The following is a 144,179-nucleotide window of genomic DNA, read 5'->3' as shown; positions in this document are numbered from 1 at the left end:
GTTTACTCCTCAAAGTGCTAAATGTGTGTGTGTGTAATGGCTTGAGGTGATAACATCTGCTCTTGCCTGGTACTACCTGTGACCTGAAATGAACTGACAGAAATTGAAAAGTGGCTGAGTTAATGACAGTGGACATATCTGAGAGGATCCTGAAAGCAGCAAGCACCTGGCTTTACCCTAGATGCCTTCAGAGGCTCTGCCCATGAGAACTGTGAGGTCATCTCCCAACTTGGCAACTGTTACTGCAGGCTCTGCCTGAGAGAAGCAGAAGTGGTGACCCTCCCCCCCAACCCCTTTCTGACATCTGAAAGACTTCTGTACCCGCTGGACATGTCTGTCAGTGCGTTGGTCTCCCAAGCCCATCACTGTGGTTCATTACCCACCTTTGATGACTGCCTATGTGTTAAATATTAATTGCATAATTGATGGTGTGTGAAGACCTCACAATAAACCATGAATTTGAACATATATAATTGGCTACTGAGTCATTGTGAAACCTCTCCGCTTTGGTCAGAGTTAGCAAACCTAGGCCATAGGAAATTAACATAACAGTTCTGTATCTTGATTCGGGTGGTAGTTACAGGAATCAACTCGTGGTAAAATGGCATAAAGCTACACACACACATTGCACCAATATCAATTTCCTGGTTTTGATATTATACTACAGTTATATAAGGTGTAATCATTTGGAGAAACTGCAACTATTAGTCACTGTTACCTGCCCCATCTCCCACAAATGCCTAAAATGTACTGCTCTGATCATCACAAGGCTTTGATGACATCCTGACTGGGATGCTACCTCCATCTCCCCAGGGCTGCCTTCACCTCGCTGACATGACATGATCACCACCCAATGGATGAATGGACCAAGGTTCGTGCCTGCATCCAATTTGCCTTCTCTTGTTCCTGGGCCTCATGACAGTGAGTGGTCGTGACAGTGATGATGTCTATGGGCAGGGGAGCTATAAGAGGAAGAAGCACTTGCATGTTTGTGAGGCTACAGCCACAAGACAGAGCTGCCAGGCCTCTGTTTGGCAAAAGCAAAAACAAGGAGTAAAAAAATCATAAAATAATGGTGCTTATGCATTCTTCATGATTCCAAGTACTTCATATCATTGGACATCTGTGTGGGCTAGTTTGTGTCTGTCCCTCTCTCATCCATTACTCTCTTTTATTCCTTCCCACAAGTGGGTGCTTGACACACAATTCTGTATAACCAACCTCTACTCTTCTCCCTTTCCTGCCTACCATGTGGGTGAGTTGTTCCTGGGCAGTTTACCCTGCTTCAGGCAACCTCCCACATCTCTCCATTAAACCAAATCCACCCTAGATGCCATTCATTTGGTTTCTAGATAGTTGGGAACAAACAACTTGGCCTTATTCACAAACTGAAAGAATGGGAACAAACAACTTGGCCTTATTCATAAACTGAAAGAATATTAGCATCATTTAGATGACAACCATTTTAAAGGGGGCCTGATAGAAAAAATGCCCTGAATTAATAAGTCTACTCCAAGGAGTAGCTCCCCTGGTGTGCTTCCTGAAGTTGGGGGCTGTGGTGAGGGGATGTAAGGGCAGATAGGCTACTTCAGGTAGGATTGTTCAATTTCAATGGTCTCCACTAATTCCTCTTCTAGGGGTTAATTTCTTCTTTGGTAAGATCAAGGAAATCATGAAAAATCCTTAAAAATCCATAAAATCATGAAACAAATCTTGAATCCTACCATTATCCAGCCCAAAGGCAATGTCCCTTACCCCACAGGCATACCACGTGCATTACTGGAGGCAACCAATGAGTCCTGGGGCAGAGCCAAAGAAAAACAAGATTAACACTGGGAAAGAAAACGTTCTTACTCTGGATTCCCTGCTCTATGCCCTTTCAACTATTCCTTCTTGGCAAATCTTGACTTTGTTGTAAAGCATCTAGTTTTTTCCTGCTCTCAAGTATGCTTACCCTTTTCTTCCCCATTTTCTGTTCTGTTAGTACAGTGAAGACACATTTTGGAATGAATAGATGTAGACTTGGATTGTTGAAGGGTAAATGTGCTTGGTTATAAAAACAGTTGTGAAAAGTGCATTTTATTACATGGTAGAATTATGTGGAAACAGCACACAATTTTTCATTTGTCTTACAGGTAGTTCTCATTGCAAAGAACTTGTTACAAGCAGATTAAAAAGGTACTATTTTCCTGGGCTATTTAATGGTACACAGTTATCTTTTTTTTTAAATTGCTTTATTGAGGTAATTGCACGTACCATAAAATTCACATTTCAAGTGCACAGTTCAGGTAGTTTTAGTAAATATACAGTAGTACAACCATTACCACAATACAATTTTAGAACATTTATATCACTGCAAAGAGATCTCTTGTGCCCCTTTGCAGTCATTCCCCACATCTACCCCCAGGTCTAGACCACTGATTATCTGTATCGATTTGCCTTTTCTAGATATTTTACATAGTCATGTGCCACTTAATGACAGGGGTATGTTTTGGGAAATGCATTGTTAGGCAATTCTGTCATTGTGGGAATATCATAGCGTATACTCACAAACCTAGATGGTATAGCCTATTGCTCCTAGGCTGTAGACCTGTACAGCATGGGACTGTATTGAATACTGCAGGCAATTGTAACACAATGGTATTTGTGTGTCTAAACATAGAAAAGGTAATGCATTGCGCAACAACATTATGAAGGCTACCTCACTTGGCGATAGTAACTTTTCAGCTGCATATAATCTTATGGGACCACCATTATACAGGTGACCCATCATTGACCAGGGCACAGCTATAAATGGATCCTACAATACAGGCTCTTTTGCATCTGGCTTCTTCCACTTAAGCATTCCTTTTATTGAATAGTAGTCCACCGTATGGCATATACTGCATTTTATCTATCCACACAGCAGTTTCTGGACATTTGGACTGTTTCTACTTCTTGGCTATCATGAATAACACTGTTATTAATATTCATGTACAAGTTGTTGTAACAATTTATCTTCAATTCTCTCAGGCATACACCTGGGAGTGGAATTGTTGGGTGATAGAATACTTTATATGTAACTTTTTTAAAAACCTGGAAAACTGTTTTCCAAAGTGGTTGCACCACTTTACATTTCCATAGGCAACGTATGAGGGTTCTGATTTCTCCATCTCTTCACCAACACTGCTATTGTCTGTCTTTTGTACTACAGCCATCGTAGTGGGTGTCAAGAACTTTCTTGTTGTGCTTCTAATTTGCATTTCTGTTAACTAATGATGTTGAACATCTTTTTATGTGATTGTTGATCATTTATATATCTTTGGTAAAATGTCTATTCAGTTGTTTTGCCCATTTAAAATTAGATTATGAGTCTTGTTCCTGAGTTGTAAGAGTTCTTCATAACATTCTGACTACAAGTCCTTTATCAGACATATGATTTGCAAATCTTTTCTCCCAAGATAGAGTATTTTTTAATGATGACAACTTTATTCCAAAGTGAAGTTTCCTTGTGGAACAGTAACAGGCTAGTCAAGATTGACTTTGTTTCAAAATATTATATAAGTACTTTTAAAATAGTAACTTTTAACTTTTATTTTAGAATACTTGGAAGATGTAGATAAGCAAAAACAGGATAGTAAAATTCCAGAGATAATCTTCAGGGTTTTTTTTTTTTTTCCGGGCAGTCTTTGGTTATGTGAAGAGATGCAATATAAATTTAAAAGTTTAAAAGTGGGACCACTTAAATATTATAAATATTAAGTAATCTCTTATTGCTGCTCTTGGTTGGCAAGCAATACGACACAAACCTCTGAATTATTTAAGTAGAGAATTAATTTATTAAAATAATGGTTGGTTATGCCTCGCGTGAGTGACAGAGCCAGGGTTTTGTCTTCTATCTTCAGGGCAGGGTACAGCTGGGTATTGGAATTGTACCAAACAGTGTTTCCCAAGGGGGCACAGTGGGAGGGCCCATCTCCAGGCACTGCGCGGGAGCCACTTCCCCAAACAGTCCCCGTTCTGCAGGGGCCCGGGCGTTGTTGCCCGGGTGCCTGCCCCGGTGGTGCGGATGGTGGGCCTCCGCTCTAGCAGTCCTCCCTCAGTCCCGGGCCTCCTGCATCGTGGTCGCCAGGCGCAGACTCAGCGCGGCTGACAGCGCTCCAGCTCCCGCGCTCGCGGCCGCCTCGGGCAGCCCACCGGGTTGGGGCGGCCCCGAGCTCGGCCCAGGGGCCGATCCGCTGTGAGGGCTCCTCCATCTCCTCCCACCCCGTGACCCGGTTGACGCGCAACGGCCCGAGTTGTCTTTAACTTGCTGCAGCAGCCTCTTTGTCCCGACCCACGGTCGGGGGCACCTCTCGGCCTGGCCTGGCCCTGCCCGTAGCTGTGTGAGCTGGGCCCGGGACTGGGCTGGGGGTCGGGGAGGGGCACCGCGCCCGACCCCAGAGTCCCGAGCCCTAGGGGAGTGCCGCGGCCCCGCGGTGGGCTCGCCGCAGCGGAGGGGGCGCGCATCCGGGTGAGCACCGGCGCCCCCGCCTCCCCCGCGCAGCCGCACGGGCCGCCGCCGCCGCGGAGCACGCAGCGCAGGGAGGACCGCGCCCGAGCGGCCTGCGGGGCGCCCCTGCGGCCCGGGCCCGCCGCGCGGAGCAGCCCCAAGTGAGCGGCAGCTGCGGCGGCGGCGGCATGTGGGGCAGTCCGGAGTAGCGCGCCGAGCCCGCGAGGCCGGGCGCGGAGGCGGGGGCGGGCGCGGCGGAGGCGGGGCCCGAGCCGGACCCGCCCGCCCGCCGGGGGAACCGCCGGCAGTGGCCGAGGAGGCGGCGCGGCGGACGGCGGCCCGAGAGTAGCGCCCGCGCTGCGGCCCGCGGGACCGCGCCGCGACCGCCCGGGCCGGCCCGGAGGAGCGCCTGCCGCCGCCGCCGCCGCCGCGCGCCGAGCGAGGTGAGTGTTCGCCCGCGGCCGGGCAGTCCCGGAGCCGCAGCGGCTCGCGCGGGTCGGAGGTGGAGGAGGAGGCCCCGCCGCGGCCGCGTCCCCCGTCCCTTTGTGGCCGGCGCTGCCTGGGGCCGGGGCGCGGGCACGCTCGGCGCGGGTTCGGGTCTGGGATCCCGGGGCCGTTGGACACGCGGCGTCTCTGGTTGGCAGGTTTGGCGAGCAGCGAGTTTCCGTCCTAGTTTGACATTGAGTTAGAACCGTTTTTCTTTAGAAGACGGAAGTTTGTTTTATTGACAAAAATAAAGCTAAATATGGCTTCTGGGTTCGGCCGTGTGGTACTTGGAACCGCGGTGCCAGCCTGACCCTCGCGGCGCCACGGGGGAGGGGAGGACACGCCGGCAGCGGGGGAGGGGGCTGCCCGGCCCGCTGCCCCGGAGGAGGACCCGGCCCTGAATTACCAAATGTTTGTGGTTGGGAAGTAGCGGACTTTAGATAATGTGGCAGCTTTTCCTGGAAGAATGAATGAATGAGATGTCATTTACTCACCCATTATCAATACAATGACCATTTAAACATTTACCAGTAATTGGGATGATCTGCATTGTCATTGCTTCTCTCTGGTCAGCCTTGCTAGATGAGGTTCCCTTACCCCCAGATTTGTGACCTTGTCCTCTTTCTCAAAGCCACTAAGCTAACCAACTCGTCAACCAAACTCACTTGGCATTTTTTTTGGTCAAGTGGGCAATAGGTAAAGTAGCCTTTGTGAACTGTTTCTGGAGGGCAGAGAATGTCACTTTGATCATATTTTATGTTTAATACGTTGCTTTATAATAATTCATGTCAAGAACGCCGAGAGTTAGGAGGTGTTGTCATTTCACAGATGAAGTAGTGAAGGCCCTAAGAAGTTGCAACTTTTCAGGTCACAAGCTGAGCAGCAGAGTTGGAATTCAAACCTAGACCTTGTTAGTCCAGTCCTCTTTACATCACATCTGTGTCCAGACCTGGACTGTCCGGCGTGGGAGCTACTATCCACATGTGACTATTAAAATTAAAATTAAATTTAAAAAATTCAGCTTCTCAGTCACACTAGCCACATTTCAAGTGTTCCGTAGTTTAATGTGGTTCTCTGCTACAATTGAATAGCCCTGGTCTAAGTTATACATCCATTTGTTCTGTCAGTAAATATTTACTGAATGCGATCTGTCTGTGAGGCACAATTTTAAGTTCTGGGTATATGGTGAATAAGGGAGACACAATGTCGTTGCCCTAATGGAATTTACATTTTATATGATCCTTTGAGGATGTTTCTTTCCATGGTACTTCGAGTCCTGCTATTCCAAGTGTGGATGGTGTACCAGGCAGCATCCCTGTCACCTCAGACTCAAGTAATGCAGAATGTGAAGCCCCAGTCCACATCAACTGAATCAGTATCTGCTTTACCAGGATTTCACGTTATTTGTATGCACTTTGAAACCTGAGAAGCCTTTATTCAGCGTGCTGGTGATAACTGGGTTTAATGACTGTTCTGCTGGCTTGTTTGGTGCCTCTTAAGCAGCAGACTGCAAAACTCTTGGGAGCACTCACCATTTATGCAAATACTTGTTAAATGCCTGGCTTTCTCATTAGAGTTTAAGCTTTATGAGAGCAGAGATTGTGGCTTGCTTTTCCAGCCCTGTGTCCCTGGAGACTTTACAGTGCCTGGTAAGCAATCAGCACTTGGTATAAATGCTTGTTGGATAAACGAATGAGTGTGCTAGGATACTTAAGCGTGGTTGTTAGCTGAGTGTGGTGGCATGCGTCTGTAGTCCTAGCTATTCCTGAGTGACAGAGCGAGACCCTGTCTCAAAAAAAACTGAAAACCCAACAACAACAAAACTGGTTGTTAATCCCAAGCAGTTATGGGCAAGGTAATTCTCATGGCCTCAGGTGAGAGAGCATGGGACCAGAGTCAAAATGAAGATAGATCTGTTTGTAACTTTTCAGTGGGACGCTCCAGCTACTCTGACTGGAGTTTCGCTCCTGGCTTACTTGCATGCCCTATCCCTCTTTTTAATAATATAATAATAATTTTGAATCTGAATCATACATTAGTGCTTCATATAGTTTTTAAAAAATTTTGTATTTTTTTAGTTAGCTAAGTTCCAGACATTATTTGGATTTCACCAGTTTTTCCATTAATATCTTCTTTCTGTTCTAGAATCCAAACCAGTGTACTACTTTGTATTTAGACAGCATGTTTCTTTAATATTTGGGTTGTGACAGTTTCTGTCTTGTCTGGTTTTCCATAACGTTGGTGGTTTTGAGGAATACTGTCCTGGCTTTCTTTGATGGACAGCTTTCCATACTCATTCTCATGAAAGGTCACAATCAGGTTGACCCTGTTTTTGCTTTTACTTATTTATTTATGTAATACATACATCTGTCATGCTTATGTAACATACAACTTCGGTACTTTGTTTTCAGTAACGGATTTCTTGGATACAGTTCCTAATTGATTGAGATTCAGAAGAGTGTTATACCAATGCAGTTATATATCAAGTTTTATTTTTTGATGGGTTAAGAGCTGGGCTGAGGTAGAGGAGGAAGGAAAGAGGAGAGATCAGTTAAAAGAGGCAGTTAGGCAAAGAGGGACCAAGGCAAAGGGAGTGACAGATAATGGAGGAAGAGGAGTATGGCAACTTCGTAGAAGAGAGTTAGGAGTGAATACTTACTGTTTGTTCATTTATTCAATTAATATTTATTGACTCAGCAGTCCCCAGTCTCTCTGGCACCAGGAACCAGTTTCGTGGAAGACAGTTTTTCCATGGACCAGGTTGGGGGCCAGGGGAATGGTTTCAGGATGAAACTGTTCCACCTCAGATCATCAGACATTAGATTCTCATAAGGCTTGTGCAACCTAGATCCCTCATATGTACAATTCACAGTTGTGGTTGCACTATGAGAATTTAATGCCGCTGGTGATCTGACAGGAAGGAGGGGAAGCTCAGGCGGTAATGCTCTCTCACCCACTGCTCACCTCCTGCTGTGTGGCCAGGTTGCTAACAGGCCACAGACTGGTACTGATTCACGGCCTGGGGGTTGGGGACCCCTGTATGGAGCTATTAATGTGTGCCACACCCAGTGCTGTAGTCTCAAGATAACTGAGGGATGGACAGCATTAAATAAACATGCAAATAAGTACATAAATACAATTCATGATTAGTGCTACACAGAAGTAAAGGATGCTGGAGAGATTGTAGGTAGGGGGAACTTCAGGTTGACTGGGTTGGGGAGGAGGGCTTCTCTGGGTATGTAACATTTAAACTCCTGTACCTGACTTTTGGGGACCCTTCAGAATTACCCTCCACATTTCTTATCCCATTTTTATATTGTTTCACAACCCCCGACACATGCCTCTTTCTTCATAGGCACTTTGCTTATTTCTGGTTCTGTACGTTTTTATGTGATTTCTTCTCCTTCCCAAGATGTCCCCTTCTCCACCTCCACTTGTGGAAGTGCTACCTGTTTTTCATAGATTTACTCAAGGCCTTTCTCCTTGATGAAGTTATTCACTGTTGTTTTATGCCCCTTGAGTGTATGGTGTTTAAGGGCAGGGATAACCGTTTACATTTATATCTGTGTGTCCTCATTTAGTCCTCAATTACCTGGTTGCTCCCAGTGGTATCATTTTGTAAAGCTATAGTACAATTTTGAGACCCATAATAGTGACATTGAAACAGTCAAGATACAGAAAACTTCCATGGTCACAAGATTTCCTTATGTTTTTTTTTGTAGCCACACCTACTACCCTTCTACCTCCATCCCCTCCTTAAACTCTGACAATTACTAATTTGTTCATTTCTGTAATTTTGCCATTTTAAGAATGTTTTGTAAATGGAGTGTCTTTTGGAATTGGCTTTATTCACTCAGCATGATTCCCTGGAGATTAATCCAGGTTGTTGCTTGTATCAGTAATTACTCCCTTTTCGTAGCTAAGTAGTATTCCATGGTATGAATGTACTTTTATGGATCTTTTAACCATTTACCTGTTGAACATCTGGTTGTTTCTAGTTTTTGGCTATTGTGAATAAAGCTGCTGTAAGCTTTTGTATATGGGTTTTTGTGTGAACAGAGTCTTTATTTCTCTGGGATATATGCCCAGAAGTACAGTTACTGGGTTGTGTGATAATTGCATGTTTAGTTTTTTAAAAAACTGGTGAGCTGTTTTGTAAAATGTTCTAGAATGGCTGGAACATCCCAAAGTGCCGGGATTATAGGCATGAACCACCATGCCTGGCCTGTCACCATTTAGCCATTCTGATAGGCGTGTAGGGATATCTCATTGTGAGTTTAAAGTGCATTTCCTTGAAGGCTAATGATGTTGAACACTTTTCATGGGCTTATTTGTCATCTGTATGTTTTCTTCATGGAACTATCTTTTGTTCATTTTCCAATGGGATTGTTTGTCTTTTTTACTATTAACTTTTGAGACTTCTTTATATATTCTAAATACTGGTCCTTTGTTGGGTATGTGGTTTGTCTCTAGCTTGTCTTTTCATCCCCTTGATAAGGTCTTTTGCAGAGCAAAAGTTTTAAATTTTGTTAAAGTCCAGTTTCTCAGTTTGTTTGTTTATGGATCATTCTTTTTGTTGTCAAATCTAGGAACTCTTTGCCTAGCCCTAGATCCTGAAGATTTTTCTCTTGTGCCTTTTTTCCCTAATAGTTTTGTGGTTTTACATGATCCAGTTTATGAAGCTGAGGTTTAGGTCAAAATTGTGTGTGTGTTTATACATGTGTCTATGGATGTCCAGCTACTTCAGCACCATTCCTTGAAAAGGCTGTCATTCCTTCATTGAATTGCCTTTGTATCTTTGTCAAAACGCAGTTGGAGCTGGGAGAGGTCGGCATGGGCCTGTAGTCTCATCTACTGGGAGGCTGAGGTGGGAGGATCACTTGAGCCCAGGAGTTTGAGGTTGTAGTGAGCTGTGATTGTGCCACTGCATGCCATCCTGGATGACGGAGGGAGACCCTGTCTCTAAAAAAAAGAAAAAAACTCAGTTGGGCATATTTGTACGAGTCTGTTTCTGGGTTCTGTAATCCTGTTCCATTGATCTATGTCTCTGTCCCTCTGCCAACATCGCACAGTTTTGGTTACTGTAGCTCTATGATAAATCTTTAAATGGGGTAGACTGATTCCTCCTACACTTTTTTTCCCCCAATTATTTTAGGTATTCTAGTTCCTTTGCTTTTCCGTATAAATTGTAGAATAATCTCGTTTATATCTACAAAAAAAAAAAAAGTTTTTCTGGGCTTTTGATAGAAATTGCAGTAGACCTGTATCAGTATGGAGAAGATCGACATCTTTACTTACTATGTATGTTGCATTTTTCAGTCTGTGAACACAGGTTTTCTCTCCATTTATGTAGATCCTCGATTTCTTTCATTAGCATTGTGTAGTTTTATCATGCGATTCCTGTACATATGTTTTGTTAGTTTTTATTGGATTTGTTTTGTTACATTTGTATGTAAATATTTTTTTATATTTTAGTAATTGTAATGGTATTTTTAATTTTGATGTTCATGTACTCATTGGACATTGCCAGTATGTACAAATATAATTAACTTTCATATGTTGATTTTGTATTCTATGATCTTGCTGAACCTACTTATTACTTCTAGGAGTTCTTCTGGAGATTCCTTGGGATTTTCTATGCAGACTACCATGTCACCTGCAAAGAGGGACAATTTTATTCTTTTCCTTTTTAATCTGCATACTTTTTCTTGCGTTTTCTTGCCATATTGCACTGGCTGAAATATCAGCACTATGATGAATAAGAAGGGTGAGAAAGGACAGTCTTTCTGATCTTGGGGAAAAGCATTCCTTCAGTCCTTAGCTATGAGTATAATGTTAACTATAGAATTTCCATGGATGCTGTTTATCAAGTTAGGGAAGTTCCTCTCTGTTCCTATCTTCCTGAGAGTTTTTATCGTGAGTGAGCATTGAATTTTGTTGTGTTTTTTGTTCATCAGTTGATCTGATCATGTGATTTTTCTTCTTTAACCTGGACATGGTGCATTGTATTGATTTATATTTTAAATATTGAGCCAGCCTTACATCCATGGCATGAAACTTGGTCACAGTATAACACTTTTTGTACATATGTTGCTGAGTTCCATTTACTAATATTTTGTTATGGAATTTTGCACTTAGATTCATGGGGGCATTTAGCAATGTTTCCCTCTCAGCACTGTTTTCTATGTGTTCCACAAGCTTTGGTTTGTTTTATTTTTATTTTCATTGAATTCAATGTCTTTTTTAAATTTTGTCTTGGTACTTCCACTTTGAGCCATGGTATGTTGAAGTGGGCTGTTTAGATTCCAAGTATTAGGAAATTCTCCTTTCATCCTCTGTTTTCGGTTTCTAGTTTGATTCCATTTTGGTTGGAGAGCACACTCTGTGATTTCAGTTCTTTTAAATTTATTGAGGTTTGTTTTAAAGCCTAGAGTATGGTCTGTCTGGGTCCCTGAATGAAATGTGTTTTCTACTCTTATATCCTGTTGATTGATGATGCTGTTGAATTCTATGTCTTTGTTTGTTTTTGTCAAGGCATTCTATCAACTGTGGAGAGAGAAGGCCAGTTATTTTCTCTGGGTATGGGATTCTGTGTTGATAGTTCTTTCAGCCCTTGAAAAATTATACCACTTTCTTTTGGCTTCCATGGTTTATCAGGAGAAATCCACTGTCATTCTAATACTTTTTCCTCTGTAGAAAGGAATCATTTTTCTCTCACTGTTCTCAGGATTTTTTCTTCGTCTTTAGTTTTCAAAAGTTTCATGATGATACATTTTGTTGTGGATTCCTTTGGGTTTATACTGCTTGGGGTTCACTCAGATTCCTGAATCTGTAAGTTTATGTTACTTGCCAAATTTAGGAAGTTTTCACCATTATTTTTTTGAATACTTTTTCAGCCTGCTCTCTTTCTCCTGTTCTTTCAAGACTCTGATGACTGGAATGTTCAGTCTTTTGTTAGGATTCCACATGTTTTTGAGGCTTTGTCAATTTTTCTTTAGTCAATTTCTCTCTTACTCATATTGGGCTCTTGTCTTCCAGTTCCTTTCCTGTGTCCTTCCCTCCCTTTCTGCTGCTGAGTCTTTTTATTTTGGTATTTTTCAGCTCTAAAATTTGCTTTAGGTTTTTCTTTATATCTTGTATTTCTTTGTTGAGACTTTTTGTTTATTCTTAATTTGTTTCAAGCATGCTTGTAATTACTGAAGCATGTCTATCACAGCTGCTTTAAAATTGTTGTCAGATAATTATAACATCTCTCATCTTGGTGTTACTGTCACCTGATCTCTTTTCATTCCGTTTGAGTTCATCCTGGCTCTTGGTATGATAAGTGATTTTTAAATTAAAACCTGGATGTTTTTATTTTATACTATGAGATTCTGGATCTTACTTAAGCCTTCTGTTTTAGCTTGCTTTGTTTTGATACCACCCTGGCAGGGGAAGGTTGGCGGGGAGGGCATGTGGCACTGTCTAGTGATCACTAGGAGAAATTAGAAGTACGGGCTCCCCATTTAGTCTTTCTTGACCCAAGAGGTATGGTATCTTGTTTCCACCAGGTGGGAGTAGAGGTCCAGGATGTCTTGGGGAGAGGGTGTGTGTGGAAGGATGCCTTGTTACCAGCTGATGTAAATGAAAGCTTGGGCCACCTACTTGGCCTTCTCAACACTACCCTGGTGTGGGGGAAGTGGATGCCTTCTTATAACCCGGTAGGTATGTGAAGTCTAGGCTACCCACCTGACCTTTGTTGGCATGGGTCAGGGTAAGGCCACAGTTTTTTTCTGTGATGTTTGTCTGGAGTAGAGTGGTTTTTTTTTCCCTATCAGTTTTCTGTCTCAGTAGGATATCCCTTTCTTGGTCTTTTGACTTTTTTCCCTTCTGCTCCTGTTAATATTTCCAGGTTTCAGGTTGCTGGCATTTTCAACTCCAGAAAGCTGGGATATATGAGGCAAAAATAAGTCTCAGGGAACTCACCATTTTATTGTTCCTTGCATCCTGAGGTCCGTAGCCAGTCTGCCTTCTTCTCTCCACAGTTAAGAATCTTCTCATGTTTGTTTTATATGTAATATTCAGAGTTTTCAGTTGTACTTAGTGGGAGGAATAGGGAAAACACATCTGCTTCATCTTCCTGAAATTGAATATCCCTGAAGGATCAGTTTGTAACGTTTCTTCTTTTCATGGCCTGATGTTTTCCTAATATATGTAAAACATGAATTGCAAGAAAAATGAAATTAAAAACCACAATATATAATTTCCATTTCAAAAATTACTGGATTTACTAGATGTAACATTTATTGTCTGTCAAACTGCTATCAAAGTTTCTAAATGCTTACTCTCACCCTCTCTCCTTACCTTCTCATGGACTAAGTGAGTGCCAGTTTGCCATCTAGGAACTAGACTTTGACTAGCACTGCCTGGAGTGTTACTGCTTGATTCTTTTTAAAGTGTTAAACTAGTGATTAGCCATTCGGTTGAACTTCTCTGCTGTTTTCCGTGGATTTTTGTAGGGACACCTTCAGTGTGAAGCCTGTTGTAGTCCTTAACATGGAGGTATGTTTGGGATTGTTTTGAGGGCAGATGTAGCAGCGGTAATGAGAGTTGAGAGTGCATCTCTGATTTCAGGTGATCCATTTGTTCTTCAGTGTTTAGAATTCTTACAAACTTTTACAAATTATACATTCTTATAAATTGTTATAAGAATCCTTTAAATCCTTCGTTGTAATTTATGACTTCTAATGTTAGAGAACATATGATTGGTTTTGAGTCTGTAAAGATGTCTTAAGTATTGGCTTCCAGTATGTTAATCTTTTGATTGACAGCCTTGAGTATAGGACAAACTTCTGTGGGAACCAGGAGATGATTTGAAGACAGTTCTTTAGGTTTAAGCATCATGGAAGTTATGACTTCTCATTGAAAAAATAATATTTTTAAAGTATCAGTTCATTTGTAGAAAGGAGTAGAATTTGCATTGCATTGGTAGAGACACATACTAAGTTATTGGATTGTCCTTTGGAAACTACACGTTATGTTTTATAATTTATTGTTTTCTTTCAACTCAGAAGGGTAGGAGAAAATTTCTGGGAATATTGAAACTCTCATTTGTCCATCCCTAAGAATTAGTGAGTTATCAGTAAACACTTTACTAACATTTATAAATCCCCGTGCATGGCAGGGACTGTAAAAAAGGTAGGAAGGTGGCACTGTCATAGTGGAGAGGCCTGATGCTTTGGAGATTGAAGTCCATATTCTGTTCGTATTAGTTTTAATTATTTTTAATTAGTTTTAATTATTTTAACTGTTTCCGTGCATAGGAAACACTATCTGAAGTAATAGAACTGATACAGGGAGAGTAGCCATGAGAGTTTCAACTTTTACTTAGACTGGAGGCAAAAGATGACTAAAACAGCTCTGCCACTGGGGATAGGAAATAAGGGTAACATGTTCTCTGATCTGAAACCTGTGAGGGGATTGAGAAAGTAGAGGGAAGAAAAGGGTGGTTAATTTAGACTGAGAGTCTTTGAACAGGACTGGAAATCCTTTGATGAGCAACCTCTGGGGCATTTCAGTGCATGAGATGTATACATACTCCTGGAGAGAAAGGACCTTTGTGGCAGGAGCTTTTCACTCAAAATGCTTTGAGGAGGGGATGCAACACTGGCAGCTTATCAGCTGGTCCTTGTGCTGTGGTCCTGCCCTGTGCAGTGGTAATAGTTAGTTGGTTCAGACAGATGTGAATGTAGGCTGTTGATAATTGGAGATGGGGAAGCAAAACACAAATGAATCACAACTTAGAATAGCTCTGGCCATATACCAAGCACAGTTCTAAGTGCTGTACTTGTATTAATTCATTTGCTGTTTATAACAAAATTAAATGGCACTGAGAAGATAAGTGGTAAAGCTGAACAGGTAAACCTGTCCCCATGTCTGTGCATTTAATGTGGCAGTCTGGCTCCAGAGATTATGGTCTTAACTGTCTAACTAGACTACCTTGCTCAGATAGTTTGGGCAAGATTGAAAGGGGCTTTGAATACCAACAAAAAGAGTATGGATGTTCTTTAGAATGCAGAAGGGAGCTGTTGAAGGATTTTGATGAGGGCATTCGTTGACATAATCAGAATTAAGCTTTAACATACATGTAGGTGAGTGATTGCTATTTCAAAAGACTAGAGGTAGGAAATGAGGCTAATGCACTAGTTCACATGACTTTGTATGCAGGAGCATACAGGTGCATTTTTAGAAATGGAATCAGATGGTCTCATCCATGGGTGAAGGAAAAATAAGTCAATCACTTGATTTGTAAGGGGTGTCACCATTAACAGCAATGGAAAAAAACAGAGTTTGAGAATAGTTAATGAGTGTGTTTTGGGACATGTCCAGTTGCAGGTGTCAGAGAAGGATTCCAGTTGGAACTGTCCTGTAGGCATCATAGTTGGAGCACTGCATCTTGTTGGGAGAGGTCAGGTCTGGGGGTACAGATGAGCATCGTCAGCATTGAAATGATGAAAACAGGGAATGGTAGAAAGGGCTGAGTAATAAACCTGAGGGGATACTTACAGTTATGGGCCCAGAGGAGGAAAGTGACTTTTACATCCTCACTGGGCAAATATTTATTGAGTATCTGTGCCAGGCACCGTGACTACAATGGGAAATAAACAGACATGGATCCTGCCTTTGTTGATCATACAGTTTAATGAGGAAGATAAAAATAGAGAAAATTAAGTAAACAGTGGGAGAAATGACATTTCAGCTGAGACCCAGAGGTCTAAAAGATTTTAATAATACAAAGAGTATGGGCAAGAGGATTCTGGTAAAAAAGAATGCTATGCACAGAGATTGTGTAGCAAAGAGGACTCATTCTGTTTAAGGAACTGAAGTACCAGTGTGGCTGAAGGGCCATTGGTGCAAGGGATGTGGGGGTGAGATGAAGGTGGGAAAATTGGCATGGGGTAGCTGATGCAAGACCTCATTCTCAGTGCTGTTGAAAGGTTTTGAGTAGGAGAAAGCTCTGCTTCTGATTTTAAGCAGATCACCCCTTCTGCAGTGTGGAGAATGGATTTGGGTGAGAGGGTGGAATGGGTAAAGGGAGGCATGGAGATCAGTTGGGAAGCCCTTGCAGGAGACCTGGACTGAATGGTGGTAGTGGATATGTCTGAGGCTGGGGATCAGGCTCTGGTGTTTCTCTTGGCAAGCTCCTCTGGCCTTCACCTTAGTACCTCTGTTTTTCTTTATCATCGTATGTATCACGTTACCCCTCTCTGTTTATCACTGTCCCTTTTAGGCTGTGAATCCCTTAGGTAGGGATAGTGACCACCTCTTACTGGTCTGCCTACCACCTGAAAAGTGATCAGTAAATGTTGAATAAATCAATGTACTTGTCTTCATACTGAGGTCGTTTTCCTGTTGCCGTTGTTGTTTTTCCTTGAGAGGAGTTGCAAGACGTGGGAGGCTGTGGGCACGGTTCCACGGGAGAAGGAGCATGCTGCATGTCTGGGACCTGTGAGGAGGAAGCACCGAAGAAATCTCTGTGGCATGCAGAGGTGTTTTCAGGTGTTGAACCACAGGGAGGTCTACGTGATTTGCTCGTTAGGATTAGAGAGGGCAGAGTTGGGAAAGCCAATAAAGGAGGACTTAGAAGACAGTTGCTGATGTCCAGTGCTGCTGAACAGGCAGGAAGGTGAAAAGATGCTTTGCCTGCTCTCTGTAGTTTTTGCAGAGGGGGAAGAGCAGAAATCTATTACCAGGGGATAGGAGTGACAGCAAATGTAGACCATTCCTTGAGGAAGTATTTGGGAGAGGAGAAAGGAGGAGGTTGTAGCTTACATTTGGGCATTTGGGGTAGTTGAGGCAAATAGTTTTTAGGATAGGAAGGAGCAGAACCTATTATTGTAGGTAGTAGGTTATGTTGAGTCAGGGTAGTAAGGTGTATGAGAGTCACTGAGGGGTGACTGGGCACAAGGAAAGTCAACTGTGGTGACTGGAGATGACAAGCACCCCATTGCAGGAGGGCAGCTAATCAGCTACTAGGATTTTGCTCTTTGGGTATGCTCACTCTGTGGTGGCAGATGAATTTTTTTTTTTTTTTTTTTTTAAACCAGAGAAGCTAGAATACAAGTCTTTTTTTTTTTTTTTTTTTTTTTGAGATGGAATCTTGCTCTGTCACCCAGGCTGGAGTGCAGTGGCACGATCTTGGCTTACTACAACCTCTGCCTCCCGGGTTCAAGTGATTTTCCTGTCTCAGCCTCCCGAGTAGCTGAAACTAAAGGCACGCGCCATCACACCTGGCTAATTTTTGTATTTTTGGTAGAGACGGGGCTTTTGTCATGTTGGTCAGGCTGGTCTTGAACTCCTGACCTTAGGTGATCTACCTGCCTCGGCCTCCCAAAGTGTTGGGATTACAGGAGTGAGTCACCACGCCCAGCCTATAATACAAATCTTGATTTTTCAAGTGTAATGTCCTGATTTTTAAATGTTGGCAATTAAATCAGTTTTTCAATCTTTTTTGGGCAGGGGGGCAGGAGTAGGGGACAAAACCCTCATCTGTGGCATAACTTTGCCTGAAAGTTACCTTGGGAGAAAGGGCTGATGGCATTGGTTGGTGAATGTGAAAGAGAAGAGGAGTTATTTGTGAAGCAAGGCTTCCAAGGCTTCTTTGTAAAGGAATGTAATTAAGTGTACAAGTAAAGAGTATTATCCTTAAAAAGGAGAAAAAACTCAGAGGAACAAGGGAATGTGAGGTAAAAGTGAGGTGGAAGGAACTCCAGTCTGATGAGGTGGGATTTCTCTGTAGAGAGGCAAGGATTCTGTTGGCTGGTCTGTGGGGGTGTGCACAAGGGAAAGTAAAGGGCGAGAGAGGGCTTCCGGGAGAGGAGCTGTAAAGAATAGTAAGGCTTGGTCTGGCTAGTTAGTGTAGGTTTACAGGGGACTCCGCCAGTGTTTCAGAACTTTCTAATGTCACTATCCTAGAAATTGAAGCAGAAAAAGTGAAGAGTAGAACTTACCGAGAGTTAGAGATTGTATATAAGGCTGAAAGGTCCAATGAAGTGAGGGATTTTTTGTGTGTCAAAGAGTACATAATTACAAAGGTAATATGACTTCTGTGTTGGAAGCTGAGCACATGAAACTAGAAGGCTGGTTAAGTATACTAGGAGGCAACTTCCTGCAAACGGAGAAGAACGAGTTTGACAGGGGTGAGGGAACCTAAACTCCAGTGGTCAGGAGACCATGATGGCGGTGTATTTTATGTCTGGGTTTGGTCTTGGCCAAAGAGTAGTTTATGGTATAAACAGGCAGGTTGGTGTTGACACTCGAGATGGACAAATCAGGATTGAGGCCACTGGGGACTATAAGCTTGGGTGTTGCTGCTAACAGAGGTTTGAGGTGAGCTTTGGAAATGGGGAGGAAGATGGTAAATCCAGTGTTGAAATCAACTCATTAGGGGAGGCTAGATGGTGCCTTAAAGATCAGTGTCAGTATGAGGATAAATTTTTTGGGATGGGGCCTAAATGAAGAGGCAGATTCTGACAAATACACAATTCAAATTCTGTTGTTACAATATGATTTTTCAATAGCATGGAAAATATCCCATGTAAAATACTCTTAATATATAACAAAAAAGTAACGTAATATTTAATAATAATACAATTTACATAATGAAATGATATATGAAAAGATTTTGCTTAGAGGAAAGAGAGGTGGAGTCTGCCTGGGACACACACACAGAGAAGCTGTCCCTGACCTGGTTTGTTCTGATTTACTAGCAACTCCCAGACTTGTGGGAGGTAACAGTGGCTGATCCAATCATGCCATCACTTGGGAGCCTGAAAGTACTTGCAGTACCAACTTTTTGAGGGATGACTGACTTGAAAAAGATCTTCAGATTTTCCTTAAACTTTTAACAGTGGAAGAACATTGATTTGTTTAGTAACCAGACCGTAAACCTGTGGCAACAAGGTGCTGCATGTCCACTCTCCACCCTCCAAACAAAACTAAACAGAAACATTGTGAATTTAGGGATGCTCTTTTCTCTAGCCTAGTGTTAACATGTTTTTGCATAAAAATACTATTGGCAGAGTGGGACAATAAGATAATTTTTTTTGCATTATTAAATAATGGCAGTTTTTTTCTTGAGAGAGAAAGTAACATGTTTACATAGTAAGATGTCCTGACAGTACCAAAAAGTATACAGTGAAAAGTAATTGTTCTATTCTAGTAATTTTTTCTAACGTTGTAAATGGAAGTCATAAATATTTCTGGGCCAGATGAGAGTTGCCTCAAAATTCTTTTCTGAATTAGAATATTATGAAAAGATATGATAACTAAAGTAGATGGGAAAGAAATTACCAGTTGGGTGTGACTTGCTGGTAGGCATTTTTAAAAAGTCAAATTTGGGGTGCATTTTGAGAAATGGAAGGAGGTAGGGAATGTGTATTTGGGAGAGAGGGTGCTGTGAAGACTAAGGATAACAGCAGAGAGTTTGGAGAGAATTTAGGATACTGATTTTAAATATAGAGATTAGGGTAGATTATGTTGGAGAAGAAAAAAGCACAAAGAGTCTTTCACAGTCAGTGGGAGTTTATCTGAGCCCTGAACTAGAAAAACTATTTTCCCCAGAGACCCCAAATGGGAGCTCTAACTGTAGCTTGATTCCGATTGGGTCAGAAAGGTGGAAATAGGTAGACAAGTCAAAGTAGACAGGGATCTAGGAGACTATGGTAGTAATAATGTCATTCCTGGAAAAAATTGTTGAAGGCTTTAAACTTGAAGCAAGCCAACTAGGTAACTTTTATACTCTTCTCTCACTTCTGAATGTTCTTTGCCTTCAAATGCTATTGAACTGTAATAGAGTTTCATTGTGAACTTGAACCTTATGTATGCTAAAAAAGTGTGTTGAGCTGGAGAGGTGGGAGTTGGGGGGAAGGGCATAGAGACTTGGTTCTTTGTAAAAGGTCTCCACCCTTGTGTACTTGTAAATACCTGAGAGTAAGTGTTATTTTTATTTTTATTTTTTTTTTAATCATCACAGAACTCTTGAAAGGGACTTTATAAAAATACACCCTAGAATTTCACCAGGCAGAAATTTCAGGTCCAATGTAGGTGGGCCTACTTCCTCCCATGCAACTCAACTCCTCACACCATAGTTCCTCACTTCTCTAGGGGAAGTCTCCATACCTTACTCCATTGCTCATCACATCTTAGCCTCTGGCTTTCTCACTGTACTTACTAAAACATCTTTCGAAGACTTGCTATTCTTATCCTCAGCAGAGCTTCCAGTTCCAGCATGAGCCCCAGCATAGTACCTTCATGCTGAACTCCATTGACTGATCTTCATTCACTACTCAATTGGATTCTTTGGTTAGAGGCAGTAGAATCCACCTCTGCCTAACTTAAGCAGGAGGTAATTTATTGGAAAGGAATTAGAATCTCACAGAACTGATGGAATTCTAGAGAACCAACCTTGGGAACAGGTCAGTGGAAACTAAGGCAACTCTTGGGAGCTAGGAAGCAGAATTGCAGAAGTGATCTGATCAACAGGTTACCACTGGGATGATTGAACCCAGTCTGTTCTTTCATCCTTGAATGTTACTTGCCCAAGATTTAAGAGTCCTGGAGAAAGCATCTAGTTGGTGAAACCTAGGTCATGCTTAATGTACCAGTGGTGAGAGTAGGGATTTATAGTATTTACAAGAACCTCCAGGAATCCCTTTGGCATCCATTAGTGGGAGGGTAGTCATATGGAGTTACATATGGGATTATACAAGGACAGGTAATTTTCTAGCAGGAAATTAGGATGGGGGGAGAGATGGATGCTAAGCAGCCAAAATGAAATACCTCCTCCAGGCCCCTTGTCAACATTAAATAATTTTATGACTTTTTACATTCTAGTAGTTTACTTATATGAGACAAATAATGACAGTTTATTTAGTGCTTTTCTCAGTAGAATTTATATTGTGTCTGATATTGGCCCTTTACCTGCTGCTCCTTTAATTATCTCAACAGTCTTGTAATACAGGCAACTTGTGTGAACTGACCTGGTAGTAGGTGTCAGAGTCAGGGTGCAAACTCAAGCAATCTGGGCTACCTTGCTTATATGTGGTTTAAAACATTATCATGAATTAGTTAATACTTTTAAATGAATTTGGATTCACTGGTTGTTAGCATAACTGTACTTTTAAAATAATAGTCAAATTCATGTAATAAAACAGTTTACATCTTTTAAGTCACAACTTAAGTTCATCTTTTCAACATATATATGTAAATACCTTGAAATTACGCATTAAGTGCAGTGATTCATTATGCTGGGGACATTCTGAGACTTCACTTCTAGCTTTTTTGAACTATACAATACATCATTGTTAACTATAGTCACCTGACTGTACTATCGAACACTAGATTTTCATCTAACTCCCCTCCGCTCCCGTCCCCTCCCCTCCCTTCTTTTCTCTTTCAACAGTCTTGCTCTGCTGCCCAGGCTGGAGTGCAGTGGCACGACCTTGGTTCACTGCAGCCTCCAGATTCAAGCAATTCTCCTGCCTCAGCCTCCCGAGTAGCTGGGATTACAGTGCCCACCACCACCCCCGGCTAATTTTTGTATTTTTAGTAGAGATGGAGTTTCACCATGTTGACCAGACTGGTCTCGAACTCCTGACCTCAAATCTTCCTGCCTTGGCCTTCCAAAGTATTGGGATTACAGGCGTGAGCCACTGTGCTTGGCCAGTCTAACTGTATTTTTGTACCCAGTAACCAGTCTCTCATGTCCCCTTCTCCTCCCTACCCTTCCCAGCCTCTGGTAACCATCATTTCACTCTCTACCTCTGTGAGATCCACTTTTTTAGCTCTCACATACGAGTGAGAACATGAGGTATTTGTCTTTTTGTGCCTCGCTTATTTCACTTAACATAATGACCTCCAGTTCCATCCATGTTGTTGGAAATGACAGAATTTCATTTTTTATGGCTGAATAATATTCATGTGTATCTATGTACCACATTTTCTTTATCCGTTCATCCGTTGATGGATGCTTAGGTTGATTCCATTGTTTTGGCTGTTGTAAACAGTACTGCAATAAATATGGGAGTGTGGATATCTCTTCAGTGTACTGATTTCCTTTCTTTTGGATGTATACTGCACTGGGGTTGCTGGATCATATGGTACTTCTGTTTTTAGTTTTTTAGGAGCCTCCATGCTGTTTTCCATAATGGCTGTACTAATTTACATTCCCACCAACAGCATATAAGGGCTCCCCTGTCTCTGCATCCTGGCCAGCATCTGTTATTTTCTTGTCCTTGTAGTAAAAAGCCATTTTAACTAGGGTGAGATGATACCTCATTGTGGTTTTCATTTGCATTTTCCAGGTGATGTACCCAGGCATTTTCTTTTTCATGTACATTTTGGCTATTTGTATGTCTTCCTTTGAGAAATATCTATTGAGATCTTTAGCCCATTTTAACAATTGGATTATTTGTTGTTTTGCTTTTGAGTTCCTTGTAATTCTGGTTATTAATCCTTCTTTGGATGGATAGTTTACAGATGTTTTTTGCTGTTATACAGGTTATCTCTTCACTTTGTTGTTTCCTTTGCTTTGTGGAAGCTTTTTAGCTTGATGTGCTCCATTTGCCTACATTTACCTTTGTTGCCTGTGTTTTTGAGGTCTTCCCGAAAAGTTTTTACCCAGACCAATGTCCTGAAGCATTTTCCCAGTGTTTTCTTCTAGTAGTTTCCTAGTTTCAGGTCTGAGATTTACATCTTTTTTTTTTTTTTTTTTTTTAGACAGGGTCTCACTCTGTCATTCAAACTGGAGTGCATTATGGCGCAATCACAGCTCACTGCAACCTTGAACTCCTAGGCTCAAGTGATCCTCCCACCTCGGTCTCCTGAGTAGCTGGGACCACAGGCGTGCACTGCCACATCCAGCTAATTTTCTGTGTTTTGGGTAAAGATCTGGTTTCACCAGGCTGATCTCAAACTCCTGAGCTCAAGCAGTCTGCTTGCCTTGGTCTCCTAAAGTGCTGGGATTACAGGTGTGAGCCATTGCACCTAGCCAGATTTAAGTTTTTAAATCCATTTTGAGTTAATTTCTGTATATGATGAGAAATAGCAATCTAGCTTTATTCTTCTGTGTATGGTCATCTGGTTTGCCCAGCTGGATTTATTGAAGAGACTGTCCTTTCCCCAGTGCATATTCTTTGTGCCTTTGTCAAAAATGAGTTGGCTGTAAATGCGTGGATTTCTATCTGGTTTTCTGTTCTGTTCCATTGATCTTTGTGTCTGTTACTATGTTAGTATCATGCTGTTTTGGTTACTATGGCTTTCTAATACATTTTGAAGTCAGGTAGTGTGATGCCTACAGCTTTATTCTTTTTGCCTGGATTGCTATGGCTATTTGGGGTCTTTTGTGGTTCCAATTTAGGATTGTATTTTCTATTTCTGTGAAGAATGTCCTTGGTATTTTGATAGGGATGCATTGAATCTGTAGATTTAGTATGCACATTTTCACAATATTAGTTTTTCCAATTCATGAGCATGGGATATTTTCCCATTTTTAAAAAGTCCTCTTTAATTTCTTTCATCAGTGTTTTATAGTTTTCCTTATAGAGATCATTCCTTTCTTTCTTTAAATTTATTCCTAGGCATTTTATATTTTTTGTATTTAATAGCTATCGTAAATGGGATTGCTTTCTTAATTTCTTTTTCGTTTTATTTGATGTTGGTGTGTATTAATGTTAGTGATTTTTGTTGTTGATTATGTATTCTGCAACTTTACTGGATTTGATTATCAGTTCTGATAGTTTGCTGATGGAGTCTTAGGGTTTTCTAAATATAATACCATGTTGGTGCAAACAAGGATAATTTGACTCCTTTCTTTCCAATTTGGATGCCCTTTATTTCTTTTTCTTTTCTAATTCCTCTGGCTAGGATTTCCAGTACTGTTTTGAAGAGAAATGGTGAATATGAGCATCCTTGTCTTGTTCCAGATCTTAGAGGAAAGGCTTTCAATTTTTTTCCCATTCAGTACAATGTTAGCTGTGGGTTTGTCACATATGGCCTTTATTTTTTGGGGGTATGATCCTTCTATACCATTAACATTTTATTAATGTAATGTGTCAAGTTTATTGACTTGCATATTTTGAGCTATTCTTGCATCAGTGGGAAGAATCTCACTTGATCATGGTGAATAGTTTTTTTAATATGTTGTTCAAGTTGGTTTGCTAGCATTTTCTTGAGGATTTTTGCATATTATGTTCATCAGGGATATTGGTCTGTAGTTTTCTTTTTTTGTGGTGTCCTTGTCTGCTTTTGGTATATGAGTAATGGTGGCCTAATAGAATGAGTTTGGAAGTATTTCCTTCCTTCTCTTTACTTTTTTGGAATAGTTTGAGTAGAATTGGTATTAGTTCATCTTTAAGTGTTTGGTAGAATTCAGCAGTGAAGCCATCAGGTCCTGGGCTTTTCTTTGATGGAAGACTTTTTATTTACAGATTTAATCTTGTTACTTTTGATTGGTCTGTTCAGATTCTCTATTTCTTTGTGTTCTAATTTTGATAGGTCGTATGTGTTCAGGAATTTATCTCTTTCTTCTAGGCTTTCCAAGTTTTTGGTGTATAGTTCTTAATAGTCTCTAATGATCCTTTGTATTTCTATGGTATCATTTGTTAATGTCTCCTTTTTCAGTTTTCATTTTATTTATGTAGGTCCTCTCTCTTTTTTTTTTTTTTTTTAATGAGGCGGAGTCTCGCTCTGTCGCCCAGGCTGGAGTGCAGTGGGGCGATCTCGGCTCACTACAAGCTCCGCCTCCCGGGTTCACGCCATTCTCCTGCCTCAGCCTCCCAAGTAGCTGGGACTACAGGCGCCCACCAACACGCCCGGCTAGTTTTTTTGTATTTTTAGTAGAGACGGGGTTTCACCGTGTTAGCCAGGATGGTCTCGATCTCCTGACCTCGTGATCCGCCCACCTCGGCCTCCCAAAGTGCTGGGATTACAGGCGTGAGCCACCGCGCCCGGCCCTCTCTCTTTTTTTCTTAGTCTGCCTAAGGGTTTGTTGATTTTATTAATCTTTTCAGAAAACAACTTTTTGTTTTGTAGATCTTTTGTATTTTTTGGTCTCAATTTACTTTTTTTCCTGCTCTTTATTATTTTTTCCTTCTGTTAATTTGGAGTTTTTGTTCTTGCCTTTCTAGTTACTTGAGGAGTACTGTTAGGTTGTTTATTTGAAATATTTCTACTGTTTTGATGTAAATGTTTATTACTATAAATATCCCATAGATTTTGATATGTTATATATCCTCATTATTGATTTCTGATTTTACTTCATCATGGTCAGAAAAGATACTTGATATAATTTTGATGGATTTGAATTTGTTGAGACTTTTGTGGCCTGCCAGATGGTCTGTCCTGGAGAATGTTCCATGTGCTGATGAAAAGAATATGTATTCTTCAGCAGTTACATGTTCACTAAATGTGAGTCAGGTCCCTTTGGTCTAGTGTGGTTTATATTGTCTTATGACTTAACAGGTTGCTGTAGTTTCTATTTTTGATAGATTTGTGTTTTAGTCATCATTATAGTGATATGAATGGTTTACACATTGCAGTTACAGTATTGAGTATTCTGAATTTGTCTGTGTACTTTTACCAGTGAGCTTTATACCTTCAAATGTTTTGTTTTTGCACATCAGCATTATTTTCTTTCAGATTGAAGAACTCCCTTTAGCATTTGTTATGAGTCAGGTCTAGTAGTGGTAAATACCTTTAGTTTTGTTTGTCTGGGAAATACTTGATCTCTCCATGTCTGGAGGAAAGCTTTGCTGGGTCATCGGGGTTGGTAATTTTTTTTTCTTTAGCACTTGGAATACGTTGTCGCACTCCCTTTTGGCTTGCATAGCTTCCACTGAAGTCTCTTGCCAGATGAATTAGAGCTCCTTTGCATGTCATTTGCTTCTTTTTTTCTTGCTGCTTTTATTTTTTTTTTTTTTTTTTTTTTTTTTTTTATTTTTTTTATTTTTTTTTTTTATTTATTTTTTTATTTTTTTAATTTTTTTTATTTTTTTAAAATTTATTTATTATTATTAAACTTCAAGTTGTAGGGTACATGTGCACAACGTGCAGGTTTGCTACATATGTATACTTGTGCCATGTTGGTGTGCTGCACCCATCAACTCATCATTTACATCAGGTATAACTCCCAATGCAATCCCTCCCCCCTCCCCCCTCCCCATGATAGACCCCAGTGTGTGATGTTCCCCTTCCCAAGTCCAAGTGATCTCATTGTTCAGTTCCCACCTACGAGTGAGAACATGCGGTGTTTGGTTTTCTGTTCTTGTGATAGTTTGCTAAGAATGATGGTTTCCAGCTGCATCCATGTCCCTACAAAGGACACAAACTCATCCTTTTTTATGGCTGCATAGTATTCCATGGTGTATATGTGCCACATTTTCTTAATCCAATCTATCACTGATGGACATTTGGGTTGATTCCAAGTCTTTGCTATTGTGAATAGTGCTGCAATAAACATACGTGTGCATGTGTCCTTATAGCAGCATAATTTATAATCCTTTGGGTATATACCCAGTAATGGGATGGCTGGGTCATATGGTACATCTAGTTCTAGATCCTTGAGGAATCGCCATACTGTTTTCCATAATGGTTGAACTAGTTTACAATCCCACCAACAGTGTAAAAGTGTTCCTATTTCTCCACATCCTCTCCAGCACCTGTTGTTTCCTGACTTTTTAATGATCGCCATTCTAACTGGTGTGAGATGGTATCTCATTGTGGTTTTGATTTGCATTTCTCTGATGGCCAGTGATGATGAGCATTTTTTCATGTGTCTGTTGGCTGTATGAATGTCTTCTTTTGAGAAATGTCTGTTCATATCCTTTGCCCACTTTTGGATGGGGTTGTTTGTTTTTTTCTTGTAAATTTGTTTGAGTTCTTTGTAGGTTCTGGATATTAGCCCTTTGTCAGATGAGTAGATTGCAAAAATTTTCTCCCATTCTGTAGGTTGCCTGCTCACTCTGATGGTAGTTTCTTTTGCTGTGCAGAAGCTCTTTAGTTTGATGAGATCCCATTTGTCAATTTTGGCTTTTGCTGCCGTTGCTTTTGGTGTTTTAGACATGAAGTCTTTGCCCATGCCTATGTCCTGAATCGTACTACCTAGGTTTTCCTCTAGGATTTTTATGGTATTAGGTCTAACATTTAAGTCTCTAATCCATCTTGAATTAATTTTCGTATAAGGAGTAAGGAAAGGATCCAGTTTCAGCTTTCTACTTATGGCTAGCCAGTTTTCCCAGCACCATTTATTAAATAGGGAATCCTTTCCCCATTTCTTGTTTCTCTCAGGTTTGTCAAAGATCAGATGGCTGTAGATGTGTGGTATTATTTCTGAGGACTCTGTTCTGTTCCATTGGTCTATATCTCTGTTTTGGTACCAGTACCATGCTGTTTTGGTTACTGTAGCCTTGTAGTATAGTTTGAAGTCAGGTAGCGTGATGCCTCCAGCTTTGTTCTTTTGACTTAGGATTGTCTTGGAGATGCGGGCTCTTTTTTGGTTCCATATGAACTTTAAAGCAGTTTTTTCCAATTCTGTGAAGAAGCTCATTGGTAGCTTGATGGGGATGGCATTGAATCTATAAATTACCTTGGGCAGTATGGCCATTTTCACGATATTGATTCTTCCTATCCATGAGCATGGTATGTTCTTCCATTTGTTTGTGTCCTCTTTGATTTCACTGAGCAGTGGTTTGTAGTTCTCCTTGAAGAGGTCCTTTACATCCCTTGTAAGTTGGATTCCTAGGTATTTTATTCTCTTTGAAGCAATTGTGAATGGAAGTTCATTCCTGATTTGGCTCTCTGTTTGACTGTCACTGGTGTATAAGAATGCTTGTGATTTTTGCACATTAATTTTGTATCCTGAGACTTTGCTGAAGTTGCTGATCAGCTTAAGGAGATTTTGGGCTGAGACAATGGGGTTTTCTAAATATACAATCATGTCGTCTGCAAACAGGGACAATTTGACTTCTTCTTTTCCTAACTGAATCCCCTTGATTTCTTTCTCTTGCCTGATTGCCCTAGCCAGAACTTCCAACACTATGTTGAATAGGAGTGGTGAGAGAGGGCATCCCTGTCTTGTGCCAGTTTTCAAAGGGAATTTTTCCAGTTTTTGCCCATTCAGTATGATATTGGCTGTGGGTTTGTCATAAATAGCTCTTATTATTTTGAGGTACGTTCCATCAATACCGAATTTATTGAGCGTTTTTAGCATGAAGGGCTGTTGAATTTTGTCAAAAGCCTTTTCTGCATCTATTGAGATAATGATGTGGTTCTTGTCTTTGGTTCTGTTTATATGCTGGATTATGTTTATTGATTTGCGAATGTTGAACCAGCCTTGCATCCCAGGGATGAAGCCCACTTGATCATGGTGGATAAGCTTTTTGATGTGCTGCTGAATCCGGTTTGCCAGTATTTTATTGAGGATTTTTGCATCGATGTTCATCAGGGATATTGGTCTAAAATTCTCTTTTTTTGTTGTGTCTCTGCCAGGCTTTGGTATCAGGATGATGTTGGCCTCATAAAATGAGTTAGGGAGGATTCCCTCTTTTTCTATTGATTGGAATAGTTTCAGAAGGAATGGTACCAGCTCCTCCTTGTACCTCTGGTAGAATTCAGCTGTGAATCCATCTGGTCCTGGACTTTTTTTGGTTGGTAGGCTATTAATTATTGCCTCAATTTCAGAGCCTACTATTGGTCTATTCAGGGATTCAACTTCTTCCTGGTTTAGTCTTGGAAGAGTGTAAGTGTCCAGGAAATTATCCATTTCTTCTAGATTTTCCAGTTTATTTGCGTAGAGGTGTTTATAGTATTCTCTGATGGTAGTTTGTATTTCTGTGGGGTCGGTGGTGATATCCCCTTTATCATTTTTAATTGCGTCGATTTGATTCTTCTCTCTTTTCTTCTTTATTAGTCTTGCTAGTGGTCTGTCAATTTTGTTGATCTTTTCAAAAAACCAACTCCTGGATTCATTGATTTTTTGGAGGGTTTTTTGTGTCTCTATCTCCTTCAGTTCTGCTCTGATCTTAGTTATTTCTTGCCTTCTGCTAGCTTTCGAATGTGTTTGCTCTTGCTTCTCTAGTTCTTTTAATTGCGATGTTAGAGTGTCAATTTTAGATCTTTCCTGCTTTCTCTTGTGGGCATTTAGTGCTATAAATTTCCCTCTACACACTGCTTTAAATGTGTCCCAGAGATTCTGGTATGTTGTATCTTTGTTCTCATTGGTTTCAAAGAACATCTTTATTTCTGCCTTCATTTCGTTATGTACCCAGTAGTCATTCAGGAGCAGGTTGTTCAGTTTCCATGTAGTTGAGCGGTTTTGATTGAGTTTCTTAGTCCTGAGTTCTAATTTGATTGCACTGTGGTCTGAGAGACAGTTTGTTATAATTTCTGTTCTTGTACATTTGCTGAGGAGTGCTTTACTTCCAATTACGTGGTCAATTTTGGAGTAAGTACGATGTGGTGCTGAGAAGAATGTATATTCTGTTGATTTGGGGTGGAGAGTTCTATAGATGTCTATTAGGTCTGCTTGCTGCAGAGATGAGTTCAATTCCTGGATATCCTTGTTAACTTTCTGTCTCGTTGATCTGTCTAATGTTGACAGTGGAGTGTTGAAGTCTCCCATGATTATTGTATGGGAGTCTAAGTCTCTTTGTAAGTCTCTAAGGACTTGCTTTATGAATCTGGGTGCTCCTGTATTGGGTGCATATATATTTAGGATAGTTAGCTCTTCCTGTTGAATTGATCCCTTTACCATTATGTAATGGCCTTCTTTGTCTCTTTTGATCTTTGATGGTTTAAAGTCTGTTTTATCAGAGACTAGTATTGCAACCCCTGCTTTTTTGTGTTCTCCATTTGCTTGGTAAATCTTCCTCCATCCCTTTATTTTGAGCCTATGTATGTCTCTGCGTGTGAGATGGGTCTCCTGAATACAGCAGACTGATGGATCTTGACTCTTTATCCAGTTTGCCAGTCTGTGTCTTTTAATTGGAGCATTCAGTCCATTTACATTTAAGGTTAAGATTGTTATGTGTGAACTTGATCCTGCCATTATGATATTAACTGGTTATTTTGCTCGTTCGTTGATGCAGTTTCTTCCTAGCCTTGATGGTCTTTACATTTTGGCATGTTTTTGCAATGGCTGGTACCAGTTGTTCCTTTCCATGTTTAGTGCTTCCTTCAGGGTCTCTTGTAAGGCAGGCCTAGTGGTGACAAAATCTCTAAGCATTTGCTTATCTGTAAAGGATTTTATTTCTCCTTCACTTATGAAACTAAGTTTGGCTGGATATAAAATTCTGGGTTTAAAATTCTTTTCTTTAAGAATGTTGAATATTGGCCCCCACTCTCTTCTGGCTTGAAGAGTTTCTGCCGAGAGATCTGCTGTTAGTCTGATGGGCTTCCCTTTGTGAGTAACCCGACCTTTCTCTCTGGCTGCCCTTAAGATTTTTTCCTTCATTTCAACTTTGGTGAATCTGGCAATTATGTGTCTTGGAGTTGCTCTTCTCGAGGAGTATCTTTGTGGCGTTCTCTGTATTTCCTGGATTTGAATGTTGGCCTGCCCTACTAGGTTGGGGAAGTTCTCCTGGATGATATCCTGAAGAGTGTTTTCCAACTTGGTTCCATTTTCCCCCTCACTTTCAGGCACCCCAATCAGACGTAGATTTGGTCTTTTTACATAATCCCATACTTCTTGCAGGCTTTGTTCATTTCTCTTTCTTCTTTTTTCTTTTGGTTTCTCTTCTCGCTTCATTTCATTCATTTGATCCTCCATCGCTGACATTCTTTCTTCCAGTTGATCGAGACGGTTACTGAAGCTTGTGCATTTGTCACGTATTTCTCGTGCCATGGTTTTCGTCTCTTTCATTTCGTTTGTGAGCTTCTCTGCATTAATTACTCTAGCCATCAATTCTTCCACTTTTTTTTCAAGATTTTTAGTTTCTTTGCGCTGGGTACGTAATTCCTCCTTTAGCTCTGAGAAATTTGATGGACTGAAGCCTTCTTCTCTCATCTCGTCGAAGTCATTCTCCTTCCAGCTTTGATCCGTTGCTGGCGATGAGCTGCGCTCCTTTGCCGGGGGAGATGCACTCTTATTTTTTGAATTTCCAGCTTTTCTGCCCTGCTTTTTCCCCATCTTTGTGGTTTTATCTGCCTCTGGTCTTTGATGATGGTGATGTACTGATGGGGTTTTGGTGTAGGTGTCCTTCCTGTTTGATAGCTTTCCTTCTAACAGTCAGGATCCTCAGCTGTAGGTTGTAGCTGTAGGAGATTGCTTGAGGTCCACTCCAGACCCTGTTTGCCTGGGTATCAGCAGCAGAGGCTGCAGAAGATAGAATATTTCTGAACAGCGAGTGTACCTGTCTGATTCTTGCTTTGGAAGCTTCCTCTCAGGGGTGTACTCCACCCTGTGAGGTGTGGTGTGTCAGACTGCCCCTAGTGGGGGATGTCTCCCAGTTAGGCTACTCGGAGGTCAGGGACCCACTTGAGCAGGGAGTCTGTCCCTTCTCAGATCTCAACCTCCGTGTTGGGAGATCCACTGCTCTCTTCAAAGCTGTCAGACAGAGTCGTTTGCGTCTGCAGAGCTGCTGCGTTTGTTATTATTTACTGTGCCCTGTCCCCAGAGGTGGAGTCTACAGAGACAGGCAGGTTTCCTTGAGCTGCTGTGAGCTCCACCCAGTTCGAGCTTCCCAGCAGCTTTGTTTACCTACTTAAGCCTCAGCAATGGCGGGCGCCCCTCCCCCAGCCTCGCTGCTGCCTTGCCGGTAGATCACAGACTGCTGTGCTAGCAATGAGGGAGGCTCCGTGGGTGTGGGACACTCCCGGCCAGGTGTGGGATATGATCTCCTGGTGTGCCTGTCTGCTTAAAGCGCAGTATTGGGGTGGGAGTTACCCGATTTTCCAGGTGTTGTGTGTCTCAGTTCCCCTGGCTAGGAAAAGGGATTCCCTTCCCCCTTGCGCTTTCCAGGTGAGGCAATGCCTCGCCCTGCTTCAGCTCTCGCTGGTCGGGCTGCAGCAGCTGACCAGCACCGATCGTCTGGCACTCCCCAGTGAGATGAACCCAGTACCTCAGTTGAAAATGCAGAAATCGCCGGTCTTCTGTGTCGCTCGCGCCGGGAGTTGGAGACTGGAGCTGTTCCTATTCGGCCATCTTGCTCCGCCCCCTCTTGCTGCTTTTAAGATCCTCTTTTTGTCGTTGAACTTTGAGAGTTTGATCATTATATCTTGGGGTAGTGTTGTTTGGGTTGAATTGTTTGGTGATCTCTGACCTTCCTGTATCTTTATATTTATATCTTTCTCTAGATTTGGAAAGTTTTCTGTTATTTATTTGAATAAGCTTTCTACCCCCCTATTTCTCAACTCCCAGTTGAACACCAGTGACTCTTAGATCTTCTGTTTGAGGTTATTCTGTATATCTTATAGGTGTTCTTTGTTCCTTTTTATTCTCTTTTTTCCTCCTGTGACTGTATTTTCCAGTATCCTGTCTTTGAGCTCACTAATGGTTCTGCTTGATCCGTTCTCCTATTGAGACCCTCTAATACATTTTTCAGTTTAGCAAATGTATTTCTCAGTTCCAGGATTTCTATTTGATGTTTTAAAAACATTTCAATCTTTGGTAAATTTATCTGATAAATTTCTGAATTGTTTTTCTGTGTTATCTTGGAGCTTGCTGATTTTCCATGGAATTGCTATTTTGAATTCTTGATCTGAGAGCTCACACATTGCTCTCTACTTAGGGTTGGTCTCTGGCATCTCGCTTTGTCCTTCTGGGGAAGTCATAATTCCCTGTTTGCTGTTTCTTGATATATGTCTATGACTTCACATTGAAGGGTTAGTTTTTTATTCCAGTCTTCTCTATATGTCTTGTTATTCTAGCGTATGTTTCCTTAGAAGTTCTTTGCAGTTGACTATAATTTTCATTTATCCTAGATCACTGCCTCCTTTTTGGCACTGGGTGGTTGGTGCCTTAAGTCTAGGTTTTCCTTGGCTCTTGCAGATGCTCAGAGCACTGCCTGTCCCAGATGGAGGTGGGAGGGTTTTTCTCCTTACAAGCTTCCTGTGGGTTGAGGCAAGAACAGGGAACCCAAGCTGGTGGGGAAGCTGGCCTTTGACCTTAATCTCACTTTTTCCAGTGTAGAAATTGTGAGACGGAGGAATTTTCCATGTGCAGTGCCTAGCAGATTGGGGGAAGGGTATCATGGATAGAGAAGTCTGTTTCTCTTACTGTCTACTTGGAGTTTTTCCACTTCTCTGTGGCCCTGGAGATCTTACTAGCCTCAGATTCAAGTTCTGGGATATTGCTGGTGCTATTCTTGGGACTGAATATTTGTTTTTGGTTTTCTGCAGAGGAGGGTAAAGCCAGGTTGCTGCAATTTTGGTAACATCACTTCCTCTGTACATATTTTGAATGGTAGCATCATGTGTCTGTGAAACACACACATGTTAATTTGTTAATTTGTTTTGAAAGTGTTAATGAGGCAATTCCTTACTTTCCCAAGACTTGTGGACTATAGATTAGGAAACCCTGGCTCTCCTCTTAGTGGCATGTGGTTGTCTCCCAATCGTGACTTCTCTTCTTCCCCACTGTGTGGCAATCTTTGGTGGACCCTGAGCTCCATCCCTCTACAGTGAAGCCAACTCTGAACTTCACCCTCCCCTGGAACTAACAGTTATGTGAGCCAGTAAATTTCCTCATGTTTAAGCGGTTTGAGGTGGAATTTCTGATCTAAAGCTAAAGGGATCCCAACTGATGTAGTAATGCAGAATTAGAATGTAAGGAAATAAGAGGGTTTTTCTTTATTTTTTTCTTTCCAACTTTTAGGTTCTGGGGTACATGTGCAGGTTTGTTACATGGGTAAATTGCATGCCGTTGGGGTTTGGTGTGCAAATTCTTTCATCACCCATGTAGTGAGCATAGTACTTGATAGTTTTTCTATCTTCACCTTCCTCCCACCCTTCACCCTCTAGGCGCCACTGTCTATTTTTACCCTTCTTTGTGTCCATGTGTACTCAACGTTTCGCTCCCACTTATGAGAACATGTGGTATTTTGGTTCCTAATCTTAGGATAATGGCCTCTATTTGCATTCATGTTGTTGCAAAGGACATGATTTTGTTCTTTTTAATGTCTGCATGGTACTCCATGGTGTATATGTGCCACATTTTCTTTATCCAGTCTACTGCTGATGATCGGCATCTAGATTGATTTCATGTCTTTGCTGTTGTGAATAGTGCTGCGATAAACATAAACGTGCATGTGTCTTTATGGCAGAATGATTTATATTCCTTTGAATACATACATGCCCAGTAATGGGATTCCTGGGTCAAGTAGCAGTTCTAAGTTTTTTGAGAAATCTCCAAACTGCTTTCCACTGTGACTGACCTCATTTACATTTCAACCACCATCGTGTAAGCATTTCCTTTTCCCTGCAGCGGCACCAGCATCTGTTATCTTTTGACTTTTTAATAATAGTCATTCTGACTGGTGTGAGGTGATATCTCAGTGTGGTTTTGATTTGCGTTTCTCTAACGATTAGAGGTGTTGAACAGTTTTTCATATGTTTATTGGCCATGTGTATGTCGTCTTTTGAGAAGTGTCTGTTCATGGTCCTTTGTCCATCTTTTAATAGGGTTGTTTGTTTTTTGCTTGATGATTTGATAACAAGATTTTTATGTTGGGTGTTTATAATTTGAACACCAAGATACTGCTAAATAGGCTAGTCTCTCAACCTGGCATTTAGAAACTGCATAAATTTAGGAGTCAGAGGACCACCTGGGTTTTAGTTTCTACTTTGCCACTCCCTACCTATATCACTAGACCTAAATTTCCTGAACAAGAAAAACAAGGAGGTTACCCTCAATAAGCCGTAATTTACTTTTTATCTCAGATATTCTTTAATTTTGGAACCCATGTAAAATATCTGGTTAAATTTAATTAGGAGTTAAGAAGGTGAGGATTTTGCAGAACAGGCATCCAGATCTTTAATGTATTTATTATGGTTTCATAGTCTAGTAGCCCCAAGATGTTCTGTTTCTGCAACTTTTCTGTAAATAGCACTGGCAAAGTCTTTTAACAGTGTTTTAGAAACTTTTTTTTCTGACCAGGCACGGTGGCTCACGTCTATAATCCCAGCACCTTGGGAGGCCAAGACAGGTGGATTGGAATTCAAGACCAGCCTGGCCAACATGGTGAAACCCCATCTCTACTAAAAATACAAAAATTAGCTGGGTGTGATGGTGGGCATCTGAAATCTCAGCTACTCGGGAGGCTGAGGCAGGAGAGTTGCTTGAACTCAGGAGGCAAGGTTGCAGTGAGCCAAGATTGCACCACTGTACTCCAGCCTGGGCCCAGACTCTGTCTCAAAAAAAAAAAAGAAAAACTTTTTTTCTCTCAGGTGCTTAAAACAAGTAGTTGTTTTTTTTTTTTTTTAACTCTCAGATCTCCCTCCCTCCCTTCCTTTTTCTTCCTTTTTTAAAACTCAGATCTTCCTCCCTCCCTTTTTCTTCCTTTTTTTTATTGTGGAAAATTTCTAATATATGTAGAAGTATAGATAGTATAATGAACCCTCATGTACTCATCATCTAACCTCAGTAATTATCAACATTTTGAAAGCCTTAAAACCAGTAGCTTTAAAGTGCTTGCATTTGACTCTTCTAGATAAGAGACTTTTTTCCTGCTGAACTCTAGACCTAATCTAGGCATCTCTTGCTTCAGTGTTTCAGTTGCCTGCATGTTTGTTTAAGGTACTGTTCTTTTTAGCATCATAAGAAGGTATAGCACTGTGAAAACTAGTCTTTATATTAGCAGTTCTGGCCAAACAATTATAAATATTTAGGCATTCATGTTTGTACATATCAAGGTAGGATGAGTTATACTGTGCTAACAATCTACCCCAAAACCTCAGTGGCTTAAAACAGTCACAAGACTTGTTGATTGACTGCGGCTTCTGTTCTGCCTCACTAAGCTGAAAGAGCAGTTACTGTCTTGATTGTTGCCAGCACCATCGTAGAAGGAAAGAGAGCGGGGCAGATTGTGTACGGTCTCCTAAAGCTTCTGTCTGGAAGTGAATCATGGCATTTCTGCTCATGTTTGACCAAAACAAGTCACATGGCTAACCTGTATTTCTAGGGGACAGAAAAGTGCAGACTCATCATGTGTTGGTGAAAAGAACCAGAAATGTTTGGTAGGCAACACTAATGACTATCACAGTATTGTGAGAAATATAAAATTTCACCTGTCTTTCAACTTGATGTATAACAGCTAAGGCTTCAAGAATTGTTTACCCTCATTCGATGAGTGTAGGTAATAGTATTAAAGTTACCCTCATTATTTTCTTAGCTGTTATCCTAAAGCCAATTTTAGACTCATTAATTAGAAGTCCTCAGAGAGGGAATACCAATTTCTAGATTGGATCCCAAATTCTTCCTAGGAGGTACAGACTTTTCCCTTCTCTAAGGTGATACGGTCAGTATACCAGAGAAGGGGCAGAATAGTTACAGGTTCTTTACTTCTTATTATAGGAAGACCTTGCCCATCGCTGTCCCTCTTCCTTTTTAAAGTAGGATTTTGATTCAGTTGTGACATGAATAAAATCCCTGGTCAGACTCTTGGATGTTTCAAGTGGGGTTTGGGATTCCAGATCAGATCTCTTTGTTGATGTCTTTTTGGGCTGGGATTTGTAGATTGTGACCATCCACTGTGAGAGACATAGTCATAGCACTGGCCATATTTCTATCACATTCCAGAGGAATCTGCCTGACCCCCACAATTCCTGCTCAGAGGTGCTCTTGGTCATATTTTATACCCTCAGAAGTGAGCACCAGACTCACGGCAGCCAGGTCAGAAGCACCTGCTGTGATATGACCTGGCTTGAAAAGATAAGTAGGCCGGCCACTCTGCCCTCTTCCTGAGGATTTAACTTCCCAGTCTGAGACAGAGGCCCTGAGTCTAACACAGTGCATGGGAGAGTAAAAAAGCCATTTTCACTCATAGGCAGTTTGAGGAAATCAGAGGAAAAAAGTGAGGGCGGAGAAAAAAGAAAGAGCAGAGTTGACTGGGGATGAAAAGAAAAGGAAGAAGCTCTTGGAGTGTTGTCCTCATGGAGTCCTTGGGAGACACTAACCCTTCTGCTGGGGTCCTTGGTGGGGCCTTGTGTTCTGCCAGAGCCACTGCATTTTTGCTTCCTTCTGTGATGCTTTACTCTATGGTTGTTTCTGCCCTGTTTGGCTTGGGATTCCTGGTTTCCTTGCATGCATGCTATAGAATAGGATTGGGTGTTGGTACTAGTTTCATGCAGAGGCTTAGTGTAAGAGTAGCTGAAGCAAGGAAGAGGTACTTCTCATGTCTAAATCTGGACTTACACAGCTCATGTATGAGGCTGGGGGCTGGTATGGTGACTCCATGGTTTTCTGGGATCTTAGTTCTAGCTTTCTTATTTGCTGACTCAGGGGCTGCTCTTCATCCTCATGGTCTCAAACGAAACTTCAACTATCATATTCATGTTCCATGCAGTGGGATGGAGGAAGGGTGAAAGAAGGGTCATGCTGCAGTCCTTTTTAGACACTTGTGTGAAGTTACACTCAAGGCTTCCTCTCATGTATCCACTAGAACCTCCAACTAGTCATTCCAAGGGTAACTTGGAAATAATATATCTTTATTCTGGTGGTCCACGTACCTAGCAAAAATTGGGGGTTCTGTAACTGCTGAAAGGGACATGAATATTGGGGGATGTGTTGCAGTGTGCTTCATATATGTTTTAAAAATTTTTTTGATATAAATTTAGGGTCACTGCCAATTTTTATTTAAAAAATAGGGATTTGGGGAGAATTATCTTGAATCTGTACAGCAGTTTTTATATTTTAACAATATCAAATCATCTAATCGCTATTTCTTAGATCCCTCTCTATTTAGATATTTAAAAATTTTTCTCAGTAATATTTTTTATTTTTCAATGAAGTTGTCTTACTGCTAAGTTTATTCCTACAATTTTGTGGGTTTTGTGCTATTATAAAAGGATGTTTTAAGTTGCATTTCTAATTGTTTGCTGCTAATCTGTAGAAATGCAATTGATTAGATTATGTTGATCTTTTACTTTGCATGCTTATTAAATTTAATGTTTTTTTAGATTTCTAAGAATTTTGCCCATAAATAACCATGTAATTTATAAATAGAGATAGTTTTATTTCTCCCATGCTTCCTGTATCTTAAAAGTAAACTCCCTGTTGCTTGAGGCCACCTGTGTGCCTTGGTATAAAAAGAGTGTAAAACACCACTCAGAATCTTCTTGTTTGATTTAATGCCTGTTTGTACCTGAGTTTCTGCTGTACTGATTATTTCAGCCAAACTAAACAAAGATTCACTTTGTTTCTTCATTTAATAAACGTTAGTGTCTATTATGTACTCTAGGTGTGGTACTAGGTATTGTAGACACAAAAGAAAGACACAAAAATGAAATACGTGATCTTTTCCCTCAAGGAGCTCACAGTTTGGCAGAGAGACAAATGAGTAAGTAAAAATAATATAGTATGATAAATGCAGTAATAAAGATCAACATTCAGGGTATAAAGTGTACATATACTACTAGAATGACAGAAAAGGAGGACTAGCTTTCTGCATCTTCCAGCTCTCTTATTTCTTCAAGACAGGAAATAACTAAGCACTAGCCATCACAGGAGCACTGTAAGTCCAAATGCAGGTGTTCTTTCTTACAGGAGCTTTCCAGTTCTTCCTTATTAGTGAACAGAGTAAAAGCTTTCTCTAAACAAATCCCTAAACCTACCACAGTAAAGAGCAATCACATATGTATAATGCTTTATGTTTTAGAAAACTCTTCTCATTACAAACCTAGTTTTCCAGAAATCCAGTTACCCAGTTTTGTCAGACTAAGATATCTTTTGGCATTTTTAAAATAGCAGTCTGTGTTTATTGACCAGTTTTCCACTGGTGGTGTGTTTTACTTTATATCTTATCCCTTTTTACTTTTTTTCTGCCTTTGTCTTTAGAAAGTTGGTCTTTGATTGATATTTTGGTGCTTTAGAGGATAGCTACGCTAAGCTTAGATTGAAATGGAATTTTAATGCAAAAAAAAAATTAGGTCAGTTAAATCTCAGTTTATGCAGAATATATGGGATAACATGAGATTAATAGAGCATTGTTTCTGCAGCCCATCTCTTGGGATGTGGAAATAGCTTTGCTTTTTAGACCTCTTGTTTGAGGGGGTGTTTTTGCTCTTGGATAATTTTGTCTGGAGCACCTTGCTGCCCTTGAGCCTCTTCTGTGTGTGCTGTCATAGTATGTGTTAAATGTGTGAACTGAAAGCACTGCTATGCGTGATAGTTTACTTAGATAAATTGTAGCTCTAAATTTTATGTTTTAATTCTTCACTGTCTTGGCATCATAGATGTTGTTGGATAGTCCAAAAAAGGAAGTTTTCCTATAAGATAATTATTTTTTAATGGAGGTTGGGCACAACATTTCATCAGAAGCATATTTCATCAGAAGCATTTGGGAGAAAACAGTGACCAGGAGACAGAGTGAATTAAAAAAAAAAAAATTGATTGTAATCATCTGCCCACTCTTTGCTTAGTATTAATATCCTTAGATTCTTTACATTGAAGACATATTTTAACACTGACATCCCAAATAATAATTCATGTTTTCATTATTTAAAAATGAAGTTAATCCCTAGGATTTGGTTATTCTTCAGTATACATTTGATCCTTTCAGATCGAGGTGGAAAATAGTTCTGAAAACCATTTTTCTGAAATGAGTGGAACACAGATCATTTCAATTTTTTTTATTTTTATTGTTCCTGGACCATGAAGATACACTTTTATGGATCACAGAGTGTTCAGATTTCAAGGAATAGCACAGCTATATAATTTGTGAGGCCATTTCAGACAGAGAAAGCAACACCTGTGCAGACATGGAAGCCAGAGAAAGCACGACATAATTGGGCAGCTGGGAATGGTTGGATGTGAATGAAGAGCAGGGCATGGGAAAGAGGTGCAGAGTGGAGCCAGGGTGTGGTCGCAGCTGTGATGGGCAGAGTTCCAGAGGCCTCAGCCTAGAAGGCCCTTCTGCAGGATCTTCCCGTGTCTGGCTCCCTGCTCTTCCAGGCTCCTTCTCATTGCCTTGCCTCAAAGAAGCCTTTCCTGATCACCTAGGATAAAGTAGCCACCCAGTCACTTGCTAACAAGCCAACTCCTCTGTTTGTTTGTTTATGGAGCATTCCTTACTGGCTATCACTTTTTGTTTATTGTCTGTGTCCTAGTGCTTCACTACAGTTCCGTGAGAGGAGGGACCTTGTCTGTCCTGTTTATTGCTGTAGATATAGAGCCCAGCATAAAACTGGCATTTAATAAATGTTTGTGATGTGAATATAAGTGGATTTTTTTTTATTATGGATTTTGAATTTTAGTCTGTGGGCTAATTGTTCTCAGTCATGTAGTTCTCTAAACCCTTTTACACTTTTAGAAATTACTGAAGACCCCAAAGAGTTTGTTTTGTAGGTTTATATGTATTGATCTTTACCGTATTAAAGATAACCTAGACATTTAAAAATAATTCATTTAAAATAATAGACTTGTGATATGTTAATGTAAACTTCTTTATGAAAAATAACTTTTCCAAAACAAAAAGAAGTGAGAAGTGTGGCATTATCTGACATTTGTGCAAATCCCGTTAATGTCTGACTTCTCATAGGTGGATTCTCATACCTTCTGTTTTCCATTCAGTCTGTTGATACTGCATATCATGTAGCCTCTGGACCTCAGCCACATACTTAGGAGGGAATGAGAGTAAACGGGCAAATGGTGACTTGGCATAGTATAAAAATAGTCTTGACCTTGCAGACCTCTTGAAAGGGTCTTGATGACCCCTTGAGTTGGATAGGGTGGGGGGGTCTTTGTACTACATATTCAGAACTGCTGCTGTAGGTGGATGATTTTCAAACTTTATAGTAGCAGGAGTATATTTTCAAATATCTCCTAACAAGTTCCAATGCCTAGAACAGATAAAGGTGGAGCTGTTTTGGTTAAAGTGCAGATGTGGTGGGAATAGGGATTCAGGAGCAGAGGAAGTTCCCTGAAACCGTGCTTTCCGTTTCTTTCTGATTTTTTGGCTGAGCTACTAAATTGGCCAAGGGATTAATACCTTTATGGCAGGAATACTGTGTGAGAGAAAGTGAAGCAGTTGAACATACTGCAGAGACTTTCCACCCTGTGCTATAGTTTAACTTTCAGTTATTTAATAGCTTTTTAATATTTTATATAAGTCAGTAGAAAACTTGCTGTAATTTTCAACAACCTTATAGAAATATTTATGTAATCAAATATTATCTAACTCAGGTTTTTAAAAGACAGTTTGCTCTCTTTGCCCATCTGAGAGTATGTAAAATAAAATTCAATCGAAGTCCAATACATAATCAGACAAACGTAAGGATGTGGAGGAAGTTTAATATTGGGAATTGGTCATCTAATTGTATGTGCCAAATGGAGGAGGAATTCTCATGGTCTTGTGAGTGGAGGGAATGGCAGCTGGCCAGAGGCTGCCTAGAGCTTGGACTGTGTGGTAGGCAGCACCACCACCAGCTGATGGTAATACATTGTTGTGATAAATGCAGTGTTTGACTGCCTTGGGAAACATTCTCAGCTCAGTCTGTTTTGTTTCTGTGTGAAACTGTTTCTAATCTTTTTTGTCTCGAAAAAAGGATCCTGACAAAAGTTTCCCATAAAGCTTTTTCTTTTCTTTTTAACACAGTAATCCTGTCTCTAAGTTTTATAGGCCTTGCCCTTTGGGAGTTTTATCTGACAGGCAACGTAAAGTGGCCTCATTACCATCATTATTTACTACCTGTATCTTTAAAAAAGAGATCATTTATTGTATATAATTATATTACAGTGTTTATATAAAATATGAATTCTAGCTTTGTTGTCTGCCTTTTAAGAGAAGGAAAAATTGAGAGATAAAGAGAAAAGTAATGAAAATAATTACAAGGCTGCAAAATACTGTCTTTAGGTTTGGACTTAAATGTTTTTAAGATGTGATTTAATAACTTCACACATGATTCTTATGAAAAGAGAAAAAACCTGTTTTAATGAGTTAAAAATAGGGTACATCTCCATAAGAGATAGAAGGAGATATAGTTGGACAATTTGCCTTCTGGATTAGGTTTAAAATTCAAAAGAACTTTGATACTAATTAAATTCTAATTATCTTTAGAAATGTGAAAGATAATTCTGCGAATTTAACCATTTTTTCAGTAAAGGCTTCACTCTAAGCCTATTATGTTTATTTTTATATTTCTTTAATTTTTTGAATAGATAGCATCATAAGTTTTTTAGCATTTCCAATTAATATTAAAGTGTGCCCCAATTTCTTTTGAAGTAGATGGAGTCATGTAGTATTAACATATCTGGGCCGGGCACAGTGGCTCACGCCTGTAATCCCAGCACTTTGGGAGGCCAAGGCATGGATCACCAGACATCAGGAGTTCAAGACCAGCCTGGCCAACGTGATGAAACTCTGTGTCTACTAAAAATACAAAAAATTAGCTGGGCGTGGTGGCAGGTTCCTGTAATCCCAGCTCCTTGAGAGGCTGAGGCAGGAGAATTGCTTGAACCCAGGAGGTGGAGGTTGCAGTGAACTGAGATCACACCATTGCACTCCAGCCTGGGCAACAAGAGTGAAACTCTTTTCTCAAAAAAAAAAAAAAAAAAAAAAAAAATTCTGTAGGCAGCTCTCCATCGTACCTCAAACCAGGAGAGGAGGGAAGTACCCATAGTTTCTTAAAATTTTATGTTTAATAAAAATTAATTAGTGGTATGTTATAGGGAAGTAAGAAATGTTTTAGTAATAGCTATCTTGTTTAAGATTGCAGCTCCTATCCACCAGGCACTCGTGGTCCTCCCTACCTGACTACTCAATTTTTTCTTTCTTTCCATTGCAATACCTTCTGTGCTATAATCTAGTTTACTTATGTTTATTATTTCCTGTCTTCGACTCTCCTCCTACAGAAGTGCTTTGAATGCGTTGATCTTTGTTTAGTTTACTGATATGTACTTAGTGCCTAGAATGTATTTGTTAATTCAATGAATTGTTTTTCCGTTGGCTTCTAGAAGTGGATGTACATTTCTTTTGGGGAAAAATACTCAGCAGACTATTTAAAACTTTAAGAGGCTTCTGTTCTTGGCAGCGTGGCAGAATAGAGGTTAAAAAAAAGGTCCCACATTATGAAATGTTAAAAATACTGGACTTAATATTCAAAATATCTTTTAAGTGCATCGTTGAGCTGACAAGAAGTAAGGAAACTTTCCAGAGACCCAGAACAAGACATCTTGAATCCAGGGAGGTGAGTTAGTAGTGATACTGGCTGCCGTGCTAAGGGTTCTGGTATTTGTAAATCATTGGAGACCTAGAACTTTGGCTTTTGCAGGGTGGCTACAGGGTACCCGACGATGTCTAGGGATCAAGCAGTTGCTAAGTAAGATCCAGAGACCTTTGTGTAAAGCTGAAATTCCCTGAAAGGTGTCAGTGGGTAAACTAGGAAAAAATAAAAAACCTGTTCCTCAGGGGTTGGAAAAGTATAGGGTAGGTAGAATAGGAACAAGGTTGCCTGTTTCAGCTTTTCACCAGAAGGGTACAGTAACCTTCCCTGAAAAATTGTAACTGCAGTTCCACTCTAAACTGGATTTGGGGTCGGAGTTCATACTACCTTAATGGTGCGGAGAGTGGGAAACAAAGCCAAGAATTTAGTGAAAAGTAGTCTCAGGTCTCAGGACTTTGAATCAAATGAAATCCTCACTGGAGAAATATGGGAACACAGGCCTCAGAGAATTGACACAGGTAAAGTTTCTTCCTAGAAATGCATTCACAATTTAAAAAGCCAAAAACAGTTTAAATAAACCATGAGTTAATCAGAAGAGCAAGGAGACCATGTAATCAGGCATTCAAACATAGCAGATATTGTAGTTGTCAGATATGGAATATAAGATAAATGCTTAATATGTTTAGAGAGTATAAAAATATGTCTAAAGAGCAAAAGACTATCAAAAATAATTAGGCAAGTTGAATTCAGCAATATATAAAGGAAAGACTGTATATTGAACAAAGGGTTTATTCCAGGAAGGTGAGCTTGGTTCTGCATTAGAAGGACTATTAATGTAATTATCCACACAAGCAGTTTAAAGTTAAAAAAACTATATCATCCTAAAATATGCAGAAAAAGAATTTATTAAAATTCGTCTCTCTTTTATGGTAAAAACTCGTAACAAACTAAGAACAGAAGGGAAATTCTGTAACCTGACAAAGGGCATCTGTGAAAAACCTACAGCAAACATAGTATTTGATAGAGAAACATTAATGGCATTCCTTTGAAAAGCAGCAGCAATATAAAGATGCCCACTGTTACCCTGCCTCTTCACGATTGCACTGGAGATACGAGTTAGTGCAGTAAAGCAACAAAGAGCTACAAGGCTATGAGGAATGAACAGAATGATCATTCCTTAGAGTGAATATAAATACCTTCATAGAAAATTCAGGAGTTTATTAAGTTGCTGTATATATGATTGATATAGTAAAATTTAAGGACTGATATCCAGAATCTGCAAGGAATGCCAATTAATCAGCAAGAAGATCAATATGGTAAAGTCAGTTCTATTACTCCAAACTAGCAGCATACAATAATAAATGTAATAAAAATATTTCTCAATAGTAAAAAAAAAAAAAAAGCCACGTAGGAATAAATAGAAAAAGAGAGGGCAAGACCTTTAACTAGAAAGGTATAGAAATATATTGAAAGACATTAAGAAGACCTAAATAAATGTGAGGACATACCATGTTCATAGAGAGAAAGATGGTTTCCTATAAACATATCAATTAATCTGTCTTTAATATATGAATTTATCGCTATTTAAAAAAAAACCCAGCAGGGTATGGTTTTGTTTGTTTTTGTGGAATTTGACCAGTTAATTCAAAAATTTATTTGGAAATACAAAGGGTCAAGAATGACTAAGACATTCCTGAAGCAAGTGCTTGTCTTACAAGATTTTAAGGCAGTGTAAAACTTTAATCATTGAGATGGTGTAATATTTGGACAAGCATAGACAAATAGATAATGGAAGGAAATTAAGGCAAAAACCAGAACTCTAAGTACATGGAAACCTAATACATGACAGAGCTAATGTTACAAATCAAGGAAATGGAATACTCTTTAAATGGTGTTGAGATTATTAGCCACATTTTAAAAAATGGTAACACTGTATTAGAAATAATTTCAGATGGATTAAAGACTAGATTGTGAAAGGCAAAACTTAAGCCTTCAGATGAAAATATTAGAGAGTATTTTAGACCTCAGGCTTTGGAAACTGAAAGCACAATTGTTGAAAAGGTTTATTAATTTGGCTGTACTAAAATTAAGATCTCTTGGGTTTTTTGTACACGAAAAGGAGAGTGTAAAGACTAGTCACAAATACACAAGTAGAAGATATTTCTCATACAAAGGACAAGGATTTTTAAAGTCACAGTAATGCACACACCCTTTTGTCAGTACCCAAACATACGTAAGTGTGAAAACAGTTAATGGCAAAAGAAAGCAAGAACTGTTTCTTAGGAGAAAAATGAATAGCCAGTGTTGTTTTCAGGGAAATACAAATTAAAGCTACATTGACAACATTGTAAAAGTTGGACATTGTCAAGTATACCACCGCACTACTCCATGGCAGAGGTTGGCAAACTTTTCTGTAAAGGGCCAGATAGTAAGTATTTTAAGTATTTTAGCCTTTGCAGGCCATACAGTCTCTGTAAAGTCCAACAACTTTGATGTTGTAGTGCAGAAGCAGCTGAAAAACCATACATAAATGAATGAGAGTGTCTGCATTCCCATAAAATTTTATTTACAAAAATACTAGTTTGCCAACCCTTGCTCTGTGACACCAAAGTTAGTGAACTACGTCAATATGGATGAGTCTTAAAAACATAATGTTGGATTTAAAAGGTTGCAGAAGAATACATTATAATATGATTTAATATATGTAAATTGCAGAGGTAGACAAGATAAAGGATACAGGTTTGTGGGTTTCATCATAGTTGCTGGGACGTGACTAATTTTGAATTCTGGCCTTGATGTTTATAGTCTATGTGACGCTGGCCAAATTACCTAACTTTTTAAAGTGTCAGTTTTCCTGTCTGTAAGATGGGGCACATGATAGTACCTGGCTTACTGGGTTGTTGGGAGGATTGTTAGACAGTGCCCATCAAAGTGCTCAGCACACAGTAAGTGCTTGGTAATTGTTGTTATGCTTTTATTCTCCTCTTTAATTTATATCTCTATTAAAAGAAATATAGCCGTTATTGCTTTGGAAACTCTGGGTTTTTTTTTTTTTTTTTTTTTTTTGTCTGACCTGCATTGCATATGGCTAATGGGAAGTACTAAGACTTGAAATATCCTCACCTGAAGTCTCGAGTAATGTTTGATTTCTTTTGCTTAGCACAGGTTGTAAAAACCTTCTAGTGTTTTAGTGTTGTGTTTAAATCTCCACGTTCATGGTAGCTTGCTGAATACTTGGCAGAAACAGCTTCCAGTGTCAGGTAATCTTTCTCTGTGGCAGTTAGCATCCTCCCGGACTCCTTTTTCAGAGCTCTGTCCTCCTTTGTATTGGCACCACTCTTCACATTCCGTGAGTTCTCAGACCTTCCAGTCCTCTAGTATGATCAAACTTCTGACTCTTCAGCTTCCTCAGCTGAAAACGAAGATAAAACCCACTTGAAAGGGTTGTTATTACGATAAAATTCTCTCTGTAATGCCTAATCATCCACTGAGAAACCTTGTAACCATAGATCCTGACTCATTTATGCCGGAGTGAGGTGTGGTGTGAAAACAAACAAAACTTTATGAGTAGTTCCTTCCCCATTTGAGCAGCAGTGATGGGTGAATGTAATGCAAGCGGCACATTGCAGGCATTCAGACAGCTCCCCCCTCCATTTCCTGTCTGTGGCTACTCTTCTCTAGGCTCTTCTCTCACACCACCAAGAATCATTTATTACAGGTATTTATATTGACCATTTCCTCCCTGAAGACAGTGACATTGTGTAACTCATCTTTGTTCTCATATGGTCTGGTAAAATGCTTGGCATATAGTAGGGCACTTACCAAATTTGTTAAGTGAACAAATGTCTACTATATGCCTTGATTTTGTTCACAGAACACCAGTATTTGGCCTGCCAAGGTAAGATGTTAAATCCACTGATAATCCTAATTTTAGCTTTTAGCTCTCTGAAACAAGTTTAAAAGTTACTTCTTTGTTTTAACATCGTATTTCGAGAAATTCTAACATATATAAAAGTAGACAGAACAGTGAAACGAGTCCCCTTAAACCTGTATCCATCCTCCACATTCAGCAAACACATTTTCCCACTTGTGCTCCACCTCTCAGTCTACCCTCACTCCCCTGCTCTCAAGCCCAAGTATTTTAAAGCAATAGAGGACATCATGTCATTTTACCTCTAACCTCCTTCAGTACAGATCCTTTAAAATGAGAACATTTTGAATATGACCACAATGCTGCTATCATTCCTAATTAACAGTGATTTCTTAGTAGCATCTGTAACCCAGTTCATAATCATATTTCCTCAGTGGTCCCTGAAGTGTCTTTTTAAGTTGATTTGTAGATTCAGAACTCAAACAAGATCAACATAGTACATTTAGTTTTTTTAAAAAACGCTTTCCTTAAAAAGAAATAAAACAATACCTATTTTAAAAATTATTTCTCTCCCTTTCTCTTCTTTTTTCTTGATAACTCTTTCTTCAGGTTAGGGTTCTTTATAATGAAACCATAAACTTTGCTCTAGCAGATAAAGGTGTCATCTTTTAAGACTGCTTTGCTGTTCCTTTTTTTTTTTTTTTTTTTGATAGCCAAGCACTTAACATGTATAGAGAGCACTACTGCAGTTAACAGCACAGCAGAATGCAAAACTGTTAACTGTTTTCTGATCTTTCTTGTGCAATGAGATAGCATTATGTGCAGTACCGTTAGGAAAATAATTTTACATCATTTTCATTCATCATAATTTTACATTATTTACATTAAATGCAGTCTAAACCTGTAAAATAATCTTGTATTCATTAAAAAGTATATGTTCTTTGGTATGTTTAAATAGTTTAAATATATCTGTAAAATTTTTTAGTTATTCCTCTTGAATTTATGGTTAGGGTCTCAAGAAGGAAGTTTGAGACTAGACTGTAACGTGTGTTTGAAAAAGACTGCTCATGGATGAACTTAATTTTTAAATTCTCTAAAGCTCAAGTGGAGAAATGACATCTGCAAAAAATTTATCTTTTCGTTACATTATGGGTAATAAAGACAAACATGTGTAACTGTTTAGTGTATTTAAAAGGAAAGAAGAGATAGCCCAAGTGATTAGAGGGTTTAGTAGAATACAGTTTTGAGAATTAGAATTTTAAAAAATAATACAGAAGAAATGTTTGAGTTATTGATGTGAATTAAATAGCAGGTTTATTTCAGAGGGTTTTTTTCCCAGCAGTTTACTTAACTTTCCTATTACATTGTTAAGATGTCAACTTAATTGTACTGCACTAGTTTTGTTTGTTTGTTTGTTCTGAGAGCAGGAACCAAATCCTATAATCAGCCCCCTAAAGAGCTGAAACAAATATCAAGAAAAAACACTAGAGATTATCCCCTAGAATGGATCTTAACTGATAGCAATGCAGAAGCAGTCTGAGACTACAGGGCAGACCGAATTGAAGGAGGGAGGCAGAGAATAGCTTTTCACAGGAAAATCAGCAGGCAAGAATGCAGAACAACCAGTAACGCTGTAAACTAAGAGAAGTTAAATGACATTAGGGAGAGACTAGTAAGAGAGAAACCAAGTTAGAAAAAACAGCAACTCAAAAACTGATATACCAAATTACTGATTAGTTAAGGGAAAATGGAATGGTATGGTTGTTTTGCGGTGTATGATACCTGTGATAAATCTGTAAGGTAGAGTTTGTGACTAACCAGAACACTGTCTTTCTGTAACATGCTAATAAATGAAAAGGTGTTTTGTTTTGTTTTTTCAATGGTAACTAAATATTTCAGGCTATTATTAGGGCCAAAAGTCTAAAATCTGCCCTAACTCAGGTTTTGGTTTTTATTTGGTCTGTTGAGCAAATCTGAAAACTTTCTAGATCTCAAAAGTCGCTTGTCAGTAACCAAGTAACATCAGACAGTGTATTAAGGAAAGTAGTTCTCAAAGGAACCTTCATGCATACAAATGTAAAAAAAAAAAATTCATCTAAGGGTACTACTGTCCTTTGAGATTTTTTTCTTCTTTTTCTCCTCACAGATGATCCAGTTATGGAGGAGGAAAAGTATGGCACTGAGCTCTGGGGAATGCATGGAAAAAAAAAGAAAATTGGGAAAAGGGAATGACAACAGATACTTCCATTTAGTCTGCAAATTGTTTTTGGTCTTTCTCATCCGTAGTGCAGCGCCAAGAGACTGTGGGATCATACAGTCTTGTTTGTTATCCAAACTGGCAGTGGCAGTACTGATGACAACAGTGTAGTAACTGTCTGCGCTCAGTAGTGTCATTGGCAAACTTCTAGTGAATTCTTTATCCACTCTGGTGGGCCACCTCATAGAGTATACATGTTGTCTTTGCTTTTTAACTTGATCTATGGACCAACACTTGTTTGTGGATAACATTTAAGAATCTGTTTAAAGTTTAGAAAGTAAAAGATTTTTTGAAATAGAAAATGTAAAGCCTATACAAAAGTACCATTAGCAGACGATAAGGAATAAGCCATGAAGCCACCTCTCCCCTATGTCTTGTCTTATTTTTCTGTTTTGACTGATTTCCTGATTTCCTTCTGTGTTTGTTAGCATTAGGTTTGGCAGCATGGAAAAGGTCCCTGTATTCCCTCTTCCCCCACAAAAAGGTGCTTTAAACAAGGTAGAGGTTTTTTCCTCTCAGGAAATGGCAGCTATGTGGTCGCCAGAGACCCAGCTCCTTTTATCTTTCTGTTTCGCATTCTTTAGCTTATGACTTGCCTTCTCAGGGTATCTCCTGGTTGCAAAGAAGGTCCTTGCAGCTCCATCTGTTGTGTTTGTTTTCCAGGCAGCAGAATCAAGGAGAGGTGAGGGCAAAAGGGCCCTTCTCTCCGTAAAGTTGGTCCCTTTAAAAATCTTTCCCATGTTCCCACCCAGTGATTTCTGATATTGGCCACCCTAATCTTCAAGGCAGGCCAGAAGATGTAAATTGTCACTTTTAGTAATATAGCAGTTTGATTTGTAAAAAAAAAGAAGAGGAAAATATTGAATGAACAACTAGCAGTCTGCCACAATTTAGATCTTTTATATAAAATAATTTCTGATATAGTTGAAGTCCTTCCCTCCCTCCCTCCTCAGAAACAACCACTAGTAAGAATTTGGTAAATTATTCTCGTGCATATTATTTTCTACAATGTTTGTGTCCATAAGCAGTCTGTTTTATTTTAATATGTTTTAAAGCTGTATATTAATGGAACATACTGTACATATTCTGCAAATTGCTTTTGTCTCATTCAACATTGTTTACTGATAGTGATGCACATAATTCTGGTTTGTTTTTCTTGCTATATAGTAATCTATTATATAGTTCATGTGTACATTTAGGTTGTTACTTTTTTTTTTTTTTCCATTGTAAACAATCCTGCAATCATTTCTCTTTATACTCGTGTGTAAAGAGTTTCTCCAGGGACTGTAGCTAGAAGTGAAATTAGTGAGTGAGAGGGTAGTGCTTTCTTTAGCTTTATGAGATATTTATGAGATAATATTGCCAGATTGCTCTACAAAGTGGCTGTGCCAAATTACACTTGGAACAACAGTGTGTGAGTGTCCCATTTCCTTGTTTCTTACTAGTTGTGTTTTTGCCAGTTTGATGAGGTCACATTCATTTTCCTGAGTACTACGGAGATTGAGCATATTTTTATATGTTGTCTTATATGTTCCGTGTTTATGATTCTTTGTCTGTGATTTGCCCATACATATCTTTTGGCCATTTTTCAGTTGTGTGTGTCTTTGTTTTATTTATTTATTTATTTATTTTTAGAGACAAGGTCTTGCTCTGTTGCCCAGGCTGGAGTGCAGTAGTGGGATCACAGCTCACTGTAGCCTCAGCCTTCCAGGCCCAAGTGATCCCCCGACCTCAGCCTCCCAAATAGCTGGGACTACAGGTGCATGTCAACACACCTGGCTAATTTTTTTTTTTTTTTTTTTTTTTTTTTTTTTTTTTTTTTTTTTTTTACTTTTTGCTTTTTGTAGAGATGGGATCTTCCTATGTTGCCCACGCTGGTCTCGAACTTCTGGGTTCAAGTGATCCTCCTGCCTTGGCCTCCTACAGTCCTGGGATTATAGACGTGAACCACCGCAATTGGCCTGTTGTTTGTTTTGGTTTGTAGAAGTTTTTAATACATTTGGATACTAATCTTTTGTTCATTATCTGTACTATGAATATTTCTTCCCAGGCTTTCACATATCTTACGACGTCTTTGGTTATATCAAAAATTTTAATTTTTATGTAGTGGAAATTATTCATTCTTTTGTGGTTTGTGCTTTTTGAATATTGCTTAAGAAATTCTTCCTGATCTAATGACGTGACAGTAGTTGCCTATAGTTTAGAGTGTTAGAGATTTATGCCTTTAAGCCTTTAAAATGTTTTTTTGGTATGGTATGAGGTAGGAATTTTACTTTTACATATGAATGAACATTTACTGAATAGCCCCCCCACCTTCACATGGATTTGTAGTGCCATCTCTGTCATATATGAAGTTTGCATATTCATGTGGGTCTGATTCTGGGCTGTTTTCTGTTTCATTGGTCTTTTCATCTGTGTCTACCTGCGTATCACGCTGAAGTAGTTACCATATCTTGATGTATGGTAGACAGAGTTCTCTCACTTTGTTGTTCAAAATTGTAATGGCTTTCTTGGCTTTCCTCTTCCATGTAATTTTAGGATCTACTTTTAAAGTTCTATTTAAAAAACTATATTGAGATTTTGATTGGAACTATAGTAAGTACACAGATTAATATAAAGATAGTTTTTTTTCTTTACTATAGAAAACCTTCCACACATAAGGATAATATTCCTTAATTTTTTGATAGATCTTTCTAAGCAATTTTCTTCTTTTTCTTTTATTATTATTATTATTATTATTTTTATTTTTCATTAAGAGACAGGATCTCTGTCACAGAGGCTGGAGTGCAGTGGCACAGTCACAGCTCACTGCAGCTTCAACTTCCTAGGCTCAAGCAATTTTCCCCCCTCAACCTCCCAAGTAGCTAGGACTACAAGCATGTGCCACTGTGCCTGGCTAACTTTTGTATTTTTTGTAGAGACAGAGTTTCCCTGTGTTGCCCAGGCTGGTCTCGAACTCCTGTACTCAAACTGTACTCCTGCCTCAGCCTCCAAAGTGTTAGGATTACAGGCATGAGCCAAAGCACTTGGCTTAACAATTTTCTAGTTGTTATTGATACAGAAGACTTCAATCGAATTTTGTATGTTCATCTTGTATCCAGCAACCTTGCTGAATTGTCTTTATTTTCTTGGATTTTCTTTTATTTTTGTTCGTTTTCTTCTTTCTGATTCTAAATCTTTTTTTTTTTTTTTTTTTTCCTTCTTGTACTGTGCTAGATAGGGTCTCTAGCACGTTTTTGACAGGAAGAAGTAATGGAAGACATTTATCTTTGTCTTTTTCCTAACTTTAACAGTGACTAGTTTTTTTAACTGTAGATTTGGGGCAGATATCTTTTGTCAAGTTAACCAAATTCTTATTTCTAGTTTTCCATGAGTTCTTTCATTTTAAGTGTCATAAAGGACTGCTGAGTTTTACTATTTTATATAATATGTAAGTTGTTTACAGCTATATGTTATAGTTCCTCTTACCTACACCTCCTTTCTTTGTTCTAATCTTGTCGTCTTTCACATCTTCATATAAGTTGTACAACACAGAATTATAACTTTTGTTTTAATTGGTTATACATCTTTTAAGAAATTAAGAGGGAAGAAGTCAGGCTTTTATATTTATTCATATATTTACCGTTTCTGGTGTTCTTCATTCCTTCTCACAGATCTGAGTTTCCATCTTGTATCATTTCCTTTTTACCTGAAGAACTTCCTTTAGCATTTCTTATGGTGCACATCTGTGAGAGATAATTTGTTTTGACATTTCTTTACTTGAAAATGTCTTCGTTACATGTAACGAGAAGTCATCCTTTTTTTTTTTTTCCTGTACATAATTTTTTTTCCCTGTGGATGCTTTGAATATTTTCTCTTTATCTTTGGTTTTCAGCAGTTTAAACAAGATGTGCTGTGGTTGTGGTTTTCTTTGTATTTATCTGCTTAGGTTTCACTGGACTTAGATTTGCAATTGTGTTCTTCCCCAAATGTGGCCATTATCAGGGGTTTTTTTTCCATGTGTTTTTCTTTGTCCTGTTTCCTCTGTTCTCTCCTTTTGCAACTCTGGTTTCACATATGTGAAATTTTATGCTATACCACAGCTCACTGAGGCTCTGTTCATTAAAGATTTTTCTTTCCTCTTCAGATGGGATAATTTCTTTTGATCTGCCTTTAAATTGACTAACCCTGTATTCTGTTGTTTATAATCGGCTGTAATCCCATCAAGTGAATTTCCCATTTCAGACTTTATATTTTTGTGTTTTACATGATTCTGTGTGGTTCTTCTTTTATAGTTTTAATTTGTTTGATAAGAGTTTCCTCTGTTCATTTATTATTAATTTCTTGAACATACTTATAGTAGGTACATTATAGTCCTTGCCAACTGATTTCCACATCTGGGTCATCTTCTGTTCAATACCATTGACTGCTTTTTTTGACTCAATGTTTCTGTTTATTTTCATGCCTAGTAATTTTTTGTAGACTGGATATTGTGGATAATATGGTTTTTTTTTTTTTTTTTGACCCTCATTTCTTTCTTCTCTTAATGAATATTGATTCCTTGCTGGCTAGATTTAAACTCCGAACTCTGCCTCCCTGGCATTGGGCAACATCATGGATACCTCTCTTCAGTTCTTTCAGCCATCTAAATGTTCCTTTTCTTTGGAGCCTCTGGAGTCTGCCCTGTGTTACATGTTTCAAGGTCCAACTAAAGATGGTAGTTAAGTTTACATACATATTTTAGGGTTCTTACTTTTCTAGTATTTCCTCCCTCACTTTCCAGTTGCCTGCTAGTTCCAGACCTCGTCCTTTGATGCTTCAAGCCAATATGATTGTGACTTCCTTCTTGAGTTTCAGTAACTCTGCACAGTGTAGGCTGGTAACTGCTGTTATTTGTGAGTAGGTTAGTCTAGAATAAGCTCCTCTACTTTTCTGTGTTTAAGTCTCTCATGCTTTCACTTTCAGCTTTTCTGAATCCTTATGTTTTTGGTGTTTGTTTCATAAATAGCATTTAGCTTTTATTTTTTTTAATCCAATTTGACAGTTTAGATATATGTAGTCATTTTGTCTTAATTTTAATAACTGATGTTTTGGGATTTATTTCTACCATTTTGTGCTGTCTATAGGTGTGGTTTCTCTATTATTTTAAATTCCTTTCTCATTTTCTTTTAAAGTGATTCATTTTCTCTTTCCTCCTTTTTCAACTTTGATTTTTAACTTACACATTCTGTTTTTAATTCGTTGTTACCTTTTAATTGTCAACATATTTGCTCTTTAAAAAAGCTAAAATTAATCTTTCTACCCTGTCCCTAAATACAATGACCTTAAAATGCTTTCGTTTCAATTGCCTTTCTTCCTTCTCATATGATACTGTTTTCTGGCATTTTTATTTATTTACTAAATAATTATTGAACTCTTCTATCTTGTGCCAAGTACTGTTCCAGATGATGTAGTAATAACATTAAACAACATAAAGCTCCTGTCATTTTGCAGCTTACAAGATAATTAATAAATTAATTAAGATACATTTTGATGTAAGTTAGTAGTTGGTGCTACAGTGGAAAGTAAAGCATTAGGAAAAAATAAAGAATAACATTGGGGGTGGAGATGCTGTCTTGTAGATGAGTTTCTGCTCTCTTCAGACATTTCATAACATCTTTAGGGCTCAAGTATGAAAAACATAATTCCCATGTTGGGCATGTTTACAATCTAACCAAAGAGTCCTGGGGAAAAGATACAGATATGGAAGCCACTGGCACATGGCGGGTGAAGCTGTGCCACTGATGAACTTCCCAGGGAGGATGTGTATAGCGTTCAGGGGGCTTGAGAACAGTTCCAGAGAAGAATGGGGAGCCAATAAAGAAGACTTCAAAGCGTGGTCAGAAAAGTAGGAGAACAAGAAATGACCCTGGGAGCCAGGAGAAGAGGCTTTATTTTATTTATAGCCTGTCTTTGCTAAAGATAATTTAAGATGGCTAAGATATCAAGTAGAATGAAGCTGAGAAAGAGACTTGCGTTGCTAGGTAGGACATTACAGTGACTTGATTAACAGATGGTTTCGCTGAAGTGAAGACTTGCCTTAGGGATAGAGAATAAAGATTTCTTGTGCAGAAGATGGTAAAGGAAGGAAGAACGAGTAGAATGATAATTGGAGAGGTTGGTGTTATATCAAAAACATATAGAAAATCTTAGAGATTTGGGGGATTCCATGACCAGAAAATAACATGGGCCCCTGGCCTGGAGGAAGTTCCTGCTGGATCCTTTACTTCCCAGACACTGTTCCCCTGGTAGGCGATGTATTTTCCTGTGTCTGAGTTCAGAGTGGGGAAAAGATGCATATTTTTCTGAAACTCTAACACAGTGTTCTGTTGTAATGATCTGGCATTCATCTTCGTGCGATTAAAAATTAAAATATGAGAAGAAATTAATGACTTACCTGGCCTTTGCTCTTCATATTCCTTAGCATGACAGTTAAGATTTCCTTTGTTCTGAACACACCCCTTTAGTCATATCTCCCAATTAATTCTTCTGTTTACTGTTCCCCAGACATTCCCTGCAATTTCTTGCCTCCCTATTTTAACTCACACTGTTGGTCGACTTGAGATATTCTTTTGCCTTTTCCTAACTCATACCAATTCTCCAGTCATTCTCCCCACCAGTTTCTCTTTTTTGTGCTCTATAGCCCATCACAACTCTTGGCATCTTTTGCAAAGATTTAAGTTGTGAAATGACATGCAAACTCACTTTATTCTCTCTCCTTCTATATTGCAATCTCGTTGAGGATAGGGACTGAACATTTTTTATGTTTGTGTGCATCAGACTGCTTAGTGTAGTGTTTTGCACATATTTGAGAAAGTTTGAGTGAATTAGGGATATGTGATTCTGTGATAGACTAAGTAATGCCATGTCTGAGATGAGCAGGTCCTATACCAGGTTCTAGTTTGTAGCTCTTAAAGTTTATGTTGAAGTTCTGCTTCTTTGCAGTCTCCTGTAAAAGTAGAGTCCTTAATTTAGGTCCTCCACTGATTTGTATCTTCATTTTTTTCTTGACAGGATATATACCTATATAAATCAGTAATTGTAGGTTGTAGATTGGTGTATCAGGATGCTTTTCACTGTAGTAGCAGAATACCCACTGTAGTAGCAGTTAAATCAGTGAGGGCTTTATCATCTTGCATAACAAGAAGTTCAGACATGGGGAAGTCTGGTCTTAGGGTTGGTCTGGCTCCATGAAATCATGAGCGTCCGGTGTGCTCTCCATTTTTTCAATTTGTCATCCTCAGCATGTCAGTGATGGCATGTTGGTGATGACTTCCTTCATGGCCTCAAGATGGTTACATTAGTTCTAAGCATACACTACTTCTGTACTCTCCAACAATAACCAAAGGTTGAAAAGTGTAGTTTCTCCTTCAACATCTCTATGAGAGATATAACTTTTTCTGAATGCTTCCTAGCAGACCTCCCTTTGGGTCCCATCAGTCAGGATTTGGTCACTTGTATTAGCTAGAGGAATGGAATGACCGTGGTTGGGTTGGACCAGTCAGGAATAGGTGGCCTAGCAGAGAATAATCACTTGAATTCAGCTGGGGGTCCAATGCAATGAAAAATGTCAGGGTGGGATAAGGAACAGTGTCTCCCACAGTGCTGTGTAGGTGTCTTTGGCCTTCCCACCTGGCAAGTTAAGATCCTCACAGTTTTCTAAGAGGGAGAGAGATAATTTTGTATTTCCACTGAGCTTGGCGTTGGATCTCAGTAATAGTTTATTTATTAACTCACTCATTCGTGTAATATACATTAACTAAACACGTTTTGTGCCACGTACTGTGCTCAGTATTGGGGAAGTAGCTGAATAAGGCATGATCCTGGCATCAAGTGGTAGCTGCCTACAGTTAAGTGGAGCGGGGTGGCTGACTAAGGGGGGAGAATAGAGTTATTCTGAAACAAACTGATTTTAGGACGTTTATTTTTCAACAGGAGATGTGGGACATGTGGATTTGGGATATGAATTCATTTGAAAAACCACTTTGGGGTAAGTTGATAGTTGGGAGTAAATGACTTTAGGGCTCTCCTTCTCTTACATTAGGGTTTGATCTTACAGCTAGCTTCTTAGGTTTTAAAAATTATGTTGATTGGACTTTATGCCTCATAACAAACAAGAGAATGGCTTGTACTAAAATCCCAGTTTAGTAATTTGAGAAATGTAACAATAAAGCATAGTCCCAATACTAATTAATTAGTATACACACTTCTGATTAGGGAGGTCAATCTGAAGGCTAAATAAGGACCAGGTTCAGAAATTGAAAATACTTGTTATATAGGATTTAACCTGCTTGAACTTACCCAGTAATCCTGTCATGTGATCTGGAAATCATTCCCAGAGCCAGTGTTGAAGATACAGGGTGAAAGTTTGTCTATGAGCTTTGCTTTGCAGTGTTCCAAATGACCATCTGAGTTCTTATTACATAAGTATACATGAGAAAGGCTCTCCATTGTTTGTTTAATCTGAGAAGGTGCCTCTAGAAATAATACCATTTAAAATTTACCAAGTGTGTACTGTCATGTATGAGTGTATTATTCATTTTCTCATTTAGTGTAGTGCAATGGGACTATAAGGAAGATACATTTTTCTCATTTAAAGGAATGAAGAGGCTCAGGTTTTTGCAAATATAGTAACATTGCGAGGAGTCACATAACTAATAAGTGTTGGAACTGAAATTTGAACTCATATTTAAATTTCAGCATTTGGCCTAATAGACACTTACTTCTGTCTTAATATGCTGATTTTGTATGGGTTCCCAAGACCCACCCCAGGTTCAGTGATTGGCTAGAAGGACTCACACGATCCAGCATACAGTTGTACTAACAGCTAAAATTTATTACAGCACAGGAAAAAGGTGCACGGGGTGAAGTTCAGAGGAAAACAGGCATAGGCTTCCAAGACTCCTCTCCCTGTGGCGTCACACAGGATGTACATAATTCCTCCAGCAATGAATCGTGACAACATGTGTGAAATGTTGTCTACTAGGGAACCTCATTAGAGAGTCAGTGCCCAGGATTTTTGTTGAGGCTGGTCATGTAGGCATCTTCTGCCTAGCACATACCAAATTTCCAGATTCCCAGAAGGAAAGCAGGTGTTTATACAAACAATGTTGTTTCTAAAGTTTAGGCACAGTGAATCACACTTATCATTTAGGGAAAGTTTTATAGCAGTGTAGGGAACTGTTCACCATTCAAGTGTCCACATGCCAGCCAAGGGCCAATCTCAACAACCAAGTCCTTCTAAGGATAGCAGTCTTACGCCTGTTAACTTTTTTCCTCTATGCTGATTTATTCATTTGAAGAAGTTGTGATTATGATCATTCAGCTTCTGACAAGTAATGAGAAAAGTAGGTATGATGACAAACTAAATTCTTTAATGGAATCTGTTTTGTGGAGGGTGGAGAGGTCGCAGTTGCCACTGATTTTCTGGAAGGATGCACGCAACATAAAGTTGTTCTCATGACTCAGGTTTATTACAGCAAAGGATACAATGCAGGAAGAAGGTAAATGGTAGAGAGGGTAGGCATAGGCTTGCAAGTCCTCTCTCTGTGAGAATCACAGGGACATGCTTTTTTCTCCAGCAGTGAGTGATAGAGACACATGCAAGATGTCTCTAGCCAGAGAAGCACGCAAGTGTTACAGTCCAGTGTTCTTACAGGGAGCTAGTCACATAAGCACATTCCTACCATATGACCAGCTCTGATAACTGATACTTGGGACCCCACACCAGACACCAGGTACACATCATAAATCTTAATGATTACTTTAAAACAATGCTGACAGCCTGGTACATCCTGACTCACTGCCTGAAGCACACTCAAAAAGATCATTAACAAGTGACTGTGAACAATCCAGGAACATAGTTCTCAGAGTTTGGCTAGGGTCATTGCCGTGACTCCAGGAATCCGCTAGAGATTAGCACGACCTAAGTAAAATGGACCTCCTGTGTTAACTCTATTCACACAGTTGAAATACTGTTGGATTTGTTGAATGCAATATTTAATGCTAGATATAGTCTTTACGATATTCTAAACGTAGAAACAATAATTGATAGTAAAATAGCTGACCAATTTTATTTCTCTGAGAAGTTTGTAGATTTTTTTAAAATTAGGGATTTATAGGTTCTTTTCTTTTAGGGTGACTTTTGGATTTCCTATTTTTGTCCACAACTATTTGTATTATATAATGATATGTGTTATGTTGAAGGGTAATACAAAAATATTAACTTAAAGACAGTTATTTCAAAATTAACCTTCACTTTGTGAAGGTCTTCCTTGTGATTGGCTTTACAACACAATGGGATCCTTTCTTACAGAATTTCCAGATTCGCAGAAATACCAGTTTTGCAGAAAGCACATCAGCCATGTTTTTTTTTAAAAAAAGAATGTCTGATTCTAGGATATGGAGTCAATCTTTGCTGCTTTATTTATTGCTAGTTGAAATCTGCTTTATGTTATACAAAAACAACAAGGAGGATGGGGACAATCCCAAGCTTAAAAATGGGACATTCTGAGTTAACATAGTTAAATAGATTCCCTTACTTTTCCTTATTGCAGAACTTACAGACCCTTTAGTAGGACAATATGCAATGTGAATCTACCAGGACAAATAGAGTATAAACTGTATCCTCGTCTTACTTGACTCTGGAATCTCTTTAGTGAGAACTGTCTCAGTTATTGGTCCTGCAGTAACAGTGTTCTTTAGAACAAAATGGACCAGAGGGAAAGAATGTCTTAAGGACAGGGAAAGTCCATTAGAGGGTTTTAGGTCAGAGACAGAAACAAAATAACTGTAGAAAAAACTTACTTTAAACAAACAAAACCTTGTATCATATGCTGCTTTCTGGTAAAACCTTTTCAGAAACTTCCCTATCTTGATGTTTCTTTTCCTGTCAGGTTTCCTTTGTTGATATTTCTCTTTTGTAATGTGAATGACATGTCTCTTAGATTGGTGTTTTAACAGTGTGATTAGATGTGGGTCATTACCTTCATGCTTGTACCACCTGTAGTACCTGACGCAGTATCAAGAACGTCATTTGCCAAGACTTAATAAATATCTGGAGAGCATGAAATGAGTTGTGACTCAAAAATACAGGCATGTCCATGTTATTGTGCTTTGTTTTATTGTACTTTACAGATACTACTTTGTTGTTTTTCTTTTTCGCCCCACAACAAATGGAAAGTTTGTGGCAACCCTACACAGAAAAAGTCCATAGGCACCATTTTTCCAACAGCATCTGCTCACTTTGTGTCTTTATGTCACATTTTGGTAATTCTTAGAGTATTTCAGAGGTTTTCATTATTATATCTTTTGTGGTGATTTTTGATTAGTGATCTTTGTTGTTATTGTAATCATTTTGAGGTGCCACAAACTCGTGCCCATACAAGACGGCAAGTTTAATCAATAAATGTGTCTTTTCTGACTGCTCCACCGACCAGCCGTTTGCCTGTCTCTCTCTCCCTGTCCTCGGATCTCCCTGTTCCCTAAGATACAACACATATACCACCACACTCTGCTAAGCAACAGTATTGAACGGATACAAATTAATAACCCTACAGTGGCCTCTAAGCATTCAAGTGAAAGGAAGAGTTATGTGTCTCTCACTTAAATCAAAAGCTAGAAAAGATTACACTTAGTGAGGAAGGCATCTCGAAAGCAGAGATAGGCCAAAAGCTGGGCTTCTTGCACCATATAATTTGAAAAGTTCTGAATGGCAAGGAAGAGTTCTTGAAGGAAGCTACGCCAGTGAACACACAAATGATAAGAAAGCAGAACAGCTTTATTGCTGATAAGACAGTTTTAGTAGTCTGCATAGATCAAACCAACCACAATGTTCCCTTAAGCCAAGCCTAATAAAGAACAAGGCCTTAACTCTTCAATTCTCTGAAGGCTGAGAGAGGTGAGGAAGCTGCAGAAGAAAAGTTTGAAGCTAGCAGAGATTGGTTCAGGAGGTTTAAGGAAAGAAGCCATCTCCACAACATAAAAATGAGTGCTGATGTAGAAGCTGCAGCGAGTTATCCAGAAGATCTAACTAAGACCGTTGGTGAAGGTGGCTACACTAAACAACAGATTTTCAGTGCAGACAAAACAGCCTTCTATTGGAAGAAGATGCCATCTAAGACTTTCATAGGTAGAGAGGAGAAGTCAGTGCCTGACTTTAAAGCGTCAAAGAACAGACTGACTTTGTTAGTAGGTGATAGTGCAACTAGTAACTTTAAGTTGAAGCCAATGTTCAGTTACCATTTTGAAAATTCTGGAGCCCTTAAGAATTACACTAAATCTATTCTGCCTCTGCTCTATATATGGAACAACAAAGGCTGGATGACAGCACATCTGTTTACAACATGGTTTATTAAATAATTTAATTCCACTGTTGAGACTTGCTGCTTAATAAAAAAGATTCCTTTCAAAATATTACTTTTCATTGAGAATGCACCTAGTTACCTAAGAGCTGTGATAGAAATGTACGATGAGATTAATGTTTTCATGCCTGCAAATACAACATTTATTCTGCAGCCCATGAATCAAAGAGTAATTCTGACTGTCAAGTCTTATTTAAGAAATACATTTCATAAGGCCATAGCTGCTGGGTCTGACCCTCAGACCCTTACCGAGCGACACACTCAGACACAGGTATCCAGTGAAAGAGCAGGCTGGGGGACCGGGGCTGCTCATGGATCCCAAGGAGGGTGTTGTAAGGAGTTGTAGCAGCCGTGGCCATGATAAACTGGTGCTGCAGGCATTTATTTAGTACAGATTTATTGACAAAGGCCTTGAGTCAACATACTTGTGGGTAATTAACATGGTGTCTCCCCCGCCAGAGCAGTCCTGCACTCAGATGATTAAAGGCAAGGTTCCAAGGCCTAAGTAAACCAACTTATCTAGATCAGTTTCTTTACATCTCCTTGTTATCTAACCTAAGCTTTCAGGCACAGGGTAAGAGAATCTGGCTGCCTTCAGCCAAATCCTTTTCCGAAGCTTTTATAAAATCTCCCGGCCTTCCAAGAAGGTTTGCATCTTTCTACGGTTTTTCCCACCACATTGACCAACACATAGCTGCCACAGACAGTGATTCCTCTGGTGGATCTGAGCAAAGTAACAGAAAAGAGTTTCACCGTTCTAGATGCCATTAAGAACATTTCTGGTTCATGGTAGGAGGTCAAAACATTGACAGGAGTTTGGAAGAAGTCCAGTTCAACCGCAGATGTGGTGGCAATAGCAAGAGAACTGGAATCAGAAGTGGAGCCTGAAGATGTGTCTGAATTGCTGCAATCTTAAGAGAAAACTTGAATGGATGAGTAGTTACTTATGGATGGGGAAAGAAAGTAGTTTCTTGAGACCGAATCTACACCTTGTGAAGATGCTATGAACATAGTTGAAATGACAACAAAGGATTTAGAATACTCCATAAACCTAACTAGATAAAGCAATGGCAAGGGGTTTGAGAGAATTGACTTCAATTTCGATAAAAGTTCTACTCTGGGTAAGATGCCATCAGACAGCATTGCATGCTATAGAGAAATCTTTCCTGAAAGGGAGAGTTGATGTGGCAAAGTTCATTTTTATCTTATTTTAAGAAATTGTGACAGCCACTCCAGCGCAACCACCCTCAACAGTCAGCAGCCATCAACACTAAGGCAAGACCCTCCACCAGCAAAAAAGTTACAATTCACTGAAGGCAAAGATGATTGGTAGTATTTTTTTGCAGTAAAATTTTTAAATTAAGGTATATATATTACTTTTAAAGACAATGCTGTTGTGTACTTACACTACTATATAGTATCAACATAACTTTTATTTGTACTGGGAATCCAAAATATTTATGACTCATTTTACTGAATATTTGCTTTATTTTGGTAGTGAGGAACCAAACCTGCAGTATACCCGAGGTATACCTGTAGTGAAACTTTGTTTTTTTAAGGAACAACAATATAGTAGACATAAAAGTTAGGTGCTATGCATTTATTTTTAGTATTGATATCATTTTGAGAAACATTTTTGGAATTTTATTTTAAACTTCTCTTAGACTTCTCTTGAGTTTGGCTCTTTTTCCCATCAACATTAACTTACTTTTTGTGATCTTTATGCTTGTTTGATTTGTAGAATTGTTCCACCATAAATATTTAAATACTTCTAACTGCTAGATTTCTTTCTTTCTTTCTTTCTTTTTTTTTTGGTCAGAAGAAATCTTGCCCTTGTCTCCCAGGGTGTAGTTCTATGGCGTGATCTCAGCTCCCTGCAACCTCCACCTTCTGGGTTCAAGCAATTCTGCTGCTTCAGTCTCCCGAGTAACTGGGATTACAGGCGCCTGCCACCACGCCCGGCTAAGTTTTGTGTTTTAAGTAGAGACAGGGTTTCACCATGTTGGCCAGACTGGTCTCAAACTCCTGACCTCAGGTGATCCGCCCACCTCGGCCTCCCAGTGTGCTAGGAGTACAGGCGTGAGCCACCGTTCCTGGCCTTAACTACTAGATTTCTTTTGCAATGTTTGTATTATTATTTTAAGTAATTAAATGATCAATCATAGCTACTGCATTTTTTTTTTTTTGCCTTATTAAAACCTACCCTTTAAAATCAGAAATAAAACAAAGATGCCTGTTGTCACTTTGCTTGTTCAATATGATGTTAATACTAGAAATCTTCGCAAGGTAGCAGAATTTAAAATCAATAAATAAAAGCAGAGGTGCATTTCTATAAATAAACAATAAACAAAGTGATACCGTTTCAGGTTGGAAAAATGAAGTATCTAACAAGTATTTTGTAACAAAATTTGTGTTAAACCTTTAAAAGAAAATTATAAAATTTTATTGGAAGATGTTAAGAAAGGTCTAAATAAATGGAGAGAGAGAATATTTTTATAAATTTGACGAGAGAGATAGCAGAGCTCTCCAGTTATTTATATTTTTATATCAATCTAGTCAGAATCATGACATCTTTTCTTTTTGGGTTGAAAAGTTGATTCTAACATTTTTGAGGAAGACTTAACAGGTCAGGAGTAGCCAAGGCACTCCTGAAAACGTTGTGATAGGTGAGAAGACTTATTTTCACCATATATGAAGAATTAGTATAAAACTATAAAAGTTAAGATGACAGTATGGTATAGGGAGAGGTAGAGCAATGGAAGAGAATATGGAAACCCACAAACTTGGCTTGTGACAAAGTTGGTGTTGCACTCCTTTAAAGAGAGCTTTTCATACACCCGTCTCCTTCCCTTCTTCCCATAAAGACATTTAAGACATTAAGTACTTGAGTTTAAATAGATGTTACAAACTTGGTTTAAAACATAACATGTATCTGGCCAGGCACAGTGGCTCACGCCTGTAATCCCAGCACTTTGGGAGGCCGAGGTGGGCGGATCGCGAGGTCAGATTGAGACCATCCTGGCTAACACAGTGAAACCCAGTCTCTACTAAAAATAACAAAAAATTAGCCGGGCGTGGTGTTGGGTGCCTGTAGTCCTAGCTACTCGGGAGACTGAGGCAGGAGAATGGCGTGTACCCGGGAGGCGGAGCTTGCAGTGAGCTGAGATTACGCCACTGCACTCCAGCCTGGGTGACAGAGTGAGACTTCGTCTCAAAAAAAAAAACAAAATAAATAAATAAATAAATAAAACAAATCTACTATTCTGAATGTTTGGAAGGGCATTTAACCCATTGGTGTTTAATTGAGATGCAAATTTGTAGGTAGTTTGTATCTTTTGCTTTTCTGTTTGCCAGGTTCTTTGCTTTACAAACGGGAAAAATACAAACTTTTAAAGGTATTGCTGGAAGTCAGTTTATCGTCTTAAAAACTGACATTGCACTCAAGACACTAAACACTGTATTCCCTAAATTGAAACATTTGAGCCAATAAATTTTGTAGGAGTTTATTTACATCATGACTACCCAAAATGATAAGCTTGTTCTTCTGACCTCTAAACTTGAGGTAACACCTGGGAAATAACTGCAGAAAGAGAATATCCAGGTTTTAATGAAATTTTGTGGACATCAATCTGGGCAGGAATTTTGGATGGATTTTTTTTTGCTAATTTTTGTTAAATGCATATGTTGAATAAGAAGATTCTAAGACCTGAAAATTGGTTCTCCTTTTTCTTTGTCTAGTGAATGAGGCTTCTCAGTGCTAAATTTTGATCAGTAATCACTTGACAACTCAAAAACTGTGGCAGAAGTGTTGGCCTGAACACTTTATAGGAAGCTGGGAATATAAATTGAAGCCTACGGGACTGGAGCCGTACTCACGTTGGCTAGTAGGGCTAGGCCAGAATAGCTGCTACTTGGTTTTGACAATTTTAGCTTTAGTTGTCTTTCCACAGATTCACTTTTTTATTGCTGTAAGGTAGGATCCAAGTTTATTTTTTTAGTTATATGGAAAGCCACTTGTCCCTGCATCAATTTTCTTTGTAGTAGCATCTTTTTAGTTTTCACACTTATATGAATTTGTCTTGGGGTACCATATGGTTTTAAGTACTTCTGCTTTATAATTAAATCCAGTCCAGGCCAGATGCGGTGACTCACACCAGTAATCCCAGCACTTTGGGAGGCCGAGGCGGGTGTATCACTTCAGGTGAGGCGTTTGAGACCAGCCTGGTCAACATGGTGAAACTTCGTCTCTACTAAAAATACAAAAAATAGCTGGGCGTTGTGGCACGCGCCTGTAGACCCAGCTACTTGGGAGGCTAAGGCAGGATAATTGCTTGAACCCAAGAGGCAAAGGTTGCAGTGAGCCAGGATCCCACCACCGCACTCCAGCCTGGGTGACAAAGCAAGACTCTGTCTCAAAATAGATAAATAAGTAAATGAACAAATAAATAAATAAATCTACTCCCCAGAGCCTCATTTGGGTTTTGATCAGAATTATACTGAATTTATAGATTAATTTTGGGAAGAACCTGGTATTCATTTTCTCATCTATTTATTAGTTAGTTGTTCTTTTGTATCCTTCAATAAAGCTCCACAGTTTTCTTCACCTCTTGTACCTATTGGGTTTTTATAGCTATTTCGAATGTGGTTTTTTTGTTTTGTTTTGTTTTGAGATGGAGTCTCACTCTGTCGCCCAGGCTGGAGTGCAGTGGCGCAATCTCAACTCACTGCAAGCTCTGCCTCCTGGGTTCACGCCATCGTCCTGCCTCAGCCTCCCGAGTAGCTAGGACTACAGGTGCCCGCCACCATGCCCAGCTAATTTTTTGTATTTTTAGTGGAGACGGGGTATTAGCCAGGATGGTCTCGATCTCCTGATCTCGTGATCCCCCTGCCTCGGCCTCCCAAAGTGCTAGGATTACAGGCGTGAGCCACCACGCCCAGCCAGTTTATTTTATATATTCTAGTTAGTTATTACTACCATATGGGAGCATGACTGATGTTATATGTTCATCTGTATTCATCTGTCTTGATGAAATCAATAATTAGGTCTAATGGTTTATCTATTGATTCTTAAATAATTTCTATGTAGAAATCATACCATCTGCAGATGATAATTTTGGCTTTTTTCCCCCTAAGCCTTATTTCACTTTCTTGTCTGTTGCTTGGACCTTCAGTACAGCGTCAAACTGAAGTGAGGATACGTAACTTGCCTTGTTTTAACTGAAGCTCCATCATTAAATATGATGTTTATTATAGATTAAAGAATTCCCTTTCTAGTTCTAGTTTGCTGTTGAAGTTTTCTGTTGCTGAGTAATGAATTACCTAAAAGTTTAATGGCTTTAAGCAATGAAATTATCTCATATTTTCTTTGGATCAGGAATGGAAGAGCAGTATGTTAGTGTATTTTTATACTGCTATGAAGAACTACCTGAGACTGGATAATTTATGAAGAAAAGAGGTTTAATTGACTCACAGTTCCACAGGCTTACCAGGAAGCATGACTAGGAGGCCTCAGGAAACTTGCAATCATGGCAGAAGGTGAAGGGGAAGCAAGCATGTCTTACCATGGGGGAGCAGGAGAGTGAAAGAGGTGGGGGAAGTCCCACACACTTGTAAACCCTCAGATCTCCTAAGAACTCACTCATTATCACAAGAACAGCAAGGGGAAAATCTGCCCCCATGATCAGTTACCTCCCTCCAGGTCCCTTCGCCAACACTGGGGATTACAATTCAACATGAGATTTGGGTGGGGACACAGAGCCAAACTATATCAAGCAGCTTAGCGGGATATTGGCTCAGGATCTTTCATGAGGTTGTACTCAAGCTGTCAGCTGGAGCTGCCATCATCTGAAGGCTTGCCTGGGGCTGCTTTAAAGGGGGTCCCACTTGCATGCCTGGCAGCATAATGTTGGTTGTAAGCAGGAGGCTTCAGTTTCTTACTATGTGGACCTCTCCATAGGAATGCTTAAGCATCCTTCTGACATGGCACTGTCTTTCCCCAGAGTGTGATCAGAGAGAGAGCTAGGGGAGGCCATAGAGTGTTTAATGACTCAGTCTTCACTTCCATCATATTCTGTTGGTTAGAATCAAGTCATTAGTAGTCCAGCCCACACTCTAGGAGGAAATTAAATGACACAAAAACTATTTTGTGTGTTTCTTTTAGTCTGTTTGCCCTCACAGAGTAGCATAAGTCAAGGGCTTCTGTCTGAAAATCATTACCTCAGGCCTCTCCTTTGAGCCCCCGAGTGTGTATCCAAGCAGCCATGGTAGCATCTCTCATTGAAGGTTCAAAGGCAGCTCATACTCAACATGTCCAAAATCACACTTCCCATCTTCTCCCCTCCAAAAATTGATCCTTTTTCACTGGTCCCCATTTCCGTGATTGACACCATTCTCTATCCAGTTGTACAAGCTAGGATTGAGTTTGTCCCGTCATATCTCTTGAATCTTCCCACTTTTATCATCTCCAGCTTCATCTCACATCACAGTTTCCTTTCCTTTTTCTTCAGTTCACTAGCTTTTCAGTGTTGGGCTCCTTTCTGCTATAGAGCCTTTACTATTCACTGCCTATAATGCTTATTTTCCCTCAAACCATGTCTTTCTGAGGGAAGCCTTTTTGACAAAGTCAAATCTATTATAGATGTGTGTAGAGCTGTGTACCTTCTTTCAAAGCAGTTATCACAATTAGAATTTCACATTTATATGATTGATTAATGTCTGCTTCCCTGGACCCAACTCTGAACTTCATAAGATCAGGGAGTGTGTGCATTTTGTTCACCCTTGTATTCCCTGCATTTGACACATTCCCTACATTTACTGTTTGGGTGATTGAATGAGTTAATAAGTGAATGAATACATTGTTAGATTATAGTTCTGTTTAAGAAATAGAGCAAATAAAATATAAAATTAATAAAATAATCTAGACTCTATTGTGTTAGAGGATAACACTTGTCTTTTTAAGTCTTTTAGTTTTCTTGGCAGAAACTTTAGCTGTTAATTAAATGAATAGATTTGTTGAAGGGTCTCATATGTAATACCTCTGTCTGGTTAGTATGATGTAAAACTAGTGATCCTGGCTCTGGGTGACTGGGAGAATGCTGTGTTCTCAGGAGAGAGGAGTAAAGCATGGATCCAAGAAAATGAAGCTTTGTTTTCTTAGAAAGTTACTATCGAGCTGAGATTCTCTCAAAATTTCTGCAGAGCTTTGGTTAGAAACATGAGGAGTAGGAGAAAATCATTTGGCCCTAGAAAATACTGATTAATCTTCGGGAAAATTTGGCATATGATATTAAGAACAGTATCAGGGTTGGGCGTGGTGGTGCATGCCTATAATCCCAGCACTTTGGGAGGCCGAGGCGGGTGGATCATTTGAGACTAGGAATTCCAGAGCAGCCTGGGTAACAAAGTGATAACCTGTCTCTTACTAAAAAAAAAAAAAAGAAGAAGAAAAGGAAGGAAGGAAAAAAGGAAGGAAGGGAGGGAGGAAAGAAAAGAAAGAAGAAGAAAAGAATTGGATCAGAAGTTTACTGATATGCAAATGGGCCCTGACTTAAGATTTTTTGTCTTTACAAGAGTGTAAAACCATCAGAATTTATAGGTAATGTATGGTATTCAGTAAATTGCATAAGATATTCAATACTTTATTGTAAAATAAGCTTTGTGTTAGATGATTTTGCACAACTATAGGCTAATGCAAGTGTTGTAAGCACATTTAAGGTAGGCTAGGCTAAGCTATAATGTTCTGTTGGTTAGTTGTATTAAAGGCATTTTCGACTTTTGGCTTAAAATGTTTTCAACTTATGATGGGTTTATTGGTGCATAACCCCATCATAAGTCAGGAAGCATCTGAAATTAATCACTATACTTTGATATTAACTCTACTTTTATAACTTTAAAAATAAGTAGTTAAATGCATTTCAAATGGAAGATTTTAACTTACTGTGGTTGGAACAAAATAAACAACTTTAAGTTACTTCCAAAATGAATTCTGGTATGCATCTTTTGAGAAAACATAAAACAGTTTCTCTCTTTGTAAAACTGGCATTATTTCTTTGAGATATCCTCTCCCCCATGTTTATTTATTTTTAAGTTGATTGAGATTGAATTTATATACGGTAAAATTCTTTTTAGGTTCAGTTTTATAAGTTTGCACACTGGACACAGTTGTATGACCGCCACCCCGAGGAAGTTATGGAATGTTTTCATTGCCACAAATTCATTTATGGGCAATCCCCTATTCCTTTTTCAGCCTTTGGCAGCCACTGTTCTGATTTATTGCTGGTTGCTGGGTGGTGTTTCATTGTGTAAATATAGTGCAATTTGTTTATCCATTCATCAGATGATGGACATTTGGATTGTTTCCAGATATTGATGATTATAAGTAAGCTGCTATAAAGATTTGCGTACAGGGCTTTGTGTGGATATATTTTCCTTTCTTCTGAGTGAACACAAATGGGATTACAGATTCTTATGGGGAGAAACTCAACTGTTTTTCAGAGAGCCTGTACCATTTTGCATTCCCACTGACACTGTATTACAGTTCCAGTTGCTCCAATTCCTTTCCAGCACTTGTTATTTTTCTTTCTTCTTTTAGCTGTTTTCATCAGTTCATAGTGGTGTTTCATTGTGGTTATAATTTAATGTTGAACTTCTTTTCATGTTCTCATTTGCCATCTGAAAAAAGTGTTTGGCTTTTTTGGTAAAGTGACAATTCAGACCTTTTGCCCATTTTATTGAATTGTTTGTTTTCTTATTGTGTTCTGACAAATTTTTTATATATTCTGGATACAAGTCATCTATTAGATATGTAATTTATAAATATTTCTCTCAAATTTGTGACTTTATTTTCTTTCAAAGAAAAATTGGAATTTTTAATTTAATCAATAAAAGTGTATCACCTGAGCATAAACAGATATTTTCTTAATGGTGTCTTTTGAAGATTAATTAGGAAGTCCAGTTGTTTTTTTTTTTTTTAAATGGTTTGTGCTTTTTTGTTCTATCTAGGGAATCTTTGCCTAAGCCAAGGTCTCAAAAGGTTTTATTCTATGTTCTATTCCAGATCTAGTTCAAAAATTTGAGTTAATATTTATATGTGGTATAGGATATGGGCCAATATTTGTGGGGGTTTTTGTATATGGATATCTAATTGTTCTGGGACCATTGAAATAACTATTAACAATGGACTGTATATGTGTGGGTCTTTTGTAGAGAGCAGGGCTTGGCTTAGTGCTAAGGTTAGCACTCACTGGTGCACTGTTGTCACCAACAATGTTGTCTGTTGTGACAGACAGTGCTTTGGCTGTGCCAAAGATTCCCAGATGATGTTGTCAGTCTTCTCTTGGAAGAGTGGGAAATTGCTCAGGTGAAGGCAACACCAGCAGTCTCTGAAAAATGTGGGACGTTCATTCTTCAAACTTCTTTTGTTTCCTGAACCTTATTAAAGGTCTCTGGGCCAAATGTAAAATTCCTTTTCAGGGCCTCCTAGATTATGGCTCATCTTTTTGAACAAGGACATCATGTTAATATTAGTTATTAATGGCTATCATGGACCTAAAATATGATTTATGACTTAACAATGCATTCATAATTTTGCATCATAACTTTTTATAAAGAAACTGCCCCCATCCCTTTACCTTGAAGAAAAAAACTTCAAAATGTAATTTTAAAAGTCTGATTTTGTAATATATTAATTTTTTCTATTGATGAAAAATACTGTACCAAAAATACAAAATTGGCCTTGAATTTCTTGGATCAAATAATGAAGTCTGAAGACATTTTTAGTATATTACTTTGGGGTTTGATGTCCTATAATCTCTTAAAGGGCGGAAATTTGTTGTTGGACAGTTCAGCTCTGACTCTTCTCCCCACCTGCTGATTTGTTCTGCGACTGAGCTTTGTGTGCCTTTTGGAACAAGGACTTGGTTTTCTTTGTATCCTTCATTTCAAGGACAGTGAAGGACACACAAAAGTTGCTTAGTAAGTGGAGAATAAGGAATACCTTTACAATAATGGTGGCAATAAAGGTAGCAATTCTTTCCTTAAATACAGTGTACTAGCTTTCATTAAACAAATTGAAATAATAATTATTTAATTATATATGAAAACTAGAATCTTACCTGCAATGTGTCATGCAAATTAACAATCTTTTAAACAACTCTTTAGAAAGAAAAATTATCTGCCATATTTAAATAAATGTTTTTTCATTCTTTTACATCTTATATATTTGGCAACATACTTGGAACTTTATCTTCAATTTTCTAAAGACATAAGTAGCTTTATTTTTTTTTCTTGAGCATAAACAACAGAGTAAAAAAAATTCAAGTTCCTTACATGTTATTTGCTCTTCACCAGATTTCTTCCTGATACAGTTACGCTGTTTTAAATGAATCTCAAAGAAACATCTCTTGTGCTGTTTTGTCTTTTTCTTTCCTTCTTCATTTAGAAGATGTTTTCTAAGAGTTTTCTCTGAAGCTTGTAGAGCTGAGCAAGCCTTCTATGACCTCATTCTCTTGTGGGGAACAGTAATAGAAACCGCAAATTACCAGTGGCTTCGTCCTAAGAGCCAAACCCTGTGGACATTCTTTCTTTGTTATCTCAGCCTCATAGAGGGTCTAACATGGCTTGTCCATACTCCTTCCTTCCTCTGACTTCTCATGCCTCTCTCAGAGGGGTCTGTCTTCTGCAGTATGTGGAAAGTGATGGGTTTCCTGGAGTTTCAGCCCCTTTTTTTCTCTGCCTTCTTCGTTGGCCACCTCATCCCCTCTGCCGACCCCGGCTGCTGCTTGTGTATGTGTAACAAACCTGCCTTCTCACATCAGACTCAGTTACTCCCCTGACTGCCTGCTGACACGACTTGAGGCCCCTCACATTCAGTGTGAACTAACTCAACTCTTGATTTAGTCCGTATTTCCTTTCATTATTGTATTACCATTATCCATCTAGCTAGTTATCTTGGCCTTAAATCTGGGAATCATTTTTTTTGCCTCTCCTTTATCTTCCTTTCTCCTCATACCCCATGTAGAATGTGCCAGACACCCCTCTTCTCCTAAACACTTCCCCTTCACTGCACTTCACCTTCAATCTTAAAAGCTAATTGCGCACCCTTGCAAAACTTAAGTAGAAGTAGATGAAAAGTTATATTTACATTTAACTATTCTGCAGGCATTTTTTAAAAATAGGATTTTAGAGACCGTAAAACCACATTTGAAATTCAGATATTGCACCAGCAATCAGGCTGCTTTGCCAGTGATCAAAAGAGGCAGCTTTTCATATGAAATAACACAAAATATAAATGTATGTATATAGTTTATCTGGTGAGAACTGTTGTTCCTTGACATTGTACACTCTAATGCTTTAGGTTCTCCCCTCACCTCAGTTACCATAGTTATCAGTAGTTGCTCACTACAGGTGACCCAGTATCAGGTATTGAGTAAGCATGATTTTCAGGTAAGAACATGACAGTAGCATCCTTGTTTTCATCTTGCAGTCAGGGAGTATTGGTTTGGTGAAAGGAGGAATATGGCAAGTGATCAAAGTCCCTAGAGAGATGAGCATAAATAATGACTTTACATTTATAAGTATCACTTAGTGTTTTCTCAGGTTGCTCTCTAGCAACCTTGTGAAGTAGGCAAGAACTGCTGTATGTATTTCATGGATAAACTACAGGCCTGCCCTGAATTGTTCACGTAAGTGCATCTCTGATGGCCACCATGGAACTTGTTGCATAAAGTTGTCCTTGTAAGAAGCTGCTACCTTGCCAACACTCTGGTCCGTCCAGGGCGTCTGCATTTGTAGCTTTCAGCATGGACACAGTGCGAACTCTTGTTTCCTCACTCCACTTCATAGGAATGCACTTGGTTTGTATTTCCCCTGGTCTTCAGTGACACAGGCTTTGAGCCTCAGAGTCAGCTGCTGAGCGGGAGATTTCTCTGCCTCTCTGAGGTCTCTCAGGCTGCTTCAGCATGCTCCAGGATGAATTCCTTACGCTTAAGACGCCTATGCTCAAACTATCCCAAATGACTTTTCAAAATTGTTAACAGTTCCTCTAGTCATTTTCTCATCATGGTACAGCATGATAAAGGGAGATAGCAGGGTGGGAAATGGAAACTAAAAACAGGGAAGTGTATAAAATTGTCAGAGCCAAGACTAAATGTCAGATCTTATGACATATACTTTTCTTTCCCATTATACTTTCCACGAATCTGTTTCCTGAATGATTGGTGACTGTTGCAGTTTTAGATTGAGATTCAGTGTAAAAGAGGAATGAGAGTTAGCTCGGGAAGCTACTGTAGTGCAGGCTCCAAGGAGAACTCTTATTAATTCTTGAGCCTGGGTACTGAATGCGGACAGTTGAAATGCACTTGGAATCACTAGTTGCCTAATCCCCTATGGTAATTAATAGCTTAACTTTTGCCTTAACACATAATGTAGCAATTGAGTAGAAAGGTAGTTAAGACCCAGGTGTTTGATGAATGTGAAATAGTAGCTCACTGTTGTTTTAATTTGCATTTTCTAATTGTAGGGAATTGAGCACTTTTCTACATGTTTGTTGGCTGTTAGGTTTCCGTTCTGCAAAGTACCTGTTTATATCCTTTACCTGTTTTCCTATTGGATTGTTGTATATTGATTTGTAGGAATTATTTATGTAGTCCTGATGCTCTTTATATATTTTATAAGCATTTTTCCAAGTCTGATTTTCAAACATAGTCTTCATAGTGAAATTTCTTATTCTTAATGAAATTAATAATTTATAGTATTTAATGTTTATAATATTAAATTAATTTTATAATTCACTTTTGAGGTTCTGAATTTTTAAGTTAATCTTTTTTCCTTTCTTTATAGGGTATGAATGTGATTTCTGATGAAACTGGATTGGAATAATTTTCATCTTTGTATATTTATATATATATTTTTAAATTTTGCATTTGACTTAAAGTGCCATGAGAAAATTTGCATACTGCAAGGTGGTCCTAGCCACCTCCTTGATTTGGGTACTCTTGGATATGTTCCTGCTGCTTTACTTCAGTGAATGCAACAAATGTGATGAAAAAAAGGAGAGAGGACTTCCTGCTGGGGATGGTGAGTGACATTTTATAATACAGCTGTTTTAATCAGTATATCACTGGTTTTTAGTAACTAATTAGGGTAATATAAAATTTTAACTTTTTTAGATTAACAGATGTCCCTGACTTCCTGTAGGAGATACGATGATCATATTGATAGTTCTCAGATGGGTTCATCCAACACTTAAAAGCATTAAAGTATCGTGTATAGAATTGCTAAATTCGACTCTTGTGTTCAATATTCAGTGTAGTTAATTTCTTATAAGTTACTTTATGTTACTTAATAATGTGGGTATCTCATAGTTGGGCATATCAAAGTTGTACAGAAGATTAGTCTCATGCTGAGTGGAGCATTAAAATTGCATTATAAGGTATCAAAAGAGATTACTCCAGCCCTCCCATCTCAGTCCTAAGGGGAAGAAGTTTGTATAGATAGATGTGATCTGGAGAGGTTTTTGTTGTTGTTGTTAATGTTGTAGATAGCTCCAGTTAGTACTTCTAGGGAGAACTTTTAAAAAGATTGGGTGATAGACTAGAGGCTGGAGTGAGATCATTGCAATATCTAGTATGGAAAGGAAAGAAAATATACAAATATAAAGGAGGGAGGGAATAGGTAGTACTGATATTTTTGTCAGAGGACTTTGGAAAATGCAGTTTTAAACTCCTTTTATTCAACAAACAAATGTTGCCCTTTTTAAAAAAAATTTTTTTTTTTTTTCATTTTTAACCATAATGAAAATGACTGCATTGCAAGAGTCAGTAATCCAGTTGTTCTGGGCTCTGAACTCTGTGATTAGTTATAGAATACATGGCTGTACAGCAATTCTACTATTTTTAGAAATTATATACAAATAATTACTCTTTCAACATGTTTTCTTTAAGCATATAGCCACATTTAAATTTTTTGCACTTTTATAATGAGAAGGGCCTTTGATCCCCCAAAATTTACAATTAAAAAATATTAATTTGTATTGTTAACTGTACCAACTTAACTGTAATTGTTATATGTGGGCTTACATAACTGGTTCTATTTATATCTTCCTGGGAAATCTGCCTAAAATTAGGCTCAGTTGCTAGCACTGAATTCCAGTAATGCCTAGGCTAATTCCTAACTTAAATTTTCACTTTTTTGAAAGGTTTTAATACATTTTTCATCCAAAGTCAGCCTGTTTGTTTGTATATTTACTTTATAGCTCTGCTGTTTAGTATCTTTGTTGGGTGACAAAATGTTGCCTCCTTAACTGTTGCTAGAGCTGTACTCATGCTGTCTATGTTTAAATCAAAGAACAGGTATTACCATTCATCAGTCAGAAACTTGAGTATTCTTTTCCCAAACAGAATGGAATAAATTTCCCCTCACCCTACCTTAATTCATTGCCATTTATAATAAGCTGCTGGTGTTCTATCTTAAATGTAAAGACTTGACAGTGAGAAAGAATAGGCTCTGTAGCATGTGAAGATTCACTTGAATGTTTTTTTGACTTTTGTATGTGCTGGGCAAGGTACTAGGTTTTGTTGATACACAGTTGAACAAAAAAATAAGACAAAATTCCTCCCTTCAGGGAACTCACAGTCTAATGGAAGAGAAATAACAATAGTAAATACCAGTATATAAATATCACTTTAGGAATATGCACAAGAGTAGAAAGGAAGGAACGCCTTGGGGTGTCTGAGAAGCTGCAGTAAGGAAGTATGTTCCAGCTGAGTATCAGCTTGAGCAGGTGTTTGTTAGGTTTGTTGGGAGAGGGGAAGACCTTCCAAGCAAAGGAAAGAAGGATGTGCAAGATTAATAAGTGAGAACAGAGTTGATAGGGGAACAAGAGCACAGGATGAAGCTTGGGAGATGGCAGAGGCCATGTCACACAAGGCCTTTTATGGCATTGTAGGGATTTTGGACTTCATCTGTAGACAGCTGCATGGCACTGAAGCATTTTAAACAAGGGAGTAAGGCCTGATTGGACCTGGACTTCTGGAAGAATGCTTTAGTGGTCATGTGACTGATGGACTGGAAGAGAACGAGGCAGGTAGCAGATACCAGTCTGAGACTGTTGTGAGAATTTGGACAAGAGCTTGGAACAGACACTAAAATGACATTGGAGATGGAGAGGAAATGAATATATATGAAAAGTATTTAAGTAGTGGAATTTACATAACCTGGGGAGTCATTGAATATAGGGAATAAGAGAAAGAGAAAAGGCTAAGGTGGCTTTCATGTCTCCATGGTTGGAAGAATTGATGTTCCTCAGAAGACGAGCAGCTTTGATAAAAAGGTGGATGCATGAAGTTGAATTTGGAATTTTTTTTTTTCATTTTTCTTATTTATTTATTTATGAATGAGATGGAGTGTCACTCTGTCACCAAGGCTGGAGTGCAGTGGCACAATCTTGGCCCACTGCAACTCTGCCTCCTGGATTCAAGCAATTCTCCTGCCTCAGCCTCTTGAGTAGCTTGGGTTACAGGTGCATGCCACCACACCCAGCTAATTTTTGTATTTTTAGCAGAGACGGGGTTTCACCATGTTGGCCAGACTGTTCTCGAACTCCTGACCTCAGGTGATCCACCTGCCTCAGGCTCCCAAAGGGCTGGGATTACAGGTATGAACAACTGCACCCAACCTCAGTTTGGAATATTTAACTTTGAGGAACTGGTAGAGTAGTTCTGCAGTAGAGGATGGTCAAGATGGAGAAAACAGATGGGAATTTAAGCCTTGTCTATACATGAGGCTGTGCACCGTATGTGTAGAGTTGGAAGACACAGACTCCCTGTTGGAGAGCCCCTCGTGGAGAGTCACTGAAGGAAGAGAAGGCTTCCCAAGAAGTCAGAGTAGAATGAAAAGCCCCAAGGAGTAGGTCATAGACGCCCAGTCAAGGGTGGTGTTTGCTCAGAGATTTTACCTGAGATAAAGTGTTTCTGATAGGTTTGGTATAGGGCTTCTCGTGACCCTAGCAAGTGTCATTTCAGGGATGGTAACTGTGGAAGTCAGTGGATTCTGGATTCAATATACCAGAGAAACAGTAGGGATATGGCTGTTCTTTAGGAAGCTTCAGCATGAAGGGACGCGTGTAGTATACAGTAGTTATAAGAGAGAAATGGAGCCGAAGTTGGTTTTCTATGTATTTATTATTATTTGTATATGTTCAGGAAGAGGTTTAAACTATAGGGGAAAGGAGGGATACTTGAAAGAACAAATTCTCAGCAGATGAGACAGTGTGGTATCAGAATCGTGAAAAGGATTCTCCTCAAAGAGCATTCACAGATTATTATAATTTTGACAACCACTAGTGGCATAAGTTTCAAAGAAAAAGACTAGGTTTTGTACAGAAGTACAAGCTAAAGGAACAATAATCTGAAAGTAGCAATGTAGAGGTATGAGATGGCATCATTGCCTCTGGAGGAAAGGAGAATGAATCATTCTCCCAGAAACAGTTGGTTAATGGACTCTGGAGGAGAGCTAGACTTCAGTTAAGTCTGAAGGTGGAGCCTGTGTGTTGAGACCAGACAGTGGAGAGGCTTTACAACAGCCTGGGGGTGTCAGGGTGTTCAGGGCACAGACTGAGAAGGACGTCCCAGTGTGAGAGAAGGGCTGAGCAGCCGGAGGGAAAGTACATAGCTAAGGGGAGATAATCTTTGAGGTTCATGGTAGTCTTAAGGGGAGAAATGATTAGGGGAAGAGCACAGTTGATGCTAATAAGCAACAGTTTGAAAAATCTGCTTTGATGTGAAGTTTCAGTGCAACAGGTGCTGAGAGGTCCTAAGTCTTCAGAGCCCAGAAGTTATTAAGGTTCTGCTAGTGAAAAATTGCTGTGGTGAATTTGAAGAGATGTTTACTAAAGAGGATCAGGGAGAGGGGATGGGTAATGGCACCAAGGATGCCAACTTTCTAGTGGAATTAACATGTGCATGACCTCAGAGTTTCCCTCTTTTTTTTTTTTTTTTTTTAAGACGGAGTCTTACTCTGTCACCCAGGCTGGAGTGTGATGGCACGATCTCGGCTCACTGCAACCTCTGCCTCCTGGGTTCAAGCAATTCTCCTGCCCCAGTCTCCCGCGTTGCTGGGATTACAGGCAACCGCCACCACGCCCAGCTAATTTTTGTGTTTTTAGTAGAGTTGTGGTTTCACCATGTGGCCAGGCTGGTCTTGAACTCCTGACCTCAGTTGATCTGCCTGCTTCGGCCTCCCAAAGTGCTGGGATTACAGGTGTGAGCCACCATGCCTGGCATCGAAGTCTCTCTTGATAGAACACATAGGGCCTCCTGTTTTGAAACAACCAAAACAAAACAACAACAAAAAGCACTGAGCATTGTAACACTCCAGAGTGACTGTTTCAATATTGGAAGCACCTAATTTCTGAATGTTCTACTTTACAGCTCTGATTTCGGTGAAATTAGCAAATTCTACTCTCTCTGGTGTGAAAAAAAGTTTCCTAGGTTTGAATAGAATGGATTGATGTCATTGTGATAGTGCTGAAGGCTTCCTGTAACGTTGTTGTTGATACGCTGTACTTAAAGAGTTTTCTAAGATTCTTCTATTTACCTGTTACTTGCCTGCTTCAAGGAATAGTGGGCCAGACTTTGGTGATTCCAGAGGGGTTTGTTTTTTTTCTGAGTAGTTCTCTTATAGGTCTATACTTGTATTTTATACCTAAGGCTATCTGAAAATAGCAGAGTTCTCCTGCTCCTAGAGTTAGATTGGGCTCCCTTGAAAGAATACGAGTGGTGGGGGTTATGGCCAACAATATTTTTACTACTCTTCTGCTTACCAGAATTAGCTCATTTATCCACTTTATGGATTTGGGTGTTATATAGAGTGTTCAGTGTTTTTAAAGATACAGTTTCAAGTAGTGATTGATTCTTCCTGTCAGTACTGCATTTTCAGATCATTAAAATATTAATTATTTAACTTTTCATGTACTTATGCTGGAATTATTTCAACTGTTGAACATTAGGAAGCCTTGGAGAACATGGTTTATAGAAAAAACTTCCAATGGTTAAAAACTTTAAAATATTACTAGTAAAGGCTATAATAATTTCATAACAAATTTTTAAGTGTTGATTTTTATATATGCAGCACAGGTAAATTGAACATGAAATTGGAAATTGACAAGGATGTTGAAGTAGCAGAAAGTTACCAGTGGAAGTTATAGATGATATTTTGATGTTTAAAAAGTCAGTGTGCTGCATTTTATTGCATCTTACGTACCTTTGTTTATAGAATATTCTGTATACCACTGTAAAAGTGATAACATTCTAGTTACCATTGTGAGCCACATTCCAATTTCAGAGGTGTTAAAATGTAGGAGGAAACATTTTGAAATAGTGAAATATAGTGCATAAAGACAGTAAAGACGTTAATTGTATAGTAAGATCAGAAAATAGTTTGGGAAAAATGATTTTAGCCTTTTATTAGTATATTTACCCCCAAAAAAGAAGTCATATAACTTTATGCCTCTTTACTTTCATGGGAGAAACACACATAAGAAATTTGAAAAATACCTTAAAGTGTATTCAAAGGCATGCCAGTGGTTTATGTATGTTAATCTTATTTGGAGACTTTCAGAGTGAACCTCTGGTTTTCTTGGTAAATACCTTTTCTAAATCATGATACTTATCTACAGTGTCATGTAAATAAAACTTAACTGAAGTATATAATAAAATATGTTTGTTCTCACATAATACTTTGGAATGACACCTTTGTCCCTCCCTTGTCAAAGTGATTTGATTCTTAGAAATGAGCTGCATGTAGAATTTTATGCAAAGATATTTTATTTAGTTCATGAAATGACATCCAAACTCATTTCAGTTTCTTTCAATAAAATTTTCACAGAACTAACTTTTAATATACATAGAAGACTGGCAGTAGAGTACATGGAAACTTAATGCTTACCATCTTTTTAGTTGCTTTCTAATACTGTAAATGCATTAATAATAGCATATATTCACTAACCACATGCATTTCATCCAAACTCGTTTGCCAAGAAAATTCATTTAATGACAAATTTAATTCTGTAGGATATTGTAATTTCTTATTAATAATTAGAGTATTGTGGATTCTCTAAGTCATGCAGTAGACATATAACTTTTGATTAATGGTAATTTTAAATGTGGCTCTGAAATTTCATATGTAACAGTAGGTTAGAGTACATAATGCAGGTACTGTGTTAGATTTTCAGATTATTAATAAATATCAGGTGATGAAATGTGCAAAATATTTCATCAGCAGGATTGTATATGCTGTACATTTTTGCCTGATCCTTTAAGATTGCAAGACCAACTTTAAGTTTCTGGTTATATAGTTTCATATGTAATAAGCAATTAAGTTTATGTTTTGTAGTATTTATAGTAATAATTTCTCCAGTCGTCCTTAATGCCCCTCCTCCACCTTGAAAATTCTCAAACAGAAACAAAAGTAGAGAGAATAGAAAATTATGACTGGGCACGGTGGCTCACACCTGTAATCCCAGCCCTTTGGGAGGCCGAGGTGGGTGGATCACCTGAGGTCAGGAGTTCAAGACCAGACTGGCCAACATGGTGGAAACCCATTTCTACTGAAAATACAAAAATTAGCCAGATATGGTGGCGCACGTATGTAATCCCACCTACTGGAGAGGCTGAGACAGGAGGGTCACTTGAATCTGAGAGGCAAAGGTTGCAGTGAGCCAGGATTGTACCACTGCACTCTAGTCTGGGTGACAGAGTGAGACTCTGTCTCAAAAAACAAACAAACAAAATTTAAACTCTCATAGATCCATCATCTGGCCTCAAGAGTTGTCAACTCATGGCTAGTTTTATGGCATGGATACCTCTTTCTCTTTGTCTCCCTCCGACCTGTTTTGTTGTTGAAGAAGAAATTGAGGTATTTCTCATTTCCAGTTTCCTGCAGTCTGGATTTGCATCCTTTTAATGGTGCATGCCATGTGCCTTTGCCTCACATATTTCCTGTGAATTAGGTCTAGAGGCTTGATCAGGTTGAGGATCTTTTCCCCCCAGCAAAAACGCAGATGGTATATGTATACGTTAATACTCTTCATTTAAAAATTAAGCAGCGTGAAAACGTTTCTATTTTCATTTTTCTGTAACGCATTATTTTATACTAAAATAGGGCATGGGTAACAGAAGGATATTTATAATCAGGGCCACTAGATGTCTCCCACCTACTCTTTATGTTTTCTGTGCCATCCACAAAAGATCTTTGTCACCTTCAGACCTCTGCTGGTTCCTTTTGACCTCTGATATACCAGTCCCAAAATCTGTTGGTTGTTCTTTACTTTCGGAGGAGACTGGCAAGTAGAAATGACTATACGAGTTTTACAATTTACGATTTTTAAAGCTTTAAAGGCTTATTTTGTATGGAGCATTACACTTCTGTATTTGTATTATAGTTTTTACTACACTTGTTGATGATTTTTGTCATTGAGAATTTTAAAAAATTCTACCAACCATTATATTTAAGGAGCTTACTTACTGGGCAAATATTAGGCAGGACTTGTTTTTAAAAACTTGTTTTTACTTGAGTTTCCTATAATTTTTAAAGTGATTTGTTCCTCATAAAAACACAGTTTATCCTGAGAACAGGGGAAAACTAATGCACACTTTTTTCATCATCATTCTCTGAAATCTGTTTTTAAATTCTGGACATGGTTGAGGACACAACGAATAGTTTCACATCCTGCAGCTCTGGTATTGGTCGGTGGCTTTATACCACTGGCCGAAACAGTCACCTAAAGTCAACTTTACCAGCTAGTCCTGTTCTTGCACAGATTAAGCCTGACTGAAGAGAGATGGCTTTTCTGCGCCTTGATGCCACTATTTTTGTTTAGAAATGTTTTGAGGATGCCTAAAAAACATTCTACAAGAGAATAAAACTTTATATTTTAAAATAAGTAATGCATAAAATGTATTTTCATCCCGTTTTTGGCCCCACCCCATTCTTTAGCCATCCCTTTTACATGAGAAGTTTTTAACATAGCACCTTCCAAATTTAATCTATCCCAGAACCTGTTTTTCTTGGATATTTATTAACATCTCAAAAGCATATAATAAGGAACAAAGCTTGGGAAGTGCTCATCAGGCACATTGCTCTTTTTATGTCTATATCAAGAGATAACATTACTTTTGATGAGAATACTTGTTCTAATGGGAGGGGTACATGAGATAGGTTTGACAATCATTATAATGAGAGATAGTAATTGGTTAGAGACATAAGAACCCTGGATGAAATAATGTGATAGTCAAGAGTAGTAAATAACCACTACAGAGAGATTCAGAAAAGCTACAGGCAAGAGAAGCCATTTTAGTTGGGCATGGGAAGGCAAATAGGAATTTGGTGTTGCAGCGATGGAAGTGGGAACGGGATGTGAGCAAAGGCATGGGAGCAGGAAAATGTGAGGCATGTTGGAAGGAAGGCAGTGGGTGGCTGTTTGACCAGAAGATGAAGTACTGTGGGGTAGGAGAAGAAGGCCTAGCAGGTGATAGGTTTGGAAAATTAGGTTCAATTCCACATTACAGAGGTTGGACTCTAGGAGGCCATAGGAATAACAGTGAAGTCTGCACTTTAGGGAGGTCATTGTGGGAGTAGCTTTTGAGATGGGAGCCAACACCATGCAGTGACTCAGGTGAGTGGGGCAAGGTGAGGAAGTCTTGAATCAGGACACTGGTGTGGAGGTGGAAGACAAGACAGCCCCTTGGAAGGGTTAACAGCCTTGGAGAGGGTGGGCCCAGAAAGGGGTCTGGTTGTTGAGGGCACAGTTCAAACACAAATGTTATTAAATAGAATCATGAATCAATCAATTGCTATGAAATTAATGTTAAGTTTCTTCCTATTCTTAGTTCTAGAGCCAGTACAAAAGCCTCATGAAGGTCCTGGAGAAATGGGGAAACCAGTCGTCATTCCTAAAGAGGATCAAGAAAAGATGAAAGAGATGTTTAAAATCAATCAGTTCAATTTAATGGCAAGTGAGATGATTGCACTCAACAGATCTTTACCAGATGTTAGGTTAGAAGGGTAAGTACCTATTGTGGTCCTGATAGTATGTGAATGAAAAGTATGTTCTGAATTTTCAGTAAATTGCACTTGAGTGCTGATTGTTCTTAAGGCAAATGTTATATCACTATGTTACTACTTACCCCACTTAGAAAATAATTAAATGCTGATAGAAATAATATCTCAAGCTTCTACTGATTATTAGCACTATGTATTTCAGGCATTGGAAGATAATTATTTATCTTAATGGATTAGTAGGGGATTTTAAACTTTATTATTACCAAAATACTCACATACTCAACTTTTTACAAAAGATTTAAGTTGTATGTAACTTGAAACAGTGAGATACACAGTCATAAGTGCAGTCCACTGAATTTTTGCTATGTATGCACCTGTGTAACCATCAGCCAAATCAAGACATAGAATGGTCCCATCACCCTTGAAAGTCTCCTTATGTTTTTTGTAGTCAGTACTTCCATCCCCAGAGGCAGCCATTATATTGACCTCTCTAAACATAGATTAGTTTTGTCTCTTTTTGAACTTTTTATAATGGATCCACACCATTTTTTGTGCCTTTAAGATTCATATTGTTGCATATATCAGAAGTTTATTCTTTTCTACTGTAGTATAGTGATTTGTAATATGAATATGCCATCGTTTATTTATACATTGATAGACCTTTGGATTATTTCTACTTTTTGACCACTATAAATAAAACTGTTGTGACATTCTTGTTCATGTCTTTTGGAGGACTTAAGTGCCCGTTACTGTTTGCTATATACTGGAGAAAGGAATAGATTATGCATTTATATAGCATTAGCATGTGTTACCAAACATTTTCCCAAAATGTTTATACCAATTTACACTCCTATCAGCAATATACAAATTAGATGTCTACTTGCACCATAAGAAGAAGGTAATACAAGGTACTAGAGTACAATAGGCCCAGTTAAAAGCAAGCAAACTACAGAAAATAGGTAGAGTAAGTGAACATATACATTCTGTGCTGAGGCCCCCTACACTCCTTGCTCCCATTGATGCTGGCAGCCAAGCTTGCCTCCTCCAGAGAAGGGACTGGAAGATCTTTCTCATCAGAATTGGATAGCCATAGAGAGAAGGGTAAGTACCTAGTGTGGTCCTGAGAGTATGTGAATGAAAAGTATGTTTTGAATTTCCAAGAAATTGCATTTTAGTGCTGATTGACTTGGGAAAGTTTCCAACTTAATGGCACAGCCTGATCACCCTTATGGAAACGCATAGTCAGTGAGTCCTACTCATGTGTTTAGGCCTCATATTCAGCCTCTTGGTCTTGCATTCTTAGTAACAAATAGATAAGCAGAGAATACTAGACATCTCAGGAAGCCCTCAACAAACAGAAAAAAGCAACTTTGAGGGAAGAAAAACTATTAAGGTAGAACACATTAAGAGAAATAACTAATAACCTCAACAAAATAGAGAATATATTACAACTATAAAGTAAGAATAGGATACTATTCAAAAGATAACACTGAGAGAACCAGAAAGAGCTTTTGAAAATAAAAAAATGAAAATAAAAATGCAACAAAGAGATGGACAACAGTAAAATTATATGAACACTGAAATGACAATCAGGAAATCCAATATTTTAGTAATAGGAGTCTAAAAAAGAATTTTAAAAATAGGGAAGAGAAAATTTATCCACAAAATTTTCCATAACTGAATTGCACAAATTTTCAAATTGGAAGAGCCCACCAACTTTTTGTGACAATAGATGAAGATAGACTGCACTCCAAGACATTGTGACTTTCAGAACACTGAGGATTTCAACTCCCAAGGGGGAAAAAGAAAGACCTTTTACAGGTTTCTTAAGAGGCAAAAGCAGGTCACAATCAAAGGGTTATTAATCAGAATGCCTTCAAACTTCTCAGCAGCAACTCTAGAAACAAAGGAGCAAAATTCTAAAGGAAAATAATTTCTAATCTAAAATGTTATATTCAGCCAAACTTGCAATAAAGTGCACCAGTTAAATGAGGATATTTTTGGACATGCAAGATCTCAGAACATTGAACTGCCAAGCATCCATTCTCAGGAAGTTACTAGAGATAGGATACTACCATTTAAAACCTTAGTTTTGAATAAACTAAGGACAAGAAAGACATAGAATGTAGAAAACAGAGATTCAGCTTGTGTGAGAAATGGTGAGAATGACCAGAAGATGATGAAGGGAGGGCCTGAGTGAGAGTTGCACAGGCAGAAGCGACCAGCCTAGACGGAGCCAGTGAGAAAATTCCAGAAGAGACTTCAAGAAGATGCCATTGAAGTTACACCTGATATGGCTGAATGTCTACAGTAGATTTAGACAATTGATGGGAAGTTTGGGATTAAAATACATAGAAAACCATAGTAAGAAAAAAAATTAAATGGGCATTACCTTCAGGGAAAACTTTAAAAAACTTGTTCAGAGAAAACAAAAGTAATCAAAGTTTACTACTACATGGCTTAGCCATGAATAAGTCATGATAAAGTAACTGTTGAATACTGTGCATGTAAAAATTAAACAAAGGAGATGAAGAGTATCTCTTTATCCAGCAAGTTGATTAAGTGGAGATCTGTCAAAAGAAGCTTAATTTGTAAAGATTTTTCACAAACTGTTTGCTTTCCTGAAAATGTAAACATTGTTGAAGAAAACTGTAGACTCTCCACAGTCTACAGTTTAAATGATGCCTGTATTATAAACAACCTTACACTTCGTTTAAGAGCCTCAACTATTATTGTTTCTGGTAGAATCGTTTTTGTCATTTTAATAACTCCCCTAAGTATATCATCACTCTCAACACATGTTATTAAACATTTATGTCTTTTTGTCTTGATGTGGTTTTTGAAGATACTTTTATTAATGAGTACCTTTTAAGTGCATTGTAAGTCATCAGGTTTTGGACATTGAACAGCTTTATGATATTAGGAACAGTGCCGAAATGGTGTGATACAAATGTTTATGCACCAAGTTTCACACTTGATGATCAAGACTCCTCAGACCTGACAAAGTCCACTTTTGTGAAAGCTGCCAGTACATAGTCCTTCTGGCCAACCGCTGGGTCTCTGTGGGACTGGGCTGCCTAGGAGGCAGCACAGAGTCACTACTGCCACTGAGTAGCCTTTTTATATCTTCACTCCATCTCTGGACTGATACCCTTTTTTAAAAAAAAAGTTTTAGAAGACTTTTTATTATGGAAAATTTCAAATGTATACAAAAATAGAGATAATAATGTAATGAACCCTCATGTATTCACCACTCAGCCTCAGCAATTCCTAACAGTTTTGTCTTATGAATTCTTATACCCTCTATGATGTCCCCCAACAATCTTTGCCTCCTGGTATTCACACCTCTTTGTAGTCTCCATGTTGCACTAAGATTGGTCTGTTTGAGCAATAGAACATGGTGCAAGTAAAATGAAGTATCTCCTTCAATATTATGTTATCAAATATGCTGTGGCTTCCACATTGGTCTTTACTCTTGCTGTGATCATTTGCTCTGGGATAAGCCCGTGACACAATAGCAGCAGCCCTATGTCGACACCTGTGTGGTTTATGGCTTTTTGTGAACAACCAGGTAAGTAAGATTAGAAGCATATTCTCCAACCCCAAGCAAAGACAAAACATTTCTAAATATTTCAGTGTGTAGCTCTGAAAGATGAGGACTCATAGAAAAGAAAAATAAAAATCATGATACCATTTTCACCCCTAAAATAACATAAACAGTGATCCCTTCATATCATAAAATACTCAGTTAATATTCAAACTTCCCTAGTTATGACATACATATTTCTTTTTTTATAGTGTAGGTGTCAGGATCAAAATTGCAGCTGGTGGATATTCTCTTAAGTCTCTTTTATAAATTCTGTAGGTTCCTTCTCTATCTTTTTTCCTTACAGTTTATTATTTGAAGAATCCAGGTAGAATACCTTACATCTTTTCTCAGCCTACATTTTGCTGACTGCATCACTGTGGTGTCATTGAACATGTTCTTCAGTTCCCTGTCCTGTGAATTCGTAGTTAGACCTAAAGGCATATTGTACCAATATCCTTAAAGTCAAGTAAATTGTGTGCTTGTGGTATTAAAAGTGTGAGATCTGGCCCATAATATGCATTGTTATTGGACAGGTTCATTACATGTTTCATTTGTCTGTGTTCTCTTTTTGTAGCTCCTGTTAGGTAGGAATTAAGTGCATTGAGGAAGAAAATACATTATCAAAGTTGATAATGTGAATGCTGTATATCAAAACTTGTGGAATGAAGCTAATTCCATGCTTAGGTGATAATATGTAACTTTAAATGCATATGACTTTTTTAAAAAGAAGATGGAAAATTACTGAACTAACCATCTTAAGAAATTAGAAAAGGAACACATTAAAGAGAATAAGTAGAAGGAAGAGTGGAAACTTAAAGCTTGGAAACTTAGGAAGTAATAACTTACAGTAGAGGAACAGCAAAGTCAAAAGTTCATGGGAAAAAAAATGTTAAAATGGACTAATCAAGAAAATAAGGAGAGTCACAAATCCATATAAGGAGTGAAAGGTGGTGTCATTACAGATCCAGACCTTAGAAGATACTATATCACAAAGATGAGAAATTATAAAGTAGAATACAAACATCAAGTATAGAGGCTCAACAAAGCTGAAAGTTCTTTGGAAAAATATCAATAAAATAATAAAATCAAAAAACGCCTTCTTAAATAGCAAATAATGGTATGAAAAAGACAGCATCCCTGCACATCTTACAGACATTTGAAAGATTATACGTAGATTATATGAGGTTTTTTAAATAGTCAAACTCATAGAGGCAGGGTGTAGAATGGTAGTTGCCAGGGTCCAGTGACAGGGGAGAAAGGAGGAGATGCTGATTAGTGTTTCAGTTATGCAAGATGAATAAGGACTAGATATCTGCTATACAGTATTGTGCCTGTAGATAACAATACTGCATTGTACCCTTAAAAACCTAGATCTCATGGTAAGTGTTCTTACCACAATGACATAAAGACAAGATTATAAGTGAATATTATAAATAACATCCCAATTTTGAAAAATTTAGATGAAATTACTAGTTCCTAGAAAAATATAACTTGGTAAAACTGACATCAGAGAAAAGTAGAAAATATAAGTGTTATAGCTATTAAGTATTAAGTTATAGCTATTGTTATAATATTAATATAAGCTATTACATTAATTATTTAAAATCATTACACACGGCTGGGCATGGTGGCTTACACCTGTAATCCCAGCACTTTGGGAGGCTGAGGCAGGCAGATCATGAGGTCAGGAGATCAAGAGTATCCTGGTTAACATGGTGAAACCCGGTCTCTACTAAAACTACAAGTAATTAGCCGGGCGTGGTGGCACATGCCTGTAGTCCTACTTACTCGGGAGGCTGAGGCAGGAGAATGGCGTGAGCCTGGGAGGCGGAGCTTGTAGTGAGCCCAGGTCACGTCACTGCACTCCAGCCTGCATGACAGAACAAGACTCCATCTCAGAGGAAAAAAAAAAATCGTTACACACAGACACTCACAAAGTCAGACATAAACACAGACTTCCAGGCATAGATGGCTTTGCCAATGAAAACGAAGCAACATAGCAAACTTATTTCATGAAATCAGCATGATCTTGATATGAAAATCCAACAAGGTTATTACAACAAAGAAATATTACAGACCAGTAATCTTGATATAGATGCAGATTTACAAGTGAAATCCAGCAATATAAATAATACGTTAAAAATCAATTGGTTTATTCCAGGCATGTGAAGTTGGTTTAGGATTTGAAAATCATTTAGATTCACCACATTTATAGGAAAACAGGTGGTAAGTTATGTAATCATTTCATTAGATACAGGAAAAACATTTGATAAAATTTGTCACTGTCATGATAAAACCCCTTAGCAAACTAGGAATAGAAGGGAACTTCTTTAATCTGACAAAATGTTTCTAGAAAAACAAAACCCTCCCAGCAAATATCTATATTTAATAATAATTTTGAAAGCTTTCCCTTTGAGATCTGGAACATGACACAGATGCCTGTTAACACCACTTCTGTTCAGTGTCGTACTGGAGGTCTTAACCAGTGTAAGGAGGCGAGCAAAATAAGTAACTGTTATAAGGATTGGAAGAGAGGAATTAAAATTTATTAAAATTTATTAATTTAAGAAGTTCATTAAAATTTTATTATTTGCAGTTGACATGATTGTGTATAACAAAAATCCAAAAGAATTAGAGGATTAAAATAAAAAAGTGTTTTGAGACTGGGCATGGTGATTCACACGTGTAACCCTAGCACTTTGGGCACCTGAAGGAGGAAGATTGCTTGAGCCGGGAATTCAAGACCAGCCTGAGCAACATGATGAGACCCCATCTCTACAAAAATATTAAATAAATAGCTGGACACAGTGGTTCATACCTGTACTCCCAGCTACTCAGGAGGCTGAGGCAGAAGGATATCTTGAGCTTGGGAGTTTGAGGTTGCAGTGAACCATGATTATGCCACACTGCATTCCAGCCTCGGTGACAGTGTGTGACTGTGTCTCAAAAAAAAAAAAAAAAAAAAAGTGTATTCAGCAAGGTTGAAGGTTTTAAGGTTAATAATAAAAAGAAAAGTGCATTTCTATATGTTGTTTTCTTACAAAAGCTAGGAAATAAAACAATTTTAAATAATACTTATAATGCAATCTGAAAATATCAAATATCCAAGAAAGGTTCTTCAGAGTAAATTCTAAAGCAAAGAAAAATTAAATACCTAAATAAATGGAGAACTATCCCACATTCATGGGGTCAGACTCCTTAATGTTATAAAGATGTTGGTTCTTTCCACATTCATTAGTAGATTTAATGCAGTTCCAATCATAACCACGTTTGCATGTGTAATTTGACAAGTTGATTCTCAAATGTGACTGGAAATGCAAAGACCTGGAAGAGCTAGACATTCTTATAGAACTATTAAGATTTCTTAGAAAACTATAGTAATTAAGATAATGTGGTATTGTTGCAAGGATAGACAAGCAGATCAGTGGAACACAATAGCGAGTTCATGACCAGTTCCATACATACTTGAACACCACTTGGTTTAGGACAAAGGTGGCACTATGTGGCAGTAGGAGAAGGATGATCTTCTAAAAAATGAACAAATGAATGATGCTGGGCCAACTTGATATAATTCAAGACAAAACTGAAACTGCATCTTTACCTCACACCATACAGAAAAATAAGTTTTGTATGTATTACCTGAAATAAATGTGAAGGCAAACCAGCAAAGCCCTAAAAGTTCACATAGGAGAAAATATCTTTGTGATCTGGCGTAGGAAAAGACTTTGTTTTAGGTGTATTTCTACTAGATGGCTGGACTTTTTTCTTTTAAATGACAGCCTACCATTTATTTATTTAATTTTTTGCTTCTCTCGTGCTCATGTTCATAGGCAGCCTACCATTGAATGGACTCTCACTATGTATATACACGCATATATATTTTTGAGAAACAGGGTCTTGCTCTGTTGCCCAGGCTGGAGTGCAGTGGCGCAGTCACAGCTGGCTGCAGCCTCAACCTCCTGGGCTCAAACAGTCATCCCACCTCAGCCTCTCGAGTAACAAGGACTACAGGTACATACCACTACACTTGGCTAATTTTTAAAATGTTTTGTAGAGATGGGGATCTCACCATGTTGCCCAGGCTGGAACTTTCTGTTTTAAATATAATCTTTGGTTTTTAATAGATGACTTTTGTGTATATTATGACTTGATCTACATGTATTATGACTTGATATATTTGAACTTCTTTTAGGTTGAACCATATGAAACTGGCATTCAACCACTTTTGACCCATGAAAATGACAGTTTCATAAACTTTGACCTAATAAATCTTGCTTTTTAGTATATTTTTCATTTTTTTCCTCTTTTCCTGCTTTTCTAATTGATACAGTTTCAACTGGTAAAGTTTTAGTATTCATGTTTTTCTGTCTCTTGGTTTGGAAGCTGTATACTTTTCTTTTATTAGTAAGACCTACATATCTTGTAATTGTGAAAGTGTAAATTTATCTTTATGTATCTACATGTTCAGTGCACATAGTGTACTTTTGATGTGAGCACTGATATTATTCTTCAATTGTGGGACATTCCTAGCTGTAATCTCAAATACTGCTGCTTCATTATTTCCTCCAGTCTGTTCTTTTGGAGCTACTTATATGCATATACTAGAGCTTCTCAATCTATACTCTTATTTTTTCTCTGTTTGTTCCTTTTCAAATTGTCTCTAGGTAAATTTCTCATTAATATCTTGATAATGGCAAAGTCCAAGTCTGGCTCTGCCATTTACTGGCTATGTGGTTTAGGACAAGTTACCTGACTTTTCTATACCTCAGGTCCTTATCTCTAAGATAAGGAGAATTACAAGGGTGGTTGTGAGGATTTGTAAAGTGCTTTGCACGCTTCCTGCAGTCTAGGATACAGAGAAGGCCTCTGTTCAAGGAGTGAGCTCCACGTCCCTATTTGATTCTCAGGAGTAGCTGACTCCAAAGGGACTTTTCCATCTCCGCTTTTTTTCTTTATTTTACTAGTCATTTCCTGACTTCCAAAGCAGATTCACAATGAAATGCCAAGTGGTAAATATTAGATAGTATTTTCTTAAGCCTCAGCTGTGCTGAACAGAGGTAGTCAGCTGCTTTCCATTCCTGCTCCCCTATGTGGAAGGAATGATGCTGTGGGATGGCCCCTGGAGTGCAGCTTTTTCACCACCTTTTGGAATCCAGAGAAACCTTGCTTATGTTCTAAGACATGGGCTTAACTGGTGTGTAGCTGGCTGTGTCCAGATCATCCTGTCTGCCAATAACTTCTACTGCCTTGTACAGTCTCTAAGGGCACATTTCCTGAAGGACACTGGAGGGAAGAATGACATTATTACACTGTTCAGAAGAGTTAAATAGAACCAACGGTCCCTGAATAACTTTTCTCATGTGTGATCTTAGGGAAGGAAGTGTAAGACAGATTCCAAATCATCTAGTAAGCCAATTCCATCCTATATAGTCTTAGATATTTAAAAAGTAATTTTAACAGCATTTATTGAATGCTTTATTATATACCAGTATTATACACATTGTCATATTCAAACAGATGGGCAAAGTAGTAGTGTGCTCAGTTTACAAATGGGGAAACTTGGACTTAGGGAAATTAAATGATTTGTCCAAAGTACAGTTAGTAAGTGACACAAGTGAAATTTGAACCTAGGTCTCAGGGTCAAAATATGTGCTCTGCATCACTGTGCTTTGCCCTTACTTTTATGGTTAGATCTTAGTTGATCTTCTCTGAATGAGAGTATACAGAGGAGTAATTTTGTAACATTGCCAAACACTGCCTGGCAGGTAGCCAGACATTTTATGAAATATTGAGTTGTCATTGATAAATGCTAGTGACAGATGAAATTTAATGGGGGAAAAAGAATACATTGAAAAATCATAGCTTGAAGGGACATGGAGGAGAGCATCGAATTATACATGCATAGTCACTTTGGTGTGGAAATTTCTTGAAAATTCTTTTCTTGGCTCTTCTTTCAAACTGTAGTTCTTGACATATATATGGATGATTGATGAGCAGTACAAGTTTTATCATAAGTTGTGGATTCAGCTTGTAGTTCTGTTACTAGCTGCTATCATGAACAATCTACTTTATTACTTTAAGCCTCAGTTTCCTCATCTGTAAAATTTGGAGAGTAACAACTCTCTTAGGGTTGTTACAAACATACATGGGATAATATATTTAATCCTCTTAATGCAGTTTCAGGAACTTAATAAAAAGTCAGCAGGCCCTTTTCAGGCCAGTGCCCTGAGATAAGATAAATAGAGTAGGACTTTTTTAGAAATGGGGTCTCACTTTGTTGCTCAGGCTGGTCCCAAACTCCTGGGCTCAAGTGATCCTCCTGCCAGAGCCTTGCAAAGTGCTGGGATTGTAGACAGGAGCCACTGCATCCAGCTAGAGTAGGACTATAACAATTGAAAAATATTAGTAATAGTAAATACCAAGCGACTTCTGTAGCTCTATATTTCTGAATTGTTAGGTACACTTATGTGTTATTTAATGACTGGGATATGTTCTGAGAAATAGGTCATTAGACAATTTTGTCATCGTGTAAACATAGAGTGTACTTACACAAACCTAGATGGTCCAGCCTACTACACACCTAGGCTATACGGTATAGCCTATTACTCCCAGTCTGTAAACCTGCGTAGTATATTTCTGTACTGAATGCTGTAGGCAGTTGTGTAGTACAATAGTGTTTGTGTATGTAAACGTAGAAAAGATACAGTATAATTATGGTATAAAAGATGAAAAATGGTACACGTGTATAGGGCACTTACCATGAATGGAGCTTGCAGAAGTGGAACTTGCTCTGGGTGAGTGAGTGCTGAGTGGATGTGAAGGCCTAAGACTTTACTGTATACACTGCTGTAGACTTTATCAGCACTGTGCACTTAGGCTTTACTAAATGTACTTTGCATATTAAGTAATTATGCTAGTATGTTGATGGTGGCCACAATGACACTAGTCCATAGGTATTTTTCAGCTCCATTATAATGATATGGGACTACCATCATATATGTGGTCTGTTGTTGTGGGGGTGCTGTTGAAGTTCAGCGGGGTGAATGCCCTGGTTATCCACCACAGTCCACTGGCAGCCGCACAGTTTGAGGGAGAGGAAAACAAATGGAAGCACACTGGAACCGGGGAGGGAAGTATCTTCCTCCTGCATTGTCCCTCCAGCACCTTCTACCTACAGAGCTTAAATATGCATCATGCATACTGCAAAGGAGAAATGCTTATGGGGCGGATTCCATTATCACAGTGCAGGTAATAAAAGGTGTTTTTCGAACTAAGAGGCAATACATTGATAATGGGCACACTACATGGCAATGATGAGTCATCTCCAAGAGCTAATGTATTATGTATTTGTGGATGCTTGCACTTTAAAAATTGTTTTAATTTATAAGATGGTAAACATTAATAGCCATAATCCACATAAACAAAAGCCCTTTGGGGTCCTCAATTTCTAAGTGTGTAAAGGGATTATAAGTCAAAAAGTTTGAGAACTGTTGCTTTATATTACTCCCTTTAAGTAATGTTCAAAAAGTCAGGCAAAACTCATCAGTAGTACTAGAAGTCCTGTAGAGTAGTTACCTTGGACAGGGGCACAAAGGAATCCTCTAGGGTATTGGTAATGGTCTGTTTCTTCATCTGGGTGCTGACTGCTTGATGCTTTCACTGTGGAAATTCATTCAGCTGTACACTTATGACTTATCAACTTTTTGCATGTATATATTTCAATAGAAAGTTTAAGACTATTCCATTTCTTCCTAACGTATACCTTGCTGTTAAACCTGTATGTAACTTTTAGAAATTAGCATAAACTGGTCAGGCGCGGTGGCTCACGCCTGTAATCCCAACACTTTGGGAGGCTGAGGTGGGCGGATCACGAGGTCAGTAGATCGAGACCATCCTGGCTAACATGGTGAAACCCTGTCTCTACTAAAAATGCAAAAAATTAGCCTGGCGTGGTAGCAGGTGCCTGTAGTTCCAGCTACTCGGGAGGCTGAGGCAGGAGAATGGCGTGAACCCGGGAGGCGGAGCTTGCAGTGAGCTGAGATCACGCCACTGCACTCTAGCCTGGGCGACAGAGCGAGACTCCGTCTCAAAAAAAAAAAAACAAAAAAAAAAAGAGAAAAGAAATTAGCACTTACACTGGCTAGTTTTCATAACTGAGGATAAAAGTCTCACTTGGGCCAGTGTGGAAGAAAGCTGCTTCCTGAACATGGTCTGTGGCCTTTCTGCTCATCCTCAGCTCTGTGTTCTATGAACCGGTCCCGCTACCCACCTCAAATCCTGAAACACAAAAGGACAGGTGGTTTCTTGATTGGAAACACTTAGCTAGAATGCTAAAAGGCTCTTTGGTTCTTCTCAAGTACCTTGTGGCTCTTCCAGGTTAGGGGTGTGTGTGTGTTTGTTTTTGTACCTGTTCTGAGGTTAATTATGGTGGTTTAATATTTTCTCTATGTTTTCTCATTTGCTTTGAGAGAATATTAACTTTTATGAACTCGTTATGGCCTCTGATTAGCCATTTGATTTAAAAAAATTATTTCATTTTTATCATCTATCCTTCTGGCTCGTAATATTGCTTCTCCCTCTGATTCTTCCATCCAGTTTCTTTCCAGTGTTCTTATACTCTTATAATCTTCCTTCCCATACAGTTTTAGAATTTTATTCTTTAACGTACTATACAAATAGTAAATTTGGGTTATCACTTCTCTTCTGCAGAACCTGCTGTCTCCACATTTTTCTGTCTTCCTTTCTGTTTCCTAGCCATAGACATGGCTAACAGTACCATTTGTACACTATACATCTTTCGTGCATCACTTGATTTTATTATTTTACTTTATTTTGGTAAGGTAGCAACTATGTGGCCACTTTGGCTGTTTCCTGCTTCCCAATTCTATGATAATAATAAGTAGGATTCACTTGGGAAAAGAGATTGTATGTGGCATAATAAGATTCAGCTAAATAATATAAGAAACTCTTTTTCTGACCCCCTTTTACCCATACATAGGCCATTCCTGACTTCAGAGTCTTATTCCAGGAGTCTGTGCATCAGGAATTCAACATATAGCTTGCTCAGCTATGATGTACCTGAAACTAGTACTAATTATAATACATAAATATTGTAGCCACCATTTCTAACAGAGTTTTGATGGGAAACTATTTTCAGAAGTATTATTAGTACTGCTGAGAACACATCTTTTACCCTCTCGCCTAGTCTTTTGGGCCCCATCTCTTTAGTCTAGACTTGGAAGGAGGGAGCTGCAGACAGGGTGGCAGGCTGTGTGGGCCTTCTTGTGGTTGTTAGAGTGAACATAGGGAGTGGGCAGTGAAGTGGAAATGAGGCTGTGGGTTTTCTGGATCGGTGGATAGAGAGGAGGTTACTGGTAGTAGGAGATGGAGACCATCCTGTGAAAGGGGTCTTGGGAGTGGTGAAGAGGGGGAGAGGGGCTGCAGTGGAATATATCGAAGGACAGGAACAGCTACTTGTTGCTCCTTGTCTCCTGGGAGAGAGAAAGGACAAGGGCTGATGGGGCCCCTATGGTGACTTCTTTCAACCCTTTTACCTTGTCATCTTTTTACCCTTCCTTTTTCCCTTTCTTCCAACTGCCAGCCGGCAGCCCTAGGGTAGAGTGTTCAATAAGAAGAGTTATTTCAGCAGCTTCAGGAGTCTTGTTTGTGTTTTCTTCATTTCCTCCCCATCCTTCCCTTTTTCCACTCCCACTGACAGGGGATTACAGTTGAGACTGGGGAGTGGAAAGTTTGAGGAGCTTGAGAGAGAGCAGGGAATAAAGGAAGAAAGAGAAGGGTGGAGCAACTGTTAGAATTGGGGATACCTGGGAGAGAATTATATATACACTGTTTAGAGCGGGCTTATGTTCTAAAGCACATCTCTTGATCTCAGGTTACCTACTGCTGTTACTTTCTCTAATAGGCTGTTACCTAGTAATTTGATCTAGCTAACAAGGTTGAAAAAAGAGACCATGTTGCCTAACAAAGTGCTAGAAACACAATTATTGTGTGGATTTCGTGTGCATATCTTTTGAGTGTGTTTGGTATTTCTGATGATTGCATGCTCAGGCATAAATAGTCTTTACTGAACGAGGCACATGTTGATATTTAATTATGGAGGTGGCAGCATCAAGAATTGGAGCAGCAGGGCATGGGCTGTGGAGTCTTCAGTCAGATTCTGCTGCCTCCTCGCTATCCCTGCCCTGTTTCTCATCTGTGAAATGTGGCTGCACGCATCTGTCTTACAGAATGACTAGGAAGATTAAGAGCCTGGTACATGATAGGTACTCACTAAATATTTATCTTCTTTTGTGGAAGGCATATTTTTGTTTAGATTATTAAACTATGTAAACTCCAGTGGTTCTGATTTTTTTGTCTAATAGGGTCCTTGAAGCACAGTCAGTTTTGGGTAGATAGCTTTATTTCATTCTCTATTAAAGTGAATCACCTGAAAACATTCATCAGGAGGAACTACCTAATTTTAAGAATATAAATAACATCTTTGAAATAATTTTAATCTAAATATATCATTTTAAATAGGTGCTATTTATTAAACACGTAACATTAACCAAGACTTAAGTAAAAAGGTACCAAGGATCCCACCCCTAGAGCAAACTGCTTTTATTGTTCTATCACCCCTTCTAGTCCAGATTCCTTTATTATGCAATCTTAACAGTCACTTTTTATAAAGGCATTTGCTTTGTCTCTAGGTGTAAAACAAAGGTGTATCCAGATAATCTTCCTACAACAAGTGTGGTGATTGTTTTCCACAATGAGGCTTGGAGCACACTTCTGCGAACTGTCCATAGTGTCATTAATCGCTCACCAAGACACATGATAGAAGAAATTGTTCTAGTAGATGATGCCAGTGAAAGAGGTAAATTTTAAATTTTAATGCCAATAATTTGCTACACCTTTTGTCACTAACGGTTAAAGCTAGTTGCTATAATTTTTAACCTAATAATTTTATACAAAATTCTAATTTATCCCCAAAATATGGCATTTGGATTCATTCACATATGTAAAAAAAGTACACTCTTGTGAGACTTAAAATATTTAATTAACATTTGATGTGTGTTGCATCTTAATCTTGTTTCAAAAGGAAATAATGCTATATAACATAAACTATTATGCAGGACAGTGAAAAAACTCTCATCATTTTGTTAGGATTTTCTCTGTGGGAAGCTGAAGGACTGAGTCAGTAGAGACAGACTGGATTCTGCTTACATCCATGAATGGAGAAATGTAGTTCCATATTTAGTAGGAAATATCTCTGACAGCAAGATGGAGCCTTACCTGGGTGAACCTTTGTTCTCCAGATTTTTCTTAGGTTTCCCTATTTTCTCCATTTCTAAGTTTCAGGAATGATCTATAGCTAGGTACATAAAAGGATTAGGAAGGATGAAAAGGTAGGATATAATATGACTCTCATAATAAATCTCTATAGACTGTTGCCTACATTTCCTTCTAGGAATCTCAGAATTTTTCACAAGCCTAAAATATCCCAAACTATAGCATGAAATACTCTTTGGGAAAGGACATATTAATTAAAGGTGCCTGGGTCAATATTATATATACTGAATCCTTACTAGAGATTTCACACTACAGAGTACCATATAGAAAAGGCTCCGCTTAGTCCATCAGTAAAGAAACTAGCTTAACTTAGATACCCAGCATTTCCTAATTTTCTTATTCATATCTCATCTCTTTAGGAATCATTGGTGTCGTGTGTTCCACCAATGTTCCTGTGTTCGCATGAGAAAAATTTAGAGCTACAGAAAATAATTTCCTACTTCTTTTCTTCATCAGCCTTAAACGACCTACCGTTTTAACTCTCGTGCTAGTATCTTCGACTTTCTTGCCTATTCTCCCATTGCATCTGCTATGATTTAGTTAAGTATCATACTTTCTCCTTCCTGTGCCCACACTGAATACATGCATTTAATAGAAATTAAGTTTATTCATGTCAAATATCAATTATTTGGAGTAATTAGTGCAATAAAAACTATTTAAATCTTATTACTTTGCCAGATTATACGGATGCAAATAAAGAATAAGATAAATCCTACCTTTTAAATTAGCTTATATCTTACATTTTTAATGAAATTAAAGAGATAGTTTATAATCACATAAGACATTTAAATAGTATAGTACATGACATAATTACATGTCAAAAGGAATAAGAGCTGTTAAGAATACCACACGTAAAGAAATAATTGTTGACAACAGAAGTATAAACCTCATGTGGATAATCTATTTGCTAGGAGTTAATCCCTCTGTAAGAAAATTAACCTAAGTTAATATATGGAGGAATATATACAAACATTTATCCTGCAAATGACTTGTGCTTGGTTTACTAATATGTTAATATTTGCTGGATTAAATATATTCTTTCAGAAGAGATACTTAACCTGAGATAAAATGGATTATTTTTTCATTTCCTCCTTGTTTTTCTCTTGTTCTGTGAATGCCCAAGAAGGCTGTGTAGAATAATAAATTTTTATAGGATATGACCTAATTTAAAAGGTGCAGAGTCCCACAACAAGTGACAGAGAAACTCACCTATACCAGTTCTGTCTTTCCTTCCCCTCATGCAGACCTCACCTAACACCCCAGTCTGTGTACATCTGTGAGAGGAAACTTGTGTGAGCAGGTGTCTACCTCACTGCTCCACCTGAGGCTTAGTCTCTAGGCGGGGTCCTGGAGTGCCGCTCCAGAGTCCCTGCTGAGGGGTGTGTTTCTCCTTTATCTTCCTGCCTTGGAAGCCTCAAATATCCAGGTTACCATTTCTGATATCTGGGAGACACTAGATCTTTGTTTTTGTGCTTATAATTTGCAGTCTTGCTTTCCAGGTTGAGAATCATCTAATGTGTTTTTCTTTGGCTCCATTGTTTAAGTCGTAATTGTTAGACCCAGAAACCAGAGCAAGCTCTTTGCTTTTATGTAACTCTTTAAATCTGCTTTTTTTCCTATTCATGAGACACATCCAAGGCACCATCATTTCTCACCCGGATGTGGAAATAGGCTAACAAGTCAAACTAATGTCCCCATATACTCTTACCCCCCCCCCCCCATCTAGATGTTCATCATGGTGCCTCCAGAGTGAGCTTTTTTAAAGCATGCAGATCTGATCATTTTGCTTCCATGATTTAAACCCCTCCACTAAGGCCTGTATGACCTGGCCACACCTGGCATCTCCAGTCACATCTTGAACCATTCCCATACTTATTCCCACTGTCCAGTTTTCTTCTTTCAGTTTGTTAAAGAGTATCATCCTTCTTCCTATCTCAGGGCCTTCACTTGTACTGATTCTGTTCCCTCTCCCTGGAACATTGTTCTGTAGGGAACATTCGTCTCCACCATCTATCTCCCCAGCGTTGTCAACATTGAATCATCCATCCATCAGAGTTCAGCTCAGATGTGATATATTTAGAGAGGCCTTTCTTGACCTCTCCAGACCTGTCATGTCTCTCTGAAAACATCTCATAACACTCTACCCCTCTGCAGCTCTAACCAGGGTTTGAATTATTTATTTGTCTGTTTAATAGGTATCTTCCCCCAGTAGACTGTATACTTTGTCAGGTCTGTTGGCTCACCATTATCACCTCACTTCCCACAGTGCCTGTACATAACAACAGTCTAGAATTATATAATGAATGGGTGAAAGAATAATGTACGCTGGTACATCTAATCTTCACATTTACTTCTTTTCTGTGCAAACTTCCTAATTGGGTTGTATAGCATAGATAGTGTGCCCATGGCCTCTGAATACTTGATTTCAGGTTAACCTGCTGAGTAACTCTATTAAAGAAGTATGAAGTAGGTGCTGTAATTATTTCTGTTTTATTGATGAGGAAAATAAGGCTTAGCATGGTAGATGAGTATCCAAGCCCTGTATAAATCCAGAGCCTGACCTCTTAACTGCTGTGTACCTCACTTCTGATTGCTTCTGGTGCAACTTTACTGTTACAGGATCTGTAATAAAGTCAGAATTTGGACGAATCCCTAGTTTATGTCAGAAGTTATGTAATTTTCATCTCAGAAAGTTATCTTAAGACTTAGAATTTATGTAATGTTTCTAATCTGAGAAGACTATTATTTTTTCATTTTATACAAAAAGCAGAGGTTTATATTTAGTAGAGGTTAGGCATCAGATTTATTAGACTCTGATTTCCTTATTCTTCCCTACTACTCTTTAGAGTTTTGGCTAATATTTCTCAGACATTGCTGTGAACAGTGAAATTTTTCCCTGATGTTCACACTCTCTGACAATCTCATACCCTGACAAATGCATAGGGATCCATTTATAGGCCAATAGTTATAAAGATGTCCTAATAAGAAGATTCTCCCTTGTTTTTAGATGTAATAGTAGCTTCTAACTATAATGGCTTCATTTTTGTAAAATGAGACTTGGATAGTTCCTAATTCCCCACCCAGCCCTGAGTCCATAATTCTATATTGACTGAAAAGAAGACACCTATATCCTAATGTTATTGTGTGAAAGCCAAAAAGATGTCAAAGATGCCAAGAAAATTTGTGGAAGAGCAAATTTTATGAGTTACCAGACCACAGAATCATGCATCTTTTTTTTAAATTTTGTTCATAAACAAGATAGTATAGCTTTCAAAGACATGTGGGACTTGGGGACTAGATTGCTTTAGTTCTGAAGAAACATTTTAAACTAATATTTTTGGAAAAACTTGTTGGGAGACACATTGTTTATGACACACCCAGTCTTGATTGATCTAAGGTACTAGATTATATCTTATACTCTACTGCATGAAATTCTATCAAATTCTGGATACAAAGTATTTTAAATTTGCGCTTGATCAGGTGCTTCCACAGACCTGAATTGTTCTCTCTATAGAGTTCCCTTCTAGGATTCTCTTGTTGTAGATAAAAAGATGGGCTTTAAAGTCAGCCTGACCTGGGTTTGAATCTTGGATCCATCCCTTAACAAGCTGTATCACCTTAATCAAATTCATGTAATATGCCGAGCCTTAGATTTTCATTTCTAAAGTATGCATAATAACACTTAACCTCATAGGGTCATTGTGAGCATTAAATGAGATAAAATATATAATGAGACTAGCATTACATATGTTAACATTGTGCTAAACAGACACAAAATGTTAATAGGTACTACAAAATGTTGCTCTTCTCTGGGATTGGCACTACCCTTACCTTTTTACTCAGAATCAAGTTAGATCCTTTTGACCCTAAAACTTGGTTCATAAAATCACAGTGATATCTTTCAGATAACTTTTTAGCTTAAATATTAGAAAATATATTAGCAGAAATGGGAAAGATCAGTGTTTTGGTGTAGTGGGACACACAGGCCTTTCTCTTTTACAGCTTTTATATCCCTGATTGTTTCATTATTGAGTCATTTTGTCTTGTTGAGTCAAACAGGCAAGAATCATTTTACTCCCATTTGTCTTTTCCACCTCACTATGCAGGAAGCCTTTTGGATCTCTACTTTTAGTATTTAATTAATAGATGTAAGGATAATCTCTCTAGGGGTCGCAGTAGTTTCATCTCAAATATTTTCTTCCCTAGAGAGATTATCCTCATACTTAACTGTATGGTGACTAGTTGGAAAGACATTTGGCCTTATTACCACCAATAGCTTCTCTAGCGTAAATTCTGTAAACCTACCTGATCTGAAAAATATTTTCTCTTTGCTTTCAGGAAGTTGCACCTTTTCTGCTTTTTAAAGTCAGTTGTGAACTTTGGAGGAAAGGTTTGCCTTATCCTATATGCTTGCCTGTGTCCTGAGGAGCATAACCTCTTATCTGAACTCTCCAGGATAGCTATTGATTTCATATACCCACATACTCTCCCTTTCCCCTTTTGCCCCCTTTTTCTCTTCTCTTCTTCAATTGCCCTTTCCTTTTTAAACTTTTTTTCTTAACACCTAACTGTCGGTTTAAGGATCTCTATTTGGCCTTGCAGTTAACAGTCCAGCATTTCTTTTCCAAGCATTACCTCACTTTCTGCCTCCTGATTTAAAAAAAAAAAAAAAAAAAAATGTGTCGTCAGAGACCGTGGTAATCAACAAGACAATTTGTTTCTGCTTTCACAATTTTCTGAACTCTACATATTACATATTCTGTGTCTTCTCTCTGTTGAGGTCTGGATTTAATGCTTTCTTTGTATTGCTGATCCTTAAGCATGATTAGAAAAAGAACTGAGTCTGACAGAGTTACTTAGTGAAACATAGGAGCATTCCTATCCTTGGTTAAGTCTGAGCCCAAAGGCACTCTCCTAATTCTGCATGTAATAAAATAGAGGCAGCTTTAGTCCATTCTCTCGGGGAATATAAAGGCTTCCTTTTGCAAAATGGGTTTGTGAGTCAGGGAGCCTTGCTGAGAGTGTTCAGTAAGGGTATGTGGAATAAATATTCCAAATCAAAATTACTTTAATCTGAATAGTGCCAGGCCACACCTGTTTTCATGTTTTGTTTTGTTCATTTTCCAGACTTTTTGAAAAGGCCTTTAGAGAGTTATGTGAAAAAACTAAAAGTACCAGTTCATGTAATTCGAATGGAACAACGTTCTGGATTGATTAGAGCTAGATTAAAAGGAGCTGCTGTGTCTAAAGGCCAAGTGATCACCTTCCTGGATGCCCATTGTGAGTGTACAGTGGGATGGCTGGAGCCTCTCTTGGCCAGGATCAAACATGACAGGTAATTTTCTGGTGTCTGTAAGTTTGTTTTTAGTACATTTGTCCTAAACTATCTGGTTAATTGCCAAATTCTATGTTTTTAAATAAATATAAAAGTAATTTCCTCCCAAGTTTACTTTAAAATATCTGTGTAAAGGACTCTAAAGAAAATATCTAGAAGACCACATTCTGAAGCCTGGCATGAATGTTTGAAAACTGTCGTGCTAATAGGGAGTGATTAGGAAGCATGTCGTTGGAATGTATACTGTATGCTCTGTTCACCAAGCTGGAGCAGAACAGATAGATGGTGAACTCAGGGAAGACAGCATAAAACCCTTCACTTGTCCTTGCTCTCTAAAGCTAACACTGGAGCAGGCAGATCCTCTCAACTTGTAGTGCAGCAAGAAGTAGAAGAGAATGGAGAGAAGCACATTGTGTCCTGAAATGCTTAATTTTATATGGAAAGCACCATAATCTTGGATAACACAGGAAGAACAGTGGTGTAATGAACACCTATGGTTATAGTTTTTCATGTTACACATTTTTCAAATAACTCCTTATTTCTGGCTTAGTTCTTGTGCATCAGGAGAGAACTTGACTTCAGTCTGCTACATCTATGTTGGTTGAATTTCTGCTTGTCATTGTAATTTGAGGTAGAGACTATCCTTGTTAACCTTTAAGTTTAGATTTTAGTGGAGTGAACTTTTACTAATCAAGTGGAGCATGGTGGGAGCTAAAGCCACGGCATCTATTCTATTTGATAGCAAATGCTGGATCTACTTTTTTTTCCCATTCAAAGATGAATAAATAGGAAAACTCAGCATTGGGCCAATCAATGGGAAAGTAGAGCAGCTTTAGGAAAAAAAAACATTCCCTGAAGAATCAAAAGAATAGCATATCCCTGTAAATTCTTTTCTTTAAATAATAGATGACTGTTTTAGGGAATATTTGCTTGCCTGAAGATAATACATAACCCATAGAGATAAAGCAAGGTGAGGTGATGACAGAAGTATGGAAGGGAATCAGCTGACATAGCAACCACAGTGACTTCCCGTTTGGGCTGTATGGTGGACTTGATATTCTGAATAACTTTTCCAACTGAAAAAGCTGGATAAAAGGCCAAACAAATTTTAAATGCATCATTGAGTCGGCACAAAAGTAAGAAATTTGCAGATCTTGAAAAGAAGTGAGAGCAAATGTGCAGTCCAAACACTAAAGCCAGCTTTCACTGGTAGGGTTTCTGCTGAACTTTGGGGACACTAAGCTTCTGCCTTTGAGAGAGAAATAAGATGGAAGGATAGGAGACAAAACCTAGGAGCTGCCTCAGGTGAGAAGGTTAATAGCAAACACCTGTATAAAGCTGGGATCTTGAAATCTATATCTTAGTATAAGGCAAGAATGAAAAATAAATCCCACCACATCAGAGAAAACTTGCTGTCTCAACCTTGGTATGCAGTGGCAGAGGGGAAACAAATCTTCCCTAAGAATTTGTAAACAATATAGAAAAGGAATGAACAAAACTCTTTTTATGAGGCTGGTATAACTGTGATATGAAAACCAGAAAATACTACAAGGAAAATTACAGAGCAAACCTGTTCATGAATGCTAGTGCAAAAATCTCACAATACCAGCAAACTGAACCAGCAATACACACACACACACACACACGCAAAAAACATATCATGATATCATGCCTGCTTGGTTTAGCATGATATTACAAAACTAATTCATTTAATACATCCCATTAACGTATTTTTAAAACTGTGATTACAAACTTATTAAACACCTCTGATCACTCCTATAGATACTGAAAAAGGGTTCACTGAAATTTAACATGGATTTATTATTAGAAAATACTTAGCAAACTATTACACAGTGGAAGTTTAATCCAAGAAAGGACAGCTTTAAAAAAAAAAAAAAGCCTTTGCAAGCAGAAATCATGTTAATGGAGAAATGTTGAAAGCATTTTTTAAAAAGATGTGGAACAAGATGTTAATGCCCTCAATCACTTCAAGACTTCAGGTATTATTAGAAGTCTTTCATAGGTTTTGCTGTACTACAATAAATAAAGAACATTTATTTATTGGAAAAAGGAAAAGCATTGTTGTCAATTGTATATGTGTTTGTGAAGAAAACGAATCTGTACATAAAATAATAGAAACAATAAGAATTCAGCAATGTTGCCAAACATGAGATTACTATAGAAAAGTTCAGGCTGGTGCAGTGGCTCACGCCTGTAATCCCAGCTCTTTGGGAGACCAAGGTGGGCAGATCATTTGAACCCAGGAGTTTGAGACCAGCCTGGCCAACATGGCGAAACCCCATCTCTACTAAAAATACAAAACATTAGCCATTCATGGTGGCTCATGCCTATAATCCCAATTGCTTGGGAGGCTGAGGCGGGAGGATCACTTGAACTCAGGAAGTCAAGGCTGCAGTGAGCCAGGATTGCACCACTGCCCTCTAGCCTGGGCAACAGGAGTGAGACTCCATCTCCAAACAAAGAAAAGTTTATTTCACACCAACAAGGAATACTTAGAAAATATAATGTAAAAAGAAAAGATACCATTCGTAATAGCAATGGAAGTCATAGACTACACGTAGGAATATGTTTACCAAGACTGACTGAAATTCACAAAAAAATCTTGAGAGAGAGGTGATGTTCATGGATAGGAAAGTCAGTATCATAAGAGTATCAGTTCTACCCAAATTCATATATAAATTCAGTGCATTTCCAATTGAAATCTCCACAGAATTTTGTTTGAGAGACTGTACAGGCTGATTCTAGCATTAATATGGAACTGTAAAAAGAAAAAAAAATAGTTGGGATGCTTCTGAAGAAGAATCAGATCTAAGGGGGCTGACCCTACTAGGCATCAAGACTTATTTTAAAGCTGTGTTAATCACAGCAATGGTATATTGATGCAGGAATTCACAAAGAGACTAGTGAAACAGGGTAGGGTCTAGAAACCCGCTCATTTTTGTATGTAATCTTCATTTGTGACAGAACAGGCACTCATAGTTATGGCAGAAGAAGAAGGGACCATTACATAAATAGTGGTGGAACAACTGGTTATCCATAGAAGAAATAAATGAAGTTGGATACTTGCTGTATATCATAGTTAAAATCAGTCCCTTGAAGGATTAAAGACTTAAATATAAAAAATAAAAATATGCTTCTTTTTAAGACAATATAGGAGTATGAATGAAAAGGGGAGGGATTATCAACCAGTAAATAATTATGATGCTAGTTTGATGGGAGATTGAGCATGAAAGTTTTCACCATTGCCTGTAACATTATAGAATGTATTTTTATTTTAAAAACACTTAGGCCCAGGTGCAGTGGTTCATGCTTGTAATCCCAGTACTTTGAGAGGCTGAAGTAGGAGGACCCCTTGAGCCCAGGAGTTAAAGACCAGCCTGGGCAACATAGGGAGACCTTGTCTCTACCAAAAAAAAAAAAATTCTTTTAATTAGTTGAGTGTGGTGTTATGTACCTGAGGTCCCAGCTCCTCAGGAAGCTGAGGTGGGAAGATGATTTGAGGAGGTCGAGGCTGCAGTGGGCCCTGATTGCACTACTGCATTCCAGCCTGGGTGACAGAGTGATACCCTGTCACAAGGGGGAAAAAAAGTAAAAACACTATACAGTTGTTCTATAGTTGGCATTAAACAAGAATGTTTTGAAGGATTTTTAAACTTGCTTTTATGACATCAGGAGAACAGTGGTGTGTCCTATCATCGATGTGATCAGCGATGATACTTTTGAGTACATGGCAGGCTCTGATATGACCTATGGTGGGTTCAACTGGAAGCTCAATTTTCGCTGGTATCCTGTTCCCCAAAGAGAAATGGACAGAAGGAAAGGTGATCGGACTCTTCCTGTCAGGTAATTAATTTGTCAAACATTTTCCCTAAAGTGTCATTGGCAGAAGGTTGTGGAGCTCTGGGAATCATATCAAATGGATAAGTGTATTTTGAGAAACATGAAGCATTCGTATACCTTATGGTAGTTAAGAGCCATCTTTCACAATTATGAGTGTTATAAAGAAGGATTTCTCCTCTAATAAAATTAGAAATTTTTACTTATTCTGTAAATCTAGTGCACATGAGAAATGATGACATGCATGTTTTTTCATTCCTTTATGAACATTTTGCAAATGTGTAAGTCACATCTATTCTTTAATTCAGTTATTAAGGATAATAATACTTAGCTTAATTAATTGTGTCAGTATGTGAAACTATTACCTAAAACTGGGTCCTTGCATTATAATGTGCGATTTTAAATTCAGACTTGTACCATCTGGATGAGTTATTGACTGGTAAAGTTAGAAAAGCTTGTATCAAACATAAAAATAGCTAGAATTGACACAAAGCATTAAAAAATTCATTAATCCATTTATTTTCTGATTTTTTTCTCTACTTGGTCATATATAGATTTTATTTTTTTCAGAATGGAATAAAAATCCTCATGCTCTTTTTAGAACATGAAATTGAGACCTTTGAGCTCTTCTGAGCCATCCTAAAATTTATCCCAATTATATCAACCTGCTACTTCTGTATTAAGAGTTCCTTCAGAACCAGGCTTCAGCTGTCTTCTGTTTTTGGGCCTCCTGCATCTGCCTTCCCTTGAATTCAAGTCCAGTTCTGGCAACACTGAAGAGATTTTCCACTGACTACGTGCTATTTTCCTTAGCCTGAGTTCTTAGTAGTACAAGGGACTTTTCTTCTCTTTAGCTGTTAGTGCAATTCACTATCTAAATCAGGGGTTCCTAAACATTTCAAAGATGACAAACTTTTTTGAAAATCTGGTAAAAGCTATGGGTCTTCTCTAATGGAGAAAAATGCACATGTACATACAGAAGATTTAGCACACAAAAAACTCAGGTCAAGAAACCCCTGTATTAAATGATAATTCTGAATTTTGGGCTGTTTCTTTTTAAACCCTTTTCTCATTCTTTTTTTCTTCTAAAATCAAAATAAGTCCAAACCTTTTTTTGAAACAACTGTTTCCTCTGGAAAGGCACTGAGTACATTTTAGGGTTCATCTTAAAATACAGTTTTTGTGGTATCTTCGGTCCTTGTAACTTAATTATTTTTTCTCCTGGTTGGAGTTCACTTTTTCTCCATACTTGTTCTTCATAAAAATCAAATGGGCTGATATTCATTTATTTAAATCTTCCTTCATTTCTTAATCATTTTTCTGCTTAATTTCACGTCCCCACTCCTTTTGCCTACCTGAGCCCATTTTGATGAATTAGGCTCCTCTTTTGCAGAAAATATACCATACAGTCAGGAAGGAACATACTGATTTTATTCTATATTTTGTCTCCTGTCCTTAAAGATTTCTTGTGGGTATTGGGAAAAGACCTCGTTGTTTCCATCCTGTTTATCTTACGTGTTTAAAATATTTGCCACCCTTTAGAATGTGGCATGGTAACTCTAACCTGAATCTGCTTGGTTAATACAGTCAACTGCCTTGAAGTTACTAGGATCCATGGAGTGGGTGCACAGTCAGATGGAGAGGATTGTGAGGAATAGCTTTAATTTAAGGAGTTTGAGATCTAAACTCAGTTAGGACCTGAGGACCAAGCCAAGAAAGATAGAAAGTACTCTTAGAACTGTGACAGAGAGGGATGTCTGGGCAGAAGCATGACACAGCAAGTCTAGCAGTCAGCATGACCACGGTGCAGGTCATGTCTGAAGAGCAAATAACAGCATAAAACACAGAAAACCCCTAAGGCCTATGAAAGTTTATGAAGAGTGTGAGAATAAGTACTTACTCAGTAGTTATAAATAGTTATGAAACTGCTTTTAAAAACAAAAGCTGATTGTAAATTTTAAATTGCTAATGGTATAGCGTTATTGAATTTCAGAACACCTACCATGGCAGGAGGCCTTTTTTCGATAGACAGAGATTACTTTCAGGAAATTGGAACATATGATGCTGGAATGGATATTTGGGGAGGAGAAAACCTAGAAATTTCCTTTAGGGTAAGTTCCCTTCAAAAAAATTAATCTTTTATTTAACCTCAAATATAGATGTGCTTTGATTATTCGTGTATCTCTACATAAAAAATAAAAATTGAATTTAATACAAGTTTAATGTAACTTCAGAACCTTCAGTCCATAAAAAAGACTGATATTAAAGGTTCATTATAAACTATTGAAGCAAATAATTTAGTTACCTTTGAAGTCCAGCTATAAAACTTACACAAGATTCCCTAGTTGTTTTTAATTTTTATTATTTTCAAGGAAGTAATTTAAGCTCTAAAAACTAATATGTAGTTTGAATATGCTACTTTGGTACTTTACTCTCAAAAACATAAATTTCACATTTTGTAATATGCTTTTTATTTCAGTGTGAAAACTTTTTTATATAAAACCTAGTCACTTTACCAGCTTTATATTTTTCAATAAAAAGAAAAACGCAAAAGAATTCTAAAATGACTCTAAATTGATTTAACCCAGTCTACATATAAAGTTTTTGCATTTCATGTTCACTAGAATCAACATATCATTTAAATGGCATTGCATATTTTTGAAAATAACCAACTTTAGACACATAACTTATTATAGTGGAAGTCACACTGACGTGTACTGTAATCTGAACCAGTGAGCTCACTTTGTTCCCAGTGAATCGTTTTGCCTTCTTGTCAAAGAGAGGGTTGGACTCTAGATCATCTTGGAGATCCTATCCAGCTCTGACACTTTATGATCCTGGGAAAACTTGAAGGTAGGAACACTGAATATTTAACAAAATCAGAACTTTCCAAAATGTTATTTTAATTGTAAAGAGTTATGAGAGTTTTAACTTGTTTGGGGGAATATATTTTGAAAGGAACAGAAGGATTTCATTAAATTAAGGATATAAGCACATACTTGATCATCTTTCTTTTACCCCTTTTTTTGTTTTTACTGTTCTAACAAAGACAACAAAACATGCTTTTACTCTCTCACTGAAGAACTTACGATGGATCTGGTTTAGATTCCTAGGTTCGGTTTCATGTACAAGCCATGACACAGGTTTGGAGAGGGGTGAACAGATGAGAATCTGGCTGGCTACTCCATGGTCAGGTTTTGTTTGGTGTTTGTTTTTAACCATGAATCACATTAATACATTATATACTCTGTACACACAAAACATAAAATTTAAACATTTTGTAAAACAGTATGTCCTTGTTAACAAGTATGGGTTGCAATTCATCAATTTGAATTTATGATTCTCTTAGGAATAATGGTCTGCAGTTAGAAGAATACTGCTCTAGATCTCACGTCTTTTCTGTATTTAGCCTGTAACCTATGTTTTCTTTATTTTAGTCTTCAACTTTTGGTTTGATCAGAACCTAAATTAGAGAAATGTTTCTCTTGAGGAAGCACTGACTTTGTAACCTAACCTTACAGCCAGAGCCCACCATGTGCCCCTGATTTTGTGAAATTCCAACTGTGGAACCCAATAGATGTCAACACTTTTTTTTTAAACTATCAATGTCATGTATGGTCTTAGCTGTTACTTTCAGATTTGGTAGTATGGAGGTACTTTGGAAGCTTTTTACCAGTAACTACAATATGTTCCATTTAAGTTTAAACAAAAGCCAAACCCCTATTTAACTGAAAAGAAAAATGCTATGGGAAAACTAAGGTGAACATTTCCTGATTACTCAGCTATATCTTATGGTCATCTCTGCTGTTTTCAGATTTGGCAATGTGGAGGAACTTTGGAAATTGTTACATGCTCACATGTTGGACATGTGTTTCGGAAAGCTACACCTTATACGTTTCCAGGAGGCACAGGGCAGATTATCAATAAAAATAACAGACGACTTGCAGAAGTGTGGATGGATGAATTCAAGAATTTCTTCTATATAATTTCTCCAGGTTAGCATTGTTTTGCATTAGAAATACCAGACTGTACCTTTCTTGACCCTGATCCTGGAGGAGAAGTAAGAAGGGTGGAAGTGAAGCGTTGAGCAGAGGTGAACACCTACCTCATAAGGTTATTGTAAGGAATGAATGAAATCACACACAGTATAGAAAGTGCTTGGCAGAATGCCTAGAATAATATATAATTAACAGTAATAAATTATCCAGGTCAGTGTTGCTAGCCCAGATTTTACAGATGTTCTATTTTTTTTAAAAACCTAACTGCAACATTTAATTTATTCCTGTGAAGTTTCATCTTGTTAAATTTTCAGCCATTTTTCTAGCTTGCATGACTTTTTCCTGATTCTTGGAGTTTTCATTCAACATAACAAAACCACTGTTTTTGCAGTGGGTCATAAGCATTCTCTATAAGCAGGCCCTCGATGCTGTCATAGGAGGCTTTCATCAAGTATCACAAGGCCACCGAGAGCCCAAAACATGCCACAAGGGCCTTCTTTCCAGGAACTTTGCTACTCAGAGTTTTGTAGGAACAGTTGTTCCATCAGCTATAAGTCGGCCTGACATTGTTACTAGTCCATCCTTATTTTTTAGTTACTGCAAGACTGTCAAGTGGCAGAGCGCACAATTCAGTGAGTTGTGTGAGAGAAGCCTGACTGCAAACAATTGCTCTGTTTAATATTTGAGCAAAATAGACCTTGATTTTTTTGGTCTGTTTTCTCACATAAATGTAATTTTTCTCTGAAAAATGAAAACACATTTAATGTCTTTTCCTTGCTTTATACTTTTGGTGGATTCATGGTGTCTCACTTGGTATAGTTACATATCACCCAACTGATACCACTGTTCTCATTCATCTGGCTTATTAGATTCAACAATAAACATGTGTTACCTGAAACAACACTAATAATTCAGAGTCAATTATTTCTTTCAACAGGTGTTACAAAGGTAGATTATGGAGATATATCATCAAGAGTTGGTCTAAGACACAAACTACAATGCAAACCTTTTTCTTGGTACCTAGAGAATATATATCCTGATTCTCAAATTCCACGTCACTATTTCTCATTGGGAGAGGTAAGAAATACATATATATTCCATGTGGTTATTATGTTCTTACTTTTTTATACTAAAAAAAAATAGAAGTTAAACTTCCAATAAGGAAAGTCTAAACAATATTCTTTTTCCCATTCCTCCTCCCTAAAAGTTGATTTCCACTGAGTTGATGCATCTGGAGATAAGCTGTGTACTGTGGAGTCTGTTTTTCCCTAATCTGTGTATAGTGATGTGTTTCCTAAACAGACTGTACCATCTGCAATTGTGAATCTGTAAAATTTGTACATATATATTTTTAAAAAAAAGACTTCTGTGCAGGTCCTTGTGAACTTGTAATTATGAGATGGCTTTTAGAAAAAAACATGAAGCCAAGTAGGGAAAAAATCCAACCTTTTTGCGATAGAAATCAATAGAAGGACAAATTTCCTTTTATAAATCACAGCAGCAAATGATGATATGTGTAGACAGGGCCACAACCAGGCCTATCCCAGGATTAAAGCTCAGGAAAAGTGGCCTCCCACTCTGAAGAAGATTGTCACTTCTTCAGTCCTTTCATTCATTCAACAAATATTTGAGTAGCTAGTATATAACAAGTACTATTTTAAGTACTAGGAATACAGCAATAAGTAAAGCAGAGATCCTGTTCTTGTTGATCTTATAGTCCACAAGTGAGACAGATTATGAAAGGCACACAGTATGTCAGGTGGTAATAAGGGCAGAAGGGGTAGAGAATGACTGGCAAGTGAGCGTGGGTAGTAGTACTGTTTTATGTAAGGAAGTTGAAAGAATAAAGAAGTTAGAGTCCTGTCAAGGTGATTTTGAGCAGAGATCTGAAGAAAGTGAATGAGCAGGTCATACGAATTTTTAGGGGAAGAGTATTCTGGGCACAAGAAAGAACAAGTATAAAGGTTTCTGTTTTTTGTTTTTTATTTTTTTGAGATGGAGTCTCGCTCTGTCACCCAGGCTGGAGTGCAGTGGCGCTGTCTCGGCTCACTGCAAGCTCCGCCTCCCGGTTCATACCATTCTCCTGCCTCAGCCTCCTGAGCAGCTAGGACCACAGGTGCCCGCCACCATGCCTGGCTAATTTTTTGTATTTTTAGTAGAGACAGGGGTTTCACTGTGTTAGCAAGGATGGTCTCGATCTCCTGACCTCGTGATCCACCCGCCTCAGCTTCCCAAAGTGTTGGGATTACAGGCGTGAGCCACCGCACCCGGCCTAAAGGTTTCTAAGATGACGATGCACTAGTGCGTTCCAGAAACAGCAGGGAAACCAGTTGTCTGGAATAAAGTGAACAAAGTGGAGAGTAGTAGAAGGTAAGGTCAAAGACATAGTGAGGTTCAAATCATATAAAGCTTGTAGGCTATAGTGAGAAGTTTGCATTTTGCATTTTATTCTTAATCAAATGGAAGCCATTGAGAGATACCAGCAAACTTCCATTAGAAAAGGATCACATTGTCTGCTATGTGGAGAAAAACTATATGGAAACAGGAGTAGAGGTGGTGTGTTGTTGGAAGGAAGAGAGTAAAGGATTATGTAAGGTTTCTATCAAGCTTGAGACACTGTAGAGCTGCCATTACTGAGATGGGAAAGCCTACAGGAAGAGCAGATGCTCAAGGGAATCAACAGTGTAGTTTGGGACACATTAAATTTGAGATCCAAGTGAAGATATGAATTGGTCTTTATATTGAAGAATACTCAGTTTGGGGCCGAGCACGGTGGCTCACGCCTGTAATCCCAGCACTTTGGGAGGCCGAGGCGGGCGGATCACAAGGTCAGGAGATCGAGACCATCCTGGCCAACACGGTGAAACCCCATTTCTACTAAAAATACAAAAAATTAGCCGGGCGTGGTGGCGGACTACAGGGTCGCAGCTATTCGAGAGCCTGAGGCTGAGGCAGGAGAATGGTGTGAACCCGGGAGGCGGAGGTTGCAGTGAGCTGAGATCGCGCCACTGCACTCCAGCCTGGGCGACAGAACCAGACTTTGTCTCAAAAAAAAAAAAAAAAAAAAAAAAAAGAATACTCTGTTTGGGGGAGAGGTTGTGATAGAGATGTAAACTTAAAAGTTGTCAGCATATAGGATGGTTTTTAAAGCCATGAAACTGTATGAGGTCATCTGAGGAGGAGAAAATGTTAAATATGAGAGAGAAGACCGAGGACAATGCCAGAGGGAACGCCACAGTTTAGAAATCATGGAGATGAGAAGGAATCAGCAACAAAGATTGAGAAGGAGTAGGCATTGAAATAGGAGAACCTAGAGAGTGGTGTCTCCAAGACTAAGGGAAAGATGATGTTTCAGGAAAGAGGAAGTGATCAGCTGTATGGAATACTGCAAAGAAGTTGAGGAAGATGAGTACTTAGAATTGGTGATTGCATTTGGCTGGGGAAATGTTATCAGTAGCCTATCTCACAGTGTTGAGTTTCCCATGGATGTCGTTAAAAACCGTGTTTTTAAGAGAGAATGGAAGAAGCAACATAGATGAATGTTTACAAGTCTTGCAAGAAATTTTGTTGTAAAAGAAGAGAAATGGGTGGTAGCTGGAAGAGAATATGGGCTTAAAGGGGTTTTTATTCATTAAGATAAAACTGTGCTGATATGAGCAACCCAAAAGAGAAAAGTTAAAGATGCAAAAGAAAGAGCCAACTTAACACCCATTAGGATGGCCATTATCAAAAAAAAAAAAACAGACAGTGACACATGTTAGCAAGGATACTGAAAAATTGGAACCCTTGTGCATTGTTGGTGTGAATGTAAAATGGTACAACTGCTATTTAAAAACAGTATGGAGGTTTCTCAAAAAAATGCTCAAAAAAGAGAACTACGATATTATCCAGCAATTCCACCTCAGGGTATGTATCCAAAGGAAATGAACGCAGGGTCTGAAGAGTTATTTTTACTTATATGTTTATAACAGCACTATTCACAATAGCCAAGAAGTGGAAGCACCCCACGTGTCTGTTCATTCTGGTCCAGCTACCAATGCCTAGGCATTGTCCAAAATTGGGTCAGTTCAAAGGAAAAAACTCCTCATTCTTGGTTCTAAAGACAAGCTACAGAGTGACTGCTATAAATCTTGATAGAACATACAATGGAATATTATTCAGTCTTAAAAAAGGAAGGAAATTCTCATACATGCTACAACATGGATGAACCTTGAGGACATTACGTTAAGCATAATAAGACAGTCACCAAAAGAGAAATACTGTATGATTCAGGCAGCTAGAATAGTCAAACTCATAGAAACAGAAAGTAGAATGGAGGTTACCAGGGCTATGGGAAGGGGGTAAAGAAGAGTTACTTCATGGGTATAGAGTTTCACATTTGTAAGATGAAGAAGTTCTGGAGATTCGTTTCACAACAGCATGAGTATATTTAACAGTACTAAACTGTACACTTGAAAACAGTTTAGATGTTAAATTTTATGTTATGTGTTTATGTACCAGAATAGAAAGAAAGAAGGGGTCTGTTGTTATAGGAGTCATGTATTTGGATGGATAGGAGGTGAAATCTGTACACAAGTAGAGGGTGTTGGTTGGGGGTGGGAAGAAGAGAGGTCATCTCTTGTCATAGGAAGGAAGATAGGGGAATGGGAACAAGTGCAGGGCAGCTGTAGGTTTGGAGGTGGAAACTGGCAGTTTGTGGTGGAAGTGTGAGGACCTTCTCATCTGGTGGCTTGTTTCCTCAGATTATGGGCTGAGAGTGAGGAAGCTGTTGGTGAGGGGGAATTGGGGAAAGAGAAAAGGATGTAAACAGAAATATAAGATAAGGGAAAGCAAGTAGATCCCCGAAGGAAGCCAGATGGTGGCGAGTTGGTGAAGCCATCTGGCCTGGTGTTTTTTCCAGTGTCAGGGCAGGCACAGACTTCTGCATTTATCCTTAACAATTACTAAGGCTATTTCAGGATTGACTTGAGCTCCCTACCTCTGAACTTTGTTGTGATTTAAGGAATTTGTTTTCAAACAAGTGAGGACTACATTGAGTTTCTTGAGCCTTTCATTCTCACCGATGCCTCATTAATGGGAATGTGTTTTCCTTTGCTATAACCTCGTACTGGTCAAAGGCGGTCCAGGGTGAGTGGTGCGCCAGGGAAAGATTTCTAGCAGTCATTCTGCAGCTTGTCTTTAGAACCAAAAATGAGTTGTGGGTTTTTTTTGTTTTTTTTTTTTTTGTTTTTATTTTGAGCTGACCCAATTTTGGACAACGCCTAGGCATTGTTAGCTGGGCCACAGTTTGGGCGTGTGACAAAGAAACACTTGTCTGCTCCATGGTAGATGGCTGCCAAGGCAAGCTTGCGTCTTACCTGCCTCTTGCCAGCTGGCTTCTGGGCAAGTCACTGCATTTACCCTCTGTGGCCTGCTTGTTGTCGCCTTATTAACTTAGCAGCTGGTCTTAAGCCTTGTACGCCCTTAATCCCAGGCCACATCCTCCAGGTTAAAAGTGTCATTTCTAGATTGGAGGTCATTCTTGAGAGTACCCACCATAGTGCAGCCAGGGATCTTACGCTTCTGATCACAGCTTCACCCATGTGAGCCTTCCTTTGCTAGCAACAGTAATTTAGCCTTTTATAGATCTCTTGCCATGCTTCAAGGGTCCAGGGAAACCTGAAATCATAGGATTTTTGAGCAGAAAGGGAAGTCAGAAAATGTAAATATGACTATGGTAATAGATATAAGTTAGAGCCTCTGGCTTCAGCTAACTCTGACTTTTGTAGTTCCTGTAGAACCTGAATAAGTGTGTTTCATTGTGGTATCTGATAGCTGTTAACCCAGGAGCTGAGTATTCTAAACAACAACAAAAAGTAAACAATCTAGACCTTTACTGGTTTAGTCAGTTTTAGGGGCTGACCAATTGCTTTTCCAGGCAGATCTAATAATCCTAACATTTACTGAGCATGTACTTTATGTCAAGCACAAATCTGAATGCTTTATGAATATTAAAGCACAGTACTGTAGAATTGTGCTGTTATTCCCACTTCACAGATAAGTAAATTGAGACACAAATAAATAGTTTAAAAAACACGGCTAACCTCACAACCATCTGGTTTGAGAGCCTGTGCTGTTAACCCCTAATGTCGGTATTCTTTCTCATATCTAACCAATACTTCCCTTGCAGCAGAGAGTGGAAAAGTGAATCTAAATTCACTAATACTAGATTATAAAAATGCTTTAACAAAGCTCTTACATTGTCCACTCTAATGAGATAAGATACTGATTCTGGAGGAGACTAATAGTAGAAACAAAGAAGCTTAAGCTCTCACCCTTGCCTGGTTTCCCAAGAATGAGTGTATTCACAATTATTTTCAATTTCTCATGTCAAAAATAGTATTTTTAAAGTAACGGGTACAGCTAAGTTGCCACTTCTGAAATGGGGTTGAAGAGTTGCTGGGTCTGTGGATAAAGCAAAGAAAACCAACAGTTACTGTGTGCCTACTATGTGTCTGTCTGTATGTATTATCTCAATTAGAGCACTTAACAAACCCAAGAGAGAGAGATTTATCCCTGCTTTACCAATGAGAAAGGGTTCTTATAGCAGTGTTTTCAGTTCTGTGTTGTAAATAATATTGATGTCTGATGTCCCCAAGGTGCTCAATTAGAAAGGCGAGGTACTGGGGAGAAGAAGGTAGATTTTGAGGTCAAATATGTTTGGGTAATACTATTTTACATCTTACATCCATCTGTACCACCATTCCCCACTCATACCAAGAGTCATGGTATATTAAAAGGCTTTGAGAAGTCCTTCAACAAAGAAACCTATTTAAATTTTATTTATCTGGTATTTCCCAAACATATCTGATCATAAAACACCTTTTTTAGTGGGGCACCTTGCAAGATGCTGTTCTTCAGATTGTGGTTTTTGGAATCACAATCTTAGAGTAAATAATCTGCTCAAGGTCTCATGGCTAGTCAGGAATGAAGCCCCATCTGCATGTCCCCGAAACCTAAACTCTCACCCCTACAGACTCTTTGAAAGTGTGGATATTCACACACTGTAAGTCAGACATTGCTATGATTCAAGTAGAAAAGTTTGTTTCTAACAGCTCCTCACCCTTTATGATACTCTCAGTCTGTACATCGTTTCTAGATTGTTTTGGCTTGACCCAGTGGCGTGCCTGGCCACGCAAGGAAAGATGTGTTAATCAGCCATAAACAATTCCTATGAAGAGTACCATTAACCCACTGATCTTTCCCCTTGAAATAACTAGATCTCCTAGGATTTACACTGTTTCAGAAAGTACAAACCAAACTTGGGCACTTTCCACATGACTTTCATAGGGTGGCCAAGGGTGTGAGAACTGGGGTTTATTAGCATGTTGTGCAACTTTTCCCATCATTGACAAGTAGCTCCTCACAAATGGTGAATGATTTTCTCCTGTGTGTCAGGATCTAGACCTGCACATCGAATGTGTCAGCTACATTGAATTTAATTAAAATTAGGCCATGCCTGGTGGCTCACGCCTGTAATGCCAGCACTTTGGGAAGCCGAAGTGGGTGGATCACTTGAGATCAGGAATTCAAGACCAGCCTGGCCAACATGCTGAAACCCCATATCTACTAAAAATAAGAAAAATTAGCTGGGTGTGGTGGCACACATCTGTAGTCTCAGCTACTCGGGAGGCTGAGGCACAAGAATTGCTTGAACCCTGGGGGTGGAGGTTGCAGTGAGCAAAGATCGTGCCACTGCACTCCAGCCTGGGTGACAGAGCAAGAGACTGTTTCAAAATATAAAATAATATAAAATAAATGAAAATAAATTTAATTAAAATTAAATAGAATTTAAAGCCCGGTTCTTCAGTCACAATAGCCACATTTGAAGTGCTCAGTATCCACACATGCCTAGTGGCTACCATATTAGCACAAATATAGACATTTTCATCATCTCAGAAAGTTGTACTGGATGGTGCCAGAGACATTAACATCTGCTGTTTTAAAATAGCCACACGGCCAGGCGTCGGTGGCTCATGTCTGTAATCGCAGCACGTTGGGAGGCCGAGGTAGGTGGATCACGAGGTCAGCATTTTAAGACCAGCCTGGCCAAGATAGTGAAATCCTGCTTCTACTTTAAAAAAAAAAATTAGCCAGACGTGGTGGTAGGCGCCTGTAATCCCAGCTACTCGGGAGGCTGAGGCAGAGAATTGCTTGAACCCGGGAGGCAGGGGTTGCACTGAGCCAACGTCGCACCATTGCACTGCAGCCTGGGTGACAGAGTGAGACTCTGTCTCAAAAATAAAATAGATAAGATAAAAAATAAAATAGCCGACCCAGGAGGTTACCCATCTGTCTGTATCATGTACTGCTACCCTGTCATTTCACTCATTTCTCCTTCCCAGGTCCTAAGTTGAGGTGACCATATTTGCCTTGTCAAATCCAATGTTTTCAAATCTTATAACTAATGTATGCCCCCTCTAATTCTCTCTACTCTGAAATAATTTGGAATTATCATAATTCATAAGGATGTACCATATCAAATTCCCAAGCCACCCTGTCAGTAGATACCTTCCTACCTGGTTAAGGAGAATATCAGGACCATATTGATATTCAGGAGTATCTACTTCAACCAAGAAAAGCTCCCTTCTTTTCCCGTATCAAATCTGCCTTTTATTTAAGGGTTCCTGATAATTTAGAATCTCAGTTGCTGTTAGATGTTCTGATGACTACTGAATATGTTACCAAACAATGCTCAATTCTTGCTTTTCTCTTTCCAAGATAGTCAAGAGGTGACTTGAAAGGAGTGAACTAAAAGGAATTGGTAGTGTAATAAGACCACTAAGCAGTTAGCTGTAGACTTGTGTGTACACCAAGAGATGGGATAAAATCCTCTGAAGAGTGGAAGACTCCAGAAAAAATCTGGCCCATTCGTTCCTTAGATTGAACTTCAAAATACCCCTTATCAGAAGGTTGTCACTATTTTTAGAAGTCCAACAAATAAGACATTTGCGTAGAACATCCTTACAAGCCGGTCCTCAATTCTTGAATGTATTTTTTCTTCCTTCTGTATTTTCCAAATTCTGCTGTTTTAAAATTTTTTTCAAATGTCAGATTTTGAATAACCAACCCAAATACCTATTTTCATCCCAGATAAACTTGAAACAAGTATGTGTGGTCACCATTTCTGCCCTCCACGTCTCATTAGAAAGCTGGTAATTGGTTATATAGCCTTTTATGGAATTACAATTTTGAACATTTATTCAGCATCCCTAGAAAATGTTTGTTCCTCATTTTCCCCTTCTCCAAAGGCTCTTCAAACTTAACTCCCAGCAAACAAACCTATTAGGTGGTCCTCTCCCTCCTAGAATCCTAAAGGACAAAACTTACCCCATAGTCATCGTAATTTTCCATGTCCTTGAGAAAAACATCTTACACGCCTCATAGATGAGGTAGTCCACATGTATCACTACACAGAAAAGAAGAATATTCTCTGAAAACTCTCTATTCTCTAGCCAAGCGGTATATAAAAGGACCCACCTGGAGAGCAGATGTCCCTTCAGCTACAAAGAAGCTACATATTTGTTGAGCCAAACAGAATCCTCTGTCCTCTAATGTGAAATTCACTTAGGGACTCAAACATCATAGCTGTGCTCTTTCAGGAGTCTTATCTCCAGTTTCTCCCCTGTACATTGGAGGACTGCCTCCAGGCCCCACCACAAGCCTGAATCTGGGTCTCTGACCACACCACCCACCTCACCTGGGCCTCACTGACCACATGTTGATGCAGTTTAGTTGCTCTTCAGTCTTTTTTTTTTTCATTATTATTATTATTATTATTATTATTATTAATTTTACTTTAAGTTCTAGGGTACATGTGCACAACGTGCAGGTTTGTTACATATGTATACATGTACCATGTTGGTGTGCTGCACCCATTAACTCGTCATTTACATTAGGTATATCTCCTAATGCTATCCCTCCCCCTTCCCCTCTCCCCCCTCCCCGCACCCCGCGACAGGCCCCGGTGTGTGATGTTCCCCTTCCTGTGTCCAAATGTTCTCATTGTTCAGTTCCCACCTATGAGTGAGAACATGCGTTGTTTGGTTTTTTGTCCTTGCGATAGTTGTTCTTCACTCTAACAGCTAATGGGAAGCAGTGGTTTCCAGTCCTTGGAGAAACTCCACTTTGAACATCTAATGGTCAGTAGTAACCCCAAGGGATAGAGGCCCAGATCTTGCATGTTGGGAATTAGTTGTAGGAATCTTGTTAAGGGTGGTATAAGCTGTTATGTACAAATCTCTTACAACAGTGCCTAGCACAGAAGCACAATGAATTTACTGTAATTATTAGCAGGATCACTTATAGAAACAAACTAGCTAAGTTTATTTATTATAAGATACTTAAAACATGATAGGAAAGCCTATTAAATTTCAGGAGAGTTTCATTTTTAAAAAATTTTATTTATAATTATAAAACAGAGGCAGGGTCTCATCATGTTGGCCAGGCAGGTCTCAAACTCTTGCGCTCAAGTGATCCTCCTGCTTCGGCCTCCCAAAGTGCTGGGATTCTACATGCATGAGCCACCAAGCCCCACCATGAATTGCATTTTTTAATTTGTTTTGAATTTTGGTAAAAGGCAATTATTTAAACAAATGGCCATTCCATATGAGCAAGAGAAGCTGAAGATAACAATGGTGTTAATCTAATAATTCCTGTGGCGTTTATCATCTTTCTTTAGCAACCTTTACATCTGCATTTGGGGGAAGAAATAGAGGAAAACAAAATTGGAGAGTTTATAATTTTTATCAAAAGTATAAGGAAATGATTATTTTATGTGAATGTATGAGATAAAGACTCACCTTGTCACAATATGAACTATTTTTTTTTAGCAGGGCCTTGCTGTGTCACTTAAGTTGAAGTGCAGTGGCAGTCATAGCTCACTGCAGCGTTGAACTCTTGGGCTCAAGTGATCCTCCCACCTCAGCCTCCCAAATAACTGGGACTACAGGCGTGAGCCACTGTGCCTAAGTTTTTTTATTTTTATTTTTTGTAGAGATACGGTCTTGCTGTGTTGCCCAGGCTGGTCTTGAACTCCTCGTCTCAGGCGATCCTACTGTCTTGGCCTCTTAAAGTGCTCGGGTTATAGACGTGGGTCACTGTGATTGGCCCAATCTGAATTAAATTCTTTTTCAAGTGAGAGAGCCATCATCATCTGGTATTAATTGATCACCTATCAGGATTAAGGAAGGTGTGCTTTATGCAAATTGGTATTTAACCATAAAATCTTTTACACAACCTATTTATATTGTGTAAACATATACCTCATAAACAACCTATTTATGAGGTAATAGGTTTCACAATTAAAATAATGGATAAAAAATGATGATGTAAATTATGTGGTAAAAGAACTCCTGGAAACTGATATGATGTATTGGACCCCGAGAGAAAAACATTTTGAAATTTCTAGCTTGAATAATTGGACAAGTTGTAGAAATATTAATAAAAATAGGAATATCAGGAAAATGGGAAATTTTTGGAGGAATGATAATGAGGTTTGTTTCAGGTAGCAATTCTCAAGAGGGGATGAGGTGGGGACGTATTAAAATGTGAAGATGATTCAGTGTTCATATTAGAAAATAGAAAAATTCTGTTTTGAATGAGCCAAGTTTGAGATTTTGGTGGAATAGCAAGATGGATGTGACTAGTGGTAAAGTAACAGTGCAGATTATTACTGTCTCTGAGCCTGCTCATGCTGGACTCTGAATTAGGTGCCTGGTTACGTTGCCTTACATAACATCAGCATAGAACTGACATTACCCCCCAGTTCCTGATCCCAAAAGGTTTAGGTAACTTGTATTTAAACCTGAGTCTTTTATATCAGAACCCTAGTTTTTATTCCTGGCTGTCTGGGAATATTGGAATAATATGCAGACTGTGTATTTGTTTATAGAAGTAACTGGCTTTTTTGTGGTTTTAACTTTACCCCTACTTTATCTATCACACAAAATTAGTTACCTTTTTAAAAAAGTCTACATGACAGCTGTGGGTTCTCTTCTGGCTTAACCTGCCGACAATACCATACATGGGAATAGACTGAAGACTTTCAGATGTCTGTTAATTTACCACATGCTTTTAAAACTGCAACAGTTTAGAGGAAATAAAATAACCAGGAGCATTACCTAAAATATTCCTCCTAATTCTGATGACTAACTTAAATTCCTTTTACGTAATCCACAAATGTCTAGTAAAAGAGTTTGTACCACACTACGCTTCAGCTTCCAGGAAAGACAAATTCCAAGCTCTTTGACTAGAGTCACCTTAGTCTCTCCTAAGTCAGAGTAGTTATCAGAATTAATGTTCGTGTCTTCATTGATAATAGTGTCCTCAGGGAGTTAATTGCTTTAAATCAGTAACCAAAGTAGAGTTTTTTTGAAGTCAATACGAATTTGAAAGGAATAACTTGAAAAAAGTGAAAAAAAAAATTTTAAGAATTTTCCTCCCATAAACACAGAAATTGCATAAACAGTTTGTAAGACCTTTCTAGACAAATGAATTTTAGATAGCCAGACAGTGATAGGCCAATAGGCCATTTCAGAGTAGTGCCGGGAAAAGTTTAGGTTGGTTTTTAGTGTATCTGTGTGTTTGTCTGTCTAATTAACTTCTCCAACTCCTGATATTTTCATTATTCATTGTCCCATAGATACGAAATGTGGAAACAAATCAGTGTCTAGATAACATGGCTAGAAAAGAGAATGAAAAAGTTGGAATTTTTAATTGCCATGGTATGGGGGGTAATCAGGTGAGTATCTTAGAAAACTCTTAAAAGGGATAATTTTCAGATTTGTTTTTACTTTGCCTTTTTTATCCCATGACATCATTCAGGAAATATTTTCCTTCCTTTAAAGAGAAAATAATAAAGACTTTTAGGTGAAGGAAGCTTTCAATCCAGTGACTTTTTTTTTTAATGAAACATTTGTGAAGGGCCCATTGTGAGAACTGTATTTACATTGCTGAGCACAAAATTTATTTTGCCCTTTTTATTCAAACAGATGACAACCCTTGGCAATACATTCAGTGTATACAGAGAGCTCAAGGTCATTTTCACTTCACCTTGTAAGCAAGAAAATTAGTAACATAACATCAGTGTAAATTAGTGGTAGCTTTTCTGAGTCACTTTATTCTTCATTACTTTAATAAAGTACATAAATCATGTACCTTGAAATACTTGTATTTTCCCTGACAGGTAATTGGGCATTTAAAATGCTGACTAATTTATTTTTTCTGTTTATGTGTGTGCATTTTTATTTCCAGGTTTTCTCTTATACTGCCAACAAAGAAATTAGAACAGATGACCTTTGCTTGGATGTTTCCAAACTTAATGGCCCAGTTACAATGCTCAAATGCCACCACCTAAAAGGCAACCAACTCTGGGAGTATGACCCAGTGGTAAGTTATTTATGCAGTTGCCTATAGTAATAAAATTATGTGTGTCACTGGGTATATTTATATACTTTATAGCTAAAGGAATGAATTCTTGTGGACCTTGAATATGGATCAAACTTGTCTTATACACTAAATATTGACAGGTAGGAAAAATAAGTAAAATAAACATGTTTTAGTTCTCCCTAATAGTTAAATTTTAGTCTTATAAAATCACAGTTGCCTCCAATCCCTGGGTCCTTGTTTGTTGAGTAGCCACCATTCCTTCTGTATGTCTTCAAGTTCTATAGTCTAGTTTGGGAGAAATGAGGCAGAAAGTAGGCTTTTAAAATTACTTAATTAAACACTTAAGTGAAAGATAAGTTTTAATAAAGTTCTCTGGCTTGTGATGATTTCTCAGTGACATACATAACAGAACCTTTCATATTTATCTTTCTTTTTGTCTGGAACCTTTCTGTCCACCCACCATCAAATGAGCTCACATGGAAGTACTTAAAAGGTATTAGTTCAATTAGAGCATCCATGGTAAACTTACCTCTTTCCACCTATTTGCCTAGTTTTTCAACTTGTGCTTTTGCCTTGTGGTTCTGGAACCAGCACCAACATCTTTAATATCTCTTTCTCTGGTTCTTTTTATTTTGGCTTAACTTCTCCAAGGCATTTAGTGCCGCTAAACAGATGATTTTTTTTTTTTGAGACAGGGTCTTGCTCTGTCACCCAGGCTGGAATGCAGTGGTACAATCACAGCTCACACAACATCCACCTCCCAGGCTTAAGCTATCCTCCCACCTCAGCCTCCAGAGGAGGTAGGACCCAGGCACATGCCATCATGCCCAGCTAATTTTTATAATTTTGTAGAGATGGAGTTTCACCATGTTGTCCAGCCTGGTCTTGAACTCTTGGACTCAAGTGATCCACCTGCCTCAGCTTCTCCAAGTTCTGGGATTACAGGTATAAGCCATCATGCCTGGCCTGATATTTTCTAATTTTTTTTTTTTTTTTGAGATGGAGTCTCATTCTTGTCGCCCAGGCTGGAATGCAGTGGTGTGATCTCAGCTCATGCAACCTCCACCTTCCCGGTTCAAGCTATTCTCCTGCCTCAGCCTCCTGAATAGCTGGGATTACAGGCGCCCACCACCATGCCCAGCTAATTTTTGTACTTTTAGTAGAGACGGGGTTTCACCATGTTTGCCAGGCTGGTCTTGAACTCCTGACCTCAGGTGATCTGCCTGCCTCAGCCTCCCAAAGTGCTGGGATTATAGGCATGAGCCACCGCACCCAGCCTGACCTGATATTTTCGTATCCTCTTATCCCTTGGCTATAAGATGCACTACTGTTTATGTTCTTCTCTTAGTTTGCTCTCTGTTCCTTTTGTTGGCCTGGCTCTCTCTCCTTCTTCATCCTACTCCTTAAATGGAAATGTTGTCCAGAGTTACTGACTTTGGCCATCTTTCTTCCCTATACTGTGTCATACACCAACCATGGTCTACTTTAATCATCAATATGCTGTTCTGTGAACATACCTTATACTTTCCTAGTTCACAGCTAAGATAATGTGCTTCCCTCTGCCTGACAAACCTTACCCATTCTTAAGAATCCAGCTTTGACGTCACTTCCATGAATCCTAGCCTGAAATTAACTCTGTCAATCCTAACTTAATTAGTCATCTCTGACCTCTATAAAGCTGTACTCCTTTGTAGTTATTTATCTAGCAATCGTTTCTCCACTATTAGATTGTTAGATCCGAGAGGACAGAGATCATCTTTTATAAATCCTGGGTCTCCTTTCACAATGTCAGACTATAGAAAAAATAATATTACCTATAATAATAGCTCAGTTAATATGGCCATTGGAAATGGCCTGAATGTGCTGTTCCAGGGTTTCCCATGGTATGTGCTACTGCCATTTTGGGTGTGACTGCCCCATGCATTGCAGGGTGTGTAGCATCTCTGGCTCCAGACAGTAAGTGCTAGTAGCACCCCATAGCCATTGTGACAACCACAAAATTTTAAAAATGAAAAACCTCTTTCTTTTAAGTTTATTGGAAAATGACAGTATATTAATTAAGCAGTATTTTTAAAAACGTATTTATTATAGCTAAAACAAAGAGGGATTTCTTTTTCTTACATAAGTCTAGAGGTAAGTAAATTCAGTGGCATAGTGATGTCAGGGATAACATTGTTGTAATATTCTTAGCTTTTCCTTGTGGCCACAAGATGGTTGCTGCAGCTCTGTCACATCCCAACTCCAGGCAGAAGCGGGAGGGGAAGGGGAATGGGACACTGCCACTGTTGTTGCTCTTTATTAGCGTTACTCTTTATTAGCAAAGTAAAAGGTTTTTCTGGAACCCCCTTAGCAGGCTCTGCTTATGTCTTATGGACCAGAACTTCATCCCATGGTGACCCCCAGCTGCAAAGGAAGCTGGGAAAGCAAGTCTTTGGTTTTCTAGTCGTTAGAGTGTGAGATGGCCAAGAGAGATACAGGGATTGGGAAGGACTGTTGGCTAGCCAACCTACACAGTCTACCACAACAGTATTCCAAAAGTAAATGTTTGATGAGACAGGTAAAAAGCTGGAGTTAGAGTATTTAGAAAGAGCCAGTTATGAGTGTGAAGTTTTAAAACTGGTAGATCACTTTGCAAGGTTTTTTCCCGCTGAGATAAAACATTAATACTGGGAGTTGATTTCGCCCAGAAGCAGACTCCAAGATAAAGTTGAGCATTCAGGATGTTTATTAGGGAGCACTTTTTGGGTCAATACCTGTAAAAGGAATACCTCCCTCTCCCTGGGCAGAGGGAGAAGTTGAGTTGCAGTGCAGGTCCAACAGCCTGAGCAGACTGCAGGGGAAGCACTGGAGGGGAACAGCCCATCAGAATCATCCTGCCTCCATCCATTGAAAACACAACAGTCTAGAAAAATAACAGAATACTATGTCAATTATCTGTAATCTAAAATCATGAATTCTTAGATTTCAAAGTAACCCTAGAAATTAAACCCAGGATACTTTTTATACAAGTAGAAATTGAAACTCAGAATTAATTTCCCAAGGTCCCCAAGCAGCCAGATAGTATGACTAGATCTCAAATCTGGAATTTTTGATTCTAGATCCAGGTTTCTTTGTACAGTCCCACACTATTTTCAATTAATAGTTTTGAGTCTTCCTTATATTACATATTACATAAAATTTATAATAAGGCACTGGGCTCTTTTGCTTTGACTGCTTTTGTCCTTTCTGGAATAAAATGCAGATTTTAGACCTAGTTGCATCTAGAGATTAGGAGTAGGTTCTAGGATGCAGGCAATGATTAATTATAGCTTTTATCCTCTTCTTCAAAGGTGTACAGTTAGATGCTTGTCACCTGCTTGTCCTGATGCCTTAGTCCAGCTCTCTCTGGATGGAGACTAGCTGGTGTTGCCTGAGTCCTCTGAGGAGTGCTTGATGACAGCATCCTACCCACAGGGTTCCAACCCACAAGGCTGTGTGCCTGCTGGCAGCAGCCAGAGTTGTATCTGGAACAGGGTTCTCCACCAGAGTCTAGGCTTCCTGGGGGTGCTTCTTACCTTCCAAGCTATGGGGATTCTGTCCTGATGTCAAACAGTTAAATACTCAGCACAGAGCAATAACCTATGTCTTTGTGATGGGTTTATTTTAATGAATCTAGATGAGTGAAATGCACATTTTTAGAAATTGGGTTGAAAGAGACCAACTCTCCCAACTAAATTTTTCGTTGTTCTTAATTGGGGTTTTTTGTTTTTAGTAATAGTGACCATGGGCCTGATGAGGGAGGCCACTGGGGTAAGCTTTGCGGGAATTCCCAGAATGTTTGAGAGTTTCTCTTGTTTTGGTCTTTCCTGAGACTGAAGGCATTGGCAGCAGTGTGCACACTGAGCCGCAGCGCTCTGGCTGCTGGATTGTGTCCATGACTGCTCAGGACGTTGCTAGGATGTTGTATTTTCCAATAATAAGCATTATGCTATAAATGCAAATTACCATTGTATGTAAATGTCATTGTACCATTTATCAAGCATTTACGTGGGGATAGGCAGCACTTTATGTACATTATCTCAGTGTTTCCTCATGAAACCCCAGTGAGGTATTTTTGTCCCCTTTTTATAGATGAGGAAACTGGGTCTCAAAGAGTTTAAGTTTTTGCTCAGAAGCATATAGTTGGTGTGTGACAAATCTGGAAGTACCCCAGGAATGTCTGACTGCAAAGCCCCTCCTCTCAATAAACTACACAAAGTCTGCATTTAAAAAAAAAAAAATTCCGACAGCCTTGCTGACTCTTCCAGGTTCTAGTCTTACATTTGGAAGCATTAAAGATAGAATCCTGAACCTAAAGACATTGTCAATAGTGACATCTGCAAAGGTAGACTGTCATCTGCCAGGTCCTACTTTGACCACAACACGGAAGAATAATAAATGGCTGGAAGCCTAAGTAGTATACAATTATTAGATTTTGTTTTAAGTTCTAATAGGTGCAAAAAAGGCCTTATGAAAATGAAATGTTTCAGATAAAAGAACTACATTAAAATAGAGCCATGAGTAAAAGAATCAGATAACTATGTGTTAAACATTTTACATTTCCTTCGAGTTAATGTGCATTCGTAGAGTAATGCTTAATGCACATTCCTGTGTACAACTACTTTGAAGTCCTTAACATGACCAGAGCATATTATCACAATCATTGATGTGGATCATTGTTAACTATCTATCTGTTAATTCTTACCTGCCCTGCCCTTTCAAAAGTATCCTAATAACATGTTGCAGCATCAAATCTAGAACTTAAATAAGTAAAATATATAGCTATGTCTGTTAACCATTTATTAAGAATCTCCTTTGTAGATGAGGCACTCTGTCCTTTATCTTCATTATCTATGTAGTTTCCCAAAATCTGCTCAAAATATATAATGTGATCCTAATTTTTAAAATGAGAAACCTCAAGTTACCCAGGCTATGAACTCAACTCCACATTCCTGTGCTTTTCTTTCTGTACCACACCATCTCCTTTAACCACCAGGATAGCCTCTGGGTTTGCTGTGGACATAGGCATAAGATTGATTTTACTAAATCTCAGCTGTCCCAACAGTTTTATGATTTTGAGTTATCAGAAACACCTGAGTTTCTAAAAACTTGAGCTTTGAAATCACAGAATTAACTTGAACAGCCTTATCATAGAGAAATGAAACAATTTTGAAATAGCTGTTTGAAAATAGGTTGAGAATGCCTAAATTAGGAACCACTAATCTGGTCTTTTTTTGTTGTTTAGGAAACTGAAGCACAAAAAAAGAGAAGCTTCTCATAGTGTTACAGAGCTTATGCCAGAATTAGGACTTAGAATTTAGGTCATCTTGCAGCAAGTCAAGTATACCCTGCTGGACCCCAGTGCCTTTCTCCCTCCCTCATACCTCTTTATCGACCTACCTGCCTATCTACCTATCTCTTCTTCTTCTTCTCTCTCTCTATCCATCCATCCACCTACCTACTTTTTCTCCAATGTCTTTTAAATAATGTATATTACCAAAAAAACTCCTTTTCTACAGAGGAATTTAATAATCACCAAAACATGCTTGAGGTGTTTTGTTTTCTTCTACTCTCATGTTAAGATTTTTTTCTGTTACTTTCAGAAATTAACCCTGCAGCATGTGAACAGTAATCAGTGCCTGGATAAAGCCACAGAAGAGGATAGCCAGGTGCCCAGCATTAGAGACTGTAATGGAAGTCGGTCCCAGCAGTGGCTTCTTCGAAACGTCACCCTGCCAGAAATATTCTGAGACCAAATTTACAAAAAAAAAACACGAAAAAAATAAGGATTGACTGGGCTACCTCAGCATACATTTCTGCCACATTCTTAAGTAGCAAAAAAGGAAAAGTGCTTTCCTCCTCTGCAGGATGTAAGGTTTATCAGCCATTAAAACTTAGACTTCTCTAGCTTTTCACTAGCTGTGAACCAGCCTTCCTGTCCATGGACGTGAAACTGCATAGTAATGAGACTGTGCACACTGATGTTTACAAGACTGAAAGAGTCTTTCTCCGAAAATCATGGTAAAGAATATTGAGACAATGAAAAAAATCAACAAAATATGCTTTCTGGAGAACTGTACCTTTTATGGTTTGCTTGCACATCAGTAATTTCTGCTGAACGTGCTGTCATAATGAAGAGATTTCCAAGATTTTTTTTCCTGATTAGAACTGGTAGCCAGTATATTAAATATTGATATAAAAATAAAAGAACTGGAACCAGATTCAGAATCATGAAAACAACATTTTTACAACAACAAAAAAACTGTATTAAACAGGGTTTAAAGGAAATTAAAACAGAACTATGAGAAGTACAATTTGTTATAGTATAGTATCAAATTTCTATCTAGATTTTATACCTCAGTGGGGAAAAATAACTGATTCCAGTGACATTCATTTTGTTTTCATCTGTGATAGTCATGGATGCTTTTATTTTCCTTGGGGTGCTGAAATTGAGCTAAAAAAAAAAAAAAGGCTCTTTGAATATAGTTTTACTTTCTACAGTTTTTTTTGTTTGGTTTGTGGGCTGTTGGAATTGTAATTTTTAATTGCCTTCTTAAAAATGGAAATTTAACAATGTCTGATCTCAACTGAACAAATTAGATGTTTCAGTCGCTCCTGGGTCAGCCGGCTTATAGATTGACGTGTGCACACACACACACATTTCTTACCACATTTCCAACTTCTTGACCCAACTGATTATGCTAAATACCCAAGATTCGTACTACTGTACCACAGATTTGTTTTCACAGCAATAAATCTTCAGTTCTTTGTTTATGATTCCACTTAACAAAAGGCCTGCAGAAGTGATTTATTATTTGGGTATTTGGAGATAATATATTTGATGGTTTTTTGGAAAACCTTTTTCACTCCATACTCAGATATGCTTCATTGTCAAGTGCACATTTAGATTAGATTATTGAATTGTAATGTTTATCTGCTGCTTTTTTTTAAATAAAATTTGACTGAAAATGTATAATTGGCATTTTTTAATGACTTAGCCAAAGAAGTGCAGCTATTATTCCATATTAATAGGCTTGCATTTCTTTTCCTAAATTTTAGGCTAAATCAGTTTTATTTTTCTCTGATTTTTTTTTATACCACAGAATCACCTGAGTGTCAGTTAAAAGTTGTCAATTAAAAGGTAACCTTTTAATCTCATAGGAGGAATCTCATTAAGACATTTTTCCTGATATGTAGAGCAGTCTGTTGGCAAAAATGCATATATTTTCTTTCATATTTGTAAAATTATATTTAATGGAATTCTTTTCTTTGATTATCAAGGACTTTCACTGCAGGCAGTGCTATTTCTTGTGCCTACGAATGTTTCCGAAAGTCGCATCACTAATTATGTTTGCGAGGTTGAGTGTACACAAAGTTTCTCATATCCTGTTCAAGTTAATCAACATCAAGCACATGGGGATGCTTTAGGGTGAGGCTGTAGTACAAAATGCATAAACCATGTCCCCAGGAAATTTGAAAGGAAGCAGGTGCTGGATGGATTTTTTTTTTTTTCCTTTTCCATGAGCTGTGTGAATTCTATCTCCAGTAGGCCTAATGCTTGAATAAGCAAGATGTCTAATCAATAAATTATTTTCATGCTCAGAATTTCAGGTTTTTGTACTCCAGCATAGCTTGGTCTTATTTCTTACTGTATGAAAGCTTAACAGCAATGTGATTTAAGGTTTGGTTTTGTTTTTTAAGTGGGAGATGTAAGTGATTTAATTCATGGGTACTTTTAGAACCTGATAGATATTCCCATTGCCTTTATTTTTCTAATTAAAGAATTCCTAAATACTTTGAAAATACAAAATATTCCTGTATAGTTGTGCCTCACATTGGTTTTATTTGAAAGAGTGGATCCCTGTTTGTCATAATTATTTGTAATTTGGCAGATGCTTATCACTCTATTATAAATCAAATTGGGAAGAAAAGAATGAAAAAGAAAACAATGGCTGGGTACTGGCTCATGCCTGTAATGTTAGCATTTTGGGAAGCTGAGATGGTGGGACCACTTGAGGGCAGGAGTTTGAGGTTGCAGTGAGCTATGATGGTGCCACTGCACTCCAGCCTGGGCAACATAGAAGAAACCGTGTCTCTAAAAAAAAAAAAAAAAAAGAAAAGATAAAATGAAGGATGAAAAAATGGGATTATTATTTAACCAGTGAGGAATTCTTAAATGTGACAATTAAGGATAATTTGAATCTCGCAAATCTATTCATGCCAGTCCCAGTCTATTTTAATATATCTCTCTGTCTTAATTGGCATTCTTGAGAAATAGTGCTGCCATTGAACATTGGGAATATTCATCCATTCTGCGGATGGAGGACATCATGCAGACCATGTCCTCGTTGCTCCCATTCTGCGTTTAGCTGAAAAACAGAGGTTCCTCTTTGTAAGGATTTGATGCTCTTCTCATCTTCCAAGAAGTATAGCAAGAGCAAATTTAACTCTCTAGTTACCTGTTCTTCAAAGGAAAAAGAAACTTAGAAGGTAGTGTTTCTGAGGTCATAACTGTGAGGGGTTGTATACAAAGAATGAGTCACTTTTTAAGCCATTTGGAAAATTAGATCTGTTTCTAATTAGATGACATTTTCTCCATTCTCTGATTTCTTGAAGATTGCCAAGCATTTGCTTGATAATCTACCAGGACTGATAATTTTGCAGAATATGAGGCAAATATATGAAATTCAGTTGTGTATCTCTACCCTAGCAACAAACACTTGAAAATTCAACATTGAAATATGCCATTTGCAATAGCATCAGAGAAGTCAAACTTCTAAGTAGGAAGAAAGTTAACAAAAGATGTGCAAGACCTCTACTCTGAAAACTACAAAACAGTGCTGGGAAGAATTATAGAGCACCAAAATAAATAGATATTCTATGCTCATGGATTGAAGTACTGCATAATGGTAAGATGACAGTTCCCCACAAATTGATATCTAGATTCAATGAAATCAAAATCCCACAAGGCTATCTTGTAGAAATTGGCAACTACATATATGAAAATGCAACAGACTCTAAGTAGCCAAGATAATTTTGAAGAAGAAAAATAAAATTGGAGCACTTGTACTACCCAATGTCAAGACTTGCTCTAAAGCTACAACAGTTAAGAGAGTATGGTACTAGAGTTAGGATAAACAACAAATAGATCAACAGACATGTCCAGAAATATATATATATTTTTTTTTTATTATATATATATATATTGTTTTATATATATATTGTTATAGGCTTTTCAGCAAAAACAAGCTATTCAATAGAAAAAGGAAAGATTTTTCAGTTGGAGTTGAAGTAACTGGATGTCTGGTAAAAAGCAATGTTGATGCCTTCTTCATACTGTGCACAATTTATTCGAAATGGATTATAGAACTAAATGTGAATAGCAAAACAATACATCTTGTAAAAGGAAACACAGACTATCTTCATGACATTGAGGTAGACAAGGATATCTTAGGCGAAGATATCTCAGGAAGATTAAACAAAACTGACAAATTTCATCAAAATTAGATACTTCTCATCAAAAAGATACTTTGAAAAGGCAAGCCACAGCCTAAGAGAAAATATTCACAATACACAGAACTAACAAAGGAAAGCAAAGAACATTTTAAACCATTGTAACATCTACCCACTTTAACAATGAGTGAATTGAATACATACTTCACAGAAGCTCTCCAGATACAGGGGTAGCATAGGAAGTGGCACTCAAACATCAGCCATCAGGGAATGTAGAATGAAACCACAATGAAATACCACTGCATACCCGCCAAATGGTGAGAATGTGGAACAACTGATAGAAGTCCAAGATGGTTTAATCACCTCAGGAAACAGTTTGCCGGTTGCTTATAAAGGTAAACATAATGCCTACCCTGTGACTTAGTGATTCCACTTTTAAAGATCTACCCAAGATAAATGAGGGTATGTTTTTACAATAAGACTTGTACAAGAATAGCAGTTTTATTTCTAATATCTCCAATCTGACACTACCCAAATAACTGTCAACAAGCTAATAATCAAGTAATGGTATATTTATACATTGGATACTAGTCTGCCATTAAAAGAATGGGCTGGGCTTAATGGCTAACACCTGTGATCCTAACAATTTGGGAGGCCAAGGCGGGATCACTTGAGCCCAGGAGTTCAAGACCATCCTGGGCAAGATGGCAAGACACCATCTCTACAGAAAAATTTAAAAATCAGCTGGGCATGGTGGTACACGCCTATAGTCCCACCTACTCAGCAGGCTGAAGTAGGAGGATCCTTTGAGCCCAGGCGTGCAAGCCTGCAGTGAGTTGTGATCATGCCACTGCACTCTAGCCTGAGTGACAGACTGAGACCTTGTCTCTAAAAATAATAAAAATGATATACTGGCAAAACAATGTAGGTAAATCTTTAAAACATTGTTGAACAAAAGAAACTAGACATATTCCATTTATATGAAGCTCAAAAACAAATATGGAATCTTTGGGGGTGAGTATAGACTGAAGAAGAGCATAGGAGAACTTTCTGGAATGATGGAATGTTCTATATCTCGATTGCAGTAGTAGTAACATATACATATATATGTATGTGTGTATATATTTTAAAATATAGTGAGCTGTATACTTGGGATATATGCATTTTGCTGTATGTAAATTATGCCTCAACAAAGTGCTGGGGAAAGTGATGAAGGTATTCACCCTGCTGGCATCAAGGTTTTCTGAAAAGTCCTGCATTGCTACAAAACATCCAAAGGCTGAATAAGTTACCACAAATGTACTTTAAAGTGGAATACTGAACTTACCGGAAAATACAGAAAATTCCTAAAGACCAGACAAATTTGAAAAATGATAAACCTGAACTTCGATGATAATTGTAACTCTTAAGTATGAAAGCCCTTCCTCTTCTAAGAACAAAGTATAATGCCTAGAGTTTGGGGGCCTGAACAAAGTTGGGTAATTAAACCAAAGATACAGCTGGGCATGGTGGCTCACGCTTGTAATCCCAGCAGTTTGGGAGGCCGAGGTGGGTAGATCACCCGAGGTCAGGAGTTCGAATCTAGCCTGGCCAACATGGTGAAACCCCATGTCTACTAAAAATACAAAAATTAGCTGGGCATGGTGGCACACGCCCATAATCCCAGCTACTCAGGAGGCTGAGACAGGAGAATGGCTTGAACTCGGGAGGCAAAGGTTGTAGTGAGTCAAGATCACACCACTACACTCCAGCCTAGGTGACAGAGTGAGACTCTGTCTCAACAAAAACAACCAACCAAAAATCTCTGCATCTTCAGTTGGAATATTAATAGGTGTTAACACCTACAAGTGAAGGGTGGATAGGGAAGTCAGCCTCTTGAAACCAAAGGGTAATCTGACTGACTCCGCCCCTTTTCCAGGTAGTACATGAGATGATGGTGCCACCTCTGTAATCATAGGCCTCCTCTCACGTAGATCAGGGATTTAATGCCACATTCATGAAGTCCGCAGATCAAGAAAATAAAGTGAGTCTTAAGATTTATACCACTTCCTGAAAACCATCAGAATAAAACAAGTCTTGGCAGGGCACAGTGACTCACACCTTTAATCCCGGCACTGTGGGAAACCAAGGTGAGTGGATCACTTGTGGCCAGGAGTTTGAGACCAGCCTGGCTAACATGGCGAAATCCCATCTCTACTAAAATACAAAAATTATGTGGTGTGGTGGTGCCCCTGTAGTCCTATCTACTTGGGAGGCTGAGGCATGAGAATTACTTGAATCTGGGAGGTGGGGGTTGCAGTGAGCCGAGATTGCAACACTGCACTCCAGCCTGGACAGAAGAGCAAGATTCTGTCTTAAAATAATAAAGTCCTTTGGGAAAAAAAAAAAAAATGTCAATCCTGACCCCCATACTCCCACTAACTAAATTCAGATACGAAATTACTATCAAAAAGAGGAAGTAAGCCATCATGTGTGAATATTAACAAAAATTGATTCTAGCTTCTGGCAGTACAAGACTAGCTTGTATCAGACTAAAGCTTAGTAATAATTTGGAACGAAATATTATTTAGAGTGATGTCCCAGGTAAGTGAACAGAAACTGTAGGGCATTTGATCCCTGTTAAAAAGGTGTTCACTGGGTAAGATCTCAGCTTTTTCCCAGAGAGTGTCCACCATGCACTCAGCACCCTGAAGGTAGAGTTCATGCAGATGGTGACGAATAATATTAGGCTGAGGAGTCAGATCTTATTTGAGAGCAAACAGAGGCTGGAAATTGAAGAAGGAAATCCTAGACTGCAAGGAATCGGAAAAAGAAGTCCCCAAATCTACATACAAACTTCCCTCAGATGGTTGGCTGATTAAATTTGTGTGCACAGAATGAAACTCCAAGATGGTCACAGAAAACCACCAAAAGGCAGAAAGATCTGAGCAGCGGTCTCAGCAGTTGACCAGCACCACAAACACAGATTGAAGTTCAAATTTGGAGGGGCTTGATAAACACTTAACTTTATGTTGAAATCCAAGAAGGGCATGTGTAAAAATTAAGACCATGTCTAAGACCTTAGGGCTGTTTCTAGAGCCAACTACAAAATGGAAATCGACCACGTCTAATAAAGTGGCTATTTTATTGACTATTTTTGAAAATAGTCAATAAAAAAAGCAGACCCACTGGTGACCTAGATGTTGGAATTGGCAGACAGATTCTTCAGTGTTTTAAAAATGTGTACAGAGAAATGTGGATATAATAAGTAAAACGATGGGAAGTTTCAGAAGAGGCCTGGAAACTAGGGGGAAAAAAAATCCTAAAACCAAAAAGTATCTAAAATCAAAAATTCATTGGATGGGATTTACAGCAAATTGGACACACACAAGAAAGGATCAGTGAACTTGAGCACAGGTCAATAAAAAATGTCCAAACTGAACCACAGAGAAAAAAGATAAAGGGATTTAAAAAAAACAAAAAACAAAAAACAACAACAACAAAAAACAGCCTTGATGATCAAATACATGCATTGACCTGGAAGGAGAGAAGATAGAGAGTGGCGGCTCTGAAGGAGACTTGTTTTCTCGCTTCTGTGGTTGCTGGCAATTCTTGGCTTGTTAGATGCCTCACTGCAATCTCTGCCATTGTCTTCACTTGGCATTACTCTCTGCATATTTTTGTGTCTTTCTTGTCTGCCTCCTCTTATAAGGACACTAGTTATATTGCATGTATAGCCCAGTCTAATCCATTATGACCTTATCTTAACTGGATCTGCATAGACTGCAATGAACCGAATTGTGTCCACTGGTAAGAAAGACATGTTAAGTCCTACCCACTAATACATCAGAATGTGACATTATTTGGAAGTCAGGTCTTTACAGAGGTAAGCAAATTAAAATGAGATCATTACAGGGAACCCTAGCCCAGTATGACTGATGTCCTTATTAAAGGGGAAATGACGGCCGGGCGCGGCGGCTCACGCCTGTAATCCCAGCACTTTGGGAGGCTGAGGCGGGTGGATCACGAGGACAGTAGATGGAGACCATCCTGGCTAACACAGTGAAACCCCGTCTCTACTCAAAATGCAAAAAAAGGTAGCCGGGCGTGGTGGCGGCGCCTGTAGTCCCAGCTACTCGGGGTGGGGGCTGAGGCAGGAGAATGGCATGAACCCAGGAGGCGGAGCTTGCAGTGAGTGGAGATTGCGCCACTGCACTCCAGCCTGGGCGACAGAGGGAGACTCCGTCTCAGGAAAAAAAAAGGGGAGGGGGTGGCACGGAAATGACACAGACACATGGAGAAGGAAGATGATGTGCAGATACGGAGAAACACCATCCGCAAACCAAAGGGTGTCTGAATCTACCACAACCTAGGACAGGCATGAAGCAGATAACCCCTCACAATCCTCAGAAAGAACCAACCCTGCCAACACCTTGATTTTAGGCATCTAACCTCCAAAACAGTCAAAAATTGTTGTTTAAACCATTCAATTTATAGTACTTTGTTACAACAGCCCCAGGAAATTAATATAAGTCATATTTCTAAACTGAGTCTCATGCTGATATTCTGAATAGATGAAATTCGGATACACTATTCAACCTAATACATCTACTAAACGTTTAAAGAAGAATTAACAACAATCATTCACAAACTCTTACAAAAAGAAGAGGGAACAGTTCTCAATTTGTTCTATGAAGCCAGCATTACCCTGATACGAAAACCAGACAGACGTAACAAGGGAAAACAAAACAAGCTAAAGACCAATATTTCTGATGAATATACAGGTATACCTCATCTTACGGCACTTTGCAGATACTGTGTTTTTTATAAATTAAAGGTTTGTGGCAACCCAGCATCAAGCAAGTCTCACTGTGCCATTTTTCCAACAGCGTGTGCTAACTTCATGTCTCTGTGTCACATTTTGGTAATTTTTGCAATATTTCAAACTTTTTTATTAGAATATCTGTTAAGGGGTTCAGTGGTATTTGATGATACTATTGTAATTGTTTGGGGGCATCACAGACTACACCCGTATGAGAGGATGAACTTAAATGATAAATTGTGTGTGCATGCATGTGTGCGTGCATGTGGACTGTTACACTCATTGGTCCTTCTGCTGTCTCTCTCCCTCTCCTCAGCCCTCTTTATTCTCCGGGACACAACAATTTTGAAATAAGGCCAATTAATAATCGTACAATGGCCTCTTAAGTGTTAGAGTGAAAAAAAGAGTCACATATCTCTCATTTTAAATTGAAAGCTAGAAATGATTAAGCTTAGTGAGGAAGCCATGTTGAAAGCTGAGATAGTCCAAAAACTAGGCCTCTTGCACCAGTTAGCCAAGTTGTAAATGCAAAATAAAAGTGCCTGGAGGATAAAAATGCTGCTCCAGTGAACACACAAATGATAAGAAAGCAAAACAGCCTTATTGCTGATAGGGAGAAATTTTTAGTGGTTTTAATGGTCTGGATAGAAGATCAAACCAACTACAACATTTCCTTAAGCAAAATCCTAATTCAGAGCATAGCCATAGCTGTCTCCAGTTCTATGAAGACAGAGCAGAGAGGAAGCTGCAGAAGTAGAGTTTGAAAATAAAGAGGTTGTTCATGAGGTATAAGGAAAGAAGACATCTCCATAACATAAAAGTGTAAGGTGAAGCATCAAGTGCTAATACAGAAGCTGCAGCAAATTATCCAGAAAATCTAAGATCATTGAGGAAAATCTGAAAAACAACAGATTTTCAATGTAGACAAAACAGCCTTCTGTTGATTGTAGGCATCTAGCCTAAAATGGAAGAAGTTGCCATCTAGGACTTTGATGGGTAGAGAAGTCAATACCTGTCTTCAAAGGACAGACTGACTCTTTTGTTAGGCGCTATTGCAGCTGTTGACTTTAAGTTGAAGCCAATGCTCATTCACCATTCCAGAAATCCTTGTGCCCTTAAGAATTATGCTAAATCTACTCTGACTGTGTTCTACAAGTAGAACAACAAAGCCTGGATGACAGCATATCTGTTTATAGCACGGTTTACTAAATATTTTAAGCACACTGTTGAGAACTACTACTCAGAAAAAAAGATTCCTTTCAAAACATTACTGCTCATTGACAGTACACCTATAGCTCTGATGGAGATGTACAACAAGATTAATATTTTCATTCCTGCTAACACAACATTCATTCTGCAGCCCATGGCCAAGGATTAATTCAGACTTTCAAGTCTTATTAAGAAATAAGATTTCATAAGGCTATAGCTGTCATGGATAGTGATTTCTCTGAAAGACCTGGGCAAAGCAAATTGAAAACCTTCTGAAAAGGATCCACCATTCTAAATTCCATTAAGAACATTTATGATTCATGAGAAGGGGGTCAAATACCAACACGAATAGGAGTTTGGAAGGAGTTGATTCCAATCTTCATGGCTAACTTTGAGGGATCCAAAACTTTAGTAGAGGAAGTAACTGCAGATGTAGAAATAGCAAGAGAACTAGAATTATCCTGAAGATGTGTCTGAATACTGCAATCTCATCATAAACTTGAATGGATGAGGAGTTACTTCTTATGGATGAGCAAAGAAAATGTTTTCTTGAGATGAAATCCTCCTGGTGAAAATGCTGTGAACATAGTTGAAATGACAACAAAAGCTTTGGAATATTCCATAAAGTTAGTTGACAAAGCAGAGGCAGGGTTTAAGAAAACCCCAATTTTGAAAGAATTTCTACTGTGGGTAAGATGCTATCATACAGCATCAGAAAAATCTTCTGTGAAAGTAGGGCTCAATCAATGTAGCAAATTTCATTGTTGTCTTATTTTAAGAAATTTCTACAACCACCCAACCTTCAGCAACCACCACCTTGATTAGTCAACAGCCATCAACATTGAGGCAAGACTCCACTAGCAAAAAGATTAGGACTCACTAAAGTCTCAGGTGAACATTAGCATTAAAAAATGCTAAAAAGCAGTAAAGTATTTTTAATTAAGAATGTACATTGTTTTGGTTTTAGACATAATGCTATTGCACACTTAGTAGGCTACAGTATAGTGTAAATGTAACTTTTATATGCGCTGAGAAACAAAAACTTTGTGTGACTCACTTTATTGCAATATTCACTTTATTGCCGTGGTCTGGAACTGAACCTACACTATCTCTGAGGTATGCCTGTAGATGCAAATAGCCGTTACAGGATACTAGTAAACCAAATGCAGCAGCATATTAAAAGGATTATACACCATGATGAAGTGGTATTTATCCTATGGATGCAAAGTTGTTTTAACATTTGAAAATCAATCCATATGATACACCATGTTAACAGAATAAAGAACAAAAGCCACATGATCATTTTAATAGAGAACAGGAAATCCAACACCCTTTTATGGTTAAAACCACCAAACAAAACTGGGACTAAAAGGGAACTTCCTCAATTTGATAAAGGACCCCAATGAAAAGTCCCCAGCTATCATCATATTTAATGGTGAAAGACTAGATGCTTTTCCTGTAAGATCAGGAACATGCAAGGATGTCTATTCTTGCCACATCTATTCAACATTAATATTATACTGAAAGTGCTAGCCAGAACAACTAGTCAAGAAAACGCACCCAGATTGAAGAGGAAGAAATAAAACTATTTTTGCAGATGACATCATTTTGTATCTAGAAAATCTCAGGGAACCCACTAAAAAACTATCAGAACTAATAAATGAGTTCAGCAAGGTTGCAGGACAAAAGATCAATATACTAAACTCATTTGTATTTATATACACCATCAATGAACAGTTCAAAAATGAAAATTTTTAAATTCCATTTAAAATAGTATCAAAAAATAAAATAGGAACAAATTTAATTAAAAAGTGCAAGAGAGGGACAAATGGCCAACTAGATGCAGCCAGGAAGAGCATCCTCCACCAAGAGAGACCAAAATATAGAGTAAACCATCATACTTTGAACAGATCTTTGGGGAGAAAGCACTGAGAGTCAATGGAGAGATGATGCAGACACCAGGGCTGAAGAGAGAGGAAGCTCGGAACCCTGCATGGGGTTGCCAAGCTCTGGAACTTATTCCTGGCCCTGAACAACTCCTAAGAAAGGGTTGGATGAAGTAACTGCAGACAAGCCCATTCTCATAACAGATCTCCAAGATCCTAGCTGCAGGAGACCCTATGACCCCCATGGACATATGAGTTGGCAGGGGGAACCGCCTGGAGAGTCAGCAGAGATAGAGTTTGAGCCTCTTTGCGTGGGGACAGCTGTAACAAAACATGGCCATAGATGCTCATCCCCCAAGGCTCTACATATTTCTCTATGAGACTGTAACCTTTGTTGACTACTGAACCGGGAGAGAGCAGGGCTGTCTTTCCTGCATTACCAGGACATATCTGACCTGTGCGCCCACCTGTCCACTGACCGATCCCAGAGGCCCTTTCTGGCCACTCCCATAGGAGCGGGCACACAGCACAGCCTACTCTGCCCCAACAGAGTGCTTTTGCTAGCAACTACCACTACAGCATTTTTGTTGGCATCCTAGGAGGACCTGGAGCGCCCCCAGCCCCTGCATGGCTGGTGCTCAACCTTGAGGGGCCAGACAACAAAGCCATGGACCCACTCCTAATCTCCCAGGGTTAGAGCATGCAGCCCAGGAGTACTGAACAGAGATCTGTGGCCAAAACTTAAGTGAAGGAAGAACCCTCACTCTCAATGTGCTGGGAAGAGTGAGGCAGGGGTTCATGGGCTGACACAGGAGCTGGGTGTGCCTGCTTCTGCTGGGCCAGTCTGGGAGGGGTGTGGCCTGTCTGGCAGCCGCAGCCTCTCCTCAGGGAAGCCTCATGGTCCTGAATGCCTAACAGCCCATCAATCTGGGTTCAGAAGGCTTGGGACAAAAGCTGGTCAGGCCAAATTCTGGGACACTCATCAGAAGGAGACCTATTGGTGTGTGATGTGAGGACATCCTGTGTCCAAGTGTCCTCATTGTTCAATTCCCGCCTATGAGTGAGAACATACCATGTTTGGTTTTCTGTCCTTGCAGTAGTTTGCTCAGAATGATGGTTTCTAGCTTCATCCATGTCCCTACAAAGGACATGAACTCATCCTTTTTTATGGCTGCATAGTATTCCATGATGTATATGTGCCACATTTTCTTAATCCAGTCTATCATTGATGGACATGTGGGTTGGTTCCAAGTCTTTGCCATTGTGAATACTGCCGCAAGTCCCACTGCTGACTGCTGGCAAAAAAAACCCCAAAAAACCAAAAAAAACAAAAAACCCGAGGGTTTCTAGCTTCATCCATGTCCCTACAAAGGACATGAACT

General features: G+C 38.6%; 1 protein-coding gene across 1 annotated transcript; it reads left to right on the top strand.

The window, feature by feature from the left end:
* Nucleotides 1-74,749: 74,749 nt before the first annotated feature.
* Nucleotides 74,750-132,421, top strand: GALNT1 (polypeptide N-acetylgalactosaminyltransferase 1). The gene is made up of 11 exons (XM_007974258.3): nucleotides 74,750-74,888; nucleotides 83,699-83,873; nucleotides 98,169-98,335; nucleotides 103,939-104,146; nucleotides 107,840-108,010; nucleotides 109,998-110,115; nucleotides 111,819-111,999; nucleotides 112,940-113,079; nucleotides 124,685-124,783; nucleotides 125,296-125,430; nucleotides 131,052-132,421. The coding sequence occupies exons 1-11, from the start codon at nucleotides 74,750-74,752 to the stop codon at nucleotides 131,196-131,198; spliced, it is 1,680 nt and encodes a 559-aa protein (XP_007972449.1). The 3' UTR covers nucleotides 131,199-132,421.
* Nucleotides 132,422-144,179: the final 11,758 nt, after the last annotated feature.

Source organism: Chlorocebus sabaeus, chromosome 18 (assembly GCF_047675955.1).
Source record: "Chlorocebus sabaeus isolate Y175 chromosome 18, mChlSab1.0.hap1, whole genome shotgun sequence".
Lineage (NCBI taxonomy): Eukaryota > Metazoa > Chordata > Mammalia > Primates > Cercopithecidae > Chlorocebus > Chlorocebus sabaeus.
Note: the sequence above shows the minus strand (reverse complement) of the source record. Positions and strands in the feature narration are given on the sequence as shown.

Excerpts from the sequence above, each read along its gene's own strand:
- GALNT1 (XM_007974258.3), top strand. The coding sequence starts at position 74,750 with ATGAGAAAATTTGCATACTGCAAGGTGGTCCTAGCCACCTCCTTGATT. Across the intron at positions 108,011-109,997 it reads GATCGGACTCTTCCTGTCAG|AACACCTACCATGGCAGGAG; the intron begins GTAATTAATTTG and ends ATTGAATTTCAG. Across the intron at positions 125,431-131,051 it reads TCTGGGAGTATGACCCAGTG|AAATTAACCCTGCAGCATGT; the intron begins GTAAGTTATTTA and ends TGTTACTTTCAG.